General features: G+C 41.7%; 1 protein-coding gene across 2 annotated transcripts; it reads right to left on the reverse strand.

The window, feature by feature from the left end:
* Nucleotides 1–11,716: 11,716 nt before the first annotated feature.
* On the reverse strand, nucleotides 11,717–97,513 carry jph2 (junctophilin 2). 2 transcript variants are annotated; one of them, XM_033041468.1, is made up of 6 exons: nucleotides 96,306–97,502; nucleotides 83,721–84,543; nucleotides 32,962–33,080; nucleotides 23,852–24,795; nucleotides 14,950–15,042; nucleotides 11,717–14,853 (listed from the first exon to the last, which is right to left on the reverse strand). In XM_033041468.1, the coding sequence occupies exons 1-5, from the start codon at nucleotides 96,682–96,684 to the stop codon at nucleotides 14,962–14,964; spliced, it is 2,346 nt and encodes a 781-aa protein (XP_032897359.1). In that variant the 5' UTR covers nucleotides 96,685–97,502; the 3' UTR covers nucleotides 11,717–14,853; nucleotides 14,950–14,961. The 2 variants fall into 2 exon arrangements, with proteins under 2 accessions (XP_032897359.1, XP_032897360.1); XM_033041469.1 differs by lacking the exons at nucleotides 11,717–14,853; nucleotides 14,950–15,042; nucleotides 83,721–84,543 and having other exon boundaries at nucleotides 24,629–24,795; nucleotides 96,306–97,513.
* Between the last annotated feature and the right edge of the window lie 25,238 nt (nucleotides 97,514–122,751).

Consider the following 122,751-nt stretch of genomic DNA (forward strand, 5'->3'; position numbering starts at 1 on the left):
AAGGACAGAAATTTATTGGAGGTTCTAAAGATATTTTGATGTTACTTTTATTATTCTAAGTCTCTTCACCTAATATCTGAAAAATGGTGTTCAAATCATTCACTAAATATTTTGTTGTTGGAATTTAGTGGGGGAATTATAAGATCACCAGCTGTTTTCTGTTAGGCTATTAAATAATTGTCATTCATCAATAGTTTAAGGGATATAAGTAGCGAGGCGACTTCTCCATGTTCCTTGAGAACATTTACAATAATTTGTATTTATACAATATTTTGTGCAGGAAATGGACAGAGATCGGGTGCTTAGTTTAGAGATACAGCATGGAAACAGGCCATTTGGCCCACTGAGACTACCCTGACCATCCATCACCCATTCATGCTAGTTCCATGCTATCCCATTTTTGCATACGTTTGCTACATACGGGGCAATTTCCAAAGGCCAATTAACCTAAAAAAAACCGCACATCTTTGGGAATATAGGAGGAGGAAACCCACATGATCGCAGGGAGAATGGTACATGTGACAATAAAAGACCTTGAACATTGAATCTTGACCTGATGAGTTCCTCCAGCACTTTGTTTCTATCTTTGGCATAACCAGCATCTGCAGTTGGAATTCTTTCAACTATGAAGTATATAAAAGTAAAACTTTGTTTTCCTTTGGGTGAACTGCACAGATATGGTTTGGATCATAAGACTCTTAACAATGTCATTTACTACATAAATGTACGTTATTGTTTTACGACTGTTGGCAGATCAATTTCCCTCCTGAGATAAATAAAGTTCCATTGTGTGTTGTATCGTTCTAAAAGTAGCGGACTAGTGTGAAAAGAGAGATACAGAGGTCCTTCAATCTATTATACACACAAAATGCTGGAGTAACTCAGCAGGCCAGGCAGCATCTCTGGAGAGAAAGAATGGGTGATGTTTCGGGTCGAGACCCTTCTTCCAAAGAAGGGTTTCGACCCAAAACCTAACCTATTCCTTCTCTCCAGAGATGCTGCCTGTCCCGCATATTTACTGTGTTACCCCAGCATTTTGTGTCTATCTTCGGTGTAAACCAGCATCTGCAGTCCCTTCCTGCACACTCTTCGATCTATTGCCTGAGCAGGAATGTCTAAAACTTTGGTTTGGTAGTGCATGCGCATAGTAGCTGTGGGTTTAAAAATACCGTGTTACTTATCCATTGACCGGTTTGACATTTAAAAGGAAGTCCCTGTGGCCTCAAGTCAAAACTATCTGATATCAAATAGATACATGCAAATGGGTAAATACAATACGATATGATAGAGTTTTATTTATCACAGTAGAGACATTGTTCTGTCAACGGTCATAAAACACAACAAGATGCATGAAACATGAGATTAAAGTGACAAGTGGAAAGTCCAGGGTTGGGGTGTGCAAAGATTGGGGAGGGGGGGGGGGAGTCAGTCTGTGCTGCATCTTGGTGGAGCCAGTGTGTTGCTGAAGGTGTTGCTGACCAGGTGTGTCATGGAGGGGATGAGCTGTATCGTCCGAGACGCAATGCAGTTTGAGGAGCATCCTCCCCACCAAGACCACCTCCCATGAATCCAACTCCACTCCCAGGATGGAGTCAGCCCTCCTGATGATCCTGTTAATTCTGTTGCCGTTTACGGCCAACTGTTGAACCTGAGCGAGTAGGGTTGCCAACTGTCCCATATTAGCCGGGACATCCGGTAAATTGGGCAATATTGGTTTGTCCTATACGGGACCGCCCTTGTCCCGTATTTGACTGCTACTACTCGGGTTGAGCAGACTGTTGGGTCGGAGCGCCGCGTCCGGCCCCGCCTCACCCGTCCCGACGTAGTGCAGCCCATGGAGTGCAGCAGCAGCAGCGCCTCGCCCGTGGCCCCGTCAGTCAGCAGCCTGGCCAGCTGTCCTACCTTTGGACCTTCGCTTACCGCCGACACCACCACCACCCCTCCTTCTCATGGCCGATCATCGGTTCATGAGTTGGATGGGACGCCGGACTTTGCGTGCAGCAGAACACAAAGCCCAGCCGGCGGGCCAGCTGAGGAGTTTTGGCCTGGACCGCGCAAAGTCCGGCGCCCGGGCCAAAACTCCTCAGCTGGCCCGCCGGCTGGCCTTTGTGTGGAGTGCAGCACCCAGGCCAACTGCTCATTCACCCAGCCACGGCCGGGTCGGTCAACGAATTGCCGTCGGGAATTTGTCCCTTATTTTGACCTTTTGTCCCTTATTTGGGAGTGAGAACGTTGGCAACCCTACTTTCCAGCTACCGTCTGCTATTTAATGCTGGCATTTACTAATATCATTGGTTATTTTGGGATTGTCCCTTTCCCATTTCCCAAGTGTTTAGATTCTCACGGACAACTCTCTTGACAGATGGCAGCAGGTGCTTGCCTGACCTCTTGTGGTTCTTTATGTAAGAGCAACTCCCTGTTTCAACTTTGGGCTCAAGGCAGGGTGGCTCGAAACTGTATGATAGAACTTTATTTATCCCAGGAGGGAAATTGATCTGCCAACAGTCATAAAAACACAAAATACATGAAACATGAAATTAAAATGATGTGGGTAAAGGGTTGAGGGATGTGCAAAGATTGGGGATGGGGGGGTGGGGGGTGAGGGGAGTCAGTCTCAGTCACCACGACAGAAGGGGGTGGATTTGTAAAGCTTGATAGCCACAGGGAAGAAGGATCTCCAGTTAACCACAGACCAACCCTGATTTTCCTTCGGAGTCCTCTGTGTCAACACATGGTCAACGAAACCAGCTTCATTGAACTAGTGGTGTTAGCCTGGTCAGGGTGTCCATTTCTGTAGAGAAACGTATCACAGTTCAATGATGTACAATTCGGAGGTGGACTTGTGGTGCTGACATCCCAACCATCCAATGGATCGACAAGAGTCGCAGCCTCAAATACGGCAGCCAGCATCATCCGAGACCCGCACCACCCTGGCAACACACTTATGTCCCTCCTGCCATCGGGAAGGTACAGGAGCCTGAAAACTGTAATGTCCATGTTCAGGAACAGCTTCTTTGGTACAACCATCAGGCCCTTGAACACTACACTAAATAAGCTCAGAACTATATAGTCTTGGCATTATTTTTGACTTTGCACTATTATTGTTTGCTTATTTGGCTGCGTGTATATATGTGTGAGTGTGTGTGTATATATATGTATATTTCCCCCCCGTTTATTATGGGTATTACAATGTACTTGGAATACATTTCTGTTGTGCTGCTGCAAGTAAGAATTTCATTGTTCCATTAGGGACATATGACAACAAAACACTATCGACTCTAGGTTTGCTCTTCTGGGAGGCAGGCATTCCAGTGAACTTAACAAAAATGTTGGGTGTACAGTTGGTGTGATCTATGGCCAGCCTATGATTGAGTTTTCCTTCCATCAATATGCTTCCAGACGACTGTTTTTGTGCATATTGTATGTGCTCCTCTCCCTGCCTCTGTGCTTGCACCTGTTACTCTGGTAGTACATACCTCTCTTACTCACCCCTACATTGTGCAGTGTCAGATATTGAAGATGTGCCTTTCAAGCAAACTTCAGTGATGTTTCAATTTGTAGAAACAAAGAACTGCAGATACTGGTTTGCCAATAAAAGGACAATAAAAGTGCTGGGGTAACTCGGGTAAAGCATCTCTGGAGAGCATGGATTGGTGACGTAACAGGTTGGCACTTCCTCCACAGTCCCAGTGGAAGTGATGGCAAGGTCACTAAAATCATATTAATTGAAATTGAATTGAAATTCAAATAATGGATTTAATCTGAAGGAAGGTCCTTGCCCTAAACGTCACCAATCCATGTTCTCCAGATACTGACTCGTTGAGTCATCCCACCACTCTGTTTCATCATCTCGTTCTACACTTTCAGGGTCCCATTATGCCAGCAGGTGCACAGAGTCTTTCACCCAGAGGAGAGGAATCAAAAACTAGGGGACATGAGGAGTTTAAGGTGAAAGGGGGAAGATTTAATTGGAATCTGAGGGGCAACTTTTTCTTACTGAGGGTGGTGGGTCTATGGAATGAACTGCCAGAGGGGGTAGTTGTGGCAGATACAATAACATTTAAAAAAAAAAACATTTGGACAGGTACATGGGCTAAAACAGTTTAGAGGGATATGTGCCAAACACAGGCAGGTGGGACTACTGTAGATGGCGCAGCTTGGTTGGCATGGGCAGGTTGGGCCGAAGGGCCTGTATTTCTCAGATTGCATAAATAAGAACTCTGGCATTCTAGTGGCGCATTCATCCAGCTCGACTTCGATAAGGCTTTGTGTAAATGTGCAGCTTAACTGAGCTGTCGACTAAATCCATAATTTCAATTCAAATGATTTTAGTGTCCTTGCCTAAACATTTCTACAGGGACCTTGGAGGAAAATAATGGTTGGTTGGTTGGTTGTGGGCTTACTGGAGCAATCATCCAGTCTGCTTGTCATCAGTGTTATCACTAAAAGCAGCTTTTCCCTACAGAATTAATTTTGTTCACCCTCTGGTAAAGGACATTGTAAAACCTTGAGGCTGGCACAGTGATGCCAGAAACCTAGATTCAATCCTGACTGCGGGTGCTGTCTGTACAGAATTTGTACGTTCTCCTTATGACCGTGTGGGTTTTCTGCGGGTGCTCCGGTTTTCTCCCACACTCCAAAGACGTGCAGGTTTGTAGCTTAATTGGCTACTGTAAATTGTCGTAAGTGTGTAGGGTAGAACTATTGTATGGGTGATTGTCGGTATGGGCAGTGGGTCAAATGGCCACTTTCAACACTGTATCTAAACTAAACTAAAACTGTTTCCATGTGCCCAGTGAACAACTACACTAACCAAAAATGTGTACTAAGTAGAATTGCAGCTTCGGAACAGCACTCAATGCAAGAAAGATTGTAAACTCAATATAAATTTAAATGCTCTGCTGACGTATTACTGCACTGAAGACCATTTGATCCATCAAGTCCAAGCTGGGTCCCATCAGAGTAATTTTGTCAAAACTTGGCTTCCCTGTAACCTGACCTAATCTCATTCCAAGATCATCCACTCCCCTTTCATTCATATTCCTACTTAGCAATCCAACGAGTACCAACACAGCCAATCTTTAGGATGGAGGGGGCAACTGGAATACTGGGGAGCGAGGGGGGGGCCTAATGGTTACATTGGAAAAGGTGCAAACTCTGTACAAGCAGTAACCAGTCATTGGAGCTGTGAAGCAGCAGCTCTTTACTGCTGTACCACTGTGCCAAACTTATAACATGTTTAACAGAATGTACGGGTGACAGCATCAGGGACATATACACAAAATGGAGTAACTCAGTGGAACAGGCAGCATCTCTGGATAGATGGAATGGGTGATGTTTCAGGTCAAGACTTCTTCAGACTGAAGACAGTCTGAAGAAGGTCTCGACCCGAAACACCACCCATTCCATCTATCCAGAGATGCTGCCTGTCCCGCTGAGTTACTCCATCATTTTGTGACTATCTTGGGTTAAATCAGCATCTGCAGTTCCTTCCTACACATAGCATCATGGTCACATTGATTCCCTATTTCTCTGTTTATGTTCATTGAGGTAGGATGCCTGCTGTATTGTACCATTGTAGCCTTGGGTGCAAAGGGAATCCAGGATATTTATGCAGTGATGAATGAAACAAACTGGTCAGATATATTTGACTTCTGAGGATTCCCACTTAAGAATTCTGTATTCAATTTTCCAATCTAATCAAAATCACAATTGTTGACAGTTTTTGTCTGTATGAGTCTTTATTTAGAAGTCATTTGCTAAACCCCCACCTTTCTGTTTGAAATGTTGCTTCAAACTTTATTTCACCAGACCTCGGGTCACCTTTTCATACAGTATTATTGTGTCTTAAATGCCCACATTTATTATTGATATGGTTTTGGTGCAGTTGTACTGACGTTATCTAACTGGCAGTGAATCTGTACTCTCTCATTTGCAGCCAATATTTTTGAGTATTCTGACAAAGTGCTTGTGAAGATAAGAAAGGGGAAGGGTACGCTTGTATTTGCCAATGGACATCAATATATGAATAGTTTTGAAACCCTCATGGGTTCTTGGGGTAATATTAGAACTCCCAATACCCAAGATTAACCTTGATCTAGAAAACAATGAAAAGCACAAAGATCCAAGAAATTAAAAATGTTTATTTAATTGCAGATGTGAAAAGAAAAATCTGTATGATTAAGAAATAAGAAAACATTAATATCTCCATAAAGTAAACTAACATGGTTTTACTTTTACAGTGACTGTTGTGCTGATACTATAGACATTATCTTGGAACTTGGAGGCAATTTTTTCACTTGCAGGAAAGTATAGGAATGCAATATGATGGAAGAGGGAAATACAAATTCAAAATTTAAATACTTACTGTACATTTGTTACTTTGTCAATGTGTTTGAAGTGTGACGTTACCAAAATTAGAAATTAACTGCTAATCACCAGCTTCAGTTCTTTATAAGAGAAACTTTGTCAATGACTGGTTTCTCAGACTGATTGCATTTGGTAGAATTTAGTTTTAAGATTTAATGGAAAATTCAGTTATAAAACTCTCTATCACTTCTTACTAGATCCTACAAAATGTAATGTAAATCGTGTAAAAATCACAGTTCATTGGGTTTTCTTCAAAGCTTACAAACATTAACGATAAGCGTATAGCTTTCAATCCAATCCGACGGGTTAGCACTTAGATTTTTGGTACATCTGAGGTGCAAATTTGCCAAAGAAAAATTGGTTCAAAATTTCTATTAATTCAAAACAAAATCTATCCCATGGGTTCCAATTCTTAGCTTAATTTACATAGAACAGTGGTTCTTAACCTGGGGGTCATTTGGGGCTTTCCTGGGTGGTCATAAATAACACATCCATTTGTTGAGCCCATCTTTAGGAACCTAACAAAGGTACATACGACATACAGTATTTTGTTCGCACATGCGCGTACGTATGCCAAAAAGGTTAAGAACCACTGACATAGAACATAGCAAAATAAAGCACATTAACAGGCTCTTTGGCCCACATTCTGCACCAAATGAGTCAAGATAAACTAATCTCCTATGACAGCACATGAGCCATATCCCTCTATATCCACATGCCTATCTAAAGGCCTCCTAAATGCCAATATTGTATCTGCCTTCACCATAGGCAACGTTTCGGGCCCGTCTGAAGAAGGGTTTCAATAGACAATAGGTGCAGGAGTAGGCCATTCAGCCCTTCGAGCCAGCACCGCCATTCAATGTGATCATGGCTGATCATCCCCAATCAGTACCCCGTTCCTGCCTTCTCCCCATATCCCGACTCTGCTATTTTTAAGAGCCCTATCTAGCTCTCTCTTGAAAGCATCCAGAGACCCTGCCTCCACCGCTCTCTGAGGCAGAGAATTCCGCAGATTTACCACTCTCTGTGAGAAAAAGTGTTTCCTCATCTCCGTTCTGAATGGCATACTCCTTATTCTTAAACTGTGGCCCCTGGTCTGGACTCTCCCAACATCGGGAACGTGTTTCCTGCCTCTAGCGTGTCCAAACCCTTAACAATCTTATATGTTTCAAGCCCAGCTGCTCCATTCTCTCAGCATATGATAATTTGTATATTTGGACCGAAACATTGCCTATTTCCTTTGCTCCATAGATGTTGCCGCACCCGCTGAGTTTCTCCAGCACTTTTGTCTACCTTATATCTATCTACCAGGTCTCCCCTCAACCTCTGTTGCAGAGAAAAGGATCCAAGGTTGTCCAAATGTTTTAGCTTTTGAATTCCAAGTCCTGAGAAGCGAACTTATTTCTATTTTGTATGGGACACTTTATTAAGGACTTCACTGTTGCTCTATTTAGGAAAAACCCCGATGTTATAAAAATAATTGCTTTTAAGACCTTAGAATCTAATATCGGCACATGTAAATAACAACGTTTGCAATATAATTGATTATGCAATGACTTCTGCTAATCAACATTTGAAATAGGAAACCGAAAATGCCTTCAGCTCATATTTCTCAAGTGGTAGATGGAATATCACAAGTTCAGTGTTACGTGTAAGATAGAGTTTATGTTTAGCATCCATAAAATTTGATGCATCACTGCATATTTTGGCCAAGTAAATAAAATAAAATGCACGTTATCATTTGCAAAAAATAAATATAAAAAGGACTGGATTACTCAGAAATCATATGGACGTCAGTATAAAAAAAAAGTAGGAACATCAGTGATGGAGACAGGATGACTAACACCGTCCTCTGCAGAATCCAGCACGAGTCCTGTAGACTATGTAGCCAACCTTGTGCCAAGTATAAGGTCTTCTTGGAGCTAGACAGGTACTTTGAAATACAAAAGGAAAAGTCCAGTTGTGATCCATGAGGAAACCGATAACACAGGTTGGACAAAGAAACCATTTCAGATAAAACAAGTATCAACTAAAATCCTATTTTTGTTTTAAACACAGCATTGGGATATTATTAAGATTACCAGATCTATTGTGGATTTATGGGGGATTAAAATTATGCTTGACTCATTTATTTGAAGTTTGAGGTTATAACTTGTAGAATAGATAAGGGAGAAAACAGTTTTCATATGGACTTAAACAGATTGTGCCACAAGAGGTAATTATACATTAAAACAGAGAATTGGGCATAATATACTTGTGTGGATTAAGGATTGCTTAATGGTGCAAGAATTGTCATAGTGGCCACAGATATTCTTTCAATACTTTAAAGGTTTGCTGATGGTATAAAATGGGGTGAAAATGTGTGTTGAGAGAAGGGACAAAGGAGGGATGGAGGCAGTCTAAATGAAAGGACAAAGACATGACAGAATTACTAATCGAGTTTGTAAGAGAAAAGTAAGAGTATTTTTGAATGGCAAGAGATTGAAACGTGTTCGAAGGTCCTTGTACACAGGTGCAGCAAACAATTATTGAGGCGAGCAATATGTTGGGTCCATACTGCAAGAGGATTTGGCTACAACAGTAGAGATGTCTTGTATGCAAACTTTGGTGAAACTATATCCAGAATATTATATACAGGTTGGATTTCTCTTCAAAGGAAGGATATGCTTGCAATAGAGGGAGTGCAACAAAGGTTCAATAGATTGATTCCTGATATGGGAAATTTATCTGAGAAAGAGATAAACCAGTTGTACATAAGAATGAGAGATGACCTCATTGAAACATACAGAATTGTTATGGCCTTAATACAATTTGTTATGGCCTTAATGTTGCCCAAGCTGGAGATCACAGTCCCAAAATATGAGAGATACAAGGAACTGCAGGTCCTGGTTTACATTAAAAGACAAAGTGCTGGAGGAACACAGTGGGTCAGGCAGCATCTCTCGAAAACAGATACGTGATGTTTTGTGTCGGGTCCCTTCAGGACTACGATGTGAAGATACTTCTCCACACAGTTAGGAATTCTCTACCCAAGAGGGCTAGTAAAGTCTAGATGCTGGGTATATTCAAGATGGAGACTGATAGATTGATGCTATTATGGGAATCAATGGGTCTGAATGGTGCAGAAAAGCAGCTTTGAGAAATATGATCAGCCTTGATCTAGGCAGCACAAGGACCTGCTTCTATTTCTTAATCCTCACAGAAGACTGATATTCTGTTAGACAGCTGTTCCTGGTTCTTGCAGAAGTGATTAAAAAAAAACCTAGGAGAGGAGAAAATGGGCTGAAAAACACAATTAAAGCTGATGTCGATTTTGGGTATCAGTGGAATGTGAACCAAAATACAGTTTTTATTCATATACTATAATAGTAACTAAGTGGAAGCAAGATTTAATTTCAATCATGCCTTTGTATTATAAAAGCATCTTAACCGCTGTTGCATTCTACTGTAAACATTACATTTCAGGCAGGGTTGGACAGTTCCACTTTAACATAATCATTCATCACATTAAGGATACGTGCATGAGTTTGTGTGTGTGCTTAACATGCCCCTCCAAAAGCAAATTTAAAATCCTATTCAGTCCTCGGCACCAATCTAGTAAACTATTGAATATCAAGTAATTGGAATTTCAAGGATCATGCGATTGATGAAACATTGAAATGTACATAACAGTAGCACAATAACCAGTATCACCAGTACTGACTGCATGTATGACATTCTATTAAGTCATTTTGGCAATGGTATGATTTAACTACTTTTGAATGGATTCTCTCATCGTTTCGTTATTTTTGCAATGTAACAAATATTGATTAGAATAGATCCAGTACATCAGAATTAAAGTTCAGCATAGGGAGGAACTGCAGCTGCTGGTTTAAACTGAAGAGCTGGCATAAATCAGCGGGCCACACAGCATCTTTGGAGAAAAGAAAGAGGAGACGTTTCGGATCAAAACCCTTCTTCAGACTGCGAGAAAGGTCTCGACCCGAACAGTCACCTATTCCTTTTCTCCAGAGATGCTGATCAACCCGCTGAGCTACTCCAGCTTTTCGTGTCTATCTTCAGGATTGAAGTTTCATCTTATTTTATATCAATGCACCCAATTCACATTCGGTCCTAATCAGGCTGAATTAATTAAATGGGCATAAAATCTTACAATAAGTAATTGATTTTATTATCTGTAATAAGTTTCCATTTTGATGCATTAGCTCTCTGCATCATTGCAGCCTCATTAACCACTGAAATAAATCGGCATGTAGTTCCTGTATTTCCACAATAGATAACAATTAAACTTGCCACAGAAAATTAAATCTCGTTCACTTCAGTCCTATACTATAATCCATTTACTAATTTGATATGTGCAATAACTGCCAGTCAGCTTCTTGGCACTAAAATTTCAAATATGAAATCTCCTTCACTCAGCATTTAAATTGTTGATTTCAAAAATGGAAAATGCTTCATTTCTTTAATTGCTTCTCTCGCTTGGAATTAAATCTTGCTTTCCCTGTATACATTTTTTTCGTTCCGAACCTGGTCATTCTCACGTGCATTTCCTTCTCAATCTGCAGGAAATGTTCACTTCACAACCCATCAAATGGATTTAAGGACATGGTTACTTGCCCTTTTCATTCTGGCCCTGGGAGCTTGGTTTTGCACATTCTACTGCTATCAGCTCACATTTTCAGTAACTTGCTTAACATAAATATTACGACCTATTTTCCACAGGCAGGTCTCAGGAGACCAGCTAATGAATATGGTCCACTATCTCATAAATTCCCTTACCAGTTCAAAATCAGAACAAGATGCCTAACCTGCCAAATAATGTGTGCATCCAATCAGAACCATTTAATTGTGCGTCCACACCTAAATCTCCAAAAAAAAAGTTAATAAAAAAATGTTTTCAGTTCTTTGCCTGTTCATATAATTCAGCACAAAGGACGAAACTGGCCATTGAAAACTTCAAAGAACTTCAAATAACCCATGCATTCCCTCTCTCTCCATCCCTCCCCCACCCAAGTCACGCCAGCTTTTCGTTCTCACCTAGCACAGCTAACAATGGCCTGTTTCCTTTATCATTGTTACTTTTTTGCATATCTTTCATTCATTTGTTCTATATCTCTCTACATCTACTCGTTTCCCCTTTCCTTCAGTCTGAAGGGTCTCGACCCGAAATGTCACCAATGCCTTCTCTCCAGAGATGCTGCCTGTCCCGCTGAGTTACTCCAGCATTGTGTGTCTATCTTCCATTTAAAACAATTATTCTTTTCTCCAAAATATACTATTTGTTAAAATGGAAATTTAAAAAAATTTCAAATTTAGATTCAATGCTTAGAAAAGTGCTATAAGTGTCAGTCATTGAAACATTTATAGGATAGTTTGGCAAAGAGCTACACAACTTGATCCTGAGTGACAATTACAAAAGTAATTTTCAACTTTGGTTGGTGTGGAAAATCAATTGTTTTTTTTGTTTTTTTAAAAGGTTAGTGTTAAAATACAGGTACAAGTTGAGTAAGATCTTTGCAAGAAGTGAATGACTACTTCTGGACAAGAAAACTATTTGAATTGTCCAGCAGAATACAACCGCCTCTACACACCTTGACCATCTTCTTGCTGTGGGAGGAGGAGGTGGGGCAGAGGCGTATTTGACACCAAGAAACAAAGCAGCAGCTCTTGGGTGGTGTGATGGGGGTGGGGGGTGGGGTGGAGAGGTGAGAAGTCCAAGACAATATCACCAGTGAACAGTACTATTATTCCACCAGGCACAAATAACATATGGAATTAACTTGGAATAAACTAGAGCAGCTGCCATTGTCAGTGATCACCGTACACAGTCGTAAATTAAGGAGACTAATGATTGAACTGTAGACAATGAATGATTCAGCCACAAGGTTCTTAAAACTGCAATTGGATACCTAACATATAATTAAATCCTGATTTGTATAATAAAGGTTCATCACCAGGAACCGAGAGGTGCTTTGGTGACAAAAAGCCATTTAAAAAAACTGTAGTAAACAAATCAATGGTCTGTAAAACAATGCACTTATTATCGCCTCATTAATGGAAGGTCCAGTTAGTTAATATTAGTCCCATCTAATTTAAAATTCCTCAATTATGACAGATGATTATGGCACAATGTCCTATCTCAACAGCAACAGAATTTCAAATCATCCTATTTGCATCAACTTGTCAAAAGAAACATTCTAGAAAGAACCGGACAAAGCAGAGCTATGGAGTATGCCAAGTTCCTCAAGGCCATTATAACAATGACTCTGTTTCAATTTTAGTGCTTAAAATCAGAGTCAATAAAGGTAAGAAACAAAAAAAATGTGGAGTGTGGTGGAGAGAGGGAATGGAGAAACTGAAGGTTTGAGATGGGTTGAGATTGGCAAACAGTTTCCAATTTCAATAGCCGCAGAATTTCAAATCATCCTTACTACTTTATCTTTGGAGAATGCAAAGTTCTTGGAGATCATTATAATTTAACCTTTTCTGGATAGTACAAGTTGTCATAAGAACAGCTGGTCTAGGACAAATGTCATAAGATTTTAATGTATTTCATTCAAAATAGACTGATGTTTTAAAATGGCTATTTTAAATGAAAGTTTACTGTCTTAAATATTTGACGTTAGGAAATATCAGTTTAAGGCACTAATCTTTTCTAGGTTTGTAATATCAAAGCTATAAATGCCTCATGGATCAATTAACTAATTTCACTTCAATTAAAAATTACATCGTACGGCAGTGACAGAAAACAGTCTCACAAGAATGCCTTGGATATTCAATTTCTGAAGGATTTTTTCTTAACCATTATAAGCCGCAAATTATAAATACATTCTGATTTACATGAGCACATTCCACAATTTTTTCCCATGTAGAAATACCTAACAAGACAGTATTTAATAACATTTATATAGAAATGAATAAATATCTGGAAGATAGACGATCAGCATGGCTGGTGAAATTATTTATATTATATAGTAAGACCTGAAAATACCAAATATCTTGAAGAAGCATGCGTCTCTGAGGTAATTTTATACTTTTATATATAAATCTTACAAAGCAAAAAACAGACCTGAATGTATATCCACACAAAAGCATATATACCTTGTCACATTTTGCCATCTATGCTCATTCTACAAAGTGCGCACATGCAGAGAAAAGGAAGCTGAACAGCTAGTAACATTTTATGTCTTGGCACAAAATAAGAAAAGTACTATTCCGCAAGCAATTAATTAGCGAGTATTGTGAAATTTCTGGTTCAATCTGATTTTTCCCACTTCGAATATACTGGCAGAAATACTGTGAGGCCATTTTTTCAAATTTGTGATTTGTAACTTAAAAGATATACAACTTCTCAAAGTGCCAAAAATAATTCTCAAAAATATATGACTACAAACAAAAGGTACACAATTTCTAACTAACGTGGCATTCAAAATGTGAAGTGTTAAGTTTGTTGCAAAGTAGTTTTGGTCGCCATAAGTTTTTAAATCAACTTAAATCCAAAAGCATAATGATGTTAAAGAACAAATCTGTGCATTCTCCTTAGTTTATTATAGTGTTATTCAAAAATTGCATGCTGTGTTTGGCAGGACTGTATAATTAGTTTAAAATTGTGATTTTTTTTAAAAAACAACTCACTGTTAAAACATGCAGCTAACATGAATCACTGTTCTCTTACTCATCTGATTAGAATGGTAATATAGTGAGAAAAAATAATTAAAAATTCACAGTAGACCAACATTTCCCTTAACATATAAAAAGCCCTGTGAATGCAGTGCACGGCATCCTTGTATCCTTTTTCAAAAGCCGATCTCTAAAGGGAGTATTGTCAACTGAAGGTCTTTTTTCTAGTAGTAAAAGAGTTTAAACTAGGGAAACCAATTTACTTTTCTTTTTTAAAAACCAGAAATAGTGAACAGAGGAAAACATAGCCCTAAATCTTTCAGTTAAGTTTGTTAAATAAGTATATTAATATCCAAAATCATTTTGCTTTACTTATTTTAACCAAAAAAGTCAAGCTACAAAAATACATTTGCAAGATCTCCCTGAACTAACTCTTTTTTTAAATGAAATAGAACCATAAGAATCAGTTATTCTCTCTCTTCTTCCCCCCCCCCCCCCCCCTCCCCACCCCCAATCCACCCTCCCCAACCCGAGTCCCCAAATCCATTTGTACAATAGAATAATTCAAGCTCTCGAGCACAATCCTTGGCAGCTAGTACTGTATAATATAAACACAGGCAAAAGGTAAGGCAGCTGTTAGTTTCTACAAATACATTCCGCTCAGATGTATGTCTCCCAATGTATCTCATTTGCAAAACTGTAGGGCACAAACTGGTGATGAAAAACAGATCAGGATTCCTTTAAGAAGGGCCATTGTAATCAGTTTCTGCAGTGCCTGAGTGTCAAGTCTTGCAGGAGGTACAATTTTCCAAAAATCACCTTCCTTCTTCTCAACGAGACGGAGTACACAGGCTTCTGCGATGACTGCAAAGAATGAACATAACATCAGTATGGCTTTGTTCAAATTCTTCAACAAATTATCAATCTTGTAGCTGCTTGGTACTGGTAAAATGTGCTTACCTCAGAAACAAATCATGTGAGGAAATGCACAAACAAGATGGCAAGGCCAATATTCAACAAAATGACCATGGCAATCATAGCGGTATTAGGTCCCTGAAATAAATAAAAGAAAATGTCATTATCCTGCTCTTTAGGTCAGAGGTCTGAGATTAAAACATTATGGAGCAGTACAGTCTTACAGCGTGGAAAGAGGCCCTTTGGCCCAACTTGCCACACACCGGCCAACATGTCCACTTTACACTAGGCCCACCTATCTCCGTTTGGCCCACATCCCTCTAAACCTGTCCTATCCATGTACCTGACTGTTTCTTAAACATTGTGATAGTACCCGCCCCTCAACTACCTCCCCCGTTCCATACACGTACCACTCTTTGCTTGAAAAGGTTACCCCTCAGATTCTTATTAAATCTTTTCCCCCCTCACCTTAAACTTATGTCCTCTGGTTCTCGATTCCCTTACTCTGGTCAAGAGACTCTGTGCGTCTACCCAATCTGTTTCTCTAATGATTTTCTACACCTCTATAACATCACCCCACATCCTCCTGCACTCCAAGGAATAGAGTCTTAGCTCTCCCCGTTGCTCAGGCTATCGAGTTCTGGCAACATCCTTGTAAATCTTCTCTGCCCCCTTTCCAGCTTGACAACATCTTTCCTATAATATGGTGCCCAAAACCATATAACCATAGCCCAAAATACTCTAAAAATGCGGCCTCACCGATGTATTGGACAACTGCAACATGACCTCTCATTCTTTATTACCTGGTCTTTCAAAATCCATACTGCTGACATTTTCCAACATAATGTTTAGAATCTTCATAAGGTCATAAGTGATAGGAGAGGCCATTTGGCCCATCAAGTCAACTCTGCCATTCAATCATGGCTGATCTATCTCTCCCTCCTAATCCCAATCTCCTGCCTTCTCCCCATAACCCCCGACACCTGTACTAATGAAAAATCTATCCCTACCTTAAAAATATCCATTGACTTGGCCTCCACAGAATTCCAGAGATTCAACCACCTCTGACTAAAGAAATTCCTCCTCATCTCCTTCTTAAAGGAACATCCTTTAATTCTGAGGCTGTGACCTCGTCCTAGACTCTCCCACTATGCTAAATATTTACTTTATTTTAGCATGAATCCTACAAGAGAGACAATCTGGTTATTTGGAATGGGCATTTTCCATCTTGTACACCCTTTTACAGGATTAGCAGTAGTTAGATATTCTTGCAATGTCATTTTCGGACCACAAAACGATTGGAGAATTTTTGCTAAGAATTCAACTTAATCTACATTAGAAATGTAAGATCACAACCACATTGGTGAGACTGGATTAGTGTACGAGTTGGACTGACAAATTATGTCACATTTCCTATACCACAGAATGTTAACGAGCATGATTTTTTATTTTATAATTCACAACTTTCATGTTATTGTTACAAAGACTGGCATTGCTTCTAAAAAAAAAAAAAGCAGGCTGTATTCAAGTTCCCTAGCTGCCAAGATGGGATTCAAACTCCTGTCTGTGGACCGATGATCCAGGTTCCAGGCTGGTAGTCCGGTAACTCAACCAACATTTTCTGTCACAATGCTTCTCTGCTGCACTCCACATGGAATCTGTCAACACAGCTGATTGCCACTGCGATTCTGCAGCATTGCTTTGGAGAATTATGACTCTAGTTCTATGCCAAGTCAGACTCCAGTGCTCTCACTGAGAATACCAGGCCCACAAATCAGGTGGCACTGGAGAAGGCAAGATTATTTTTTCATTTTTAACGTGTTTTTAAATTTGTTTTTTAACGACGTTGATCTTAACACTTTTGAATAAATGTCACTCAATTTCATAAATCATAGAGGCAGAATTAGGCTCATTCAGCCCATCGAGTATACTCCGCCAATCAATCTTGGCTGATCTATCTTTCCCCCTCAACCCCATTTTCCTGCCTTTTTCCCCATAATCCTTGACACCCTTAAGTTCAAAAGAGGCATAGCTCCATCGCCACCAGTTTTTGTCAAGCCCGTAGCCCATCAGGGAGGAGGGTCCCTGCATTCAAGGAGATCCCATCATTCTTAACATTTCATTCTTGTAAACTCCCGGCAGGTCAACAGGACCAACTTTGTTCAATCCTTGCATAAAAGACTGACATCTCATCCAGGAACCAATCTACTACATGCACACTGCATCAATTCCAAGGCAAGTATAGCCCTTTGTAAAGAAACTAAAAGGCCACATAACACATCAGGCTCTAGAGGCATAAGGTAAAGAATGGGTTGACTGGGCTCATATTCGCTGGAATTTAAAAGGATGAGAGGATATCTTAAAGAAACATATACAATTTTTAAGGGATTGGACAGGCTAGATGCAGGAAAAATGTTCCCTATGATGGGAGACCAGGGGTCACAGTTTAAGAATAAGGGGTAGGCCATTTAGGACTGAGATGAGGAAAAAGCTTTTCACCCAGAGAGTTGTGAATCTGTGGAATTCTCTGCCACAGAAGGCAGTGGAGGCCAATTCACTGGATGCATTCAAGAGAGAGTTAGATATAGCTCTCAAGGCAAAGAGAATCAAGGGATATGGGGAGAACACAAAATGTGTGGGAAAGAACTGCAGATGCTGGTTTAAATCGAAGATAGACACAAAATCCAGGAGTAATTCAGCGGGACAGGCAGCATCTCTGGAGAGAATTCTATTTAGAAGATAGACACAGCAATCTGTGTCTACAATATGGGGAGAAATCAGGAATGGGGTACTGATTTTGAATGATCAGTCGTGATCATATTGAATGATGGTACTGGCTTGAAGGGCTGAATGGCCTACTCTTGCACCGATTTTCCATAATGACAGTAAGAATTCCTCAATTTTTGTGCTCTCGTTCCTGGTATCTGCATGTTATCTTTCTGCCCAAGATCCATTTGCAAAGCCAATATCTATCAGTTTTATACAATTTACACATTCTGTTTTCCTACCAAAGCAAATGGCCTCACCTTTTCCCCATCCTCCGCTCCAATTTCTTGCCTACTCTCGTCTCAGTGCCTCTCAGAATCTTGTTTAAATTAGATTGTAAATCATTTTTCTAATTTGGCAGAGATTAATTTTACTGAACCTCTCCCTCGTAGTTCAGCCCTACCAATTGATTTCTGTCCCAAAAACCATCTCACGGCCCAAGACTACCAGTTTCCTAACTAAAAATTGTTCCACTGCCTGCAAAACTCATTCCAATCAAGATACGACACAAAATGCTGGAGTAACTCAGTGGGACAAGCAGTATATCTCTGAAGAGAAGGAATGGGTAAATTTTCAAGTTGAGACCCTTCTTCGGGTCTGAAGAAGGGACTCGACCCAAGATATCACCCGTTCCTTTTCTCCAGAGATGCTGTCTGTCCCGCTGAGTTAATCCAGCATTTTGTGTCTATCTTCAGTGTAAACCAGCATCTGCAGTTCCTTCCTACAACAATCAAGATTTGGTTCGGTATAACAATCAAACCATCAGATAAATGAACCCTTAGTGACATGGAGAGAAAAAAGCTGGAAAAAACAAATAATCTGTCCACCTATTCACTCTGTTCTACCATCCACTTATTTTTGAGTGCAATAACATGCTGACATGAAATGACACAACAAACTCCATGCAAGAAAATTAACAGCATTTCATGGACTTCAATGATAATTTGAGAACAGATTTCAAATAATTTCTGACAACTATCATGTCAATAAAATATGATTAACTATCAGGCATCACCTTTTTAAGATGATATTTGTTTTGATTTTTTTTTTATTACACATCTTACCCATTTAATGGCTTATGCAATGAACAAAAGAAATCAAGCTTATTTAATTATCAAAAAATACCAATTCCACTTTACATCTTATCATGTTTTCAATAAATCCATGAAAGGATGAAAAATGCCGAGCATGTTGCACAAGTGAGTGGCGAGACCATAAGACCAACATGTACATTATTCACTAATCAAAAATGTGATATGCCAGTCACGCATTCCTAATTAACTGTGTTATAAATAGCTAACGGATAAGCCCTGTGTGCAAGCAGTTATTTTATATCCAGATTGTGTTTTTAATTTCATATTTCTGTTTGATTTGCCTGAACTTTAAAAATAATGTAATTTGGTTCTAATCTTGCAACTTTGCTCTCTATTAATCTAATGCCTGCCGGTCTTGTGTAATAGCTTTAATTGTTTCTCTCTAGCTGTTGAGAGGTTCATCTGGTTTTTTTTGCATCCATGTTGCAATAGTGTATAAATGTTCAGAATTTAAAGAGCAGCATTGCCACAGCAACAGTCACCTGGTCGCAAAGAATTAATTATTATAAATCAGCACAACTTTCCATCCAAATGTCTTTTCATTCGTGGCTTCAGCAACATAAAGATAAGTTGCCATAAGAATTCAAAGATGAGGGTTAAAAAAACACACCAGTACAGTATGTACCGTCGAGTGTACAGGTACACTAACAATTGTTCCAGATCTGTCAGAGCCCTCTACTGAATAGCCAAGTCTATCAAAGACCAAAGAGAAGAGGGGACTGTAGAACTGACCAGGGCTGCAGCTCAGTTTACCATTCAAATAATTGATCAGTGGGGGAGGCTGAGCTTTATTTATATGTGAAGGCAAATATCTATAAAACGTGGTCATCTCTAATCCATCCCCCATTTTCTACTGAACTGACGAGGTAGCGGAGAGTCGACTGCATTTGATGGGCTTGGAATCTAATTCAGTCCAGCCTGAGGATATCTGTAGACAAAATGGGTGAAGTTGGAGAATGGAGCCTCAGGATTGGGAAAAGAAGGCTAGGAAGGAAGGAAAGAAAGGCAAGGCGGATTCCATTACCACACTGTATTGCAATGTGAAGTCCAGGTTTCTTAATCAGTGATGATTATTCCAGGGAAAACTGGAAATCAACATGGATCCTGAAATTTGCAACTTGGTTGGGAAATATGGAGTTTCCAGTTCCCCTACTTTGCTCGTATAAGATTTATGTCAGGTTGTTACCAAAACGGATCACCAAGCTTGACTTGTGAGGAGAGACTGAGTGAGATTGTCCTATGCTCACCGCACTTTAGTGCGACCCAGAAATGGCTAACAGTCTAGCACTTTGCTTCGCTCGTGTGTCAGACGATGTTCTGCCATTGCTTTGCCACAGCCAGTGCCACATCTGTGGAGATCGTCCACAGCGCATACCTCTCATCCGCAAGTCGGTAGGTGGGCCGTTGTCTGTACCTCTCCACGGTTGCACTTGTCAGAGTCCGAGAGGCCTCACTTCTTCAGGTTGAGTCCGCAACGTCCCACTCCGGTGTGGGGGCGGTTTAGGGCTTTCCAGGTAGTATAAGGCAGGTGGTGGCCTGGTGCCATCTGGTGTTTGGTTTTGGTGCCTGGCTCGGTTGGCTCTCGTCTAGCACTGAAATAGTCTTATGCAATCCAATCCCTAGACCATGATTGTTTTGTTGCAACATTTTCCGTGAAGAACCAATGCTCAAAAATAATGGCCATGGCTACCATGGAAACAGTTGGATTGTTAAGTAAAAATAAGCAGAGATCCACAGAATCCCAATGCCTACTTTGGGCATAGATTTGGCAGCATGTGTTCAGAATTGTCTAAACAAAATACCAGTCAGGTTAGTCATGTAACTTCTTGTAGGCAATAAGATATTAAAGATGGTTAGAGTTAGTTGATGAGATGTTTTTGTTTAAAAACCTTTGACAAATAACTTGCCAGTGCTGCTTAAAGGAAGCCAGTACCATATAAATGCTGAAAGTTGATTTTACTTTCAAATCTATTTGGCTGCCAACATTCTTCTTCAGCTGTGGCTAGGAAAGAAAACTAGGCAGAAATTCACCAAACAGGCTGGTGGAAAACGGTGACAGGCATGTTAAGGGTTATTTTGTGCAGTCATTCTTTTTTGTTGCCTTTGATACCACGGGCGTGGGTGCTGAAACTTGGGGGCTGCCAATGGAATAATATTCATACTATTTAATTCTTCTTCTTTCTTATTATGCGATACACGAAACATTGGGATATCTTGTGCACTTGATCATATATTAAAACTATCTTTTTAATCTTTGTTGCAAGTCACTTCGCAGAAATGAAATAAATTGAATTTTAATGTTGAATTCTTCAGAATTAATTCTTTGTGATTTTCATAAATGAAACACAGAACAAATGGGAATTGAGCACTTACTCAAAACAGAGAAAATGTGTATAATAAAATGATCAATCGCTAGTGCTGAATAAAAATACTGTACATTGCTTTAAGAACTGTTCTGCAAACTGCAACTCATCAGTACCAGCTGGGATAAAAAGCTGTTTCAGGCATAAAACAAACTTCCAGTGCATGACATGGTGCTTCTTAAAAAGGCTTAGAATCTGACCATATAAGCCCACTGGAAATTATTCTGCAGGAGATGGAATAAAGTTAGTGTTCCCTTGAAAATTACACAAAAGTGTTATGTAAAACAATTAAGTTGCTGTAAGTCATATAAATGAGGTATTAAATAAATTTAAGTTCCTACCACTCTATCATTTATAAATTTCACTATAAAAATGTCCCTCTACTTCGCTATTTTGCATGTGTGGCAGGTGAATCAGTTTGTGTTGTTTAAAATCAATTTTTACTTCATGATTTGAACGTACAAAAGATGAGTCCCATAATACTGGTTTTCCTCATACATAATATAAAAGAAAGCCCTCGACTGAACACCGACTATAAAACCCATCCCCACATTCTTTGTTTAAGCACTAATCGACTTGTTCCCTCTCAGCCTTATCTTAATTCTTTTACCATAAGTGAACATTAGTATACTACGTCTTCCTAACACCAGTCTGCATGGGAGACCTGTGTAGGAAGGAACTGCAGATGCTGGTTTAAAGTGAAGATGGAGACAAAATACTAGAGTAACTCAGCGGGACAGGCAGCATCTCTGGAGAGAAGGAATGGGTGACATTTAAGGGTCGGAACCCTTCTTCAGAAGAAGGAGGAGCTTCAGACTGAAGATGGGGCTCAACCTAAACGTCACCCATTCCTTCTCTCCAGAGATGCTGCCTGTCCCACTGAGTTACTCCAGCATTTTTGTCTGCATGGGAGACTTTCCTAGCATAGAATCACTCAGTCCTTCAAAGACAATATTAAACAGCATATAAGGTTGTACTTCATTCAATATGCCAAGTGCGGGTGTAGATAATTGGCGAATAACCTATGGTGTTGCCGAGGTATCTTTATAAAGGGCCACCTGTCAGTACTTTAAGGTGAGGGGGAAAAGATTTAATAGGAACCGGAGGGGTTACCTTTTCATACAAAGGGTGTTGGGTGCATGGAACGAGATGCCGGAGGAGGTAGTTGAGGCAGGTACTACCGCAATGTTTAAGAAACATTTAGACAGGTATTTAAGAAGGAACTGCAGATGCTGGAAAATCGAAGGTACACAAAAATGCTGGAGAAACTCAGCGGGTGCAGCAGGATCTATGGAGCGAAGGAAATAGGCAACGTTTAGACAGGTACATGGATAGGACAGATTTTAGAGGGATATGGGCCAAATACAGGCAAATGGGACTAGTGTAGATGGGCCATGGTGGTCAGCCTGGGCAAGTTGGGCCAAAGGGCCTGTTTGCACGCTGTATGATTCTACGACTTGCCCTGACCTCCATCTCCTTATCCTAACCCAGTGATGCTCAGGTATCCTTGACTTCTGCCCTCGTCTCCTGCAGATCTATCTCATCTTTGGGCAGCACAGGAAGAAGTTCATTATGGTGGAGTGAATGAAAATGACAAAACCATCAAGCGATAACCACCACATGATGCTGTCAGGGTACAATCATGAATTGGCACTCAATCAATGGCTTAAAGTTTCATCTCTAGCGTATGCTTCTGGATAATTTAGTATCACATTCTAAGGCATTCTAAAGAAGAAGATGGAGGTTTGTCATGGACAGCTCAGCTGGAGCTGATATTATAACTAGAATGTTTACAGGTTAGTTTTTTTTTTCAGGACAACTGTACGATGTTTAAAAATTAAATTGCAGTTAATATCTCTCGTGATTTCTTGAGGATGCGCAAATGATGTGTTTGTAACTTACCTGTTTAATGGGTCAAAATCGAAGATTAAAATGTACAAGATAAAGTCTAGGTCAGAATTTCAGAACTTGGGCAGGCTGCCTGTATTCTACATGGATAATTATGTAGTGTTTCATTTTGGTAAGTTAAACTAGGGTTGGACTTGCACAGTAAAGGGAAGGACCCTGGAGAGAGTTGTAAAACAGAGACTTAGGGAGCAAGTACACAGTTCCCCGCTAGTGTGCAGATTTGATCACCTAGCCAAAGGAGGAATATCATTGAGTTGGAAAGCGTGCAGACAAGATTCACAAGAATGATGAATGGATCTGGAGGGCTTGAGTTGTGAGAAGAGACTGGAGATGCTGAGCTTTAATCTCACTATCATACAAAACTAAGGGGTGATCTTTATAGAGGTAGATAAAATCACGAGGGACATAGATAAGGTGAGTGGTCAGTCTTTTTCCCCCAATGTTTCGGAGTGTGAAAGTATAGGGTATTAATGGAAGGTGAGAAAAATTAGTAAAGTTCACATTCATCATCCTCTGTGGGTCTGTGCAACGAGCTGCCAGCGGGTGTGGTGGAGCAGGGTAAAATTACAATGTTTAAAAGACATTTGGACTGGGAAAGTTGTAGAAAATCCTTAGAGGGATATGAGCCAAACTCAGCCAAATGGGATAATCTCAGGAAGGCAACTTGGACAGCATGAACGTGTTGGGGGAAAGGCCCGTTTCCATGCTGTATGACTATGATTTCATGGCCCTTACAGTGTTAGAGTACAACTGTCTGTCTCGAAAGGTCTATTTGTAGGTCCGTGCTTCATTTGTTTGGCCAAATTGTGAACTCACCTGATCAAATGGTGCCACCTCCTTTCCTTCCATTTCAGGCGGTGTTACTGATTTAGATACCGGTTTGGACACTGGTTTTGGTGCAGGTTTGGTTTCTGGCTTGGGCTGAGGTCTGGGTTCTGGCTGGGGTTGCAGCTGTTTCTCCTGTTTGGGACGTGGTGCAGCTTCATGCACCCGAGGTGCTGGCTTTGGTTCAGGTTCTGGTTGTACTTTTTTTACTTTGACCTCTGATTTTGGCTCTTGTACTGATGGTTTTGCTGGGATTGCTTCTTTCTTGAAGGACAAGGACGGGACGGGATCTACATCATCCAATAAATCCAAAGGAGGGGGACCTACTTGCGGCTGCACAGCATAGCTGTGATAACTTTCATGGAACTGAAAATCAGTCTGACGACTGGGTGGGATAAGTTCTCTTGGTTTGCTCTTTAGATTTGTGTGAGGCTTATTTTCAATCCTTTCCAAAGGCTTTATGTCTAAATCACAGTTATTTTGCAATTGTTCCTCCATTTTTGTCAGTGTCCTTCTGTTACTTTGTTGACTAGAGCTCCTTGAAACATTTCGGCTGCTGGCGGTTGACCTGTTCTCAATCTGGACAGTCAACAAATCGGAAGGTGCTCCAGGATGACCGCTGGATCGGCTGCTTGTGCTTTTGTTTTTAGATTGCTCCCCATTCCAGTTGCCTGGACTCAAGTAGCTGGGGTCCTCCATTTTAAGATTTGAGTCTCTAATCTTTCGTACTTCTGGTGGTGTCTCCACAGGGCTCGGTGAAGGAGTGACAGCAGGAGATGACTCGAATGGAGTTGTGGCTGTCCCATGGAGGCCAGGGCTCTCTGGTGGGGTAGGTGGAGGTTCCTCTATTGATGGGGGTTCTTGGTCAGTGTTTTCCACATGATCCCCATTATCTATCAGTTCCTGCAGCAGTTTTCGTTTTTGATATTCTGGACCTGAAAAAGATTAATTATTGCAAGCCATTCAGTACAATTGCAATGTGTAGATTTTTCTGTATTACTTCAATGCTGTTATATTTCTATTATCCTTTACACAGATCAATAACAAAAATAATGAAAAATGAATGTACATGAAAATAGAACCCCAGTAACCTGTTAAATAATCCTAAAGGTACACAAAAATGCTGGAGAAACTCAGCGGGTGCAGCAGCATCTATGGAGCGAAGGAAATAGGCAACGTTTCGGGCCGAAACCCTTCTTCAAATAATCCTAAATGTTAGATTGATCCTCGTTCATGACAATTAACTGTGATTCGGTGGGCGGCGCGACTCTCGTCAGCAGCGGCCTCTGCAGTCCGTCTGCGTTTTTATTATTTTATGTCTATGTTTTTATGTAGTTTTTGTTATTTTTTGTTGGGGTATGTGTGTGGGGGTGTGGGGGTGTGGGGGGGGAGGGGGTAACTTTTAAATCTCTCCCTGCACGGGAGACCCGACCTTTTCTTTGTCGGGTCTCCGTTGTCGTTGGGGCTGCAACGAGGAGCGGCCTCCAACAGGAAGACCGGGGGCTGTGGTGCCGACTACTCACCTCACCGTCGCGGAGCTGGCCGAGTCCAGAGCGGGTGGAGCTGTGGTGGACGCTGCTGCGGCCCGACCCCCGGAGATTTGGTGGCTGCATCTGCGGGTTTGGCGGGCGGCACCGGGAGCCCGCGGGTCCCTGGAGGGAGACCGCTTTTCGGGGCTTCCGCAACGGCGACTTCTCCCGCCCGAGTTGCGGGGTTGAAGAGCTCCTGGAGCGGGGCCTTACAGCACCGCCCCGCGCAGCTTGGAATGGCCGCGGGATTGCGAGCGCGCGCCGGGGGCTCCAACACCAAGACCCGGTGTCCGGCCTTGCATCACCCGGCGTGGCTTTAATGGCCACGGGACAATTCGCCATCGCCCGCCGGGGGCTTCGACTTTGACTCTGACATCGGGGGGGAGAGTGCAGTGGAGAGATAAGTTTTTTTGGCCTTCCATCACAGCAATGTGATGGATGTTTATGTAAATTATGTTGTGTCTTGGGTCTATTTGTTTGTAATGTATGGCTGCAGAAACGGCATTTCGTTTGGACCTCAAGGGGTCCAAATGACAATAAATTGAATTGTATTGTATTGTACATGGAGTTTCACCCACTTCCGGCATATAATGAACTATTATTATTTTCCCTTGACCAAAATTCGCTTGTTGCAGAAGTTGAATACAACATTCACGGCCACATGTACAAAATTACATCCCTTATTTATTCATGCAATGTGACCAGTGTGCCAGGTATTATTTATCATTCATCCTTGAAACACGCTGAAGTCATCACAAGTGAAAGATGTTTCTTAAGAAGGATATTATTAAACAACCATTTTTTTTTTTTTTTTAAAAGGTACTTTTCATGAAAAACTCAATGGGCCATTTTCCTCAGATGGTCACAAATAACACTTTTTTATTTCACCTCTTGCTGTGGATTCACAATCAGTGAATGTTTATTTTGCAAATGTAATCTACATCCAACGCTAACATTATTGCAGGTCAGCAGTCTTGATATTCTGCACTACACCAAAAAGAAAATTGGAGACATCATGGCAAAATAATCTAATGCAACAATGGTCCACAATGATAGTGAAGTTCACTTCAATGTTAAAATGGGAAAGCTGTTCAAAAAGGATACAAGGTATTCTGGTTTATAAAGTAAGGATGCAATATGAAAAGGTCAAATTAGCCTGAAGCTTTTATCAGTTTAGCCCACCACAACTAAGTACGGATGTCGAGTGTAAAGATTAGTTTATTAGTAGGGATATGGAACTTTGTTTCCAGAGCAATACTAAAATAGCCAGGAGAGCATTTAATCCAGCCGTTCATCACCCACTCTTGCCTTTGCCCCAGGTCAACTGCTGCTGAACATTTCAACCCAGCTTTTGTGCGCAATCCTCCTCATTAGACAGTCCTTCATGGCTGAGAATTAATTCTACTTTGGTTTGGTGGGTTCTGAAGTGGCTGATGAGGCCAATGCAGAAACTGCACATTTCTCCACAGATGGGGTTTATGGTTCCTGATGGAGAAGGCGGATGGCAGCTTGTGAGGTGGTTAGGTTCCACTGCTGGTTATGCAGATCTATCTCTCCCTCCTAACCGCATTCTCCTGCCTTCTCCCCATAACCTTCGACACCTGTACTAATCAAGAATCAATACCGATAGCAAAGTATTATAATTTATTTTACCTCCAGTGGCCATGCATTTATGTTTTTTATACATATAAACAATATATTTTCCTTTCCCTGCTGGCATATTTTCTAACTATTTTTTCTTAGCAATGTTTTGGTTATCCATTGCTTGTCCCTAAAACGCCTTAGTATTTTTCCTGGCCGTACTGTAAACCTCTTCTATTAATCTACCACTATCTTAACCTCATCGGTTACTCACAACAAAATGTACATTATAAGAATTACAAAATGTTTCTTCTTTTGTTTTCAACCATGTTCATATGTTTATCCCACTTACCGTAGAAAAAATGTTTTCTTTATGTTACGCAATTGATTTAATTTAGATCTGCGTCTTTAATTTCAGGATTAAAAAGGTAATTCCTAAAATAAAATGTAAGATTTTATCATTCTTCCCAATTTGACCTGCCGCCAGTTTATTAATAAACATACTGAATTTCACCACAAAATAGATCCTGCAGATCCAAGTCAGCTTGACAACCCGATGTGGTGCCTTTATCCTTGAAACATAGAAAGTAGGTGCAGGAGGTAAAGCATTCGGCCCTTCAAGCCAGCACCACCATTCAATGTGATCGTGGCTGATCATCCAAAATCAGTACCCTGTTCCTGCTTTTTCCCCATAACCCTTGATTCCGTTAGCCCTAAGAGCTAAATCTAACTCTCTTGAAAACGTCCAGTGAATTGGCCTCCACTGCCTTCTGTGGCAGAGAATTCCACACAGATTCACAACTCTCTTCATCTCAGTCCTAAATGGCCTAACCCTTATTCTTAAACTGTGACCCCTGGTTCTGGACTCCCCCAACATGGGGACATTTTTTCCTGCATCTGCCGTGTCCAATCCCTTAAGAATTTTATATGTTTCTATAAGAATCCCTCTCATCCTCCAGTGAATACAAGCCCAGTCGACCCATTCTTTAATGTCATGACCCGCAAACCATTCCTCCAGTAATTCATCCTTCAAATGTTTGCCTACTGCACTTTGGGAACCGAGGATAACCCTACCACAAATGGCTAAATATACAGTCATTGTGATCCCCATGGAATGGTTTTGGCAGCTCGGTCCTAGGTTGAACCGGCTGCCAAAGTTGTCAAATTGTTTGAACATTTAAAAATATTACTTTAAACTTAAATTAACTTGTTAAAATAAAATAAACTTGTTTTGCTTAATTTTTTTCTAATATTTACATTAATACAATTGCACAAAATAGTGTAAACAACTTGGCTCTCAAGCTCTCTTTTGCAGTCCCTCCTGTCCATTAAATTGAATGGAGTCACAGAATCTGTGCCAAGTTGAACATGGCATGGGCTCAGCAGAGAGATTTTACAGAGTAACTGCTGAAGTTGATGTTCCAGAGCTGGACTCAGGAGGAGCACACTGCTAATGGAAATGGCACGGACCTCCTAGGAAATCTGAGACTTCACGTAAGCATATGCTTTCAACAGCTCTGGAATATTGTACATATTTAAGATATGTTATTTTTCATATTTCTCCTTTTAATACACTTATTATTGAGTGTGACAATAAAATGTTAAAACCAATCCAATTTCCTTCTAGTTGATTTTCTTCTGGGGTATGAATGGCAACTCCACCATAACACACAAACTAACAACATTATTATTCCAATGAGTTTTAAAATGCACAAGTTTAAACATGATCAGAAATTACATTAAAGAATGATCAAAACATCTATCTATGATAGTCAAGTAACATCTGTGGAGAGAGAATCATTTAATATTTCAGGTTAATGGCATTGGTAAGGTAATTGATTTTATACACACAATCAAAGCTTTATCCCTGATACCTGTGCCAATGTTGAGATTTAGCCAGCTTTCTGAAATGCAGCACTGGCATAGGGTTAGCCTGGTGTTGGCACTTGTCACTGCCCTTATCTTGCAGACGTGGATCATCATGCTATCCAGAGGGTCGTTGTGAACTTTACAGACCACTCAGCTTCCGAGTTAAACCCGGTGTATGTAGAGTGGTGCCACGAAAATGAATAGTCGCTAACAGGGGAGAGGTAGGAAGAGCTTTATATTTGATATCAATGAATTCCCATGTCTCAGATGGTATTTAGCCACCTGTTGTAATGGTTTAATTCTTTTTTTAAGTAACAATTTGTTAATGGTCTCTGGGAGCTTGAATGTTGTGTGCTTCAAGTTGGCAGTAGTGGGGTGAATACCAGCTGCTAGTTCCTAATGCTGGACAGGACGGCTCAATTTTGTCGTGAGGCGACCCAGTCCTGTTTATCAACCACCCGATGATCTCAATCATGTGCCACTCGTTGCTCATTTTGGGCATCAAAGGGCATTTTGGTCCTGCCCTCTGGTCTCACCACTTAGGTTCGGAAGAAACTGCTAAATCTCTTCGGGGGGGGGGGGGGGGCGAGACAAACAATTGCAAATCTGAGTCACCTGATAAGAGGATGGTGGCTTGTGGCCAATGTGCATCTGTACCCAGGTAGCAGCTCTGCCTTCAGACTTTACGTAGATGGGTGTGTACACAAGCTAGGGGCACTGCTGTCAGGAAGAGTAAGCATCAGCTGTGCTGTTCTGAAGGAGTTCCGTCTGTCTTTCTTTGTTTAGATGGGAGATACAGTATGGAAATAAACCCCTCGGATCACCCAGTCCACACTGACCGTCGGTCAGGTAGTTCTATCTTCTCCCAGTTTTTCCATCCACTCCTTGCACGCCAAGGGAGATTTGCAGAGGCCACTTAACCTACAAATCTTTAGAATATGGGAGGAAGCATTATCTTTTTTACGAGCACCTTTTTCAGTCTGGGCCAAAGCTGCCTTCAGTCAGAGTGTTCCCCTGCCAGTGGAGAGAGGTGTTCCCATAATTTGCTCCCCACCACAAGACCAGTTCTACTGCACAAATCACACACGGAGGAATGTGGCACCCTTGTCGCCACACATCAAACTGGTGCAGCATCCCACAGAGTGCCTCTTCCGCATTTAAACACACATTTCAGGCCCATCTTTTGATAATAAAATCAGTGTAACAATCTTGAGACGATCACACCTATCGTGAATGGCAGGCAGAAAGCATGTGATGGGAAGGATTATCGTGAATAAGCTTTTATAATAATAATAATAACTTTATTTATAAAGCACTTTAAACAACCGCAGTTGCCACAAAGTGCTGTACATGAGAACTCATGGACAAAAAGTTATTACAAACCATTAAAAACCGTAAAACGAAGGACTAAAAAACAGTAAAAATTAAAAGGCATTAAAAGCACTAAGAACAGGAGCAATGTCTCAGCCAGTGTCGAAAGCCAGAGAATAAAAATGAGTTTTTAGGGAGGATTTGAAGATGGACAGTGAGGGGGCCTGTCTGATGTGCAACGGCAAGGTGTTCCAGAGTGCCGGAGCAGCAACAGACATGGGATTGCTTTTACTGGCCAAGCACAAGAATTAATCACAATCTTTAGTATCCGCAGGGTTCCCAATCAACTGACGTGAAACCAAAAACTGGCATGGAGTGCAGAGCAGCACGATTTCAAGTGGCTCTGTATGCCCAGGATTTGTATGTTTGTCAGGCATAAATAAATCGTGTGGTCAATGTGAAAATTATCCAAATTGGATTAACAAACTAACCTGATTACAGCAGCTGCTGAATTGCTGAAAATGGATCAGGTCGTAGAGACTGTCGTTTACTGTCTATTTTAACTGCTGTGAACCTCAATTTTTCAATGTATTAAAAAGAATCCACGTAATTATATTGTGTAGGAAGGAACTGCAGATGCTGGTTTAATCTGAAGATAAGACACAAAATGCTGGAGGAACTCGGCAGGCCTGACAGCATATCTGGAGATTTTGTGTCTATCCAGCATTTTGTGTCCATCTTAAGTAATTATATTTGTACTTTCATGCTGCTTGTAGATTTAAAGTGATAATGCTATTCCAAAGGTATTGCCCTTGAATCAATTCTTCACACAATGTCGGATTACCCCAGATTTTGTTTTTCTTCCAGTTCCCACTTGCGATAGTGGGTATATTTCTCTGCTAACAAGGATATGTGCCTTGCTGTGCATCATGGGAATCTCGAGACACGCTCAACTGAGCACAGGGTAGAACAGATATCAGAATCATTGCTTCAGCATACCAGCAAGTCTTTACTACTGCAAAACTATGGGTTTCAATGGACAGACTGAATAGAAACAGCATTTGGCATCATAACTGGAAAGAGAAAACAAATTAGCCCTTCAGGTTGAAGAGTCTTCATCAGTTCTGACAAAGTCTTCAACCAGAAACAATTTCAGTAGTGACCTCCCTCAACGAACTGTTTGAGAATCTGCCGCACTAAATTCTCTTGAAACAAACAATAAAACTGTAGAAGCAGCCAAAATCAAAATCTAGAAGAATACCTTACCATGAGTAATAGTGCAGCAGATTCAATTGCAGGATTTGAAATGGAACTGGAGCAGCACCCAAAGGCACGGAGCAAAGTAGTGGGACTAGCTGGATTGCTTTTACATTTGACAGGAGGTGCATACTACCCCACTGACTGACATTTCTGTCCTTAAAGGAAGAGGATGAGACCTATCTCGCCCTACCCTGGGTCTGTGGCCCACCCCGCTCAAATTTACCAAAGCCTGTTTTGAAGGCCAAGTATCCACCACAATACTTGGCCTTCAAAGCTGCCCTACTCAAAATGTACACCCCACCCCCCTCACCCTCTCACCTGTATCCACCTATCACTTTCTGGACTGTGTTACGCCCTCACCTCTCTTCCAGCTTTCTCACAGCATTCCAATCAGATTGAAGAAAGATCCAAAATGTCGCCTATCCATGTTTTCCAGAAATGATACACGACATGCCGAGTTACTCCAGCATGTTGTGTCTATTTTTCCTACTCAAAATGGCTTCTCCCTGGGAGCTTCTCCCTACCCCTCTTAATTGCAGCTGACGCAACCAATGGAAATATTTCCTCATGAGGAAGACTGATCACAGATCTTTTATTTTAAAAGAACCTCTTGTCTCCATATTAATATTTATATTCATAAATTCATGCAGGCTATGATTCCTGGGCCTTAGGGATTTCAGCATATAAAACCTGACAGTAAGATCTGAATTCATGAGGTACGTGCCTTTATTGAGATGCTTACGAGTCAGTAGGTGATGTACAATTCTGAAAAACCAACAAGCTTCCCTGCACAATAGATGACCCTGTGTGTAGAAAGGAACTGCAAATGCTTGTTTAAACTGAAGATGGACACAAAATGCAGGAGTAACTCAGCGGGATATATCTGGAGTTTTGGGTCGAGGCTCTTCTTCAGACTGCTTTCTGCCAACATTCTACCCCCACCCCTCTCTGTTCCCAGGGTCAAATGCATTCAACAGATTATTTCTCACATGTCATACAAGTCCGGCTACTTATTCGGCCGTGGTGCAGGAAACAGTGTATAGACATAACGTCATTTGTGTTGAGAAATCCATGCTTCCGCATTTCCCAGAGAAAATCTATCCAGTTGCACCTCATCCCCCCCCCACACTTCCCCCCGAGCTTCTCACCAGCAACCACCCCCCACACCAACTCACAAACATGCACACTTATTCCGAGTATGTGATTTGATGAGAAGTTATTGGTATCATGTCGAGGCAGATCAATTCTATTCCATTCCAAGCACATCTTTTAATTCTAGATTGAATTTATCACAGACATATTAATTCCTCATAATTTAATATAACCTGTACTTCACTAGTTGGCGGCTTATTGAATCTACTGTAACACCGCACAATCTCTGCAAAGGAGTTTATGATGTCATTATTTGAGAATAGGGTATTTTGACACACCATACTATAGCAAAGTTACTCAATACAAGTGTACTTAACTGTTCCCCATTCTATAGAAGAATCTTTAGGGTTTAAAAAAAAAAAAATCTGAATCTTCACAATTTTAAATTGTACAATGTACCTGGTTGGTAAAATGTTGGAGAAAGCTCCCTGGCGATGGCCCGTGCAATACTGGATTCATTGCTTGCTGCATGGGAAGCATGATCTGCTGCCTCAGCCTTTGTTTTAGCATGTGAAGACCTGAAGGAAAAAGTTAAAAGATCTTTATAAATTAATTAAAAGCACAATCTGCATACTGAACGCGGCTGAGGCATAAGAATTTGTAGAAATTGGTGTCATTTGTAAAGTGCATAACATTCATCCCAAGACGCAGGGGGCCAGCAGCTTTCACAGTTTCTGTAGACTTTGCCATGAGAAGAACTCATCTTTATTTTCTCGATCCTAGAAAAGGCGAGTTGTGCAACATTTTTTTTTCTCTGACTATTTAAGGCAAAAATCAGGAACTTGCCCTGTGAGGAATGCAAGAGAAATCAGGTGTCCACAAGGAGACTACTGTGACAACATGGTTGTGTGACATCCAAGTTAAAACTCTCCTTCGTACTAAACTTTTAGTATAGTATGTCTCTTTGAACAGTAGCTTGATTTACATAGACCATCATTTGTAATAACAATCAGGTGCAGTGACACTTACAAACTTTATGCATGTCAGGCCAGTCAAAATATTTTTATACAGTCATAAAATGACAACGTGGAGGTCATGTAGCTTTAATCATTCATTGTCCTCTTTCATGAATAAAAGTTTGCCTAATTTTTCTTTCACAACGTTATTGTTACATTTTTAAGTAGCTCGAGGTCAACATGATGCTAGATCATTTGTTAATTTTAAGATTGGCGATTGATGGATTTTTTTTTCCTGATGAGGTATTTAGTGATTACGTGGTAAAGGATAGTTTCTGGAATTACGCTAAATATCATCAAGGATCTCATTAAGTGGTTGAACAGGTTTGAAGGCTTATTCTATGTTGATGCTTGAAGCCTTCTCCTAGCTGAGTACATGCTGTGGGGGCAGGTTATACTTTGCACATAGCCCCTCTACATCGCATTAGTGATGAATGACAGAAGAACTATTATCCCATTGAGTATATACATTCAGTCTGTTTGAATTCAGACTCTAAATTTTGCAATGTCAGGCTAAGTCTGGCAGCTTTCAGAGTTCATACATCAGATGGAAAAAGTTGGATAGATATGATATCTGAAAGGTGCTTGTAAAAATTCAATGTAATGGATATTTGATTAGAAAAATTAAGTATACAAAATAATGAGAATTATGAAATATGAAATTTTAAAAATTGTAAAAATGCAGCAGGCTTGATAACATTTGAGGAGAGAAAAATGGGGAATAATTCATATTTTCAGCATTCATAATTCTATCTTTTGGTAATTTTTCTGGTTAATTTTACTTCTTACCGTGACATCTCCACCAGGCTGGTCTCTTTCATCTTCATGTGCCATTACAACCATTATCATTTTGAACTAATACCTCTAAACACTCAATCTATTTTCCTCCCTAATTTAGTTCTTCTCCATCCATCTCTCCTCTCCTGCCCCCACCCTCTGTACTTCAAAAGATTGTTTATTTTGCAATGTTCTTGTCCTGATTGGGGGGGGGGGGGGGGGGGGGGGGGGGGGGGGGGGGGGGAGGGGGGGTCACTAAAAAGAAATGTTAACTAATTTTCTTTTTCATGTATGCTGTCTGGCTTTTGGAGTATTTATAGGACTATCCAAAATATGATAATGAATGAAAAGGTTACACATTAATTACTTTAATTTTTCTCCTTCATCTATTACAAGCCTTCAGTGATAAGCATAAAACAAACAATGGGCTAGATGGCCTGCTGCCTAAACTCTTAGCCTTGCGTACCTGCCTGTCTGCTCTAGATACCTCTGCTTACAGATGAATGCAAGGTACAATTGCCCCATAGCAGTGAGAAGACTTCAAACATTAAATTCAAAAGTGCTGCCACGGAAGATTGTAAAAGCATTTGATAGTTTACCATTGTCAACAGCTTTTGGATCCGTTTTTACTAACAGTACGATGAGCAAAAACTGTTCAAAGGGATTTAAAAACATTAAAATGCCTGCAAATAATTCACAATATTAAAATTAAATGAAATTACTTATCTACACAATATTTTTTAAAAGCCCAATCGATGACCCAATTCAAATCGATGACCCAATTCAAATGAATGTCTTTGTGATTCTCATGCCAGCCATCCCTGGTGCAAAGCTAACAGGCTGAAGTCAAAGTACATCCCACCCATTTCTTCAGCACATGAATGCTGTCACTGGACTCAAAGGGCAAGTCCAGCAGTGGAGGAGGAAGTCAGGTTCACCAGCATTCAACTTTCAGCTTGTTTGACCACAAATGTGCAGAAATCGCAGACATAGCCAGAGGTGACTAACTTACAGCAGTCTTGGTCTTCCCACCACACGACCAGCTAATAAACTCAAGGACTATCCGGCTCAGTATTTTTTTTTTTTAATTGGATACGTCCGAGATTAATTGATCAGAATCTCAGACTGAATTAAAAAGATATAAATAGGCCTTGTGATACACATTGAGACCTGTCTTCTTACACTTATTTCCACACAGTTAAACTGCATGTCATTTTTACATGCAATGGAAAATAAAAATCACTTTCAGGACAAACCAAAATGTCGTTAGTCTGTTGGGTGGGACATCTTATTAAATTGTCACATAAATTGCCCAGATATAGAAAAAAAGTTAACCCAAATTCCCATGTGATATTATAACCAGCTGGGGATTATCCCAGGTACCCCTCTATAGATTTGTTATGTTTACCGTCAATAGAAATATTTTTTTAATACTTTGGTTGACAACAATGAATAAACAAGAGGGCAATGATCCACAGATTAAAGCAACATTGGTAGAATTATATCCAAGCACAGAAAAACTATTTCCACCACAGTCTGTGGGAACTATTCCAAATACCAGGAGTTAGTTTATATCTACTGTTCACAGAGGGCAATGTAATGCACCAAGGGAATATTTATTTAAAGCCCACTTTGTTCTTGTGTGCAGATGGAGGGGAGGGGAGTTATATAAGAATATTGCTCGAACCATCCAGTTCGCCTCAAAAAAATTCCATTACCAGGGTTATTTTATAATCAGCTTCATGAGAAAATATGTTGTTGAAATATTTTTAATATTTTGGATGTGATAGAAAAGCCCAGCTATATCACCACCAAGGCTTTCCAGATTATGGACATTATCACCCAATTTGGATTGTTCAATGACAAACAATCATAAACACATATTAGAAAATGTTAAACCTTTACTCTCAAAAGTTTAAAAAAATGCCTGAGATCAGAGATGGAATTTAATTTACTGCACTCTAGTATAACAGGAATATTTTTTGGCAGAATTTACTGCCCCTTGCTGGAAATCCACATAAAGCAAGAAATGCCCACATGGGAATATTAGATCCTTTGATTAATGGAGCAGTTATTTGAAATGTTATCCTATGTATGATTAAAGCTAGTCATCCAATTGAATTTTCAGAAAATTGGGATTTATTAGGAAAATCCATTATAAATGTCTCAACTCTTTCAAAATAGAACAAAATGACAAACAAAAAAGGTAAATGTAAAATAGAAAATACAAAATAAAGGTAAATGGCCAATAGTAACAATGTGCTAATGGTTAACAATGGTTAAAATTCTAAATTGGTTTGCTTACTTGAACAGAATGTAATGGATAGATGGTTCTTGGCAAAACAACTGATTTCTGTGAGCACACTCGAACATGCATTATCAACACTTAATCATCAAGACCTACTGAAAAGACAAGCTGGCTTCAGTCAAGAGTCCTGTTGTTCGTCAAGAAGTAGATGTTGGCAAACAATGTTACTTTTTCCTCAGACTATTTCAAAAGGGGAAATCAACCACTTGTGAACTTATATTGTCCATCATGTCAACCTTGATTCTCCTACCACACCCCCCACATAACAAATTTTACATGTCGATCATTTAACAAATAGATCATAGGAGAAAACTATGAAAACCTAGATCGTCACAGGGAGAATCTGAGGGGTAACTTTTTCACACAATGGGTGGTGGATGTGTGGAACAAGATGCCAGAGGAGGTAGTTGAGGCAGGGACTATCCCATCATTTATGAATGTACAAACCTCACCCGTGGTCGGGAGCGAACGCTGGTCTGTGGAACTGTAGGCAAGTTTAGTAAACCTGGGAAGCTAGTTTGGTAAAGCTATCCAGTTATATTGGTTTCAATGTTTTCATCCTCCCAAGGTTACGATAGGGCTCCCTTCCGAAGAACTGTTCCTAACCCAAAATGTTCAAAGTTGGATATGCAGCCGTTTGGCAATATATTTAACTAAGAACACAGGCCAACTAAGGGCAAGGTGTAGTTAAACAGGGGCATTTAACTCAGCCATTCAGATTTCTCTGCAAGATGCATAAATATTGCCACACAACAGCTCCAGCATGACAGAAGATAGATATAGCTCTGGAGCAGCCGGCAAATCCATCCCGCTGGTCTCCGAATGGTTGTTTGAATGTATGAGCTGTAGACGAGTCTGGCGTTTGTAACCTGGGGAGGGGATCTGTAAATGAGTTGTTGTTTCTTTGGCATGGATGGTGGGCCAAAAGCCATTTCTGTGCTATAACACCCGATGATTTTTTGTTCCTTAAGTAAGTTGGGTGGGGGATTAAAAAAGGTAAGAATGCTGCTCCAAAGCTCACAGCAGGTGATGAGGTGGAGGCAGGGGTTGAATTACAGGGTTGGGAGATCAGGTTAGTGAAAAGCAAAGCGAGAAGAAAATAAGAATGATCGGCATGTAAAATAATGTTTGCAGGAAAAATATCCCATTACAAGAAAGAACAAACTCAACAGATAATGTTTCTCGATTGAATAAAGGCACAAGAACAGTTATAGCGAAGAAAAAATGCATGAACTTCCTAAACATCAAAGCAGCGCCTTGAATGCAAAATAATTTTTAAAAAAGGGAAAGAGGAGTCATCTAATAATAAATTATCACAGAATATAAAATATAGGAAAATATTTAACAAACACATCAATAAAATAAGAAAGCTGGATTCGGAATAGGTTCTTAATGGATAGATAGGAGAATACAACACAAAATTTTAGGGAAAAGAAATCTGTCCCAATTTCGTGTTATAGTAAGACCAGGTTGTTATGGTGCAGATAGGCAGTCACTCCCAAGACAACATGATTCCAAATACCCCAATGTGGTCACTGGTCTGATGTGCCTCTACTATCAGGGGTACAAATATCCTGTTGAATTTCCAGGGTGACAAAATGATTTGGCCTCAGTTATCGGGCTTCACACCATGAAAGGTGCATGTTGCTGAAACAAATAATTGAATTTATAGGCAATAAATTTTCTAACTTCAGAAACGGTAAGACCATTCCATATATTCTCCAGAGAAAATATGTCATGATTAGAAATTAATTATTGTTTGCCTAATTAGACATGCTAATCAGTTCACAGCATGAATACGGACTTGGATTGTGACAGAGATAAATAATGACCAGAGCTTGTAGAATAATTTTCTGCAATTCTTTGAAAAGGATAATGGGGTCATTGGTTTAACGTCTCACCAAAAAGATGGCACCGCCAACAGTGTACCTCTCCTCCCTCCACGATAGGCTAAAATCAGCCCAAAAAGGTTTTTAAACACACAATCTTCCAATTCTGACAATAACATGCTGCCAGTGAGCCAAGGATAACACTAATTTGGTGGTGCTGGCTCGAAGGGCCGAAAGGCCTACTCCTGCACCTATTGTGTATTGTCTAATTAATGAATGACAGAATTGGGAGACATTAACATGTTGTTGAAAGGATATTTAGCAAGCAGAAAACAACAATTCCAATAGTTACTAAACTTAATGATATCTTAAGTGCAATAAACTTGGTGCGAGTGCAAATATTAGGCTTCATTGAACCAGAATATCCAGCAGAGCCACTGTCCTTATTTAAATAAACTATAATATTCACTATAATAATTGTCAATTAATAATTATGAATTTAAAATAGAATGGGAAAGAACTGGAGTCTCACATTTTTACAAAGTACAAATATATTCTGTGTTACACAATTTAAAAAAAACAATCACTGTATCTAGGTATGTTGCAAAGCCTACCTGAAGCGTCGTTGAAGATCTGCTGCTGAGGCTGTGCGCGATTTTGGCGCCGTTTAGAGGGGGCGGGTTTAAAACGCGATTTTCTCTAAGCTGTTCCAATCGAAAATGTTCAGCCTAGTTAATTATTAACGAAAAATCGCTGGAAGACCCCGTCGCAAAAGCTATTATTAGGTTTAAAGGCCTTGAATAATAGTTATAGTAGTTTAAAAATCAATCTTTAAACCCGCGACCGTCATCAACCGCAGGGTCTCATAAAGAAAATAGCAGAAGGTATGCTGTATATTTTTACATTCAAAAGGGCTTCTAAAGATCCTTTATACAAAATTTAATATTGCGAGTAGCTCAATTTGGGCCCATTATATCGCGCAGTATTTTTCTGGGCATTTGAGGCACAAATCTACCGCAATGTGAACGTTCTAAACCAGCGCGTTCCACAGGGACCCACTGGAAAGCTGATTTAAATGGGCATTTATTTACAGCAATTGAACACTGAATTCCTTCCATTTGGCCTATAAATTAATGTAAATGAGATTTAAAAATCATGTTTTATTGTGAATTATTTGTGAATATTATTTGGACATTTAGGCTATTTAAAAATGTTAATCATTTATTAAGAAATAGATAGAGGTTTAGATCTAGTAATTGAAGTCTGAAATTAGCTACAATTAGGTAACTAACTAATTATATGCTTTAATTTCAGGTCATCCAAGTAAGATTATTTTATATTTGTTTCAGAATGCTTCAATCTATGATAACTGAAAATTTCATTCAGTTCTCTTAATTTGTAAGAAAGTTATGGGCTTTTGACTGTTCACGATCACAACTTTTTTGTTATGTCCATAGAAAATCAATAGGGAACAAGATGCTCATTTCCGAGTATGAAAATGGCCATAACTTTTTAAATACTTGAGATATGAAAGTGAATTAGATGTCAAATTAAACTTATTTTTATGCTTTATCTGATGGGATAAATTACAGACTTGATTTTTAAAATCTCAAAATTTTGTAACATTGCTACTGTATCCAGTCAGGATATCTGAGAGCATTTCGGCCAACTTCCAAATTTTAGTTCAGAAACGTGGTTGCTAGGCATGGATAGTGGTTTAAATTGAGTTCAACATCACTTGTTTTGATGTCATATGCATGAAAAATTATAAATTTTTGAAGAATGACAAGCAACACTTGAACACCTATTTTGGCTATTTGCCAGAAAGTGCGAGGTACACAATTTTGTACATTTAGGTTACTCTTTTGATCTGTCTATCGTTAAAGATGGCCTTAACCCCAACCACCCCCACCTACATCTTTAGGCTGCACTGATCATCTCCTCCACATTCACCTCTAATCAACCTTTCATTGCTCCCCTAAAACTTCCAGATAATCTCCTCTCTTCCCATGTTCCCATACTTTCTCCCGCCACCCCCAACCCAACTCCATCCAACCTGTTGTTTTCTCTCCTTCTAGATAATCTCTGCCACGTACTCAGCTCCAAACTCAACATCCCACCATTAAATCCTCTCCTCATGCAACCTGGAGATTTCAAGGCCAATATGATCATTACTTCCTCACCTCACCTGCACAAGTTCCAGCCTGGTCTCCAATAGACTCAGTGATCTCCATTATCTTGTGAGATCACAGAGCAAAGGTCTTTGTGCAAATTAGGACTATTCTACTGACCATAACAATTTTTAGATCTGATGTATTATTAATTATTATCTAAGATAGACACAAAAAGATGGAGTAACTCAGCGGGCCAGACAGCATCGCTGGAGAAAAGGAATAGGTGATGTTTCGGGTCGAGGCCCTTCTTCAGACATTATATAATCCAGTTTCCCAGCACAAAACCGGTGAAATGGAAGGGATAATCGATCTGCTCATTTTTAATGGCCTTTATGCTTTCTATTCACTGGTGGAACTAAAAATTACCCTTATCAGTTACAATGAATTGAGTGAAATTTTTTCTTTCCAAATTACTCTTTTGATTTATGGGCAAATTATTAAAATGTTATCAGCTACATGCTTGATAAAAACAAGAATACAGCTGACAGTATTTGGACATAGTTCAATTACACAAAGGGCCGAGCAAATCAGATTCAGTGCATTAAGCAGGTCCGCCCCCCCCCCCCCCCATGGTCCATCACTGGCCACGCCAGTAACGGATGCGGAGGACCACACAGATGGCAGCACAGTGGTGCAGCACTTGGACCAGCTGCCTCACACCTGCTGCGACACGCATTCAATTTTGTCCTCTGGTGTTTTCTGCATGCAATTTGCATGTTCCCTCTGTGAATGCGAAGGTTTTCACAGGCTGTTGTAGTCTTTCACACATCCCAAAGATGTGTAGTTCGGTAGGTTAATCTGCGGCCTTAAAATGCCACAGGATATCATAGAAGAATTAGGTCATTCGGCCCATTGAGTGTACTCTGCCATTCAAACATGGCTGATATATTTTCCCCTCTCAACCCCATTCTCCTGCTTTCTCCCCATAACCTTCGACACCCTTCCTAATGAAGAGCCTACCAATCTCTGCTTTAAAAATATACAATGTCTTGGCCTCCACAGCCGGCTGTGGCAATTAATTCCACAGATTCACCATCCTCTGGCTAAAGGAATTCCTCCTCGTGTAAGGTGATTGGCAGAATCTGGGAGAACTTTTGGGAATGGGAGGAGAATTAAATGGAATGAGTAAAGGATTTGTGTAAAGGCTTGATGGTAGGGTGGAATCTATGAGCCGAGAGCCCTGTAATCTGTACTGTTTAACCCTGTGGCCCTAACAGTTCACAACCATGAGGACAAAACCTACTTTCAATGCAGCCAAGACTTTATAAATATTAGAAACATTAAAAATCTTTGCAAACTGAACTTGATTTGTAAATTTGCAAAATTATTTTGAAAAGAAAAACAAAATCAATACAATTTAAAACACATTTAAAAAAAGCTAATAATATTGAGGGCAATAAAATGAAATAAATTAAGTAAAACCGAATAGGGATTTAACTTGCTCATCTATTCCACAAATTCATCCTACACTGAAGTCAAGAGATGAAGCATCAACAGATGTGCTAGCATGTGTCACTACACATGTCTACCTGAAAGTGGTTAAACACCAGCAGCTCCAAAGGCCAGCTCAACCTGGCCAAAATAATACCGAGTTAAGTGAATGCTGTAGTTGTACTTATAAAAAAAAAAAAAAGTATTCTAATTTTAGCTGTAATGGATAACATTTAAATTGGCAATCTTCAGTAACAGACCTGCTTTCAATAGCAAAGGTCAACAGAATGTCACATTTCTAATTCTTGATTTCTATCCAAAAGCTTTTGACATGTCTGGGGAGCTCCAAAGTCATGACCTCTGCGGTCAAATGGCTTAAGAACAGTCAATGCCAGGGCTTACATCGAAAGAAAAGGCAACTGGGGAGAGTGGAATTGTAATAATCCGTAAAAGAAGTTATCAGTGCTTTAACACAAGGAGATTAAGAAAATTGAAGGAAAATTAGCAATCCTATTACCTAGTGGATAGACAACACTGTTGTTTCTCTGATTCTTCACCAGTTTCATCAAGGTTATGAGTATATTATTAAACTTGTGTTACAATATACAAAAGCTATGCTCAAGTTCTATACTTGATCGTCTAGAGAGCATGAGAATGTAGTGGAGAAGCACAAGCAGAGCCAAGAGTTAAAAGACTGGCGAGTAACCAGAGTTTTAAACTCGGTACGCAATTAGGTAACAAGATCGCTGTAGAATTGAAGTAGTAATCTGCATTTAATGTTGATCAAAATGCAAAGCCTGATCACATAGATAGGAAGGCTAATATCCAAAAAAGTCAAGAAATAGTTTATGTAATGCCTTAAAACCAACACTGAAGGTAACGAGTTTTGGAAAGTAATCCTGGTGGTTAAGGCCTTGGCCACTGGAAAAAGTGGCAGAAAATGGTTCAGCAATTAAATTCAAAGTTGTTTAAGAGGCTAGAATTAGACCAGCACAGATTATTTTTGTGGGCTCTGTTCTTGGAGATAAGAGAATTAAGGAAGATGATAGCCATGGACAGATTTGGAAAGGATAAGAATATCGATATCTATCTACTATTAAAAGTATCGTCTTGTTTCTATCTGTGTGTGTCTGTGTGTGTCTACGCCAAAACGGTACATGGTAGTGCTAAATTTTTTGCAGAACCTTACTCAGCTTTTCCCCCGTTGTCGCCCTTGTCAAGTATCCTTCAGATTTGATGTTATATTTCACAAGTTATTGATAATTAAAGGTTTTAAAAAAGTCAACTTTAAAAAGGTTTTTACTGTTAAATCTTTGCAGCCCCAGCTTACAACAAAACTTCCATACAAAGTTGCAATCCGGGAACACTCAGTCCTTCCACCAAGTTTTTACCACAAGAGGAGGGGGATGGGGCAATTGCTATTTGGATCAAAATCCTTGCTGGCCCAGTTTCGAACAAAGTTAGAATCGAGCAGCACTCAGTCCTATCAGCAAGTTCTTAACTCAACTGGAGAGGCAGGGGGCATTTGTTTTTGTTTTTTAAGTCTTCAAAGCAAGAGGGGGGGGGGGCAGTGCTGGGGATACACCCCTGCACAGTTGGGGGCTATGGGTGAGTGCTGGAATATGGGGGAATGGGTGAGTGGTGGAATATTGCGTTGGGGAATGGGTTGCGTTGGGGGAGTAGGCCTCCCGTGTGACAGGGACCACTTAGTCTAGTTAAAATCAAAAGTTTTGTTTAGCTGGGATCTGTGCAGATCATGCGTTGCTAAAAAAGTTGTGAAACTGGAGAGTTAAGTAATTATATGAAACTGCATCATAAATGTTTGTGTTGTTTTGGATGGCAGTAAATTATGGATGGCAATAAATGCCGGTAATGTTGATGAAGCACATTAAATTGTTGCTGGCATCATGTAACATAATGAGATGAAATAGGTTACCATGTACATCAAGATATTACTTGTTCACTTTATTTTAGCATTGAGTGGTTTAATATTGTATTGCTTGAAAAGTTTACAACATATTTGTTATATAGAAAGGTCTCGACCCAAAACTTCACCCATCCCTTCTCTCCAGAGATGTTGCCTGTCCTGCTGAGTTATTCCAGCTTTTTGTGTCTATCTTCAGTTTAAACTAGCATCTGCAATTCCTTCCTTCACATTTTGTTATATTATTACTGATTCATTTACAGTTCTACACGTCTACACTATGTTAGAATGTACAATGTTGGTGAGAAAATCACCAAATATATTCTTTAAATTACTATAATGCAGAATTACAGAAATGTTTACACAATATGTTAATAACCACAACATATTGCAGCAATGTATACAATTTATAATAACATTGTGTAACAGAACCACTTGTAACCATGTATTTTGAACAGCAGTCAAAGGACAAGTACTTTTCCGGACAATGTCGCCGCAAGTTTAACAATCTTCTTGGAAAAATACCCAGATTTGAAAGAATGCGCAAATATTCAAGCAATGGGTACTTAATTATGCAAGAGCACAGAGACAGAATTTGTATTTGTACTGAGACCACTCAGCTGCTTTTTCTTCATGTAGAAATAAATAGTTGGAAAACTGTTTCATGTGTGCATTATCTATCTATATTACTAAAAGTCTGTTCTTGACCGGTTTTGGCCACCTGTGCTGCGATTTCCGAGAGAACGCCGCCACCTACGGTCGTCATTTTTGGCCACCTTGCTCAGAGCCCCCCTCCGCCGCATGTGTGCCGAGGATTTTCCCCATCGATTAAAAATGAGAGATATTAATGTTTTCACAAAATTCCCCATTCTCTCTGCAGCCCCCGCTGGTGGCAGGGGGGAGGGACTATAAAACCAGGAAGTGGTGTGCCACACAGTCTCTTCAAGATGGAGGAAGGCAGAGGGTCACGTTTCTCTGAGCTGTGAATAACACTGAACACATGTCTACTCAAATGTAAGTGCCCTTAGTGGTTCTAAAATGCTTGCAGAATGTGTCCATTGGTTCTAAAGCTTGCAAAATGTGTCTCTATTGGTTCTAACGCTTGCAAAAAAATGTCTATTGGTTCTATAGCTTGCAAAAAAATGTCTATTGGTTCTATAGCTTGCAAAAAAATGTCTATTGGTTCTAAAGCTTGCAAAAAATGTCTATTGGTTCTAAAGCTTGCAAAAAGTGTCTAATGGTTCTAAAGCTTGCAAAAAAATGTCTATTGGTTCTAAAGCTTGCAAAAAAATGTCTATTGGTTCTAAAGCTGGTAAAAATATGTCTCTATTGGTTCTAAGCTTGCAAAAATATGTCTATTGGTTCTAAAGCTTGCAAAAAAATGTCTATTGGTTCTAAAGCTTGCAAAAAAAATGTCTATTGGTTCTATAGCTTGCAAAAAAATGTCTATTGGTTCTAAAGCTTGCAAAACAATGTCTATTGGTTCTAAAGCTGGTAAAAATGTCTCTATTGGTTCTAAGCTTGCAAAAATATGTCTATTGCTTCTAAAGCTTGCAAAAAAATGTCTATTGGTTCTAAAGCATGCAAAAAAAGTCTATTGGTTCTAAAGCTTGCAAAAAATGTCTATTGGTTCTAAAGCTTGCAAAAAGTGTCTCTATTAGTTCTAAAGCTTGCAAAAAATGACTATTGGTTCTAAAGCTTGGGTGTGGCTTGAAGTTGAAAGGCACTACTTACTGCAGATGGCTTGGGTGCAATGGCTTGAAGTTAAAATGCATTACTTACTGCAAATGGTGGCATGAAGTTGAAAGGCACTACTTACTGCAAATGGTGGCTTGGGAGCTTTGGCTTGAAGTTGAAAGGCACTACTTACTGCAAATGGTGGCTTGGTTGCTTTGGCTTGAAGTTGAAAGGCACTACTTACTGCAAATGGTGGCTTGGGTGTGGCTTGAAGTTGAAAGACACCACTTACTGCAAATGGTGGCATGAAGTTGAAGGGCACTACTTACTGCAAATGGTGGATTGGTTGCTTTGGCTTGAAGTTGAAAGGCACTACTTACTGCAAATGGTGGCTTGGGTGTGGCGTGGGTGTATTGGCTTGAAGTTGAAAGGCACTACTTCCTGCAAATGATGGCTTGGGTGTGGCTTGAAGTTGAAAGGCACTACTTACTGCAAATGGGGGGGCGTGGGTGCATTGGCTTGAAGTTGAAAGGCACTACACTGCAAATGGTGACTTGGGAGCTTTGACTTGAAGTTGAAAGGCACTATTACTGCAAATGGTGGCTTGGTTGCTTTGGCTAGAAGTTGAAAGGCACTACTTACTGCAAATGGTGGCATGAAGTTGAAAGGCACGACTTACTGCAAATGGTGGCTTGGGAGCTTTGGCTTGAAGTTGAAAGGCACTACTTACTACAAATGGTGGCTTGGGTGTGGCATGGGTGCATTGGCTTGAAGTTGAAAGGCACTACTTACTGCAAATGGTGGCATGAAGTTGAAAGGCACTACTTACTGCAAATGGTGGCTTGGGAGCTTTGGCTTGAAGTTGAAAGGCACTACTTACTGCAAATGGTGGCTTGAGTGTGGCGTGGGTGCATTGGTTTGAAGTTGAAAGACACCACTTTCTGCAAATGGTGGCATGAAGTTGAAAGGCACTACTTACTGCAAATGGTGGATTGGTTGCGTTGGCTTGAAGTTGAAAGGCACTACTTCCTGCAAATGATGGCTTGGGTGTGGCTTGAAGTTGAAAGGCACTACTTACTGCAAATGGTGGCTTGGGTGCTTTGGCTTGAAGTTGAAAGGCACTACTTACTGCAAATGGTGGCATGAGGTTGACAGGCACTACTTACTGCAAATGGTGGCTTGGGTGCATTGGCTTGAAGTTGAAAGGCACTATTTACTGCTAATGGTAGCATGAAGTTGAAAGGCACTATTACTGCAAATGGTGGCTTGGTTGCTTTGGCTTGAAGTTGAAAGGCACTACTTACTGCAAATGGTGGCTTGGTTGCTTTGACTTGAAGTTGAAAGGCACCTCTTACTGCTAATGGTGGCTTGGGTGTGGCTTGAAGTTGAAAGGCACTACTTACTGCAAATGGTGGCTTGGATGCAATGGCTTGAAGTTAAAAGGCATTACTTACTGCAAATGGTGGCTTGGGTGCATTGGCTTGAAGTTGAAAGGCACTACTTACTGCAAATGGTGGCATGAAGTTGAAAGGCACTACTTACTGCAAATGGTGGCTTGGGAGCTTTGGCTTGAAGTTGAAAGGCACTACTTACTGCAAATGGTGGGTTGGGTGTGGCGTGGGTGCATTGGTTTGAAGTTGAAAGACACCACTTACTGCAAATGGTGGCATGAAGTTGAAAGACACCACTTACTGCAAATGGTGGCATGAAGTTGAAAGGCACTACTTACTGCAAATGGTGGATTGGTTGCTTTGGCTTGAAGTTGAAAGGCACTACTTCCTGCAAATGATGGCTTGGGTGTGGCTTGAAGTTGAAAGGCACTACCTACTGCAAATGGGGGGCGTGGGTGCATTGGCTTGAAGTAGAAAAGGCACTACTTGCTGCAAATGGTGGCTTGGGTGCTTTGGCTTGAAGTTGAAAGGCACTACTTACTGCAAATGGTGACATGAGGTTGACAGGCACTACTTACTGCAAATGGTGGCTTGGGTGCATTGACTTGAAGTTGAAAGGCACCTCTTACTGCTAATGGTGGCTTGGGTGTGGCTTGAAGTTGAAAGGCACTATTTACTGCAAATGGTGGCTTGGATGCAATGGCTTGAAGTTAAAAGGCATTACTTACTGCAAATGGTGGCTTGGGTGCATTGGCTTGAAGTTGAAAGGCACCACTTACTGCAAATGGTGGCATGAAGTTGAAAGGCACTACTTACTGCAAATGGTCGCTTGGGTGCTTTGGCTTGAAGTTAAAAGGCACTACTGTAAATGCACTTACTTCCTGTTTGCACTGTATATTGATTTTAGATAAAACGCTACCACTTACGGCTGTGATTTTTGGCCATCTTACTCAGTCCCCCTCCGCTGAGCAGGTGCAGAGAATTCTTCCCATCATTGAAAAATAAAAGTGTTATTAGTTTTTTTTTAAATGTTGAGAATCTCTCCTGTCAATCACTCCATGAAAGCCACACCTTTTCCGGTGGGGGGGAGGGGTTATAAAACCCGGAAATGTGGGTGTGGCTCAGTCTCTGCAAGATGGAGGAGGGAGAGGTCACGACTCGCTGTCTTTAGTGGCTTTGCACCCTACTTCAAATGGTATGAAACTGCACTTGAATTTGGTGGCCTTGCACCCTGCTAGAAGTGGTAAGAAACTGCACTTGAATTTGGTGGCCTTATACCCTGCTTGAAATAGAATTTCAAGGATTAGCCGTGAGTCAACTACCAGCCCACCAGCCATGAGTGAGTGAGTTGTCAGCACAACAGGCTTGATTGACTGAGACGCCAGCCCAAGAATCCATTTGGCGCACAATTTGCATACTAGGCCTCTGGAAACCAGTCCCTTCAGCCCACAACACCCATACTAGCGCTCCAGAAAGCCCCCCCCCAACTGGCCACCAATATTAGAATTGGTGGAGAGGTGGAATATTGCGTTGGATGACCAGCCCTCCTGTGTGATGCTGGGACCCAACGGGTCCCACTTAGTCTAGTCTTACCATAAAAACTGTAGTCTTAACAATGTCTGACAGGAGGAGACAAGGCAGTGAAAAGTTACAGCAGATTCTTGGGCATTTGATATAATTTCAAAATACCCATTTAAGTTGGGCAAAATATACTTTATTTGGAAAGGTATTAACAAAAGCAAGATAAATGGATTATTAAGTAAATGAGACGCCAATATCAAAATAGCACGTGTCTAACCTCAGCAACAATGAGAAAAATTCCCTCTCCGTGTATCTACTGTGGATGGCTCAATTGTAATTGTGTATTGTCTTTCCGCTGACTGGTTAGCACGCAACAAAAGCTTTACACAGTATCTCGGAAATAAAGTAAACTCAAACGGCAGAAGCAAAGCCAACCCCAGTGCTTTACAGTTGTACTAAAAGGTGATGTTCCCAGGTAGATGTGCTGAAGTAGCAACTCTTATCCTAAACATTGTACCTCAAAAAAGCAGAGCCCTGCAGCGAGGTCCACTAGTCTCATGGGATGTCCCAGGGGAAGGGTGGAAGACGTTTAAATTTGACAGGGAGATATATACAGGAAGTTAGCAGTGAAAAGGAAAATGTTTCAAAGTGGAGTAGTGGGGAAAACCAGCATGGAAACAAGAAATAGTAAGTTTTCACAGAGAGAGGGCCATACACCAGAATTAAGATTGATTTCCTATGCTTGCATGAGAACATAAGACGTATATTAAACAAGATTGATTTGCTATAAATGGAAATGACTGCAGGATTATGATAGTTTGGCCAGAACAGAACTGGCTAAAACAAAAGCACAGCAGAATGAGTTTATCCTCGACATGCACACTCTTGGTGGCTGAGGCTCCCAGCTCAGACGGCAAAATCAGGAAATTCACTTATACCTCAAAAAATCATCGAGTGTACTAAACGCCGAGGTGTGAGACTCCCAGCAGTTGTCTAAGCAAAGTGTCGTATAAACATAGGATTTAAGAAATTGATCTTGCTGAATGTTCATTGACACTTTAACATATTTTCAAAGCTGCAATTTATGCATTATATAAATTCAATACCATCTGTGATTTGCAGCAAAAAACATACAGACAGCCAGTCACAGTCAAGCCGTGGTGAACTGCCGCAAGATGGTAGAATGCAGTTTCTTTCTCCGATTTTCAATCAGGGTTTCATAGTTTAGCTGAACTTACAAGGCAAACAAATGAATGAAAGAATTGAGAAAGGGAATGGCAGTGGTAAGGAACTCTGGAAGGGCTTGCACTGACTGTGTGAGACAGAGTCATCGTCATTTAGCACAGAAACAGGTCCTCTCATCCAAGAGGCCCATCTAAGCCAGTACCATTTGCCTGCGTTGGACCCATACCCATACAAACCTTTACTATCCCTGAACATGTACAAACGTCTTTTAAATATTGTTATTGAAGCCACTTCCACAAAGGACTATTGAGTAGGTAGAAATCTTTAGGGATTCCAAATGCAATACTGCATGAATCAAGCTATCAGTATCCCACTTGCACGAACCATGCCTTTAACTCCCTGAACTTTAAATACCTCAGGTGTTCACAGTCTATGCACCAAAGCACAATATGTTTATTAAAGATGCTGTTTTTTAATGCAAATAGTATGACTAGTGGACCTGTGCACCATGCAGACACTTAAGTGTCTAGTTCAAGCCACATTGTGATTATAAAAATTGTACCTACGGCAATGTTTTAAAAGGCAGATTTTGTTAGAGTTCTGCTGGAGGTTGCAATCACATCTGGTGTAGACTGGCATCAAGGATGGTTGGTGCCACCAGTGAACACACAAGTTTTCTCTTTGGAAAACAACTTGGAGCAGGAGAGCCCTCCATTTCTACCCTGCCAAAGGAGGAAAGCAAGGGGTCTTTAAATTGCACTTATGTGGCCATGCACATCCATGATCCCTAAGGTTGCTGCAAACACAAACAAAATCAAAAAAATACCACAATGTAAAATACCACTGGTCTGTAGTCACAAGAAGTTGTTTACACATCGTTGGTACTGATTTCTTCATCCTACAATACTCAATGAACCCGATCTGAAAGATCACATAGACCAGACGAATGACATGTGCTCCATCAATGCCACTGGGAAATTGAAAGAGATGAACACAGAGGTTCAATACGGTACATCTTTCAAGTGCCTTAGCCAAATACTTCAAGATTTAAAGAACCATCGGATGTGTCCTGTACAGATCACGAGTTTCAAATCTCCATAACCTCAGTCGATAAAATATATAGGATGTCGGAGAAGCTGGTGGTGGGTGGCTAGAGTGAAATAAAGGCAAAGGAACCAGAACATGTTGACAGTTATGTCAATGCACAGCAAAGTCAACAAGTTCTTTGTTCTTGGTTTCTTGGTCCTCCAAAATATTCCAAATGGAATTTAAACTGGAGGTGGTGGGGGAAGGACTTAAGCCAGAAAGGGTTATTGGGAAGAAAGAGCTACTTTAAATTTAGTTGCATCTGGTTGGGTAACTATAGTAGGGTGGAGATTATTCCATGCTTTAATTGTGCGGGGGAAGAACGAATTGCTGTACACATCTGTCTTGGTAGCTGGGATCACAAATTGGATCGAATGCCCTCGTCTGCTCCTAATTGGTTTGGGTTTGGTGTAGGTCTTGTAAATCTATGTCGAGCTGACCATTTAACATTTTGTAAAAACAGGTCAAACGGTGAGCTTCACGTCTGTCTTGGAGTTATAACTCCAGAGGACAACTTTCATCTCCAAATGTATTAAACAAAATACAGAAGACACCATGTCCTTAACTTGCCAATTATTAAAAAGGAGCTTTCAGGAAATATGCCAGGATATTTAACTAAACCCTTCATTGGTCCTGACCAGATCTGAACCAAATGTTCAACGTGTCTTATTCAAGTAGTTCCATTTAGTAAAAGCATAAAAGCCCTGAAATTGCACTGATTTTAAGTACTTTGAAAAGTTATTTCCCCAGAATAATGCATGATTAAAATGTGTCAGTGTTGAATCACACGACTTCAAAATTCAGCAGACGTTTTGTCATACCATCAATATTTCTAACTCTGCCACGTACAGATAATGACTATTCCCACTTTTATAAAAAATTAAAAAATTAAAATAGATGGATAAATGAGATCACATTTTCAAGGAATAATCCTGTTAGCCACTTTTGGCAAATCCTTGCTACTGGTTCGTAGAGCAGATTTCAATTTAGTGCTGCAACATGATCTGATGGGTTGCCTTGCTGGTAATTTAAGGCCCAGTAATCTGATCCCACCCAACCCCCCATAATCACTTGATGTCAATCACCCCTCCCCCATCCAGATTACTGGACTAATGTCAGCGCCTGATCGCCAGAGCCACCACCCCAAACCACACCTTTCCATTTCTAGCCAACCTGCTCGCCCTGACTTTTGATGTGTGATAACAAGGTGCAGGTTTTGGTTTCCAATCTCTTCCGATTGTAGCGGAAATCTCTAGACAACATCTAGGCACATCTCACTGCTTGAACCACAACCTCCATGCCCAATCTGTGACTGGGATCTATGGCCACCTATCTCAGACTTCAGCATCCAGCCATCGTCCCACCGCCATCTCATGGGTTCCAAACTCCCAACCCAGCCATAGATCCACCACATGCTCCAATATCCATTGCTGCCAACACTCTGGGATTCTGATCTCAAGGCACCCACCTCTGAACCCAATCAGGCATTTAATCACTAGCCTCTTTTGTGCCCCTCCTTGCCCACACTATGCCATGTACCCTGACTCAGGTTGGCTTGATTTCTTCTTTGATTATTCCCCTTTGTTTTCTACCAGAAGTTCAATTTTAGATTCATGTTGCCACTTTGCCTTCAATCATACTTCTGTCTTTAATGATCAATCTGTTGTGTGGTCAGAGTTGAACACTTTGTTACAATCCATACTGACCGTGTCAAGTGTGCATTAATCCTCCACGCTGGTTTTTAAATAATAATTACAATCACTTAAAATTTCATGCTGACTGCCCACAATTAATCTGTCCCTTTCTGAATGATAATTTATATCAAATGTCCAACAGACAAGCTAGTAATGACTTAATCTAGCCCCGTCCACCTTTTTTAATGCCCAAATTTAGATCATCCCTCTTCCCATTCCTCCAGCACAATGCCAGAGAATGGAAAATGATGCTCTGAATGTCCACCATGTCCTTCTTCTCTCCTCTGTTCAGTTTTTAAATTAGGCTCTCATGAGTTATGTATTTATAAAAAATAACTATTAATATTCTTCGCTTTTTACCATATTTACAAATTCAAAACTGTTTCAACTTGGCAACGGTGTCTTTTACATCAATCTTTTGGGAATAATGACTAAGAGCATTTATTGTCTTCTACCTCCTTAAGCAAGGTTTTTTTTTTTGTTTATAACATTCCTTACTCACTTCTTAATTTCTCCAAGGACCTTAAGTGGGGGCTACCATCGACTCCACAGTCAAAAAGGCACAACAGAGGATGTACTTCCTGTGGCAGCTGAGGAAGCACAATCTGTCACAGGCAATGATGGTCCAATTCTATAGGGCCATCGTAGAGTCTGTCCTCACCATCTCCATCATGGTCTGGTTTGGCTCCGCGACCAAGCACGACATCCGGAGGCTGCAGCAAATCGTCCGATCAGCTGAGAAGGTTATTGGCTGAAACCTTCCCTCCACTGATGAACTGTACACTGCAAGGGCCAGGAAGCGAGCGGGTAAGATCATCTCTGACCCCTCTCACCCTGACCACAAACTCTTTGAATCACTTCCCTCTGGAAGGCGACTCCGGACTGTCAAAGTTGCCATAGCCAGACATAGAAACAGCTTTTTTCCATGAGTAGTAGCTCTACTCGATAACCAAAAATCTGTAGCCTCCTTTTGCTCTGGTATTTTAATTAATTCACGTTTAATCAATAATGTATTATTATTCATCTTTAATGTTTTATGTATTCATTCTTAACTGTCACTGTATGTCATGTTGTCACTTGCGGGCGGAGCACCAAAGCAAATTCCTTGTATGTGAATACTTGACCAATAAACTTATTCATTCATAAACTTATTCATTCATTCATTCTTGACCAGTTTCAACTGCCTTAATGTAAATCCTGGCCAAAATGGAGCTAAAAGAGGGCTAAAATAAAGTACAGAATCCATGCATTCACAAGGCCTGATGGTTAGTTCTGCAAAAGAGGCCACAAGCTGCTGGCTGGTGCCAGGAAGTCTAGGTCCCAGACCAGCACTTCAGATAAGAAAAGTCTAAGTATCATTATATGCATGAGAATCTTGCAGAAGGAGCTCCAAGGTATTGAGAATGCACGAGGTTGATTGGATTACTGCAAAAGAATTGTAGTAAATACTGTTGCAAAACAGTTACCCTGCTGTTTGTTGATTGGTCAAAATGTTAAGCCTTGGAAGAATTGTTTTGAGTTCCAGGGTAAATGTTGCACTATTTAGTTGGTTAGCTTCCTTCCAGAAGCTCTTGAGAACCATTGTATAGAAGTGTAATTTATTTGGGGAAATGTCAATAATGTATTGATGTAATTAATATGTTTGATTGGACTGTAAAGAGACCACCGCTATGTAGTCCGGCCCCTCAAGGTTCGTGGACCTATAAAAGGTGTTTCCATTTTAGATTGATGTCGATCTTCTGGAAGAGCGCTTGGGACTTCGTGACCTTTGGTGGGTGTCTGCTTGCACGAGGCTGAAGGGCTTGGCCAGGCAGAGACAAAGATCGAACCCGCGGTGGTTTAGGTATCGTATAGGGGAATTTGTGTTCATTCTAAAATAATAAAGAATAGTTGGTCCAGTGGTTGAGTGAGTGTTTTATTGAACTAGACTTGGGGGGTAAGCTTTAGCAGCATATTTACGTTGATATTTTTCAATACAATATGCCAGCTGCACCTTTACAGTTAGTATAGATAACATGGACTGGAATTGCCTGTTAGAATTTAAAACACGAAATTACATGCATCTAAACCAGAAGTAAATCTCGGATTTCTATACACAAAATTTTGAAGTGATAATCCGTTGGCAACATATAATCAAAAATGAATCAATTGACAGGTCTTATATCAATGACATGGTAGAATGCAATCTGAATTTTTAAAGCATGAAGCATAGAGCAGCAATATTTCAATTCCACAAGGAATTACTAGTGATTACTCTGCAAATGTTTCAAATCCTGTAACTTTACACATGTCCATAAATAAAAAGGCACCCTCAGCTCAGCAAGTAAATGATAGATCCCATTAACAGCTCTTATAGTTTCGAGCTCTTACAGTATTGGTCCAGAGCTATATTACCTATTCACTATTGCTGCTGATACTGAACTGTGTTTCAAAAATGACTCTGAACTTTGAATCATAAAAACAAATCAAAGATTAATAAAGAAAGTCCTAAACTTTCTGAGGCGCAACTTTCATCATTGTTCAACTTCTGTCAAGGAGAAGCTATACTTCACCCTCGTTAGACCTCATTTGGACTACGCAGTTGCAGCATGGGACCCATGCACAAATAAAAAAAATTCTTCCATCGAACGTGTCCAAAGACAGGCAGCTCGATTTGTTACTAACACCTATGAGAGAGAAGCGAGTGTCACCAAACTTCTGAATTCTCTGGGGTGGAACCCTCTCCAAGACAGACGTGAAGCTCACCGTTTGACCTGTTTTTACAAAATGTTAAATGGTCAGCCCGACATAGACTACAAGACCTACACCAAACCCAAACCAATTAGGAGCAGACGAGGGCATTCGATCCAATTTGTGATCCCAGCTACAAAGACAGATGTATACAGCAATTCGTTCTTCCCCCGCACAATTAAAGCATGGAATAATCTCCACCCAACTATAGTTACCCAACCAGATGCAACTAAATTTAAAGTAGCTCTTTCTTCCCAATAACCCTTTCTGGCTTAAGCCCTCCCTTCACCACCTCCAGTTTAAATTCCATTTGGAATATTTTGGAGGACCAAGAAACCAAGAACAAAAAAGATTAATAATCCTGCATTCTAATGATGATGCTTAAAACCACTTTCATGTCGAGGATGATATATTTTGTAAAGCACCCTCACACTCACTATTTGATAGGCAAACTATCAGGAAATTTACAAAGCCATGTATTGCAAAAATATGCCAATGAAACAAAATAATATGGAATAAACAATTATTCCATTCACAGCTGTCATTGTTGAAGACTAAAACCAGAAGGCTGGTGGGGATCCACAAGTCAGACCAGTTCAGTACCTTGGGTCCAGCATCAATCTTTTCAATATCAGTCACATACCCCAAAACACTGGATGAAAAGTGGTTAAATGTTTAATTTTCCACCACCTTTCACATAAAACTCCAAAAATCCATTATCATTAAAAAAAATGTTGTATTTGAGTTAATTCTATTATTTGACACAATGCTCAGCTTTGATGGACAGCTGCATTCAGGGTTACAGGATAACAGATTGGAGATTCCTCCTATTCAGCAATATCGTTAAGGCTTTCTTGATCTCAGGATTGCTTTTTTGCCATGCTTTCTTGGCATTTAACGCAAAACATTTTTTCAAGGCCCACAACCTAGGTATTATCTCTAAAAAAAACAGGAATTATTTTCATAATGAATCTCCTTTGAGTAATAATAACACTTCTTAATGTCATTTTTACATCCTTAACCTGGAGCCCTATAGCCATGAGAGATGACACATCACCAACTTAGATCAAGTTAATTTGGCTCAAATCATCCAGTCTAAACTAGATAAATTGTTGGAAAAACTCAAGAGGAAATTGTATTCATTGGATATATTTCTGGTGCATCTATTTTCTTTTGTATGTTTTTCTCTATGGGAAACAAACAGAAGGACGTCATCTTTACATTCACACAGTTCATAAATAGTGTCATTAATGGCCCAGGAATTTACTAACAAGTCCATAGGGACTAAACTGGGTACATTATGTTCTTAGACTGGACATCTAACAGTGATGTTACTAGTTAGCTAATGTCTATTATTATCATATTTAAATTGGTTAATTCATATTATTAATTCATTTGAATTGAAAATCACACCAAAAGACTTAAGACTTTTTATATATTTGGTTTGTTATTGCAGGGTAATTTAAATTTATTCCCAATAAAAATGATTGAACTAACAGTGAATAATTTCTCATTTGCAGATAATGTAAAATCTTCTCAAAAAAAGTTCAGAACTCAACCAGGCAAGTTTTCAGATTACTGCACTGAATTCATTTTATATAATCTAAAAACAATGATCAAATTCAAACCTCATTTCATATGTCACCTGATTTTAATTTCTATATGAAAGGAAAATTAGGATGAGGAAGGATATAAAATTAGCTGCCAATTCTCATTTACCCTGCAGTCAAGGTCAAATTTCACCCCCACTCTGGCATTAAATATTCAGTCCAGCCTTTGCTAAATTGCATTGGCAAATCGTTTTTTTAAATGTGAAAAAGTAATAATTTTGCTGTATTTCTTATTACTTCAATCATTATGGATATGCTAATTTGTATACATTATAATGTAATCAGTAATACTTGATAAGAGAAGAAGGGTCTCGATCCAAAATGCACCCATTTCTTCTCTCCAGAGATGCAGCCTGTCCCACTGAGTTACTCCAGCATTTTGTATCTGCATTCGATTTAAACCAGCATCTGCAGTTCTTTTCTACACAATATTTGATAAGTATTTTGCTTCATATAATATTTGCAATCCTATCTTAAACTGGCCAAAATTTGAATTTGAATTAAAAATCAGTATTTGGCTCTCTAGCAAGTGTTTTGCAGGGGAAATCCTTATAAAGTGCTGCCATTTACTTGCTGTCTCCTTCCACAATTTAACTTTTCAAGTGTTTATTTAGGGAATTTCTGACATCAGCAAGGCATTCGTTAAGGTTCAGCATGGTATGCGCCGCTTGAAGGTTAGATCGCATGGGATCCAAGGAGAGATAGCCAACTGGATAGAAAATTGGCTTCACGGAAGGAAGCAGAGGATGATGGTGGAAAGTTGTTTTTGGACTGGAGGCCAGTGAGTAGTGGTGTGCCCATTGTTGGTTCTCATTTATACCAATGATTTGGATGACAACATACAAAGCATATTTTGTAAGTTTGCAGATGATACTAAAATGGGTGGTACAGGTGCACAGCCTTTTATCCGAAAGCCTTGGGACCAGACACTTTTCGTAATTCGGAATTTTTCGGCTTTCGGATTGGAAGATTTTTAGCGTAGATTTTAAAGGCTGGCTCAGTGGTAGAGTGCTCGGCTCATATCCGCAAGGTCGCGAGTTTGCGCCTCGATCCCGGCAGTTACTCGACCGCGAGTTTGAGTCTTCAATGTAGTTTTTTCTTGCAGAATAGGAGAGAATAGGGAGGGTTAGGCTGGGATCATTCTCTGCGAGATGATCTTAGTGCGGGAGACAAATGTAGGAGAGGTGTACTGACTGTGTGGGCAGAACTTTGGAAGTGATTGCCCACCATTCTCAAAAGCCGCTGTGTCTCCCTGTCCCTCCAACTCCAGAGGAATCCGCTCCCCGATGGGCCGCTACGGCGACAAGTGGCAGTTCGCCCACAGCCTGAGCTGCTCAACCCCAAGAACAAGACGTACCTTGCACACCATCAGCTTCTGCCCCTACTCTTAGCGTGTTCCTCTGGAGTTGGAACGGGGCTGGGCTGCTGCTGGCTGTGGGTCTCTGGGATCTCCGTGCTTGCAGTGGGCCTGGATGTCGGTGTCCCGTTGGTCCTGACGTCTCCGGTGACTGGCACTTACCTGCTGGCATCGCCGACGTGAAGACAGTGCAAAGCCCCCGCACCGGTGCAATGGGCGGGGAGCTGGAAACGGGAGGGAAGGGGTCACACACATGGCCGGGAAGCAGAGGGGTGTAGGTGGGGTGAAACTGAAGGGAGCGACAATCTGCTGCTGCCTGCCCGCTGAGTTAAAAAGTTCCCACGCAAGACTCACGATACACTGTGTATCGTGAGTCTACCGTGGGAACTTTTTAACTCAGCGGGCAGGCAGCAGCAGATTGTCAATTATTAACCCTCCCGCGCAATATACCCTCACCTTCTCTTTTATGATTGGGGATTTAGTTCCCCTTTCTTCGAGGGCCGCCCTCGGTGAACGTCTTCAAGGACCTTTCTTCAAGGACCGAAAAAATGTCCGCTATTCGGAGCTTTTCGTTCTTTGGATGTTCGGATAAAAGGTTGTGCACCTGTATTGTAGATAGTGAAGACGCTTGTTACAAATGGTTGATGGAGTTTAATACAGAGAAATGTGAGGTGTTGCATTGTGCAAAATCTAATCAAGGCAGGACCTACACAGTGAATGGTAGGCCTCTGGGTAGTGTTGTACAGCAGAAAGGTCTAAAAGTGCAGCTAGATAGTTCCTTGAAAGTGGCGTCACAGGCAAATAGAGTGGTCAAGAAGGCTTTTGGCACATTGGCCTTCATCAATCAGAGTATTGAGGATAGAAGATGGGAGGTTGTGTTATAGTTCTACAAGACATTGGTGAGGCCGCATCTGGTGTATTGTGAACAGTTCTGGAAACTTTTATAGGAAAGTTGTTGTTAAGCTGGAATGGATGCAGAGAAGATTTTCAAGAATGTTGCCAGAATTCAAGGACTTGAGTTACAGGGAGAGTGAGTAATCTAGCACTATATTCATTGGAGCACAGGAGGACGAGTGGTGATATTATTGAGATGTACAAGAACATGAGAGGAATAGACAGAGTAAATGCACAGAATCTTTCACCCAGAGTAGGGGTGTCAAGAACCGAAGGACATAGGTTTAAGAGGGGTGGGTAAGAGATTTAATAGGAACCTGATTTAAATTAATTTTTTGTTTAATTTAAATTACCAACTTGAAATGACTCTATTTTGTTCCATGGTACGTCAGGGATTCCCAGTCAGTCAGTCAATCAGGAGGTCATGTTTCTCCTCCTCCCCCCCCCCCAAGGAGATTTTGAGAATATCCTTGAAGATTTTCTCAGAGTTCCTGGTAATTTCTTGCCATGATGGAACTCAGAATACAGTACTAGTTTTAGGAATATGGCATTGGCCATGCAGATGACGTAACCCATTATCAGAGCTGCATTTAAAACTTTAAAGTTGGGGGACTGGCATGAGAGTGTTTGCTATTAATGGTTTATTTATTTCACAGAAGGCTTGGTAGAATTTTGCAGATACTAAATTACTGCTACCTCTCTAGTGCTGGAGTACACATCTCCAAAGCATGTATTTTATCCACTATCATTTTGTGCTGGCCCATATATTGGTAACAATGATAAATACATTGTTAAGTGTAGGGCACATACATCCTCTAGTGAGCAGGGTACAATTAGCAGTCTCTCTGAGTGATTCTTTGCAAGAGTGTGCTAAGAATCTACTAGCACAAGACCCATTTGAACTGTGCATCCATTTTCTGCAGGCTCACCATGCAATGTACAGCTGCTGATTCTGGGGTAATGGTCATCAGTGTTCGAAAAATTAAACACCACTCTGTCCAGTGTCCTGCAGCTAGATTTTCAGCACTGAGCTGTATCAGATGTTCAACAAGTTGCACTTCAAGAGGATCAGTATTTCTCCTTTTTTTTTAAATCAGCTCCACTGCTGTGTGGGTGCTATCATTACATTCAGATCCATAAACTGAAAACAAGAAATTATGTTTAAAAAAAAAAGATTTTTCTACTTCTTAAAAACTTCTGCTAACTAACATAATGAAATCAAACGTCCAAATGCTTATGTTGGAACGCTAATATAAAAGTAGAAAATGTTGGAAATACTCAGGTCAGCTAAGTATTTGTGTTGGAGATAGTCAGACTGCATCTGTCTCGAATTTTAAGATATTAGTTCTTTGTGTCTACTAAGTAAATAAATTGATTAATATTTATAATCATTTCAACGTGAAAATAAATGGAAAATAATAGTTATCCAAATACTAATTTGATGAAGAATGTTGCTCTCTGCTTTGGGGAAAAAAGTTCAAACACAATATAATAAAAAATGCTTGATTTTGGCTCTAGCGTTTGAATGCTTTGCATTCTGATGCGTCTCCCCAGTCTGATCACCAGAGCTACAAAGGCGAAATGCCACTGTGTGGATCTAAGTACTAAATGGGAATAGGAGCAGATGTCAACTATCAGCTGTTGCATTCTCCTATTGCTATGATAAACTAGCTTGCGCATTGCCTTATTTAGTATGGGCTTGTTGCTGACTCCAGGAATTCTGTGCGTCATTTTCACCCTGCTTGACTAGCCCAAAGAGACGCTCATTTCTAGCTGTATAAAGTAAGTATAGGCATTTGATAGCAACCAGAGAATCAACTGGGAAGGTATTACTGCAGTTTGAAGGAGCTGACAAGAGTCCTGTATATCATGTTATTTATATTGGTCAATCTATACTACAGTTCAACATTTACTCTATTTTTAAAACTTAATTATAAAGTTGTTTCACTTAAATAAAGCTAGATTTCACATAAAAAATGCCTCAAATTAGCAAAACCTTTAACTGTGACCAAAAAGAAAAACTTGGCAACTATTGAACAGTTTACAATTCACCTAGTAATCTGTCCCCCCCCCCCCCCCCCCCCCCCCACCGACCGACATGTCAACAATTATATTACTTGAAGGAATAAGTTAGATCATTGTAATATTCCCCATTTTTCACATTCGATTTAGTGATAATGAAAAAGCTAAAGATGCAAGCTTAAAATTCACAATGTTCTAATAGCCATGCAAGTTTCTTGGAATCCTAAAATTTATCAAGCTGGCAGTGATTTGTTACTATGCTGCACTCAGTCAGTTTCTAGTCTTTATTTGGTATTTTCTCTCATGACCCTTTACTAAAACATTTATAGAGTGCGCTACATTGCAAGCAAGGGAAACGGCAGTCTAAAGTTCCTCAAATCCAATGCTGCCTCTCCACTCATTCTGCCCACAACTTCATTATATCTAATCTCTACTTCAGAGTGCAAACAACATGAAGCTGGTTTCTGCGCAAGCCTATTTTTATCCAGTCTAATGTTGACACTCACATTTCTCCCTCCATGGCTCATATTAAAGCCACAGTACAACAAACTTTTGTTGCACAGTAAACCAAAGTAAAATGCTGACATAGCAAGCATCAAACATCAGTGATCCAACAGCAAATATTAAAATAATTTGCCTCCTGTTCTTTTTCTACAACAGCTTCTATATTTTAAAAAATCCTCTGTATGAATGCAGATATGGCAAAAGTTAGAATTTACTCGCTTCGATAGTCTCATATTGTGATTCTAACACGACAAAGATGAAACTCTCAGAAACAAGAGCAGCAGGAGAAGGGTCCTGTCCACGAGAATCCATCCCGACATTGTATTCCAATAACCGAGATATGGTAAGGATATAATCCTTCTCCAAGGAGCTGGTAATAGAAATTTGTCCCAGAGCTCCACACAATTCCCCGTCTGCCTCAGTTAAAGTTTGGATAGGCACAGATTGATTTGGCATAGTCAGGTCAGCATCGCTTTGACCATGGGAAATCTTGTCTCGCATATCTGATTGAGGTCATTAAGATGATCGATTAGGACAGGACACTGGACATCTAGTCGTTTGACAAAGTCCCTCGCAGTAGGCTGGCTCGGAGGGTTAGATCCCATGGAACACAAAGTAGCTAGCCAACTGGATTCAAAATTGACTTGGAGGAAGGAGTTAAATGGTAGAGGAGGAGAGTTGTTTTTCTCATTGGAGACCTGTGACTCAGGTTGCTGTAAGATATATTAACGATTTGGCCGACACTGTTACTGAATTTGCATGCAACGCCAAAATGTGCGATAAAGGAGACAATGGTCTACCTTTACAAGATCTAGGTCATAGAAGTGGATCCAATTACAACTTTGAAAAGACATTTGCACAGATATATGGAGAGGAAGTGCTTAGAAGGATATGGGACAAATGCCAACAAATGGGACTAGTCAATTTGCCAGCATGGACAAGGAGAGTCGCAGGGCCTATTTCCGTGCCCTACAGCTCTGTGAACCCATGACTCGCAGGTGACGGTGTCCCTGAACATTTTGGAATCTACCACCTTCCATGTGATACGTTCGTAGCATTGCACAATGAAGAGGACAAAGACTTTTTACTGAAGATGAGGAAGATTCATATCCCTCTACTCACTTGGAGCACCAAGCAACAAAGGCATGCAGCTTTGTAGACACAACCCCACCACACTTTGGTGCAAGGGAGCAATAGTTTGACCCACTTAGCTTCTTCCCCTCTGTAATCAGGCTTCTGAACAATCCTTCCACAAGCAATACTGGAGCCTGATTCTCCTCTATTTCATTGCAGACACTTATTTTGTCTCTGGAACTGTTGCATTATAATGCTGGGAACTATATTCTGCACTATAAAGTCACTAACATTAACTTATTTAAATAACCATGGGTGGATTGCTTTTTGCATGATTTCTTTATTTATTAATAGAAAGAGAATTCATATATCATCTGGCTTATAGATCAAGCTTTAAACTAAATAGCAGGAAGGAGGGGGTCAGGAGAGGGCAGCATAACAATTTTGGTAATGAAAGAAGCAGTGTGCACAACAGTTATAGGGAATGAATAGAGAAACATAGAAACATAGAAATTAGGTGCAGGAGTAGGCCATTCGGCCCTTCGAGCCTGCACCGCCATTCAATATGATCATGGCTGATCATCCAACTCAGTATCCCGTACCTGCCTTCTCTCCATACCCTCTGATCCCCTTAGCCACAAGGGCCACATCTAACTCCCTCTTAAATATAGCCAATGAACTGGCCTCGACTACCCTCTGTGGCAGGGAGTTCCAGAGATTCACCACTCTCTGTGTGAAAAAAGTTCTTCTCATCTCGGTTTTAAAGGATTTCCCCCTTATCCTTAAGCTGTGACCCCTTGTCCTGGACTTCCCCAACATCGGGAGCAATCTTCCTGCATCTAGCCTGTCCAACCCCTTAAGAATTTTGTAAGTTTCTATAAGATCCCCTCTCAATCTCCTAAATTCTAGAGAGTATAAACCAAGTCTATCCAGTCTTTCTTCATAAGACAGTCCTGACATCCCAGGAATCAGTCTGGTGAACCTTCTCTGCACTCCCTCTATGGCAATAATGTCCTTCCTCAGATTTGGAGACCAAAACTGTACGCAATACTCCAGGTGTGGTCTCACCAAGACCCTGTACAACTGCAGTAGAACCTCCCTGCTCCTATACTCAAATCCTTTTGCTATGAAAGCTAACATACCATTCGCTTTCTTCACTGCCTGCTGCACCTGCATGCCCACTTTCAATGACTGGTGTACCATGACACCCAGGTCTCGCTGCATCTCCCCTTTTCCTAGTCGGCCACCATTTAGATAATAGTCTGCTTTCCTGTTTTTGCCACCAAAATGGATAACCTCACATTTATCCACATTATACTGCATCTGCCAAACATTTGCCCACTCACCCAGCCTATCCAAGTCACCTTGCAGTCTCCTAGCATCCTCCTCACAGCTAACACTGCCTCCCAGCTTAGTGTCATCCGCAAACTTGGAGATATTGCCTTCAATTCCCTCATCCAGATCATTAATATATATTGTAAATAGCTGGGGTCCCAGCACTGAGCCTTGCGGTACCCCACTAGTCACTGCCTGCCATTGTGAAAAGGACCCGTTTACTCCTACTCTTTGCTTCCTGTTTGCCAGCCAGTTCTCTATCCACATCAATACTGAACCCCCAATGCCGTGTGCTTTAAGTTTGTAAACTAATCTCTTATGTGGGACCTTGTCGGAAAGCCTTCTGGAAGTCCAGATACACCACATCCACAAGTGAGAACTCAACAGCGATGAGACAGAATTCCTCCTCATAGGCTCCAAAGCCACACTCAGCAAAATCAATAATCCCACTCTCACCATCGACGGCACCACTGTCTCCCCATCTCCCCAGGCCCGCAACCTTGGCGTGATCTTTGATTCCACCCTCTCCCTTGAGCCTCACATCCGCCATGTCATTAAAACCTCCTTCTTTCATCTCCGCAACATCGCCAAACTCAGACCCTCTCTCACACCGCCTGCTGCTGAAAGACTCATCCATGCCTTCATCTCCTCCCGACTGGACTATTGCAACTCACTTCTCCTTGGCATCAGCTCCACCTACATCAACCGACTTCAACTGGTCCAGAACGCAGCCGCCCGACTCATCACCCACACCAAATCCTGGCATCACATCACTCCAGTCCTCAAAAAACTTCACTGGCTTCCCATCTCCCACCGGATCACCTACAAAATCCTGGTCCTCACCTACAAAGCCCTCCACCATCTGGCCCCCCCATATCTCACTGACCTCCTCTCCCCCTACCAACCCTCACGGTCCCTCAGATCCACATCAGCCGGTCTCCTCTCCATCCACAAGTCCAACCTCCGCAGTTTTGGGGACAGAGCCTTCTCCAGGGCAGCTCCCAGGCTCTGGAACTCCCTCCCCCAACTGATCCGCAATTCCGTGTCCCTCACCATCTTCCAGTCCCGCCTCAAGACCCATCTCTTCACCACTGCCTATCCTTAGCCCCACGTCCCCGTCCCTTTTCATCTGTGCATTAATTGCCTCATACTGTGTTTTGTATTGAATTCTGTCTTTACTTTGTGTACTAGTCATGTCTCTACTATTTATTTCATTCCACTTAATGTTTTTCCTCTACATGCTCAATTTTTGTAAGGTGTCCTTGAGACTCTTGAAAGGCGCCCATAAATAAAATTTATTATTATTATTATTAAGTGAGATAACAGAGAACTACAATGGTGCATCTCTAAACTAAACTAAAAATTACATCTGCCTCTGGTTGATTGGCAGTTGCCAGCCATTTAATAATAGCAGATAATACTTTTATCCCGCATCTATGACAAGGTTTCTGTGCCAAAATCCAAATAAATTATCTCCAATACACACTGACCAAGGATTCAGAAAATATAATAAGATTGCTAACAAATTGTTGATGCAGGAAGTGACAACATGACAGCTGCCACTGAAGCAAGTGGCAGTCTGCATCATGAGCAGAAATTGTACGATAACACAAGAACAAAAGACAACTTAACCTTTATCTGATGTTTCCACAGATGGAGCTGTTGACTGACAAAAGCCAGCTGAATCACATGTTGCAGTCAAGTCTTCAGTAACTCTCCACCAATTTATCCACGCAATCAATCAGACAAAGCAGTGCCAATGTGACAGTTCATTGTTCAGCTTTACTTCCACAGGGAAACAAAAACTGCCACTGAGATTGCCCAGACCACAAGTACAACAGAGCCGTTCAAAGAATATCCAACTTTTGATTTACATTCATCTGTCAAGATATTTAGTTCTAGAAAAATGGTGTCACCTCAGTAACACAATGTTTATTATACCAAAGTTTGTATTCTTTGCAAGAACTTCACATTGAAAATCTAAACAAATAACGAAGATTGTTAATTATGTTCAGAAGATTTGCTTTGTCCAATTGTTCCTGTGTGATTCAAAACATATTGTATGCCCACCATGGATGGGGTGGAGAGTCCTTCTTTGTGTGATGCAGGGCATTCTTTGTCAATGCACTCTGCAACAGGTTGTCTAGTTAATCTAATTACCACTTTGTCGAGTCTTAATTAAATCAGCCTAAGCTTGAATGGAACTCAACAATTAAAGCGTATTTATATAGATCCCTTTACCATATAGGCCACGCCCACGTTACTAGGGAATCAAGTTCGCAGAAAACGGACTGTATTGCAATTTTCCCTAATGTACCATTGCATCATCTGTGCTTGTGGTAAAAGCGTTTATTTTTTTTGCCCCATAAATTCCATGCAAACAAATATTATTCTATATCTCCATTTTTTTAGTGGATTTGTGAATTTTGTTACACACTTGGCCAATGTTGGCTTGTATACAAAACAAAATGTTAATGCTATTTACATACAGTAAACTCTCAATTTAGCAACCTTGTTATAACTGATTTCTGTCATTGTGGACTAACCTAGTTACCACATCACCGACAGCTAACCACGTCACCGCCAGCTCACACCACCTCCCCGGCCACTGGCAGCGCCCGCTAACCCCAGTTCACACCACTTCCAGGCCGGACCTACTGCGGCCCACACAACTTACTCGGCCGCTTCCAAGCCGCACCTGCCACCGCCGACCCTTATCTGCACACTGACTGCCCGCGACCATTGACTCCGCCAATCCTCGCCTCTCCCCTGCCAGCAGGCTGGGGCAGTCAACTCAGCTGAATGCCAAGCCCCAGTTCCTGTTCAAGAATCTGAAGGGTCTCGACTCGAAACAATACCTATCCATGTTTTCCAGAGATGTTGACTGACCTGCTGGGTTAGAGTCATAGAGTGATACAGTGTGGAAACAGGCACCGGGGCAACATTGTCCCAGCTACACTAGTCCCACCTGCCTGTGCTTGATCCATATCCCTCTAAACCCGTTCTATCCATGTACCTGTCGAACTGTCTCTTAAAGGGATAGTCCCAGCCTCAACTACCTCCTCTGGCAGCTTGTTCCAGACACCCTTTGTGTGAAAAAGTTAACCCTCAGATTCCTATTAAATGTTTTCCCCTTCACCTTTAACCTCTGGTCCTCGATTCCTACTCTGGGCAAGAGACTCTGTGCATCTACTGTGCATCTACCTGATCATCTACCTGATCATCTAACTGATCATCTACCTGATCTATTCCTCTCATTTTGTACACCTCTATAAGATTTCCCCCTCATCCACCTGCACTCCATGGAATAGAGACCCAGCCTACTCAACCTCTCCCTATAGCTCACACCCTCTAGTCCTGGCAACATCCTCATAAATCTTTTCTGAACCCTTTCAAGCTTGACAATATAATTCCTAGAACATGGTGCCCAGAACTGAACACAATATTCTAAATGCGGTCTCACCAAAGTCTTATACAACTGTAAGCTGACCTCCCAACTTCTATACTCCAGCACTTTGTTTCTACTACTTATACAATAATACCTTCCTCGGTTATAGCAGACAATCAGCAATAACGGACACCATCTCCATCCCCTCCCCGTTCCGTTATAATGAGGGTTTACTGTGCAAGGATTCATTGCAATCTCATTGCCTTCAGCTGTTATCAGTTTTACTAACGCATGCAATTATTTGCACTTTCACAGACTTTTGTTCACATGTCTTCTTATTTCATTAAATTACAGGGTTACCTTTCAAAAAACAAACTGTTACTCTAATATTTGCAATAGGTATCTTATTTATTAGTCTTTGATTACCTTCTGCTTCAGGGCTCAAGACAGACTCCAAAGCAGAATTACATTTTTATCATTCCAATTTATAGACTCTGAATCTTGAAGAAATCAGAACGTGCAACAGTATTTATTTTTAACTATACTGAAGTCAAAGTTTCGGCAAAAAAATGTTCTCCCGAATTTTACTGTTGGTTTCAACATTTCAAAGTGGGATGTTTTAGACTTCCCACTTTAGAACATCATTTTTATCTAAATGTACAGTTATACATAACCTTGTTGCAAGACAAGGGGTACTGATTGGGGATGATCAGCCATGATCACATTGAATGGCAGTGCTGGCACGAAAGGGCCGAATGGCCTACTCCTGCACCACCTATTGTCTAGTGATACTGATGTCATTCTTGGCCAACAATATACTGATGTAAAGTTAATGGTGCCAGAAATTTGCATTTGTTGTAGTTATCAGCTTTGTTTCATTAATGAACCTAATTTGAGGAAGGACATTCTTGCTATTGAGGGAGTGCAGCATAGGTTCACCAGGTTAATTCATGAGATGGCAGGACTGACATGATGAAAGAATGGGTTGACTGGGCTTGTATTCGCTGGAATTTAAAAGGATGAGAGGCTATCTTATAGAAACGTATAAAATTCTTAGATGATTGGACAGGGTAGATGCAGGAAATATGTTCCCGATGTTGGGGGAGTTCAGAACCAGGGATCACAATTTAAGAATAAGGGGTAGGCCATTTAGGATTGAGATGAGAAAAAACTTTTTTCACCCAGAGTTGTGAATCTGTGGAATTCTCTGCCACAGCAGTGGAGGCCAATTCACTGGATATTTTCAAGAGAGTTAGATTTAATTCTTCGGTCTAGGGGGAAAAAGCCGGAACGGGGTACCGATTTTGGATGATCATATAGAATGGCAGTGCTGGCTCGAAGGGCCGAATGGCCTAGTCCTGCACCTGTTTTCTGTTTTCTATATCTATGTTTTCTATTAACTAGACTTTATTCCCTTCCATGGACCACCATAGATTTTAATTATTTTCTCAAATGCAAAACGGAGGAAACTAAGAACGAAATCAGCTTGAAATGGCAGTTATTAATAATAGATATTGCAGTTCATTCTTTCACATCTGAACAACTGCATTTAAATAATAAAATAGGCATTTTAAAGAGCTGCCTGACAATATCTTTCCAGGTTGCCCATGAGAAGGAGGAGGAGGAGGAGGAGGAGAAGAAGCAAGAGCTTCTACCAGATAAAGTGTGCAATGTAGAGATTTGCAAGTTCATTAAAAAAAATATTCACAACAAGAGAAATATTCTAACATTACTTAAGATCTAGTTCTGTGGCACAAATAAAATGGCTGGAATGTTTATTGAGCTCATGACGATCACCGCAGCTAATTCTGTGCTTCTCTGCTGGTAAAAGAAATGGAAAGGGGATGCACCAAGAATGGGATAGGTGCAGTGGAAATGGGTGTTGGGAAACAGCAATGATAGACACAAAAAGCTGGAGTAACAGCGGGACAGGCAGCATCTCTGGAGAGAAGGGAAGGGTGTCGTTTTGGGTTGAGACCCTTCTTCAGACTCTGAAGACTCAGAACTGACTCAACATGTCTATTCAGGGAATTCATATATCCATAAAATCATATATAGCACCAAAAAAGAAATGTCACTGTACCTTATACTCGACAATAAACTAATCTAAACTACATATAAAATTAGTGAAAAATTACTAGCAGTTACATTTTCATGCAAAAAAAATGTTAGTGATTACACCAGCAATTATACTATGATTACAAATATTTTGCAAAAATGATTACTATATAAAACAACAGATATGACTTATCACCAATTTATGATTACATTCCGACACGTGTATAACTGCAAGCAATGCCTTTAATGACACAAACGTTCAAAACAATTTTGCACTAGGTCATGACTGCTGTAGGAGTCTCATGTTTTGAGAACTCTTCACGTTAGTTTTTATCAACAACAGCACTGAGATAAAGTTTTGTTTTAGACTTGTATTTGCAAATAAAATAATTTGCTTAAGTTCCTATCAGTAGTGAGGAAAATGGTAAAGCCTATTATATATATTTTTTTAAATAACAAGACACTTGTAAAGTATCAACAGGTTTGATCAAAGTCTACATGGACTTCTGGAAAAAAAAATGTTGACAAAACTACGGTCGTTTATTGAGAATATAACTGATAGAATAGATAAGGGGGAAATTATCAGTAGAAGTGGTGTGCCCAGACTTTCAGAAAGTGTCCAACCTGAAAGATCAGTGTGCAAAGTTGAAGTATAATATTGGGATAATATATTGGTATGGATAAAAAAAAGTGTTGAGACTCAAAACAGAGATTGTGAATACATTTTTTTTTACAGGGTTGACAGGCAATAACTAGTGAAATTCTGCAGGTTCGATGCTTGGGCCTCAATATTCAAAACATAGGTAATAATATGAATGAGGAAATAATATTGTAACATTAAGTTTGCTGACCAAGCCAGGTGAGATCATGAATGGAGCAGGGTGCAATTCCCCTCCTCCCACTAGTATTCTCATACTTGTCGTACTTTTAATGTCCCCACCTCTCTTTTTCAGCTTTCTTCCCCCTTCTTCTATCAGTCTGAAGAAAGGTCCCCATCCAAAATGCTGTTTTTTCATAATACCCACAGATGCTGCTTCACCCACTGAGTTCCTCCAGCACTTTGTGTTTTGCTCAGTTTTATTGGAAATTTGATTTAATTAAAATAAACATCTTTAATGAATTTAAGTTCTCAATGGGAGTAGTCCGATTATTAAATTCCTGAAAAAAATGTATTTAAAAGCATTTAAGTGGTACCATTGTTGGACTAGTATTTAAGTAACTACTTTGTAAACAAAGAAAACATTTTTTTTTAAAGGTCTGCACATCCCTGCACATCCACAAAAATGAGCAAAATTTAAAAGACCCTTCAAAATCAGAATTTTCACGATTTTGATTCTAGAGTGTGGCCAATTTTGCCGTGAGCTGGGGAGGATTGGCTAAAGTTGAACAAAGCTAGACAGTAATAAACATTTAAACTTTTATGGTCCTCTCAACCACCTTGACTGGATTGTATTGACGTGACTAAAATCTATGCAAGTGGAAACTCAACAGCAAAAAGCTGCAAATTATTGCCATTTCACATGTTTTCCAGTAAAGGAGCAAGTTAACTAAATGGGAACAATGAACCGTAGATGCTGGTTTACTCCCTGGAGAACATGGATAGGCGACATTTCAGGTCAAACCCTTCTGATTACATTTTTTACTAAAATGGGAATTTACAATTACATTGTGCTCAATCAATTCACAGATAATGAAGTACTTTTTAAAAACGGTCATTGTTGGTATATAGAAAATGCAGCACCTAATTTCACAAAGCATGCTCCACAAACAATAACATGGTGTCATCCAGGGAATCTATATTTCTTGGAAACAAGGAACTGCATTTGCTGGTTTCCACAAAAAAGTGCTGGAGTAACCCCACTGAATCACTGAGTTTACTCCAGCACTTTGTGTCTTTTTAAAACTATATTTATGTTGCCAGAGGAATAAATCCTCAAGTATTTTCCAAGCAAGTGTAAAGCAAATAAATATTGCCAATTGAAAATAAAATCTGAAAATTCTCGAAATACTCAGGTCTGACTAAATCTTCCAAAATAGCGTAACACAATTTACTGACAGTCGGCATCTGACTATTGCAAAATCTTTTTTAAATCCGTGACCATCTTTCACCTACCCCTGGCATGTCGCTTTGATCTCTTGGACAAGGCCTGGACCCTGAGATTACTCGTTTTCCTTTGTTCACTCTGCATTAAACACAGCATGCCAAGGAAACATCTTTCCTCATTCAGGTTCAATTCAATAGTTTGTGAGGTCCTGCATGTTAGGTACAAATAAATTCGCACGCACTAGGTTTACAACCACTAGGTTGCAAATGGCCATCAGTAAGGACATGATAGCTTTTAAACTGTTTCTGCAGATACCAAAACAAGAAGTATAGAAACTTTTGTCTACTTGCCTCCTTACTGGGGTAAAATTTGCCAGAGCACAAGCATCTGATAGTGACTCAGAAGCCAATTTATTCTCATTTTCTTTTTTTATTGAAGATATACACTTACTCACAGCATAAATATTTTCTAGCACATAAATGTCAAGCTCCCCAAGGAACTGCCTTCATAGAGAAAAAATAATTGGCTTCAACAAGTCCCTGAAGTGCAAGTCTTTCACTTCTGTCAGTAACTTTCTTAACATGACTATCTTCCAGAAAGGGATTGCTCCAACTTGCATTCAAGGTAGCAAATGAGTCAAATATTTAAAGTTATTAACTCTGCCAATTTTATGCAAAATTGTTTTACATTGATGTAAAAGTGACAGGTATATTGGGAGAGAGCACACCAAAACCCTTACCCAAACATTCTAAAGGGATTCACTGACAGGATGGGAGTTTCAAAACCTCTTAATTCTTGCATTGTGTGCAGCATAACTGATCAAAGATGGCACTAGAATATGGCGGCTCCACATGTTGGTCTCAGAAGAGGATCTACTGTTATCAGATACAATTGCCCCACTTTTAAATTTGAAATCAGATAATACTATACAAGCATGTGTAAGCAAGAACTGCAGATGCTGGTAAAATCGAAGGTAGACACAAAGTGCTGGAGTAACTCAGCGGGTAAGGCAGCATCTATGGAGAGAAGGAATAGGCGACGTTTCGGGTCGAGACCCTTCTTCAGACTGATGCCAGGGGAGGGGGCGGGAAAAGATAGAATGTAGGCGGAGACAGTAAGACACACAAGATAAACCTATTCACAGCAATAATAAACCAATGCCAACTTTAGCTTGCAACAAAAGCTCAATTTTGAAAATGCACTGCCAAATGATAGGTGAATACAAGTGAATGCTCCCCGTTGGGTCGCAACCTTGTCGTGGTCGGGGAGATTGTGTGTCTCAGTGACCCCTAGAGCTATGCCAGCGGGAGATTAGTCTCCTGTTAGGGTCTCCCATGCTGGATAGGTCGAAGGGTAGAGGCGAGACGAAGAGCGATCCACTGGTCCTCCAGGTTGGAGGTTGAGCACAGGGCTAACATCCCTGTCTCGTAAAACAAATATGTTACGGAAACAGCAACTGAGGAATCAACACTATTGGGTATGATGGACAGGAATGGAGGACCTTCATTGCTGCCCTACATCCCGGGAAGCATAATAGGCAGTAAGTAAATACAAGTGAATGGGTTTTTCTTAATTGGCAGATGGGTGGATAACAGTTAGAGATATAAAGGAGACAAAAGGTAAAAGATCGGAGAGGATGCGCAAAGTCAGAGGAATGTGAGAATATCAGCCAATTTAGGAGCGAGTAAGCAAAGGAAGATGCACGCACTACTTGTGTACGGCTTAATTGTACTCATGTATAGTATGATCTGACTGGATAACACACAATGTTTTTTCACTATATCTCACTACACATGACAAAATATCCCAACATCAAAAACATCCCATGGGATATCCAAATAACTACAAATCCACTCCCCAGAAACATACAACCAGAGTGTCAGATCAAACCGTCCTGAAAAATGTCAAAGCTTAATCTCTGTATTTTACATTTCGCCTTTAAGTTATATTAGCATCTACTAAAACATCTTTAAGAACATCTTTACCTCTCTGAGCTGCTCCACCTATATGCTCCTGCCCGGTGCCTCAGGTCAGCTGATCAGCTGCTCCTTGAGGTACCACGGTCTAAGCGGAAGCTCAGAGGGGATAGAGCCTTTTCTGTTGCTGCTCCGGCACTTTGGAACACCTTGCCGTTGCACATCAGACAGGCCCCCTCACTGTCCATCTTCAAATCCTCCCTAAAAACTCATTTTTATTCTCTGGCTTTCGACACTCGCTGAGACATTGCTCCTGTTCTTAGTGCTTTTAATGTCTTTTAATTTTTACTGTTTTTAGTCCTTCGTTTTACGGTTTTTAATAACTTTTTGTCCATGAGTTCTCATGTACAGCACTTTGTGGCAACTGCGGTTGTTTAAAGCGCTTTATAAATAAAATTAATTATTATTATAGTATCTATTAAATATCCTGATTGGGGGTTGAGCAATTAAACCATTCTCCCAATGTGGAATTAGAAATGATGAGAAAACAATTTAGAAACATAGAAAATAGGTGCAGGAGTAGGCCATTCGGCCCTTCACCGCCATTCAATATGATCATGGCTGATCATCCAACTCAGTATCCTGTACCTGCCTTCTCTCCATACCCCCTGATCCCTTTCACCACAAGGGCCACATCTAACTCCCTCTTAAATATAGCCAATGAACTGGCCTCAACTACCTTCTGTGGCAGAGAATTCCACAGATTCACCACTCTGTGTGAAAAATGTTTTTCTCATCTCGGTCCTAAAAGACTTCCCCCTTATCCTTAAACTGTGACCCCCTGTTCTGGACTTCCCCAACATCGGGAACAATCTTCCTGCATCTAGCCTGTCCAACCCCTTAAGAATTTTGTAAGTTTCTATAAGATCCCCCCTCAATCTTCTAAATTCTAGCGAGTACAAGCCTAGTCTATCCAGTCTTTCTTCATATGAAAGTCCTGCCATCCCAGGAATCAGTCTGGTGAACCTTCTCTGTACTCCCTCAAAGGCAAGAATGTCTTTCGTCAGATTTAGGATGTACTTTCTATCATTTTCCTATCCAAAAGCAGCAAGTTATAATTTAATGGAAATATAAAACTTCAAATTCTCTTCTATCATGTGTTAATGCTCCAGAATACCATATTAGTTATGCATCGTGTAGGAAACTGCAGAAGCTGGTTTAAATCGAAGATAGACGTAAAATGCTGGAGTAACTGTCCCGCTGAGTTGCTCCAGCATTGTGTCTGTATTAATTATGCAGTGATGTTTGATGTTGGCAATCAAACTGACTGAAAAGTGTAATGCAATATGATTCTGTTTAGATTTTTTTTTAACTCAGAAAAGCAGGAGGTAGTCATATGCTCCTGGTGCCACCTTCACCATCCCAAAGCTGATCCTGTGCCCCATCACTTTACTGACCAAACCTATATATCCAGAAAACCATTACATTGGCATTGAATAGATTCAAGAGCAAGGATTTACACCCATGAAGAGAATTTCAGTATTTAGAATGTATTAAAGAAATGCATCCTTATCTCAGTCCCAAATAGGCTTGAATTCTCACATTTTCTCACATTCCTCTGACCACATTTCACTCCTCTTCTTATCTTTCACCCTTTTCTCTCCTTTATATCTCTTTTGTCCACCCACCTGCCAATTTATTTTAAAAAAACCTTCACCTGTATTCACCTATCACATGCCAGGCTCTGCCCAGCCCTCACCTATGTTACAGCTTTCTCTCCCCACTACAATCAGTCTGGTTCCAACCTGAAATGTCACTTATCCATGTCCTCCAGCGATGCTGCCTGGCCCAGAGTTACTCCAGCACTGTGTGTTTTTGTTTTGTGAACAAGCATCTACAGTAACTTGTGCAACACTGGTGTAGTTCTAAAACTTAACAGAGGAATTTCTGAAACAAATTCACAGCTTTGACTCCCATATGTGAACAAAGGAAGATATGCCAATGCATCGTCAATACCGTAAGGAAGACCGCTTTCACATTAGGAGATGAATTTGATTGCAGTAACTATAAAGAAGCCTCCTTAGTATCAACCACATTTGTAGTCACCAAACAGAGTTCTCCGCAACTGCTTCCTAGCAGCAGAAGTGAATAATTGATTCAAGAATTGGGTGTGAATTGTGACCACCAAGCAACATTTTTTTTTTTAAATGCAAAGACCAGTGTCACACGCTTTAGGAAAGATTTTTTTTTAAACCTTCCTGTCAAGTGAAAAAGACAATGGAGGCATCTGCATCCCCGCTCCTGTAGGATCTACCCCTGCAAGCGCCAAAATGTCTAAAATCTAGTCAACGCCTTGTAAAAAACTGAATGATTTGGTGAGAGTGTACGGGAGTGATATATTCTTGTGCATTACAACTACCTTTGAGAACTTTAGCTAGGTTTTATTTCTTCAAGATCTTTGTTAGTTAAAATTACTCTCTCACATTTTCCTTGTATGACTTTACCTACATCGCCAGGAACTTTAAGTACAAAGTACAGCAAGTGAAGATGTAAACAACTGAGCAATAATTGTGCTCTTTGACTTCTCCAATACTTCCGACGTCAGGAAATACTCCTTTGATGGTTGACTTGCCTCCAGTGTACCGATGACCACATTGGCAACATATCTCCCCACAGCATCGGTTGTCTCGTCTATTGATATCCATATTTTGTTGCATGCAACTTTGTCTCTAATTTTCTGCACAACAATGTTGAAGTCAACATAATTTTTCAATAATGATGACTCGCTCGGTATATATTCCTCTGTGTATTTCTCTAAAAAACCTCTGAGAGATTTGTTTTCCAATTTCCACAGTGGAATTCCAGCATCAATGAATGCTTTGCCCAGATCACTCGAAAACTCAGATTTGCGACTGGAGCCAGCAGTAAATGTTGTGAGGAGACAAGCTTGCGTATTTCCTACCTTCAGTTTCTCTGCCGCCGACTTGTGTCTGCACATGCTGGGAGACAAAATATTTCTTCTCATGATTCACTGCTTTCTCACATGCTTTGCAAAACAGCACACAGTTGTCTGTAGAAAATATATCACTCCCGTACACTCTCACCAAATCATTCAGTTTTTTACAAGGCGTTGACTAGATTTTAGACATTTTGGCGCTTGCAGGGGTAGATCCTACAGGAGCGGGGATGCAGACCTCTACAGGCAGGCCAAGTATAAACTGAGAAGAGGAATCAGAGCTGCCAAGGAAAGGTACTCTGAGAAGTTGAGGAGCAAGTTCTTAGCAAATTACTCTTTTTCAGTGTGCAAGGGCTTGCAAGAAATCACAAGCTACAAGAGGAAAAACCCCAGCTATCTTGGACAATCTTCAGCTGACCAACGACCTGAACGAGTTCTATTGCAGGTTCGATAAACAGAAACTTAACCCCAATATCCCCCACACCCCATCCCCAACCAACACTTCATACCTACTCATAGCTTGACTCCAGTTTGAAAAGACTGGACCCTTTCCCACGCACCCCTCTCCAATTACCACTTCACACCCACTTACAGCCGGGTTTCGCCCCGGTGGTGTAAATTTTCTTGTAAGTTACGTTAAAATGGCAAAAAAGAGGCTGATTTAGGCACTCAATCGTGAAAAAGGCATTATCTTCCTGAAATCATCAAAAAAGGCATGAAAAAGCACATGGCATTTATGGCAAAATCCTGGCTCTATACATTACCTTTCCACCTGTGCTGCATGATGAGATGCAATTCATGATTGGTCCGCTGTAGACTGCAGTTAAACATCATGCTCCAATTCTTTTCTTTATCTTTCTTGTAGTAAAATTGCTTGTCACCTCCAACATACATCTTGCTGGACTGAAGCTAATCTACAGGATGAATGGGGGAAAACCACATTGCCTACACTCCAGAATCAGGGTCAGTTCAACTTGAAGCCGTAATAATCAGGTGTACATGCAGCTGAAAATCATCACCTCAATTCCAAGACAATGGGCATCAAACACCTGGAAAGCAAAGGTCTGCTGCACATCCTGCACAATACTGCTGCTGCTGCTGCATCACTTCATATCCACAGCACATATGAAGTGCTTCATCACTTCATATCCACAGCACAACCCTGGAAATTGTGGTCCAGTTTCCTTGCCTCAGAAACCACCACTAAATTCCTACTGCCCTTCATGTCAGAACAAATTCTACACAACCAATCAAAGGAAGCTTATATTCATCACAAACCTATTAATTTAGCTTCTGCTGAAAGTCAAATAAGAACAATATGTATAATGAAGAGATGATGGCCTACTCAAGGCTGGATGAGTATCTAAAATCTCTGCCATACAAGTGAAGCTTATGGACAGGTAATGGATGTGTTCACTCTTTTAATCAGAAACACATTTACCGGGGCTTTCCAATCAGATAAAGGTCAATTGTTTGCACATTAAGGAAATCACTAATTGAATTTCTCATCTGCAGGGTGAAAAGTTCAGTAAAATAGAAGCCGTTCTCATATACCCCCAGCGCAAACAGTTACCATGTCATGAGAACTGCAAATTACTCTCACAATCCTACATACGCCAAGCCCATTGCAAAGATGGATGGGCATGTCCAAAGACTTGCACTGCTCGTTAATTGGCATTGCCTGCACCACGGATGATCAATATTTTGGTCTCATGATCCGAGGGGCACGGGGTGTTTCTGCAACAGTGAACCATGCAGTGATATTGATTTTTCAAGGGCACTGGAGAGTACAATGTATGATTCCTTGCTGGTCTCTCAGATAACAGTTCCTAAAGCCTCAGTGCTATTCATGATACTCTGTTAAATAACATGGATGTCCAGCTGTCAAGTCTGGTAATGGCACTGTGATGCAATGTTGTTTAGCCTTGAAATGATGACAAGTGATATTGCCAGTTACATTTCTATTATTGTCTCCTCAGCTGAAACAGACTTAAAAAAAAACAAACTTTTCAACAAATCTATTTATTGGAATTAATAATTCCTCTTCTTATTCTGAAAAAATCTATTGAGTACACATACAGGTGCACAACCTTTTATCCGAAAGCCTTGGGACCAGACACTTTTCGTAATTCGGAATTTGTCGGCCTTCGGAATGGAAATTTTATAGCGTAGATTTTAATGGCTGGCTCAGTGGTAGAGTGCTCGGCTCATATACGCAAGGTCGCGAGTTTGCGCCTTGATCCCGGCAGTTCCTCGGTCGCGAGTTTGAGTCTTCAATGTAGTTTTTTCTTGCAGAATAAATGTCTGTATGAAATGCAGTGTGTTGAATGAATTCCTGAATTTGTAAATGTGACCGCAGCATTGAATCACCTCTCGCACTCATGTCACCCTAGCGGGGCTACATGCCCTTAGGCCGCCTAAGGCGACATTTTCATACTCTTATATCCGTGTGCAGCAGAGGCGACGAGCGTTTAGCGCCAAACGTGAGCTTTGGTGAGCTTTGGTGTGCAGACGACATCCTGGAAAAAATGTCCGGTTTCTTCCAGGTAGGCAATATACCCTCCCGGGCAATATGCCCTCCACTTCTCTTTTATGAAGGGGATTTAGTTCCCCTTTCTTCCAGGACCGACCGGAGGTTCCGCTGTCACCTCTGCGGGCCACCCTCGGTGAACGCTCACTCAACTTTGTCTTGGGATTCCTACTCTCCCGCGCAATATACCCTCACCTTCTCTTTTATGAATGGGGATTTAGTTCCCCTTTCTTCGAGGACCGACCGGAGGTTCCGCTGTCACCTCTGCGGGCCGCCCTCGGTGAACGTCATGTCTCCCTGTCCCTGGGATAGTAGGGGGCGATCAAACAGCACAATACCCCCCTCCCCCTCCAACTCCAGAGGAATCCGCTCCTCGATGGGCCACTACGGCGACAAGTGGCAGTTCGCCCACAGCCCGAGCTGCGCGACCCCAAGAACAAGACGTACCTTGCACACCATCAGCTTCTGCCCCTACGTGTTCCTCTGGAGCTGGAGCGGGGCTGGGCTGGAGTTGCTGATCTGGGATCTCCGTGCTTGCAGTTAAAAAGTTCCCACGCAAGACTCACGATACACTGTGTATCGTGAGTCTACCGTGGGAACTTTTTAACTCAGCGGGCAGGCAGCAGCAGATTGTCGCTCCCTTCAGTTTCACCCCACCTACACCCCTCTGCTTCCCGGCCATGTGTGTGACCCCTTCCCTCCCCTCTCCAGCTCTCCGCCCATTGCACCGGCGCAGGGGCTTTGCACTGTCTTCACGTCGGCAATGCCAGCAGGTCAATGCCAGTCACCGGAGACGTCAGGACCAACGGGACACCGACCCCCAGGCCCACTGCAAGCACGGAGATCCCAGAGACCCACAGCCAGCAGCAGCCCAGCCCCGTTCCAACTCCAGAGGAAAACTGCAAACTGGCCGGAGACGTCAGGACCACCAGAAGCCGTTCCCCGATGGGCCGCTACGGCGACAAGTGGCAGTTTGCCCACAGCCCGAGCTGTGCCCCCTCATCGGGACACCGACCCCCAGGCCCACTGCAAGCACGGAGATCCCAGATCAGCAATTCCAGCCCAGCCCCGCTCCAGTCAATTATTAACCCTCCCGCGCAATATACCCTCATCTTCTCTTTTATGAATGGGGATTTAGTTCCCCTTTCTTCGAGGACCGACCGGAGGTTCCGCTGTCACCTCTGCGGGCCGCCCTCGGTGAACGATTTCAAGGACCTTTCTTCAAGGACCGAAAAAATGTCCGCTATTCGGAGGTTTTCGTTATTTGGATCTTCGGATAAAAGGTTGTGCACCTGTACTAATGTTGAAGTTGCCCGTGAGGAATCTCTCTGTAAGTGAGCATCAGGAATGGAAAGCTACTTGAAATGAATAATCTTTTAAGTTTCTTTAAAATACTTGTTATTTGATTACTGTAACAAAGGTGGACGAGAAATGCTCTGTCACGTGGTGCAAGATGCCCATTGTACAAGCATCGTTAGGGTGTCCGCGCAACAATGGTTAATGCCTTCATAACCAATAGAAGGGGATGAATACACCAGTTGTAGAGTAGGAATCAGACAGTAACCTCTCCCCATGGAACCTTGCAAATAGAATATGGAAAGCAAGTGAATTGGAAGATTCATAATTTCCACTCATCCCCCTACTAATGAGCTAATGGGGTTCTATGGAAAATCAGGGTTCTAGTCAGGTTCTCAAGAAATAGCAGCTGGTCTTCTTAAATGATAACAAAGGAAGAGTCTCTCAGACCACAATGTCAGAGAATAAACTGACATTGGCATTAAGCTCCTAATGACTCTCCCTTTGCCTTCATCTGGTAAGATTATCTGCTACTCTTTCTCATCCCCAATTTTCCTAGCGAGATCCTTATGGGCCATGTCATTCACTATGATACTATTTCATTGAACTTGCTGGACCATGGACAGCAATCAGAAGGCAAGGAAAGAGGAGATGGGCTTGTCTCAAGGCAATGCAGTACCTGAAATCCTAATTCTTCAATCTAATTATCATTGCAGTCAAAGTCTATTTTCCTTGAGTTGATGGCATCAGTAATCTCAAATTCGGCTGCCTGCTGCAAGCTGGGAAACATGGTATAGATTGGCCATAACTGTCAGGGGTGTTGAGAAATGCAGGGTGTTAATACCATCTGTGGGCAGGGGTGCTCATAGACGGGCACAAATGTTTATTACACTGACAGGAAACCTTAGTCACCTTAGACTCGTTGCTACCGAGAGAGTTGAAGATGGGAGCATGGTTCATGAGCACTCTTGGAAGACATGATCTGCAAATAAAAACCTTTTTTTCTACTTCATCAGGGTTCCCACTGCCTCCGATAGCTATCCAATTTGTGCAGTACATCGAGTGGGACCAACTTGGAACGACCAAAGCACTTAGACTGCAAAACATGCTACTTTACTTAATATCTCTACTTAATATGTCAAATTTATGATCATGCTGGAGAATATTACAAAAGTTAGTTGCATTTCCCATGCTATTCTTACACAATTGGCTTTTTGCAACAAAAACATTTTCAATCATAGAACTTTTAACTAAACACTCTACCATCTGATTTCTAAATTCACATTTCTTACTTTGTATGTCCCATTCATGACACCAACAGACACAATTCGCACTGAGCTTACACCAGGCATTGTCAGAACAATGAACAATTTATCACCAATCAAGGCACATTACAGATTTTTGGGTAAGAAAGAACTGCAGATGCCGGTTTAAATCGAAGGTAGACACAAAATGTTGGAGTAACTCAGCGGGACAGGCAGCATCGCTGGAGAGAAGGAATGTGTGCGATACCCTTCTCCAGACCGATGTCAGGGGAGTGGGCGGGACAAAGATTGAATGAAAGATTGGCAATACTGATGTGTTTTTAAAAAAAACTTTTGTCGTGAAAATGGAGCAAAGTTAATACTGCCCCCGAGGCAATACCAGCACCTACAGGTTTCCCTCCAAGATACACACATCCTGATTTAAATGAAAATATTCCTTCACTGGGTTCACTGGATCCTTGAATTCACCTCTCCACATATGTGAAGAGAATCTTCACCCAGATGGATTTACATTCGTTCAACATTACACAGTTCATCACATTCTCAATTAAGGTTGCGGAATAAATGCCAGCCTTGTCATTGACACCCACACTATGCAAGAAAATACTCTCAGCAGTGAATTTACCATTCCCATCGCAGGTAGCCAAGGAAGTTCCACTTAATCAGGGGGCATCCTATATTGTTCTTACACCTGAACTATTTGTATTGAATTTACCATGCTTAACATTTCCAAACCTTGTTATCAATCGTCGAGAGTGTTTTATTGTCATATATCACCATAGGTATCCAAGCAAGTGTCACTTATCCAGGGACATTCTCTCCTGTTCTGACACCTGAACTATCTGGATTGAATTTAGCATTGCTTATCATTCCCAAACTTTAATATCACCAAAGAAATGCTACTTATTCCAGACAGATTATAAACTGTTTTGACATCCAAACTATCTGGATTGAATTTACCATTGCATACCATTTCGAAACCAGGTATCCAAGGAAGTGCCACTTATTCCAGGTGCACTCTGTACTGTTCTGACGTCTGAACTATCTGGATTGCATTTACCACTGCCTACCATTCCCAAACATTAGCGCTACTTATTCCAGAGAGATTCAATATCATTTTGACCCTGAACTATCTGGATTGAATTTAGCCCTGTCTTCCCACCCCCAAACCAGAGTATCATCAAACAAGGTAATGCCACGTATTCTGGGGGCATTCTCTCTTGATCTGACACCTCTACTATCTGGATTGAATTTAGCACTACTTACCACCCCCAACCCCGAGTATCATCAAACAAGTACTACTTGTTCCACTGGGAATCAGTTTAAAAGAACATGGGGGCGGACCTCATTGAAACGTACAGAATAGTGAAAGGCTTGGGACAGAGTGGACGTGGAGAGGATGTTTCCACTAACGAGAGAGTCTAGGACTAGAGTTCATAGCCTCAGAATTTGAAGAATGTTATTTTAGGAAGGAGATGAGGAGGAATTTCTTTAGTTAGAAGGTGGTGAATCTGTGGAATTCATTGCCGCAGAAGGCTGTGGAGGCGAAGTCAATGGATATATTTAAGGCAGAGATAGATAGATTCTTGATTAGTACGGGTGTCAGAGGTTATGGGGAGAAGGCAGGAGAATGGGGTTAGATGGGAGAGACGATTGAATGGCGGAGTAGACTTGATGGGCCAAATGGCCTTATTATACTCCTATCACTTATGGACTTACTGTTTTGACACCCATAGATAACCGAGGAAGTGCCATATATTTAAGGTTAAGAGGTTGAGTTTAAGGATAAGGGGGAAGTCTTTTAGGACCGAGATGAGAAAATCATTTTTTACACAGAGAGTGGTGAATCTGTGGAATTCTCTGCCACAGAAGGGTGGTTGAGGCCAGTTCATTGGCTAGATTTAAGAGGGAGTTAGATGTGGCCCTTGTGGCTAAAGGGATCAGGGGGTATGGAGAGAAGGCAGGTATGGGATATTGATTTGGATGATCAGCCATGATCATATTGAATGGCGGTGCAGGCTCGAATGGCCTACTCCTGCACCTATTTTCTATGTTTCTATATTGAATCTTGACTATTTCAGGAGCATTCTCTCTTGTTCTGACACCTGAACTACCTGGGTTGAATTGAGCACTGCCTACCATTCCCATACCTAGAGCTGTCTGGATTGGCCTATGAATTTACCATTTTTCTCACTGCTGGACACAAGAGCTTTGAGACTCCTTACCTGGACAACGCGATCTCCGACTTCTGCCTGGCTATGGCCGCCGCCCTCTGCGCTCCTTCCACGCTCCTCTCCACCTTTTCCCGCAGCTTGTTGGTCCTGAGGGGGATCAGGTGCTTCTTCTTGCCCTTGACCAGCACGTTGTTCTTGTACTTGCCCTCCTCCTTGCGGCTGTCGGGGAAGGTGGTGCAGCCGTAGCCGTGGCGCAGGTTGTCGAGCCACTCGCCCTCGTACTTGAGGCCGCTCGACCTCTCGCTCACGCCGTAACCCGAGCGCTTGTCGCTCTTCCACTCGCCCATGTAGCTCTCGGTGGTGGTGGCGTCGATGTCGGCCTCGACGGGCGGGAAGTCGTCGACGCCTCCTCCTCCTCCTCCCCCGCCGCCGCCGCCCTCGCCCAGGCTGATGGTGGAGTTGGCGTCGCTGGCGGCTGAGCTGAGGCCGGCGTCGCTCTTGAGGAAGCTCAGCTTGCTGCGCTGGCTGGCCAGCGAGCTCTTGGACTCGCTCTTCCTCAGCTTGCCGAGCAGCGAGGCGCGGCGGAAGAGGCCCCGGCGCTTGGCCTTGTGCTGGGCCGCGTCGCCGGCGCTGTGCAGGCTGAGGGCGAAGCCGCCGCGGCTAGGCCCAGGTCCCGGGCGGGCGGGCGCACCGAGCGCCAGTGAGTCGGCGGGAGGCTCGTGCTGGAGCACGGCGCCGTTGCTGTGCTCGCTCCGCAGCGACGTGAGCGACGTCCGCAGCGGCGAGCGGATCATGGTGGCCATCCCGTAAGGAACGCTCTGGCGCACTCCATAACCGTGGCGCATCCCTCCCGTGAACTGGCCCTGGTACGTACCTGCAAAAACCCCAAAGACACAAAAGGTTCACTCAAATGACCGTAGTCACACCTTTACAACATCGTTTCATCAGATGCCCCACCCGTGACAATACAGGTTACCCACACATATACCTCACGTCTGATTGTGAACTGTTACTGTGCGTAATTTCCCTTGTCAACAATGATCATTAATGACCAAAACCAGCATCTGCAGTTCCTTCCTCCATAATTGATCAATTGAATGATTGAATGCCGAGTTCCACTGGGATAACAGAGAACCCAATGTGCATGGGCGATCCATGGTCAGCATAGATTTGGTGGGTACACAAAAATGCTGGAGAAACTCAGCGGGTGCAGCAGCATCTATGGAGCGAAGGAAATAGGTAACGTTTCGGGCCGAAACCCTTCTTCAGACGATTTGGTGGGTCTGTTTCCATGCTGTATCTTTCCATCTATCACCCATTATGCATTAGTTCCCATTTATCTCACTTTTGCATCTACTCCCTACACACTAGGGGTAATTTCCAGAGGCCAGTTAGCCTACAGATCCGAGATGCTGGAGTAACTCAGTGGGTCAGGCAGCTTGAGTTACTCCAGCATCCTGTTGAGTTACTCCAGCAGCCTGTTGAATTACACCAGCAGCCTGTTACTCCAACATTCTGCGTCTAACTCCAGCACCCCGTTGTTTTTTGTCAATATTCCAGCATCTGTAGTTCCTCGAGTCATGCAGAGAGATTCCTACAAGCCTGTGCCTATTTGGGACGTGGGAAGAAACGCACACAGAAAGTCAACACAGGCAGCACATGAGGTCAGGGTCAAACATGGGTCACTGATTGATCGATTGAAAGATCCAGCATGGACCAGGTTCTTCGGCCCAATTGATCCATACCAACCTTTAGTCAATTGCCCATTACACTAGTTCTATTTTATCCCACTTCTGCATCCACTCCCTACGCATTAGGGACAATTTTACAAATTCCAATTAACTTACAGACCCATGTCATTGGGATTTGGGAGGAAACCCATGCAGTCAGAGGGAGAATGTGCAAACTCCACACAGACAGCACCTGAGGTCACGATCAAACCCAGGTCTCCGGCGCTGTGAGGCAGCAGCTCCACCTGCTGCAACCACTGTGCCGCCCCTTTATATATTTTTAGAACACTTATTCAATTCTTTGGAACCACCTGAAAGGGCGAAATTTGCTCATTCGTGATTAAAGTGGAACGCAGATATCAAATCCTTCATACAGGAAGCATCACATGGGAAGTCTTGGATAAAACCATTAGTCAAAATTCTGAATAAAAACCTGACATACCATGTAGCCTGGCCAGCTATAAAACCAATCAAAATTTAAATAAACAATAAAACCACTTAAAATTACATGCTATTCAAAATTAATCAAATGTCCAAAAACTAAAACATTTAAAATAATTGAACAAAATTATTGAAGGATGTGAGGGCACTGTTGAAGATACAAAACAATGACCTAGATTTTACAGAGAGCTCCATGTGTAGATGCAGCATTTCCCCAGCTAAATGCCAAGAGAGTATCTCTCTCTACGCAAATGCAAATTCCCAAATTTCTTTGCTACTCTTTATGGCCAACTTACTTTGACGCAGTGACATACAAGGTTACCACCAGAGCAGTGTTTAGTTTAGAGATACAGCGCGGAAACAGGCCCTTCGGCCCACCGAGACCGTGCCGACCAGCGATCCCCGTACACTAGCATTATCCTACACACACACACTAGGGAGAATTTACAATTTTTACCAAAGCCAATTAACCTACCAACCTGTACGTTTTTGGAGTGTGGGAGGAAACCTGAACACCCAGAGTAAACCAACGTGGTCACAAGGAGAATGTACAAAATCCGTACAGACAGCACCCGCAGTCAGGATTGAACATGAGTTTCTGGCACTGCAAGGCAGCAACTCTGCTGCTGTGCCACCGTAGCTAATGGCTTGGTCCAAGACTTCCCATGTAATGTTTCAAAATGATCTAGGAACCCATTGTCACATTTGAAATGTGACACCATTGAAAATGCCCCCTTTTCAGCAAGTTGATGAATTTAGTACCAACTTGAGCAAGTGGGACCCATTGGGCCCTGTTCCCCTACGCCTTGGTAGCCTGTTCCAGGCACTCACCACCTTCTGTGTGTAAAAAAAACTGGTCCTGCACATTACCTTTAAACTTTGCCCCTCTCACCTTAAAGTTCTTGCAGGAATGAGAGAGACAGAGTGTGTGTGTGTGTGTGTGCAGGAATTAGACATCGTACATGCTCTAATATATCAGGAACTAGAGCCGTTACTTGCTAACAGTGATTTATTAACCTCCAATTTTCTAAAATTGGTCACTCTTCTAATAGAAAAAAATAAAACACACAGATGTCTCCAGTTATATCAAGCCTGATTGTCTGTCATATCTAATAAAGACCTCCGTGGTTTGGTATGTTCTTTCTGCCAGCAGTTTAAAATTATAAGTAGTCAAATCGGGTCAGAAAAGGAGCGTGCAAACTCTGGCCTCTTAACTGCCTCCATTTCTGTATGGTCGAGATGTCAACGTAGAACCAAAGATTCATTCATTTATTAATAAGTGACTGTTGTGGCTGGTCCCAGCTGAACCTTTGAATTATGTTCAATTGTCCATAAAGTAGAAACAAAAGATTGTCGCAAATTTTTACGAGGAAAATATACATCCTAAATATTGCAAAATACTGGGACTTTTAGTTTAGAAGATAGTGGTAAATGATGAGCTGTTTAATAAAAGGTTTGGAATAGTTATACAAATGGCAAAAAGGAAAAAAATGTTAAAAATTGAATGTTTGTGTTGATGACATGCTTACATGAGGCAGGATGGGACTAAATATACTTGAGATAATTGTGGGAGTCTGTGGATATGTAGCTGGTCTGTTCCCTGTGAGAGCAAAAGAGAGATCCAGAAAGGTAAGGGCAGAGTTAGGGATGGGCCATGAGTACAAGACAGAAACTGGCAGCAAAAGTAAGGAAATTTTCATGTTTTGTATGAGTGCAGGAAGTAGCAGTAACAAAAGCAGCCAGTGATAAATCATCAGCATTATCTCGCTTGCCCCCGGCATGATAATAACCTTTATTTTTGGAAGGGCATGTGAGAATATTTCAAATGGCAATATTCCACAAAACTGAGTGTGTACGATTTAAAAGCTAAAAACTAGAAATAAAAACAGAAAATGTTGGGAAAGACTGCATATCCGGAGAGAGTAACAGTAAATGATTCATGTCTAACTTTTCATCAGGACGGAGAAATATATAAGAATTCAAGTGTGTTTTAAGTTTCCAGAGAAGAGGAGGAGTGGAGGGAAGAAGAGTTACGTTGGAAATAGGATGAAAATGAAGGGAAGCCAGGTGGCACAGATGTTGGTGCTGTCAGAGAGAGGGCGGTGAAGGATTGTTAGTCATAGCTAAACTGTTTGGAGGAGATGTAAATAGAGGGAGGCAAAAGAAGGTGAAAAATCCATTGCAGGATCTGAGATATAGAACAGAGCAGTTGCTGCAAATCTTCAGTGAGAGCTGGAAATGCTCAGTAGCTCAGATAGTAACTATGGAAAAATAAAAACTGAATTAATGTTCCAGGTTGATAAACTTTTATCAGGTGTTTATATTATGGCAGTCTAAAAACATTTTTTGTAATTGAATGGGAGATGATAGTGTCAGAATAGCAAACCCTGCTATCTGCCCATGTCTTGCACACATATTTGAGCCAAAGAAAAACTAGCCTTGATAGTGGCCTCTAGCTCTCGAACAATAAGATGTAATAGTCATGTTGTAACTTTATTTAAAAAAAAGCAGTAACAAGAGATGCAAGGCCTGGTTATCTTATAGATAAGGTGAAAGCCTAGCTTTGTAAAAAAAAAAGCATTGTTTTGGGTGTCACCATAAGTGAAGGCAGCACTTCAACACTGTGTTATACGCCTTGTTATATAAGCCACGTGTTATACACCTTGTGTACGAAGGAACTGCAGATGCTGGTTTAAACCGAATATAGACACAAAATGCTGGAGTAACTCAGTAGGGCAGGCAGCATCTCTGGAGAAAAGGAATGGGTGACGTTTTGGGTCGAGATCCTTCTTCAGAGGATCTGTTATATGCTTGTTTGTTATTCAGTTGGTTTGATGTAATGAAACTGAATAATGTGCAGGTGGCAGCTGATACAATTGTGAGAAAAACTGCCCTAGATAACATTCTGTCCCCCTATCTTATTTGATCAGAGGATAACTTGTATCTATTGCCTAAGATAGACACAAAATGCTGGAGTAACTCAGCGGGTCAGTCAGCATCTCTGGAGAAAGGGAATAGGTGACTTTTCGGGTCGAGACCCTTCTTCACACCCAAAACATCACTTATTTTTTTTCTCCAGAGATACGGTCTGACTGCTGAGTTACTCAGCATGTTTTGTCTATCTTTGGTATAAACCAGCATCTGCAGTTCCTTCCTACACATGTTATATATAATGCCAGTTTGGCACAGCATATGCAGATCCACAATTCTAAATAAACCATTAGGCAGGAGAAAGTACAAACTAATGGCGTTTACGCACTTTATTACAGCAGATTTGCTTGATTCAAATTTAAATTCCTACAATTTCTGTAAAATCTAGAACCGTATTCTTTGATTGTCATCATAATATCTCTTTAGTTTGATTCAGCCTAATTATAATCAGAAACTGAAAATGTTTTAAAAGAATAAAATATGCATTTTGGAATGATGCAAATAGTAGAAATCCAGACATCACAAAGACCTTTACAACTGCTGTAGCCATTGTCGTGATGTAGAAGTGCAACAAAGCAGTTTGCTCAAGGCAAGATTCTAAGATAATGATGACCAGATTTTTTAATAGAAATGTTGCTTGAAAAATAAATATTATCCAGAACAAAATGATATTTTCTTTGCTAATGTGCACAATGTGTACTGTATTGGAACTCCTGTGATCCACATGAGAGGAAATGTTGCTTAATGATTAATCATGAAAGTTGCGTAGTCACATATTATGAGTCATACTGCATGAAAATAGGTCATTTGGCACAACTTGCCCATGCAGACTAGATGCCCTATCTACACTAGTCTCACCAGCCCTTATTTGACCCATACCCCTCTAAACCTTTCCTATATATGTACCTGTCCAAATAAATGACTTTTAAACGTTGTTATAGTACCTGCCTCAACTACCTCTGGCAGCTAATTCCATATACACACCACCCTCTGTGTGAAAACATTACCTCTCAGGTTCCTATTAAATCTTTCCCCTCTCACCATAAACCTATGTCTTCTGGTTCTTGATTCAACTACTCTGGGTAAAAGACTGTGCATTCACCCTACCCTCATGATCACACACACCTCCACAAATCACCCCTCAGCTTCCTGTGCTCCAAGGAATAAAATCCATATGCCTAACCTCTCAAGTCCTGCCAGCATCCTCATAAATCTTCTCTGCACTCTTACTACATCCTTCCTATTCCTACCAGACTCATTCCTGGGATGGCAGGACTTTTATATGAAGAAAGACTGGATAGACTCTGCTTGTACACGCTAGAATTCAGAAGATTGAGGGGGGATCTTATAGAAACGTACAAAATTCTTAAGGGGTTGGACAAGATATAGATGCAGGAAGATTATTCCCGATGTTGGGGAAGTCCAGAACTAGGGGTCACAGTTTAAGGATAAGAGGGAAGTCTTTTAGGACCGGGATGAGAAAATCATTTTTTACACAGAGAGTGGTGAATCTGTGGAATTCTCTGCCACAGAAGGTAGTTGAGGCCAGTTCATTGGCTATATTTAAGATGTAGCACTTGTGGCTAAAGGGATCAGGGGGTATGGAGAGAAGGCAGGGATGGGATACTGAGTTGGATGATCAGCCATGATCATATCGAATGGCGGTGCAGGCTCGAAGGGCCGAATGGCCTACACCTGCACCTATTTTCTATGTTTCTATCCTTCCTATTGCAGGTTGACCAAAACTGAAGACATTACTCCAAATGCAGCCTCACCAATGTATTGTACAACTGTAACATAATACCACAACTTCTATATTCCATACCCTGATTGCTGAAGCTCAATGTATCAAAGGCCTTTTTGACCATCCTATGTACCTGTGACACTAATTTAAACGAACTATGTACCTGCACTCCTAGATCCATCCGTTCTACATCACTCCCCAGAGCCCCACTATGAAGGCCCTGCCCTGGTTTGACTTCCCAAATGCAGCACCTGGCACTTATCTGCTTTAAACACTATTAACCATTTCTCATCCCACTTTCCCAACTCTCCAAGATCCTGCTGCAATTTTTGATAACCATCTTCGTTATCTATGATACCACCCACTTTAGTGTAATTTGGCAATTTACCAATCGTGCCCTACATTCTGATCCAAAACTTTGATATTAACAACAAATAGCAATGTGCCCAGCACTAATCCAAGAGGCACACCACTACTCACAAGCCTCTACTCCAAAAAACAACCTTCTATTCAATTCAATTCACCCTCTGCTTCCTTCCATGAAGACACTTCTCTATCCAGTCAGCTAGCTGTACCTAGATCCCATGTGATCTCACCTTTCACAGTAGCCTACCATGCAGAACCTTATCAAATGACTTGCCAAAATCCCTACATATGTCTCTACAGCTTTGCGATCATCAACTTTTTTGGTTATTTCAAAAAGATTAATGCTGCCTATCCCTAAACAGCTCCTGTCCAACCAAATGCACATATATTATCCATCAGAATCCTCACCAATAACTTGCTTAGCACAGATGTTAGGCTCACAGGTCTATAGTTCTCAGGCTTTCCTTGCAGCCCTTCTTAAATAAAGGCACAACATTACCCACCAGTGTTCTGCCATCTCACCAGTGTCTAATGATGATTTATACACTCAACCAGAGAGCCTGTAATTTCTTCTCTTGCTTCCCACTGTGCCTTTGGACATATCTGATCAGATCCAGGAGATGTATCTACCTTCAAACGCCTTAGGATAGCCATCACCCCCTCAACCGTAATACGGACTGTCCTCATGACATCTCTATTAACTGTCTCAAGTTCCCCAGTCTTCATGTCATTTTCCACAGTAAAAACAGAGGAGAAATATAGGTGCACAAGATCAAGTGGGGAATAGATAGGGTAAATGCACATAGTCTTTTACCCAGTAGACAAATCAAGAACCAGGGTCATAGGTTTAAGGTGAGAGGGGAAAGATTTAATGAGGACCTGAGGAACAACTTTTTCATACAGAGAGTGGGGGGTAAATGGAACGAGCTGCCAGAGGAAGTAGTTGAAGTAAGTATTATAACAAGATTTTAAAATACATTTGGATGGGTACATGTATGGGAAAGGCCAAGTGTACATGGGTCAAACGCTGGCATGTTAGACGGGGCATCTTGGTCGCATGGGCAAGTTGGGCTGAAGGGCCTGTTTCTGTGCTGTATGACTCTAAGAGCTCATTCAGGACCTTCTCAATCTCCTTCAACTCAACTCGGAGATAAGCGCTTTTATTTTCCTGAAGGGTCCTATTGTCTTCTCTAGCTACCCACTTTCTTTTAATGTACTTATAAAATCTCTTTGGATTTTCCTTAATATTATCTGCCAGAGCCATCTCATGCCCCTTTTGCACTTCTTAGGTCTATTCCTCAGTTCCCGAAACGCCTCCAGGCATACACTTGATCCCAGCTGCCTACACCTGTACTTATTTTTGCCTGAGCAATTCTTGTACATTACGGATATATTAACACCTACTTAATAGTTAATGAATAGAATTTGTTACTTCTCTGATATCAATTATAAAGTGTGAAAACTAAACAACATCTGGAATGAGTTTTCGAAGGCTCTAATTCATCTGATGCATTATTCATTATGGTTTTTAGTTTAAGTTGTGCATTTTCAGGATACAGATTTTTTTTAAACACGTGGAAATGAAAATAAAAATGTAATCTAGCACCTGCTGAACTGGTTTAGGTGATCAATGTCCTTTTCTATAACCAGTTGCTTACACTGATTCCCAATATTTTTATTACATATGTAATAACTTGACGAATCACTCATTGCAGTAATTTCAGTCTTGCTAAAACATAAATGAAATTTTTTTTTTCAAAGGTAGTCTTTACTGCAGTGTAATATTGCAGTTGCAGTTGATGCAGTATGGTTTTTCGATAGTTACTATGGAAACTGGCGGACACCTCTCCCAGTCTCACTGTACTGTGCAGAGTACACAATGGCAAATCTGTTACACAAGCTGGAATATTTAACAAATTTAGATGCATTTGATATATTAGAATAACAAGAGAAAATATATACGCACTCATAATTTTAATGGGTGAAATTTAAAATGCTTACAGATTCAATCATTGTAATTTGTTTACGGGGAAATTAGAATTTTCTTTAGCAAAGATCTAATACTAAATGTCTAAATTCTACTTGAGGTTATGAGCTATTTAATTGACCACCTGATGCTGAATATTTGTTATTTCCTCAATACCATGTTTAAATTGTAAAAAATGAATTACAAATATTAAATCCTTCAATATATTTTATTTAGCTTGCTCGTTTGAGAATAATTTGATCAAAGTTGTTACTTCAGAAATGTTTTCATGTTGAGTTCAATGACAGTGAACTGATTCATTATTGCATCATTGTGCATTCAGTTCTGGTTATACATCAACTTTAAAGCGTCCAAAATTATCAATGATGACTTTAACAAATAACACAGTTGTAAATAAAACTATCAACTGTAAATTCACCCCTTATCACAGGCTATTTAAATATAAAATTTGAGGGGGTTAAGTTATAGGAATAAAATTGATCACTGTAAAACAAAATGTATTTATATACCAATTCTCGGCATGCAAAGCCTAGAAGCTCAGGTTAAAAGGTCAAGATCCATGAGGAAACGATTATGCAATATAGAAGCAGCAAACTGGAAACTTGGCAGAAAGACAGCCAACTGTTGATGCACAAGAACTCCTATTAGGGTAATAACTGTTCGGATCAGGCCAAGAAAGCCAGCAGAACAAGGCAAGTTGTATCTTGTAGAAATGACTTTTTTTTCTCGGAGGATAACTTTGTTTAATAATTTTTAATGTACTTTTGACAATGCTTCTCGCTTAAAAGTATTTTTAAAAAGTTGGTCAATCCATTCAGTGAAGAGATGGGGAGGAGATTCCTCAGGTATTCCATGAGGAGGATGGTGTAGAACTCTATAAAATAAAATTATTCCAAAATAATCTGGGTGCCATTTATTTTAATAATCGTAGATGTACATTATGTATGGACTCGAGAAACAAATTGACAAGGTGAAATTTAGAGAAAAAATAAGGATGGAATGGGTGGAAGGATATTAACGAAGGGGGAAATAGGAAAGGAATAATGGATAATTTTCAGAATGATTCATAGCAAGGTGTCAAATCTCACTAGATTCCGTTCTGGAACATAAGTTTTACTGCAGACATTAATGATTTGGGTGCAAGTCAGTAGTAACATTTGTAGATGCATGTGCAGGTAATATTATAGGACATTCAGATAAGTATTTAGAAAACCAAAGAAAACAACAGAAGGATATGAAAATAGTTTAAAAAGCTGTAGATGGAGCTCTGTGCCTCTAAGTCAAACTGATGTCATTTGGGAAATAGGTGACAGCAGTTAAACTAAACACATGGCCTTGGTTCTATGGACTAGTGGAGAACTTTTATAATATTGATTCAAAGAACTTATCAAAGGTCGATAAGGAAGTTGACAAAGAAATTCTATGCTTGATAATGGAAGAGAAAAGTATTTGAGGTAATTTTAAGCCTTAATGAAATCATAATAGGACTTCAGTTGGGATAGTGTATATACCATGATGCACAATGTTGTAAATGGTGAGGCTTTAAAGAGAATATGACAGATTCACAAAGTGAATTGTGAATGCAAGAAAGATTGAGATATTAAAAACTTTATTCATAAAAACATTTGTTATGAGTTGGTATAAAAATGTTGGGAATAGAGTTTCTATCAGTCGAGGTGGCAAAAAGACCAAGGGTGAAAAGGGTAATACATTTTTTTTAAACAATAAGAAATACAAAGAAGGGTGCAAGAGAAATCTATTGATACCATTGTAGGTTAAGTCCATTGATGCCATTGTGGCTGATATTGATAAAATAAATCTATTGATAACCATTGTACAAGATATTAACAATTCTTCAGAAAACCAAATAAAATAGAAGTCACATCTTACTGAGACTACAAGTACATAAAATCACAAAGATGATTGGATAGGTTGATGAAGGAAAGTCTTTGGAGCAAAATTAATATAATTAGGACAGTATAGGGATCTGGCAGTGGGGGCATGAGGCCTGGGCCAGATCAACCAGCGATTGTATCCGAATTGCTGATCGCATCGCTAGCTTGAGGGGACAGACACATGGCCTACTCCTGCTCTTGTTTTCTTGTGTTCTGATGTATTGGCTCTCAATGCCAAATGTTATTCCCTCAAAGTGTATCTATACAATGCAAATGGCTCAGTTGTAATCATGTATTGTCTTTCCGCTGACTGGTTAGCTCCCAACAAAAGCTTTTCACTCGTCCTCGGAAGACATGGCAATAAACTAAACTAAAAAAATGCTGACAAATGATGGGTCGAATGGCCTGCTTTCATAAACTAACAATGGACTGTTATTGATAACTGGTTGCTAAGAAAAATATGAAATATAAGAATTGGTATCCCTGAGATGGCTGCCCGTTAAATAGATGTCATCATCATATTTACTAATATCCACATTAAATGGTGATCAATCTACTTAGCTATTTTTCTCCCCAAACTGTTGAACATAATTTTCTGTACAGGCACCATCCAACCCAAAAATCAAAGCTACACACTCAAAAATGAAAAAAAAAACGAGCGATAATTAATTTCCACTTAAATTTCCACCCCTCAAAAATGTAAACGATCACAGAAATAAAATACTATTTTTTAAATGTTGATTTCGGAATAACCTTTTTAAATGCGATGACGATTTAAGTAACAATCTTTTCACAGTAACCCATTTGGGCCTGTTTTATTTTAACTGTTGAAAAGTGTTTAGTTTACGCTTCAGTTCTGAACTTGTGTTACGTGTTGATACAGTTACCACGACAACTGGGGGGGAAAGAAATCACAAGTAACGCTGACTTGAGGCCAGCAACCCATTCAAATAAAAGCACTCAACCTAAATGAACTGATTAAAACATAATAATAAAACAACAAAACGACCCGCGATCCCAATACCATGTAACATATTTATAATTTGATTTATATATATATTAAAACAAATAACGTCAAGGTTTTTAAATATTGGATGTGCTGCCACTTTTAATGTCAACTGGTATTAAAATTAAAACCCAGTGACACACATTAAGGGCAGAAAGTTCACAACATGCAAGATATACATATGTGTGTGTGTGTATAGTATCTATCTATATATATATCTATATATATATCTATATATATATATATATGTGTGTATGTATGTAGATAGATAGATAGATAGATAGATAGATAGATAGATAGACAGACAGACAGACAGACAGACAGACAGACAGACAGACAGAGAGGGGGGGGGAGGAGAGCGAGAGAGATACATAGATCTAAATTATAATTATTGGTATAACATATAGATAATTTATAATAATATATAAAATCATTATACATAAAAAAGACATTCGTGGTATTACAATGTTAGATGGGTTGCTTCTTCTAATGTAAACAGGTATTGGTGTTAAGGGCAGGAGGGGAGGTGAACTTACCTCCATCCGCGTACTTCTCGGTTCCGTAGCCGTCCTGGAGGCCGTTGTTCCAGGTGCCCTCGTACCTGGCGCCGCTCGCTTGGCTCTGCCTGACCCCATACCTGCCCTTGAAGCCGTGCGTCCACTCGCCCCTGTAAACCCAGCGCCCCTTGGTCTCCAAGCCCAGGCCGTGCCTCTTGCCCTGAGACCAGTAGCCGCCGTAGGTGTTGCCGCTGGGCCAGGTGTAGACGCCGACCACCTCGAAGCCGTAGTTCCAGGAGCCCGAGTACTCGCCCTGGCCCTTGGGGCCGGTGCAGATACCGTGGCCGTGCGCCTTGCCGCCTTCCCATCCTCCACAGTACGCCCCTCCATCGTCGAAATCAAATCTTCCTCCACTCATGCATGAAACGCTTGTCGCAGCACAGAATCAGAAAGAGGGGGGGGGTTTACTATATACTTCTGTTTTTGAACGAATGAATCTCCCCCCAAGTGGTGAAGGTGGAAGAGAAAGGGGGAAATCGGTGCTCCCTTGCACCAGGTATCCGAACCAGCTTCGCCTCTTCCCCCCCACCGAACAGCCAGACGTCATTGGGGGAACGAGAGGCAGCTGAGTTGTCTGACCTGACCCCCCACTTCTCCACACAACCGGAATGTTATAACATACCTAACAAGGCTATCAGATCTCCCTCCGATCCAAAAATAAAACCCAATCAACAATCTTCACAGACGCTTATTTTAAAACATTACCAACAACCCCTGCAAGAAGAGGCTGGATTAAAATTTCAAGCCGAGTTTCCAAACCTAAAAAAAAAGTGAAATTCCCTTTAAAACATGCGTGCTGGAAATAAAAAGCGCCGTCTTCCCTGTCAATGCATCTCATGCCTTGTACTATTGGATCAATCGTATCCTCGTAAATTCATTTAAAAATCACACTACCCTCTCATTATCGGACTGTAATCTACAAACATGTTATTCTTAGATCGCCATACGCCATGTGATTTTCAGAAGATAGCATTGCAACTGGGTTTTGCGTTTCTATTTGGTGTTACAGAAATGTAACAAGTAAATATCATGGGAATAATTTGCACTGATGTGCCTGTTTCCAAAGCCTTCCTGTCAATTTCCCACTCTGTTTTCAGTGTGCGTGTTTTGAAATAACCATTTTCTCATTTGAAGGCATTGTGATGCAAAACACGTTGATAGGTAGTTTTCAAGCGTGGGAGACGTAGCCGGTTGTCCCGAGCAGTGGGCGAGAGGATCTTGCACTAAGACGGTCACCGCAAGGCGACCAAACATATCATGAATTAGTTTGTTACATAGAACCTCCAAGCGGGGTAATAATTCGCTCTGGAATCAAAATATACCAGCCACCGGCTATGTCACCCACCGTATGCTACAATTGTCATTTTTGTAAAATTTCAAAGTCCGTTTACAGTTTAAAAAAAAATGTTTTTGCTGAAATTACCATGTTTGTTTCAACCCTTCAATGGTGTATTCGGGTGCACCAGTCAGCAATGTGGCGGAGCTGTATTTTGCAGCGGTAATACATTAAAATTCACAGCATGTGGGTGCCTCGTGCATTATAGAACATGTTACCATCTATGTTACATACACATTCCCAAGACACGCAAGCAGTTCACGTACTTATATTTTACTTCTGCCGCACGCGGTATTAGCTCGTTACAATTTTGTTATTATCGAGGCGAGGAACCCAACCTGAGCACAAATGTGGACATTTTTAATGATATCGATCGCCCTTCAAAGAGCCCCCTCTCGCGAAAGGAGAAAATTGCATGCGAATTTCAGAAATACAGAGGCAAAGAAAATGTTGAGGCAAAGTGAAATATCATGTACGTATGTTAAAATCGCTAAGCAATTGTGAAGTTTTTCATATTAATGTGATTATAAAATGAGCTGGGTGTTTTTTTCAAAATAATTAAAATCATGCGTGGCATAATAAGCGTTTGGGAAACGACTGGCCAGGCTGTGACTGACTGATTCTGATCCGTTAGCTGCAGGTGTTTTCCAGTACAGAACCTGTGAAAATAGGTTTCCCACAGTTCTCACCTGGTAAGTTTGATGATGCTGGCAGATATGGCTATCAGGATATTGCTCAGGGTAACCAATCAGCCTTTGCAGGCTGGTGATCACCTCACAAAACATCTTTCATAAAGAAAAACACAACATGAAGAATATTGTGACTTTGAATGAACCATGCAGACTAAAACTGTAGGTGTAGAACGTCTTCATTTAGCAAAGCAGATATGCAGCGAAGCCCATTGTCATAATCCACCTGTTAGACTCTCCCTGAAGTCCCTTGACTAGTTATACTTTTATTTCCTACAAAGATAATTTAATACAATTTCAATTGTTTACCTCAGTGTGTAAGAAGGAACTGCAGATGCTGGTTTACACCGAAGTTAGACAAAACTGAGGAGTAACCAGACCCGCCTGACCCACTAGTTTACCAGTATTTTGGATGTTGACAAATGGTTCAATAGAATTATACATTTACAATGGAAGCACCTTAGTTCATCCCAACTCTGATGTGACGGAGTGAGGCGTCTCTTTGTATGCTGGTCCCAGCGGAGGATCTACTGTCATCTGATACAATCACCCTGCTCTTATAAATCTATTTTTTCCCTGTAACTCTAGCACCATTTCTAGTTGTTTCTAACTTTGTGCTATAGTGCAATATATTCTGCACTTTGTATCTTTCCCTTTACTCAACCTATCACAGTTGAATGGCCTGATGCATTTATTTATAGTATCTGTTTTGATTGAAGCTTTTGTTTTAGTTTAGTTTAACTAAAGTTAACTTAAACTAAACTTTAGTTAACGCATTAACTAAACTAAAACAAAAAGCTTTCGTCTGCATGCTATTCAATCAAATCAGATAATACTATGCATTAATACGTCAACCCAAACTCAACTATGATAGGTTGAGTTGTATCATTGTATCTCAATACATACAACAACAATAAACTCAAACCTAGATCTAAATATAGCAAAAATAACCAGTCTTGAGCCTTGGTACAAAACATCTAACCTCACTATGCCTGATTAGATGCAGGCTAATTTACATAGTCCTATTATCTGTATATTTGGTCACTGTATATGAAAATGTCTCATTGTCATGCAAGTTTCCAAAGCATATTTCTTAAGTGGCCTCTTGCTGTGAGCCAGCAGTCTCCCTCTTCACACACCGTGCTGGGTTTTGTTTATGCAGTTGTCTTTGTGATTTCAAAACCATTTACTGTGTGTAGTTCACATTTGGAGACAGTTTGAAGTTAGTCCTGGTATTAATTTCTATTTGAATAATTTATATTTTTGACAACGGATGTTTCTCCCTAACAAAGAATCAAAGTGGCATATTTGTTTAGTAAGACACAAAGTGCTGGAGTACTCAGCAGGTCATGCAGCATCTTTGGGGGGAATGGATAAGTGATGTTTTGGGTCGGGATCCTTCTTCAGTCTGACACCCAGCATGTGTTTTGTTCATGATAGCATCCATAATTGAATGGCGGAGTAGACTCGATGAGCTGAATGGCCTAATTCTGCTCCTATGATTTATGAACTTATCAGCAGTTCCTTGTGTCTGGCATATTTGTTAGGATTATGGATACACCAGGTATTAATATATTGTGTTACAACAGTTTGAGAATTGGGATTTTCCATATACAATAACAGTAAAGTGCGCAGATGGACACAATTTGCTGGAGTAACTCAGCGGGACAGGCAACATCATACAGGAATGGGTGACGTTTTGGATCAAGACCCTTCTTTAGACTAGTCAGGGGAAAGGGAAACTCAGTTTTTTTCTACGGATGTGACAATACGAATAGCAGTGAAGGGACACAGCCATCATTTTAAATCCTTTCGCTAACTTCATACTTTTCAACCAGTGGCATTGTCATGAGGAACAGTAGAATGAGGGATGATCGTACAGAAGCGTATAAAATCATGAGGGGAATAGATAGGGTGAATGCACAGATCTTTTACCCAGGTTAGGGGAATCAATAACAAAAGAACATAGGTTTAAAATGAGAGGGGCAAGGTTTAATAGAAACCTGAGGGGCATTTTTTTCACTCAGATTGTGATAGAATGAGCTGCCAAAAGAGGTAGCTGAGGCAAGTGCAATGACAGCATTTAAAATACAATTGGACAGACACATGGATAGGAAAGTTTAGAGGGATGTGGACCCAATATGGGGAAATGGGTCTAAGTTAGATGGGGCATCTTGGTTCGCAGTAACAAGTTGTGTGAAAGGGCCTGTTTCCATGCTGTGTGACTCTATGACTAAAACATAGACCGCAAGTAGTCAGAATTGATGGAAGTCTTTCCTTGTGGAACTCACTTCAATGAGTTTTGACGCAAAGCAGCTTTGACCTGTAAAAACATATTGCAGGTCGCAGAACAGTGTTGCTAAATAATTTACAGTGCCCTCCATAATGATTGGGACAAAGACCCATCATTTATTTATTTGCCTCTGTACTCCACAATTTGAGATTTGTAATAAAAAAAAAATCATATGTGGTTAAAGTGCACATTGTCATATTTATGGTGCCCTGAAATGGGGGGACTATGTATAAACACAGCTGTACTTTCTACATGGTGAAACCAAAATGTATAAAAATGGCCTTTATTAAAATCCGACAATGTGCACTTTAAAAACATGTGATTTTTTTTCTATTACAAATCTCAAATTGTGGAGTACAGAGGCAAATAAATAAATGATGGGTCCTTGTCCCAAACATTATGGAGGACACTATATGTGGGATAATAAAGCTACCACCTGTGTCAAGCAATAGTTTCCTTCATTTGGCCCAGTTTTCCAAAGTGCATAAATAGTCCAAGCACCACTGGTCTTTCTTCTGATCACTTCTTCCTTATGTTCTTGGACTGCTTTTAAGAATTTAATGGCAAAGGCAGTATTATCTGACGACAACAAAAGGTTGTATTGTGTCTCAGGAAAACAATTCAGAAATTTCAAAAGGTTTAATGAACTGCAAGTTATCTGATCAACACAATGCACTGTGAAATAGAAACAGAACATTCAGTGCATGCTCAATAGGTTTGACAGCCTCTGTGCAGAGAGAACCAGGAACTGTCATTAATGGACTTCTTTCTTCCTGGATAAAGTTTTGCTCAACTCCAAAATAAAGTTATGCTCAATTCTAGAAAGTATGCTACACAAATGAGGCACTCAGTCCTCTCCTATTTGAAAATTGCCATAGCCAGGGAAATTATTGCAGCCACAGGATTTGCATTGCTGGAGATGATGTTTCTTCTACCTAACCCTTTTCTTTCTAATTTCTCTTTTCCCTACAATGTAAACGTGGTAATCTGTAGATGATTTTATGAACTAATCCCTTACATTGGTACCCATATCATCACAGCTGAGAAACAGAGGATCTTAACTTGAAATAAGCGTTTGTGCTTTACACTTAATAATATGTGCATTTGACACCAATATAGCCTCCAACTCTGATATGGTCACTTTAAATATTCTCAAGAGAGGTAAGAGTGTTTTATTAACATATGTCCCAAAATAAAACAATGAAACCTTACTTGCGGCAGCACAGCAGATATGTAAATATGTAGAAGTCTGAAGAAGGGTTTCGGCCCGAAACGTTACCTATCTCCTTCGCTCCATAGATGCTGCTGCACCCGCTGAGTTTCTCCAGCATTTCCGTGTACCTTTGTAAATATGTAGATGCTGGTTTACACTGCAAGTAGAAACAAAATGCTGGAGTAACTTAGCGGGTCACATGCAGCATCTCTTGAGAGAAGGAATGTGTGACGTTTCAGGTCGAGATCCTTCTTCAGACACAGGTACTCTGATTATAATAGGAGGATTACAGTGATATAAGGGAAAATTGTACCACTAATTCTATTTCAACAATAGAAACATAGAAACATAGACAATAGGTGCAGGAGTAGGCCATTCGGCCCTTCGAGCCTGCACCGCCATTCAATATGGTCATGGCTGATCATCCAACTGAGTATCCTGTACCTGCCTTCTCTCCATACCCCCTGATCCCTTTAGCCACAAGGGCCACATCTAACTCCCTCTTAAAAATAGCCAATGAACTGGCCTCAACTACCTTCTGTGGCGGAGAATTCCACAGATTCACTACTCTCTGGGTGAAAAATGTTTTTCTCATCTCGGTCCTAAAAGACTTCCCCCTTATCCTTAAACTGTGACCCCTTGTTCTGGACTTCCCCAACATCGGGAACAATCTTCCTGCATTTAGCCTGTCCAACCCCTTAAGAATTTTGTAAGTTTCTATAAGATCCCCCCTCAATCTTCTAAATTCTAGCGAGTACAAGCCGAGTCTATCCAGTCTTTCTTCATATGAAAGTCCTGACATCCCAGGAATCAGTCTGGTGAACCTTCTCTGTACTCCCTCTGTGGCAAGAATGTCTTTCCTCAGATTAGGTGACCAAAACTGTACGCAATACTCCAGGTGTGGTCTCACACAGACCCTGTACAACTGCAGTAGAACCTCCCTGCTCCTATACTCAAATGCTTTTACTATGAATGCTAACATACCATTCGCTTTCTTCACTGCCTGCTGCACCTGCATGCCTACTTTCAATGACTGGTGTATCATGACACCCAGGTCTCGTTGCATCTCCTCTTTTCCTAATCGGCCACCATTCAGATAATAGTCTACTTTCATGTTTTTGCCACCAAAGTGGATAACCTCACATTTATCCACATTATACTGCATCTGCCATGCATTTGCCCACTCACCCAACCTATCCAAGTCATCTTGCAACCTCCTAGCATCCTCCTCACAGTATGCAGTAAATAGCAGGACCCTTAACAGCATTGATGTACAGAGGAATCTAGGGATCTAAGTTCATAGCTCACTGAAAGCAGCAACACAAGTAGATCGAGTGGTTAAGAAGCCATGTGGTAGGCTGACTATCTGGGTACTGAACACAAGAATCAGGAAGTCATGTTGCAGTTTTATGGAACTTTGCATTAGCCGCATTTGCATTATTCTGTGCAATTCTGTTCGCCCCATTACAGTAAGAATGTGGAAGATTTGGAGACGATTCAGAAGAGGTTTACCAGAATGCTGTCTAAATGAGAGGGTTGTAGCAACTTGGGGAGGTTGGCCAAACTTGGATCGTGTTTCTGCAGTGTCAGAGGCTGGCAGGTGACCCGATAGAAGTTTAGAAGATTACGCATGGCATAGTCCCTGTTTTCCAGTGTGAAGATGTCATATAACGGAGGGCAAGCTTTAAGGTGAAAGTTTAAAGGAGATGTGCGGATCAAGTTATTTACACAGAGGATAGTGAGTGCTCGAAACACCCTACTGGGACAGTGGTAGAAGCAGATACCATAGTGGCCTTTAAAAGGCTTTTAGATAAGCACCTGGATATACAGGGGATGGAAGGATATGGATTATGCGCAGGTGGAAGGGATTAGAAACATATAAACATAGAAAAATAGGTGCAGAAGTAGGTAATTCGGCCCTTCGAGCCACCACCGCCATTCAATACGATCATGGCTGAATATCCAAAATCAGTATCCCGTTCCTGCTTTCTCCCCAGATCCCTTGATTCCGTTAGCCATAAGAGCAAGAACAAAGATAATGTCCATGAAAATGGACATTCATCCCCTGGGCCTTGTGTCATCCACAAATCAGACACTTTGAGGTACTGGAGTTTTGGTTCTTGTGAAAGGGACAACCATAAAATAAGAATCTATTTTTCTTGACTTCAGATAAAATAATATAAGATTTTTATCTCAAGTGATTATTTTAATACAATATCTTGGAAGAGATTGGAAATTATTTTTGAGAATACAATAATGTTACTTAATTATTTTATACTTGGTTACTCATTTTATACACATCATTAAATTAGTTGAAAGCATATTGTTTGTGATTTTTGCATCAACTGCTGTTCCAATCTAGACATTATCTATCTATCTATCTATCGATCTATCTATCGATCTATCTATCTATCTATCTATCTATCTATCTATCTATCTATCTATCTATCTATCTATCTATCTATCTATCTATCTATCTATCTATCTATCTATCTATCTATCTATCTATCTATCTATCTATCTATCTATCTATCTATCTAGTTAATATATAAAACTCTCGCCCTATCCGTCCGGCTGCCGTCCGGATCCCTTTCTGCCTTTCGATTCGTTCCCGCCGTGCGATGTCACAATGCACGATTCTCGCAGATGTCCAATCGCAATGCCCGACGCTCGCAGACGTCCAATCGGAATGGATCCATTTACATGTACGGCTTCCGGCCGCATTTCTTCCTTTGATTCCCTGCAACTCCGAAACCAGACGCAGAATCGCCGACATCTTTTCCATTTCGGTAGAGATTTCACTTTTCTTTCTAAGTATCCGCTCCTCATTACATTTCGTCGTGTTTAAGTGCACGTTTTTAATCAAATCCTTCCCCCCCACCCCCCCCCAATATTTCAAAACTAAACTGGCTTCTCACCCATAGAATCAGCACCAGCCCCAGCCCCTGATGAACGTTCCATCGTGTGATGTCACAATGCCCAATGTTCACATATGTCCAATCGGAATGGATTCATTTACATATGCCTATGCAGGAGCCCCAGCCAATGGTGAACGTTCCATCGTGTGATGTCACAATGCCCAATGCTCAAAGACATCGTTGCCATAGAGAAGGAGTACAGAGAAGGTTCACCAGACTGATTCCTGGGATGTCAGGATTTTCATATGAAGAAAGACTGGATAGACTCGCCTTGTACTCGCTAGATTTTAGAAGATTAAGGGGGTATCTTATAGAAATGTATAAAATTCTTAAGGGGATGGACGGGCTAGATGCAAAAAAAATTGTTCCGGATGTTGAGGAAGACCAGAACAAGAGGTCACAGTTTAAGGATAAGGGGGAAGGCAGAATCACCGACATCTTTTCCATTTCGGTAGAGATTTCACTTTTCTTTCTAAGTATCCGCACCTCATTACATTTCGTCGTGGTTAAGTGCACGTTTTTAATCAAATCCTTCTCCCCCCCCCCCAATATTTCAAAAATAAACTGGCTTCTCACCCATAGAAGCAGCACCAGCCCCAGCCCATGGTGAACGTTCCATCGTGTGATGTCACAATGCCCAATGCTCAAAGACATCGTTGCCATAGAGAGGGAGTACAGAGAAGGTTCACCAGACTGATTCCTGGGATGTCAGGATTTTCATATGAAGAAAGACTGGATAGACTCGCCTTGTACTCGCTAGATTTTAGAAGATTAAGGGGGTATCTTATAGAAACGTATAAAATTCTTAAGGGGTTGGACGGGCTAGATGCAGAAAGATTGTTCCGGATGTTGGGGACAACCAGAACAAGGGGTCAAAGTTTAAGGATAAGGGGGAAAGCAGAATCGCCGACATCTTTTCCATTTCGGTAGAGATTTCACTTTTCTTTCTAAGTATCTGCACCTCATTACATTTCGTCGTGTTTAAGTGCACGTTATTAATGAAATCCTTCTCCCCACCCCCCCCAATATTTAAAAAATAAACAGGCTTCTCACCCATAGAAGCAGCACCAGCCCTAGCCCCTGGTGAACGTTCCATCGTGTGATGTCACAATGCCCGATGCTCACAGATGTCCAATCGGAATGGATTCATTTACATATGCCTTTGCAGGAGCACAAGCACTTGGTGAACGTCCATCGTGTGATGTCACAATGCCCAATGTTCAAATACATTGTTGCCATAGAGGGAGTACAGAGAAGGTTCACCAGACTGATTCCTGGGATGTCAGGACTTTCATATGACGAAAGACTGGATAGACTCGGTTTGTACATGCTAGAGTTTAGAAGATTGAGGGGGTATCTTATAGAAACGTACAAAATTCTTAAGGGGTTGGACAGGCTAGATGCAGGAAGATTGTTCCAGATGTTGGGGAAGTCCAGAACAAGTGGTCACAGTTTAAGGATAAGGGGTAAATCTTTTAGGACCGAGATGAGAAAAACATTTTTCACACAGAGAGTGGTGAATCTCTGGAATTCACTGGCACAGAAGGTAGTTGAGGCCTGTTCATTGGCTGTATTTAAGAGGGAGTTAGATGTGGCCCTTGTGGCTAAAGGGATCAGGGGGTATGGAGAGAAGGCAGGTACAGGATACTGAGTTGGATGATCAGCCACGATCATATTGAATGGTGGTGCAGGCTAGAAGGGCCGAATGGCCTACTCCTGCACTTAATTTCAATGGTTCTATGTTTCCCTCTCATCAACCCTCTCCCACCCATCCCTCTCCCCCAACCCCCTTCCCTCTCTACGCCACCCCCTTCCCTCTCTCCACCCGCCCCCTTCCTCCTACCCCTCTGTCCCTCTTCCATCACTCCCCCTACCCCTCTCCACCTCCCTCCCCACTCTTCCACCTCTCCCCCTTCCCTACTCCACTCTCCCTCCCCACTCTTTCCCCTCCCTCCCCCACCCCTCTCCCCCTCCCTCCCTCCTCCCATACCTCCCCATCCTCCCCCTCCCCCACATCTCTCTCCCCATCCCCCTCTCTCACCCCATTACCCCGCTCTCCTTTCCCTCCCAAATCTGTCCCGTTTCCTCCACCTCCTCTCCCCTCCCTCCCCTCTTCACATCCCCCCTCCCCCCACCTGTGTGTTTGGGGGGTGGTTAATGTGAGTTTGATGCCGCATCCCCCCCTCCCCCCCCCTCACAAAACGCCGTTGGGGAAACAGACCCAACGGGTCTTCACTTGGTCTAGTTATATATTAAAACTGTGTGCCTGTCGCCTGCCGTCCGTCCGGCTGCCTGTCTGCCTTTTGATTCGTTCCCATCGTGTGATGTCACAATGCCCAATGCTCGCAGACGTCCAATCGGAATGGATCCATTTACGTACAGCTTCCGGCTGCCTTTCTTCCTTTGATTCCCTGCAACTCCGAAACCAGACGCAGAATCGCTGACATCTTTTCCATTTCGGTAGAGATTTCACTTTTCTTTCTAAGTATCCGCTCCTCATTACATTTCGTCATGTTTAAGTACACGTTTTTAATCAAATCCTTCCCCCCCACCCCCCCCCCCAATATTTCAAAACTAAACTGGCTTCTCACCCATAGAATCAGCACCAGCCCCAGCCCCTGATGAACGTTCCATCGTGTGATGTCACAATGCCCAATGTTCACATATGTCCAATCGGAATGGATTCATTTACATATGCCTATGCAGGAGCCCCAGCCAATGGTGAACGTTCCATCGTGTGATGTCACAATGCCCAATGCTCAAAGACATCGTTGCCATAGAGAAGGAGTACAGAGAAGGTTCACCAGACTGATTCCTGGGATGTCAGGATTTTCATATGAAGAAAGACTGGATAGACTCGCCTTGTACTCGCTAGATTTTAGAAGATTAAGGGGGTATCTTATAGAAATGTATAAAATTCTTAAGGGGATGGACGGGCTAGATGCAAAAAAAATTGTCCCGGATGTTGAGGAAGACCAGAACAAGGGGTCACAGTTTAAGGATAAGGGGGAAGGCAGAATCACCAACATCTTTTCCATTTCGGTAGAGATTTCACTTTTCTTTCTAAGTATCCGCACCTCATTACATTTCGTCGTGGTTAAGTGCACGTTTTTAATCAAATCCTTCTCCCCCCCCCCCCCCCCCCCCAATATTTCAAAAATAAACTGGCTTCTCACCCATAGAAGCAGCACCAGCCCCAGCCCATGGTGAACGTTCCATCGTGTGATGTCACAATGCCCAATGCTCAAAGACATCGTTGCCATAGAGAGGGAGTACAGAGAAGGTTCACCAGACTGATTCCTGGGATGTCAGGATTTTCATATGAAGAAAGACTGGATAGACTCGCCTTGTACTCGCTAGATTTTAGAAGATTAAGGGGGTATCTTATAGAAACGTATAAAATTCTTAAGGGGTTGGACGGGCTAGATGCAGAAAGATTGTTCCGGATGTTGGGGACAACCAGAACAAGGGGTCAAAGTTTAAGGATAAGGGGAAAGCAGAATCGCCGACATCTTTTCCATTTCGGTAGAGATTTCACTTTTCTTTCTAAGTATCTGCACCTCATTACATTTCGTCGTGTTTAAGTGCACGTTATTAATCAAATCCTTCTCCCCACCCCCCCCAATATTTAAAAAATAAACAGGCTTCTCACCCATAGAAGCAGCACCAGCCCCAGCCCCTGGTGAACGTTCCATCGTGTGATGTCACAATGCCCGATGCTCACAGATGTCCAATCGGAATGGATTCATTTACATATGCCTTTGCAGGAGCACAAGCACTTGGTGAACGTCCATCGTGTGATGTCACAATGCCCAATGTTCAAATACATTGTTGCCACAGAGGGAGTACAGAGAAGGTTCACCAGACTGATTCCTGGGATGTTAGGACTTTCATATGACGAAAGACTGGATAGACTCGGTTTGTACATGCTAGAATTTAGAAGATTGAGGGGGTATCTTATAGAAACGTACAAAATTCTTAAGGGGTTGGACAGGCTAGATGCAGGAAGATTGTTCCAGATGTTGGGGAAGTCCAGAACAAGTGGTCACAGTTTAAGGATAAGGGGTAAATCTTTTAGGACCGAGATGAGAAAAACATTTTTCACACAGAGAGTGGTGAATCTCTGGAATTCACTGGCACAGAAGGTAGTTGAGGCCTGTTCATTGGCTGTATTTAAGAGGGAGTTAGATGTGGCCCTTGTGGCTAAAGGGATCAGGGGGTATGGAGAGAAGGCAGGTACAGGATACTGAGTTGGATGATCAGCCACGATCATATTGAATGGTGGTGCAGGCTCGAAGGGCCGAATGGCCTACTCCTGCACTTAATTTCAATGGTTCTATGTTTCCCTCTCATCACCCCTCTCCCTCTCCCACCCATCCCTCTCTCCCCACCCCCCTTCCCTCTCTACGCCACCCCCTTCCCTCTCTCCACCCGCCCCCTTCCTCCTACCCCTCTGTCCCTCTTCCATCACTCCCCCTACCCCTCTCCACCTCCCTCCCCACTCTTCCACCTCTCCCCCTTCCCCCTCCACTCTCCATCCCCACTCTTTCCCCTCTCTCCCCCACCCCTCTCCCCCTCCCTCCCTCCTCCCCTACCACCCCATCCTCCCCCTCCCCCACATCTCTCTCCCCATCCCCCTCTCTCACCCCCTACCCCGCTCTCCTTTCCCTCCCAAATCTGTCCCGTTTCCTCCACCTCCTCTCCCCTCCCTCCCCTCTTCACATCCCCCCTGTGTGTTTGGGGGGTGGTTAATGTGAGTTTGATGCCGCAGCCCCCCCTCCCCCCCCGCAAAACGCCGTTGGGGAAACGGACCCAACGGGTCTGCACTTGGTCTAGTTATATATTAAAACTGTGTGCCTGTCGCCTGCCGTCCGTCCGGCTACCTTTCTGCCTTTCGATTCGTTCCCATCGTGTGATGTCACAATGCCCAATGCTCGCAGATGTCCAATCGCAATGCCCGATGCTCGCAGATGTCCAATCGGAATGGATCCATTTACATGTACGGCTTCCGGCTGCATTTCTTCCTTTGATTCCCTGCAACTCCGAAACCAGACGCAGAATCGCCGACATCTTTTCCATTTCGGTAGAGATTTCACTTTTCTTTCTAAGTATCCGCTCCTCATTACATTTCGTCGTGTTTAAGTACCCGTTTTTGATCACATCCTTCCCCCCCCCCCCCCCCAATATTTCAAAAATAAACTGGCTTCTCACCCATAGAAGCAGCACCAGCCCCAGCCCCTGATGAACGTTCCAACGTGTGATGTCACAATGCCCAATGCTCACAGATGTCCAATCGAAATGGATTCATTTATATATGCCTTTGCAGGAGCCCCAGCCCCTGGTGAACGTTCCATCGTGTGATGTCACAATGCCCAATGCTCAAAGACATCGTTGCCATAGTGGCAGTACAGAGAAGGTTCACCAGACTGATTACTGGGATGTCAGGATTTTCATACGAAGAAAGACTGGATAGACTCGCCTTGTACTCGCTAGATTTTAGAAGATTGAGGGGGTATCTTATAGAAACGTCTAAAATTCTTAAGGGGATGGACAGGCTAGATGCAGGAAGATTGTTCCGGATGTTGGGGAAAACCAGAACAAGGGGTCACAGTTTAAGGATAAGGGGGAAATCCTTTAGGACAGAGATGAGTAAAACATTTTTCACACAGAGAGTGGTGAATCTCTGGAATTGTCTGCCACAGAAGGTATTTGAGGTCAGTTCATTGGCTATATTTAAGAGGGAGTTAGATGTGGCCCTTGTGGCTAAAGGGATCAGGGGGTATGGAGAGAAGGCAGGTACAGGATACTGAGTTGGATGATCAGCCATGATCATATTGAATGGTGGTGCAGGCTAGAAGGGCCGAATGGCCTACTCCTGCACTTAATTTCTATGTTTCAATGTTTCCCTCTCTCACCCCTCTCCCTCTCCCACCCATCCCTCTCTCCCGCACCCCCCTTCCCTCTCTACCACCACCCCCTTACCCCTACCCCTCTGTCCCTCTTTCACCACTCCCCCTACCCCTCCCTCACCACTCTTCCACTTCTATCCCCTTACCCGACGCCTCTCCCTCCCCCACCCCTCTCTTCCGCTCCCTTCCCCTCTCTCCCCCACCCCTTCCCCTACCCTCTGTCCCTCTTCCACCACTCCCCCATCCCTCTTCTACCACTCCCGCTACCCCTCTACCCCTCCCTCCCTCCCCACTCTTCCACTTCTCTCCACTCTCTCGTCCCCCTCTCCTCACCCCTCTCCCATCCCTCTCTCCCCCACCCCCCTTCCCTCTCTACCCCACCCCCTCCCCCCTCTCCCCCCACCCCCTTCCCTCTGTCCCTCTTCCATCCCTCCCGCTACCCCTCTCCTCCTCCCTCCCCACTCTTCCACTTCTCTCCCCCTTCCCCTCCACTCTCCCTCCCCACTCTTTCCCCCTCTTCCCCCACCCCTCTCCCCATCTCTCCCTCCTCCCCTCCCTCCCCATCCCCCCTCCCCCACATCTCTCTCCCCATCTCTCACCCCCTACCCTGCTCTCCTTTCCCTCCCAAATCTATCCCGTTTCCTCCTCCTCCTCTCCCCTCCCTCCCATCTTCTCACCCCCCCGCAAACGCCGTTGGGGAAACAGACCCAACGGGTTTGCACTTGGTCTAGTATACATTAAAAGTTACAGATCTTTTTTCTTTGCATCTGCTCTTCTTAAACAAACTCAACAATCTACTTGAGTAATAAAGTAAAAAGTATTTAACACAATTAAAAAAAGTTCTAAAAATATGAATGTGAATTTCTTCACCAATGTTGATGTACAAAAATGTAAAAAAAATTGTGAAACTATGATGAAGCTTTTGCAATTGGTAATGGTGAGCCTATTGGGGTTTACCACGATTAAACCATTAACCAGACTGAAACTTTGGGATCAGAACTTCAGTTTAGCTGAATGGTCGTGGCAATATTCTGTACATTGAAAGATTCCATCCTCCAGTGCATCCTGAACAAACTTTTTTTCAGATATGAATGCATATCTTGAGTGACAAAGCAATAGATACTGACAGAACATTCATAATCATAATAAGATCATACATACCATTAAAACTATTGTTGGAGGGATCCACTCTACCACAGATAACATGCTGCCTAAAGCTGAGTGGAAAACCATCAAACATTTGGATTGCCAGCATTGGAAAATTCAATGTTTAGAAAGGAATTGCAGATGCTGGTTTATACCGAAGTTAGATATGATGTGCTGGAGTAACTCAGTGGGTCAGGCAGCAACTCTGGAGAAAAAGGATGGGTGACATTTCGGTTTGGGACCCTTCCTCACAGTGAAGCTTGGCTTTCTGTCTGAAGAAAAGTCCCGACCCGAAACGTCACCCATTCTTTTCCTCCAGAGGTGCTGCCTGACCCGCTGACTTATTCCAGCATGTTGTGTATATCATCAGGAAAATCCAACGATCTGTTTTCATAAAAGGTGATACGCCGACTAAGAGAAAGGATAGAGACCAAAATCTTATCTACCTGGAAGTCAAGGAGCATAAAGAGGAAAAAGCACCAAAGAGAGGCCAAATGTCAAGGCTTCAGTGCTGCAGAAAGGTTCGAGGAGTCTAGACATGCGAGAGGAGGTTAAAAACAAAGGGAAGAGGAAGATAATGAGAGGACACGAGAAACTATTGGAAAGAAAAACCCAGAGATGTTTTAGAAACATCTAAAGTTTGTCTAAGTGACAAAGAGAAAATACACCCAAGGTACAAATGAATTAATTGATTCTAGTGCCCCCCTGTTGCTAATATTCAGGTCTCGACACAATAAAAATAATCAGCCATCCTGGGCATAATTGAGTAATTAACTTCAGTTATTTATTATAGGATTATATAGACAAGATTCCATTGGAGAAAGTCAAAAGGTAATTACGAGAAAATGGAAAACGTGATTTGGTTCCAAAATTTATATTTTGCCTCACCAACAAGTAAAAGGATACAGGCATTGTAATTAATGAAGTGTGTGAAATATTGGAAATTATGGAGGCCATGTTAACAAGAGAGGCGTATTTGGAAAAAAACCCCATCTGTACATAGAACAGTACAGCACAGGAACGGGCCCTTCGGCCCACAATGTTTGTGCCAAACATGATGCCAAGTTAAACTGATCTCATCTACCTGTGCATGATCAATATCCCACTATTCCTTGCACTTCCATGGTCCTATCTAAAAGCTTCTTAAACGCCACTGTCGTATCTGCCTCCACCACCACCCCTGGCAATGAGTCCCAGCCCCGCACCACTCTGTGTAAAATACTTGCCCTGCGTATCTCCATTAAGCTTTCCCCATTTTCGTCTTACAGCTACGCCCTCCAGTGTTGGACATTTCCACCCTGGGGAAAAGGTTCTGACTGCCTACGCTATCTATGCCTCGTAATTTTATATGTTTTTACCAAGTCTCCCCTCAACCACTGACGTTCCAGTGAAAACAACCCAAGATATCCAACCTTTCATTCATCCAACCAAATATTCATTGGGTCGTTCTCCTAAAACTCCTCTGGACCCTCACCAGCAGCAGCACATCCTTCCTCGGATATGAGGCCCAAAACTGTTCAAAATAAAGATTCACTGAGTGAGAGAATACAAGTATTGGGAGGCAAAGCTAGAACTGGGCAGATCACTAGGAAAGTTGCCTTCATGGCATGGTGAATCGTTTTGGCATATGTTAGATGAAGCATGGTTGCACTTTTGCTGGGGCATGCCCTTAATGTTAAGGGTGAACCTGTGAGCTTGTGATCGTGTTTTGAAGATTATGCATGGATGAATGAATGCCTCTCTTTGCATTCATCCATCTGCCCCATAATCTTGCTTTATCTTATACTAAACATTACTCACTTTATTCCCTTCATCGTATATCTGTACATTGCGAATGGCTCAACTGTAATCATGTATTGTCTTTCCACTGCCTAGTTAGCATGCAGCAAAAGCACGGTACACGTGACAAAAAACAACTCAACCTCAACTAAGCTCAACTCAAACTAAATACCCACGAGGTGAATTCCCGGGATGGCGGGAATGTCATATGTTGATAGAATGGAGCGTCTAGGCTTCTATACCCTGGAATTTAGAAGGATGAGAGGATATCGTATTGAAATATAGGATTATTGAGGGATTGGACACGCTAGAGGCAGGAAACACGTTCCTGATGTTGGGGGAGTCCAGAACCAGGGGCCACAGTTTAAGAATAAGGGCTTGGCCATTTAGAACGGAGATGAGGAAAAACGTTTTCACCCAGAGAATTGTGAATCTGTGGAATTCTCTGCCTCAGAAGGCAGTGGAGGCCAATTCTCTGGATGCTTTCAAGAGAGAGTTAGATAGAGCTCTTAAAGATAGCAGAGTCAAGAGATATGGTGTGAAGGCAGGAACGGGGTACTGATTGTGGATGATCAGCCATGATCACATTGAATGGTGGTGCTGGCTCGAAGGGCCGAATGGCCTACTTTTGCACCTATTGCCTATTACCTATTGTTTAGTATCTATTGTCTATTGAACATTCAAGACACATTCCTGACATGAAGGACACAGTAGCGCCAGAGAAGATACAGAGAATAAGTAAGTAAGTAAGTTTATTGGCCAAGTATTCACATACAAGGGATTTGCCTTGGTGCTCCGCCCACAAATAACAACATGACATGCAGTGACAGTTACGAATGACTCAGAAAACACTAAACATTAATAATAATAATAAGGTATTAATGATAAAACATCATTGATCAAGCATGTGAACCAACAAAATACCAGATCAAAGGGAGGCTACAGATGTTTGGCTGTTGAGTAGAGCAACCACTCGTGGATCAAAACTGTTTTTATGTCTATAAACTGTATTTATGATAACATCGGTATGGTTGGAAATATTTAGCTATACAGAGATTGGCTTGACTCAGGCTGTTTCCTTCAGAAGAATGGAGGCAGAAGGAAATGTCATGAGAAGTTTAACATGATGAAAGAATCTATTCCCTTTCTCATCAAGGTGAATAAATAGAAGGAATAGGTCAAAGGATTAGGAGAGAGATGTGAAAAAGTATTGGTGGCAGAAGACTACATCACAACTATCTATCTATCTATCTATCTATCTATCTATCTATCTATCTATCTATATACTATTAAAACTCTCGTGCCATCCGACCGGCTGCCGTCCGGCTGCCTTTCTGCCTTTTGATTCGTTGACTTTCTGCCTTTTGATTTGTTGACAGCTGCTCCTTCCTATCAGCTTCCAACACACTTCGAAACAAACTTGCAAGACAGGAACACTCTGAACCTTTCACTGCTGCAGCAGGCAGGGGAGGTGCAATTGGATTTTTTTTTTAATCGACTGCTGAGGGAGGCAGGGGAGTGCTGGAATCTTACATTTGGGAACGGCTTCAGTTCCATTGGAGGAGACGGGTGCATGGTGGAATACTGGGTTGGGGGATCACACCATTGGGGGAGCAGACCCAACGGGTCTGCACTTGGTCTAGTTAATATATAAAACTCTCGCCCCATCCGTCCGGATCCCTTTCTGCCTTTCGATTCGTTCCCGCCGTGCGATGTCACAATGCCCGATGCTCGCAGATGTCCAATCGCAATGCCCGACGCTCGCAGACGTCCAATCGGAATGAATCCATTTACATGTACGGCTTCCGGCCGCATTTCTTCCTTTGATTCCCTGCAACTCCGAAACCAGACGCAGAATCGCCGACATCTTTTCCATTTCGGTAGAGATTTCACTTTTCTTTCTAAGTATCCGCACCTCATTACATTTCGTCGTGTTTACGTACACGTTTTTAATCAAATCCTTCCCCCTCCCCCCCCCCACCCAATATTTCAAAACTAAACTGGCTTCTCACCCATAGAATCAGCACCAGCCCCAGCCCCTGCTGAATGTTCCATCGTGTGATGTCACAATGCCCAATGTTCACATATGTCCAATCGGAATGGATCCATTTACATATGCCTATGCAGGAGCCCCAGCCAATGGTGAACGTTCCATCGTGTGATGTCACAATGCCCAATGCTCAAAGACATCGTTGCCATAGAGAGGGAGTACAGAGAAGGTTCACCAGACTGATTTCTGGGATGTCAGGATTTTCACATGACGAAAGATTGGATAGACTCGCCTTGTACTCACTAGATTTTAGAAGATTAAGGGGGTATCTTATAGAAACGTATAAAATTCTTAAGGGTTGGACGGGCTAGATGCAGAAAGATTGTTCCGGATGTTGGGGACAACCAGAACAAGGGGTCAAAGTTTAAGGATAAGGGGGAAAGCAGAATCGCCGACATCTTTTCCATTTCGGTAGAGATTTCACTTTTCTTTCTAAGTATCTGCTCCTCATTACATTTCGTCGTGTTTAAGTGCACGTTTTTAATCAAATCATTCTCCCCCCCCCCCCAATATTTCAAAAATAAACTGGCTTCTCACCCATAGAAGCAGCACCAGCCCCAGCCCCTGGTGAACGTTCCATCGTGTACATGCTAGAATTTAGAAGATTGAGGGGGTATCTTATAGAAACGTACAAAATTCTTAAGGGGTTGGACAGGCTAGATGCAGGAAGATTGTTCCAGATGTTGGGGAAGTCCAGAACAAGGGGTCACAGTTTAAGGATAAGGGGTAAATCTTTTAGGACCGAGATGAGAAAAACATTTTTCACACAGAGAGTGGTGAATCTCTGGAATTCACTGGCACAGAAGGTAGTTGAGGCCTGTTCATTGGCTGTATTTAAGAGGGAGTTAGATGTGGCCCTTGTGGCTAAAGGGATCAGAGGGTATGGAGAGAAGGCAGGTACAGGATACTGAGTTGGATGATCAGCCACGATCATATTGAATGGTGGTGCAGGCTCGAAGGGCCGAATGGCCTACTCCTGCACTTAATTTCAATGGTTCTATGTTTCCCTCTCATGACCCCTCTCCCTCTCCCACCCATCCCTCTCTCCCCCAACCCCCTTCCCTCTCTACGCCACCCCCTTCCCTCTCTCCACCCGCCCCCTTCCTCCTACCCCTCTGTCCCTCTTCCATCACTCCCCCTACCCCTCTCCACCTCCCTCCCCACTCTTCCACCTCTCCCCCTTCCCCCTCCACTCTCCCTCCCCACTCTTTCCCCTCTCTCCCCCACCCCTCTCCCCCTCCCTCCCTCCTCCCCTACCCCCCCATCCTCCCCCTCCCCCACATCTCTCTCCCCATCCCCCTCTCTCACCCCCTACCCCGCTCTCCTTTCCCTCCCAAATCTGTCCCGTTTCCTCCACACCCTCTCCCCTCCCTCCCCTCTTCACATCCCCCCTCCCCCCCCCCCTGTGTTTGGGGGGTGGCTAATGTGTGTTTGATGCCGCAGCCCCCCCCCCCCCCCCCCCCCCCCCCCGCAAAATGCCGTTGGGGAAACAGACCCAACGGGTCTGCACTTGGTCTAGTTATATATTAAAACTGTGTGCCTGTCGCCTGCCGTCCGTCCGGCTGCCTTTCTGCCTTTCGATTCGTTCCCATCGTGTGATGTCACAATGCCCAATGCTCGCAGATGTCCAATCGCAATGCCCGATGTTCGCAGATGTCCAATCGGAATGAATCCATTTACATGTACGGCTTCCGGCTGCATTTCTTCCTTTGATTCCCTGCAACTCCGAAACCAGACGCAGAATCGCCGACATCTTTTCCATTTCGGTAGATATTTCACTTTTCTTTCTAAGTATCCGCTCCTTATTACATTTCGTCGTGTTTAAGTACCCGTTTTTAATCACATCCTTCCCCCCCCCCCCCCAATATTTCAAAAATAAACTGGCTTCTCACCCATAGAAGCAGCACCAGCCCCAGCCCCTGATGAACGTTCCATCGTGTGATGTCACAATGCCCAATGCTCAAAGACATTGTTGCCATAGTGGCAGTACAGAGAAGGTTCACCAGACTGATTTCTGGGATGTCAGGATTTTCATACGAAGAAAGACTGGATCGACTCGCCTTGTACTTGCTAGATTTTAGAAGATTGAGGGGGTATCTTATAGAAATGTCTAAAATTCTTAATGGGTTGGACAGGCTAGATGCAGGAAGATTGTTCCGGATGTTGGGGAAAACCAGAACAAGGGGTCACAGTTTAAGGATAAGGGGGAAATCCTTTAGGACAGAGATGAGAAAAACATTTTTCACACAGAGAGTGGTGAATCTCTGGAATTGTCTGCCACAGAAGGTATTTGAGGTCAGTTCATTGGCTATATTTAAGAGGGAGTTAGATGTGGCCCTTGGCCCAGGGGGTAAGGAGAGAAGGCAGGTACAGGATACTGAGTTGGATGATCAGCCTTGATCATATTGAATGGTGGTGCAGGCTAGAAGGGCCGAATGGCCTACTCCTGCACTTAATTTCTATGTTTCAATGTTTCCCTATCTCACCCCTCTCCCTCTCCCACCCATCCCTCTCTCCCCCACCCCCCTTCCCTCTCTACCACCACCCCCTTACCCCTACCCCTCTGTCCCTCTTTCACCACTCCCCCTACCCCTCCCTCACCACTCTTCCACTTCTATCCCCTTACCCGACGCCTCTCCCTCCCCCACCCCTCTCTTCCGCTCCCTTCCCCTCTCTCTTCCACCCCTTCCCCTACCCCTCTGTCCCTCTTCCACCACTCCCCCGTCCCTCTTCTACCACTCCCTCTACCCCTCTACCCCTCCCTCCCTCCCCACTCTACCACTTCTCTCCCACTCTCTCGTCCCCCTCTCCTCACCCCTCTCCCATCCCTCTCTCCCCCACCCCCCTTCCCTCTCTACCCCACCCCCTTCCCTCTCTCCCCCCACCCCCTTCCCTCTGTCCCTCTTCCATCACTCCCGCTACCCCTCTCCTCCTCCCTCCCCACTCTCCCACTTCTCTCCCCCTTCCCCTCCACTCTCCCGCCCCACTCTTTCCCCCCTCTTCCCCCACCCCTCCCCATCTCTCCCTCCTCCCCTCCCTCCCCCCTCCCCCAAATCTCTCTCCCCATCTCTCACCCCCTACCCTGCTCTCCTTTCCCTCCCAAATCTATCCCGTTTCCTCCTCCTCCTCTCCCCTCCCTCCCATCTTCTCACCCCCCCCCCCCCCGCAAACGCCGTTGGGGAAACAGACCCAACGGGTCTGCACTTGGTCTAGTATACATTAAAAGTTACAGATCTTTTTTCTTTGCATCTGCTCTTCTTAAACAAACTCACTAAGCTACATGAGTAATAAAGTAAAAAGTATTTAACACAATTAAAAAAAGTTCTAAAAATATGAATGTGAATTTCTTCACCAATGTTGATGTACAAAAATGTAAAAAAATTTGTGAAACTATGATGAAGCTTTTGCAATTGGTAATGGTGAGCCTATTGGGGTTTACCACGATTAAACCATTAAACAGACTGAAACTTTGGGATCAGAACTTCAGTTTAGCTGAATGGTCGTGGCAATATTCTGTACATTGAAAGATTCCATCCTCCAGTGCATCCTGAACAAACTTTTTTTCAGATATGAATGCATATCTTGAGTGACAAAGCAATAGATACTGACAGAACATTCATAATCATAATAAGATCATACATACCATTAAAACTATTGTTGGAGGGATCCACTCTACCACAGATAACATGCTGCCTAAAGCTGAGTGGAAAACCATCAAACATTTGAATTGCCAGCATTGGAAAATTCAATGTTTAGAAAGGAATTGCAGATGCTGGTTTATACCGAAGTTAGACATGATGTGCTGGAGTAACTCAGTGGGTCAGGCAGCAACTCTGGAGAAAAAGGATGGGTGACATTTCGGTTTGGGACCCTTCCTCACAGTGAAGCTTGGCTTTCAGTCTGAAGAAAAGTCCCGACCCGAAACGTCACCCATTCTTTTCCTCCAGAGGTGCTGCCTGACCCGCTGACTTATTCCAGCATTTTGTGTATATCATCAGGAAAATCCAACTATCTGTTTTAATAAAAGGTGATACGCCGACTAAGAGAAAGGATAGAGACCAAAATCTTATCTACCTGGAAGTCAAGGAGCATAAAGAGGAAAAAGCACCAAAGAGAGGCCAAATGTCAAGGCTTCAGTGCTGCAGAAAGGTTCGAGGAGTCTAGACATGTGAGAGGAGGTTAAAAACAAAGGGAAGAGGAAGATAATGAGAGGACACGAGAAACTATTGGAAAGAAAAACCCAGAGATGTTTTAGAAACATCTAAAGTTTGTCTAAGTGACAAAGAGAAAATACACCCAAGGTACAAATGAATTAATTGATTCTAGTGCCCCCCTGTTGCTAATATTCAGGTCTCGAGACAATAAAAATAATCAGCCATCCTGGGCATAATTGAGTAATTAACTTCAGTTATTTATTATAGGATTATATAGACAAGATTCCATTGGAGAAAGTCAAAAGGTAATTACGAGAAAATGGAAAACGTGATTTGGTTCCAAAATTTATATTTTGCCTCACCAACAAGTAAAAGGATACAGGCATTGTAATTAATGAAGTGTGTGAAATATTGGAAATTATGGAGGCCATGTTAACAAGAGAGGCGTATTTGGAAAAAAAACCCATCTGTACATAGAACAGTACAGCACAGGAACGGGCCCTTCGGCCCACAATGTTTGTGCCAAACATGATGCCAAGTTAAACTGATCTCATCTACCTGTGCATGATCAATATCCCACTATTCCTTGCACTTCCATGGGCCTATCTAAAAGCTTCTTAAATGGCACTGTCATATCTGCCTCCACCACCACCCGGCAATGAGTCCCAGCCCCGCACCACTCTGTGTAAAATACTTGCCCTGCGTATCTCCATTAAGCTTTCTCCATTTTCGTCTTACAGCTACGCCCTCCAGTGTTGGACATTTCCACCCTGGGGAAAAGGTTCTGACTGCCTACGCTATCTATGCCTCGTAATTTTATATGTTTTTTACCAAGTCACCCCTCAACCACTGACGTTCCAGTGAAAACAACCCAAGATATCCAACCTTTCATTCATCCAACCAAATATTCATTGGGTCGTTCTCCTAAAACTCCTCTGGACCCTCACCAGCAGCAGCACATCCTTCCTCGGATATGAGGCCCAAAACTGTTCAAAATAAAGATTCACTGAGTGAGAGAATACAAGTATTGGGAGGCAAAGCTAGAACTGGGCAGATCACTAGGAAAGTTGCCTTCATGGCATGGTGAATCGTTTTGGCATATGTTAGATGAAGCATGGTTGCACTTTTGCTGGGGCATGCCCTTAATGTTAAGGGTGAACCTGTGAGCTTGTGATCGTGTTTTGAAGATTATGCATGGATGAATGAATGCCTCTCTTTGCATTCATCCATCTGCCCCATAATCTTGCTTTATCTTATACTAAACATTACTCACTTTATTCCCTTCATCGTATATCTGTACATTGCGAATGGCTCAACTGTAATCATGTATTGTCTTTCCACTGCCTAGTTAGCATGCAGCAAAAGCACGGTACACGTGACAAAAAACAACTCAACCTCAACTAAGCTCAACTCAAACTAAATACCCACGAGGTGAATTCCCGGGATGGCGGGAATGTCATATGTTGATAGAATGGAGCGTCTAGGCTTCTATACCCTGGAATTTAGAAGGATGAGAGGATATCGTATTGAAATATAGGATTATTGAGGGATTGGACACGCTAGAGGCAGGAAACACGTTCCTGATGTTGGGGGAGTCCAGAACCAGGGGCCACAGTTTAAGAATAAGGGCTTGGCCATTTAGAACGGAGATGAGGAAAAACGTTTTCACCCAGAGAATTGTGAATCTGTGGAATTCTCTGCCTCAGAAGGCAGTGGAGGCCAATTCTCTGGATGCTTTCAAGAGAGAGTTAGATAGAGCTCTTAAAGATAGCAGAGTCAAGAGATATGGTGTGAAGGCAGGAACGGGGTACTGATTGTGGATGATCAGCCATGATCACATTGAATGGTGGTGCTGGCTCGAAGGGCCGAATGGCCTACTCCTGCACCTATTGCCTATTACCTATTGTTTAGTATCTATTGTCTATTGAACATTCAAGACACATTCCTGACATGAAGGACACAGTAGCGCCAGAGAAGATACAGAGAATAAGTAAGTAAGTAAGTTTATTGGCCAAGTATTCACATACAAGGGATTTGCCTTGGTGCTCCGCCCACAAATAACAACATGACATGCAGTGACAGTTACGAATGACTCAGAAAACACTAAACATTAATAATAATAATAAGGTATTAATGATAAAACACCATTGATCAAGCATGTGAACCAACAAAATACCAGATCAAAGGGAGGCTACAGATGTTTGGCTGTTGAGTAGAGCAACCACTCGTGGATCAAAACTGTTTTTATGTCTATAAACTGTATTTATGATAACATCGGTATGGTTGGAAATATTTAGCTATACAGAGATTGGCTTGACTCAGGCTGTTTCCTTCAGAAGAATGGAGGCAGAAGGAAATGTCATGAGAAGTATAACATGATGAAAGAATCTATTCCCTTTCTCATCAAGGTGAATAAATAGAAGGAATAGGTCAAAGGATTAGGAGAGAGATGTGAAAAAGTATTGGTGGCAGAAGACTACATCACATCTAACAAGCACCTAGAAGACCATTTAATGTGCTGCCGCCAACAAGATGATAGATCAAATGATGAAATTGATATTCATCTGTACCTTCTGTACCTTCCCTTACCTCTAGTTTCCCTCCCCGCCGCCGAAGGGTCTTGACTGAAAACATTGCCTATTCATTTTCTCCTGACCTATTGATTTACTCCAGCATTTTATGTCTATTTGAGTCTCAGTTTAGTTTATTATCACGTGTACTGAGCTACAGTGAAAATCTTTTTGTTGTGTGCTATCCAGTCAGTGGAAAGACTGATTACAGAGCCATTTACAGTGGGGAGATATATGATGTGGGAATAACGTTTAGTGCCAAAGGTAAAGCCAGCAAACTCCGATCAAGGATAGTGGGAGGGTCACCAATGAGGAAGATGGCAGTTCAGGACTGCTTACTGGTTGTGGTGGTCTGGGTAGATCTTTTT

The sequence above is a fragment of the Amblyraja radiata genome, chromosome 23 (genome assembly GCF_010909765.2).
Source record: "Amblyraja radiata isolate CabotCenter1 chromosome 23, sAmbRad1.1.pri, whole genome shotgun sequence".
In the NCBI taxonomy this organism is placed as follows: domain Eukaryota; kingdom Metazoa; phylum Chordata; class Chondrichthyes; order Rajiformes; family Rajidae; genus Amblyraja; species Amblyraja radiata.

Coding starts and splice junctions, on each gene's coding strand:
- jph2 (XM_033041468.1), bottom strand. CDS start 96,684: ATGAGTGGAGGAAGATTTGATTTCGACGATGGAGGGGCGTACTGTGGA. Junction 33,081..83,720: donor TCGGAGATCGCGTTGTCCAG/GTAAGGAGTCTC, acceptor TTTTTCCTTCAG/GTCTTCACATGCTAAAACAA. Junction 15,043..23,851: donor AGGTGGCACCATTTGATCAG/GTGAGTTCACAA, acceptor TATTTATTTCAG/GGACCTAATACCGCTATGAT.